This window comes from Leptidea sinapis, chromosome 47 (genome assembly GCF_905404315.1).
Source record: "Leptidea sinapis chromosome 47, ilLepSina1.1, whole genome shotgun sequence".
Lineage (NCBI taxonomy): Eukaryota > Metazoa > Arthropoda > Insecta > Lepidoptera > Pieridae > Leptidea > Leptidea sinapis.
Window position 1 is genome coordinate 5335762 of NC_066311.1, and position 144179 is coordinate 5479940.

General features: G+C 36.7%; 5 protein-coding genes across 5 annotated transcripts; 3 read left to right on the forward strand and 2 right to left on the reverse strand.

Annotated features, from left to right (window-relative positions):
- Positions 1-18390: 18390 nt before the first annotated feature.
- LOC126978183 (toll-interacting protein-like) lies at positions 18391-56407 on the reverse strand. The gene is made up of 8 exons (XM_050826953.1): positions 56156-56407; positions 54886-54999; positions 54176-54251; positions 51235-51346; positions 38582-38696; positions 21708-21794; positions 20731-20931; positions 18391-19925 (listed from the first exon to the last, which is right to left on the reverse strand). The coding sequence occupies exons 1-8, from the start codon at positions 56198-56200 to the stop codon at positions 19815-19817; spliced, it is 861 nt and encodes a 286-aa protein (XP_050682910.1). The 5' UTR covers positions 56201-56407; the 3' UTR covers positions 18391-19814.
- Positions 56408-57795: 1388 nt separating this feature from the next.
- On the forward strand, positions 57796-83289 carry LOC126978101 (uncharacterized). Its single transcript, XM_050826821.1, has 2 exons — positions 57796-57875; positions 80877-83289. Exon 2 carries the CDS (start codon positions 81051-81053, stop codon positions 83265-83267), a length of 2217 nt encoding a protein of 738 aa, XP_050682778.1. The 5' UTR covers positions 57796-57875; positions 80877-81050; the 3' UTR covers positions 83268-83289.
- Positions 83290-96821: 13532 nt separating this feature from the next.
- LOC126978199 (myotubularin-related protein 6-like) lies at positions 96822-115240 on the forward strand. Its single transcript, XM_050826974.1, has 10 exons — positions 96822-96887; positions 99802-99945; positions 101339-101445; positions 102830-102958; positions 104642-104768; positions 106879-107021; positions 107619-107730; positions 108326-108460; positions 110726-110841; positions 112731-115240. The coding sequence occupies exons 4-10, from the start codon at positions 102864-102866 to the stop codon at positions 112732-112734; spliced, it is 732 nt and encodes a 243-aa protein (XP_050682931.1). The 5' UTR covers positions 96822-96887; positions 99802-99945; positions 101339-101445; positions 102830-102863; the 3' UTR covers positions 112735-115240.
- Positions 115241-117065: 1825 nt separating this feature from the next.
- On the forward strand, positions 117066-120549 carry LOC126978193 (uncharacterized). Its single transcript, XM_050826968.1, has 3 exons — positions 117066-117263; positions 118837-119076; positions 120006-120549. The coding sequence occupies exons 1-3, from the start codon at positions 117104-117106 to the stop codon at positions 120197-120199; spliced, it is 594 nt and encodes a 197-aa protein (XP_050682925.1). The 5' UTR covers positions 117066-117103; the 3' UTR covers positions 120200-120549.
- Positions 120550-121069: 520 nt separating this feature from the next.
- LOC126978188 (uncharacterized) lies at positions 121070-123292 on the reverse strand. The gene is made up of 3 exons (XM_050826963.1): positions 122961-123292; positions 122456-122634; positions 121070-122217 (listed from the first exon to the last, which is right to left on the reverse strand). The coding sequence occupies exons 1-3, from the start codon at positions 123127-123129 to the stop codon at positions 121873-121875; spliced, it is 693 nt and encodes a 230-aa protein (XP_050682920.1). The 5' UTR covers positions 123130-123292; the 3' UTR covers positions 121070-121872.
- Positions 123293-144179: the final 20887 nt, after the last annotated feature.

Here is a 144179-nt window from a genome sequence, read left to right on the forward strand (position 1 = left end):
TACCCACGAACTGGCATATCAGGTTGGGCTGTACAAATAAAATCTTTAGTGAACAATTAGTGTATAAAATTTAAATGTGAAACTATAAAGTAATGTAAAAAATGTGAAACTTAACTAATAAGGTTTACTTTATGTTTGTGAAAAACATTGCATGTTCAGAGGACCTGCAGGCTTTGTGAAAATAATTACCTACAACTGTCAAATTAAAAAAGTTCTTTTGTTATTAATTTGTCGAATATTACAAAAATTTTCTCCAAAACCTATGAATGCAGTAAAAAAATGATACTACACAATGGTCCAAATGTTATATCTATTATTTAATTTAAGGAAGGATGATAGTAAAGTTAAAGTCAACACTATTACAATTTCTAGTGTTAGTTAGTCATGTTTTCTATAAAATAATGAATTCATAAGTGTTATTTTTTGACATTTTTGTTAAATTTGATGTGATTTGATCCTAAAAAAGGTCACTTACAAATTACTATCAATAAAACTTTTTGACCAAAGAAAAATAATACACAGCTGTTATATCCTTCCAGGTCTTGATAGTTGGATCTGACTAACATTTATTTAATATGCTTGGAACATTAATATGTTGAACAACAATGATATTAAATTAATTGTACCTATAACAATGAATTTTCAATGGCATTTGTTACAGATAGCTGATCAATTCAGTATTCTTGGGCAGCCATTGAAACTCAGAGTTTGTATAGTAACAGGAGGATCAGACCAACTTGAAGAGTCTCTGAAGCTGGCCAAAAGGCCTCACATTGTTGTTGCTATGCCAGGCCGGTTGGCAGATCATATTACTGGCTGTGATACATTTTCTTTAAAAAAGATAAAATATTTAGTATTGGATGAAGCTGATAGGTAAGTTATAGTTTGAGAGACATTCTAAAAAAAGTGTGTGTACTTTTGTATGCACACAAGAAGTTATACTTCTTTGGCCTAACATAGCAAAAATCATTAAAATGATTTATTCCTCGTGCTATTCTATATTTTTAGAAATAACAATTTTGTAAAAATCTTGCAAAGATGATGTCAAAGGACAAATAATTATTAAATAATGAATAGGGCTGTATGGGCTTGAACCCTTTGCCTGTCCTAATAATGTATGAAAAAACCAAAAAAAAAAAGAATGACGCAAATATCAGAAAATTTTAGGAACCAATTTCAACCAGTTACTTTTGTGTTACAGTGATGTGTATCTTTAAATTTCACTCATTTTCATCTTTTTTTCATAATGCGCCTAAAGAAATATAACTTCAAAAAACTAATTTGCTATACATAAATAGTGCAATATTTGACATGTTATATTGCTGTTATTTTTTTAAATAAAAATAAGGGACGAGACGAGCAGTATGTTCAGTTGATGGTCATTGATACACCCTGCCCATTATAATGCAGTGCTGCTCAGTATTATTGAAAAACCCCAAAACCGACGGCACTGGTATGGTATGGTATAGGGGCTCCTGTTTCCGCAATTAAACCACTAGCATGGGTCCATTTTGCATGCAGTAATGGCCGGTTACTCCAACCAGCCCAGCTCCTTCCAGAAGTTCAGAACATTCCTGGGGTGTTCACAGACTTCTTGGAGCGACCTCGTATTGGTTAAGGTTTTTGCCCGTTGGTTGGCCACCCCCGCATATTCCAGGATTACGTGAGCGACCGTTTTGTCTTCTTTCAGACAACCTCTGCACTTAGGACTGTCCGTTACGCCGATTGTGAAATGGTGTTTGTTTAGTGACCCGTTAGGGTGCCCTCCATTATATGGATGTCATGTGTGTTGAGGCTCATAAGTCTACGTGTCAGTTTGGGCGATAGTGCAGGTATCGCCACCTTCGACTGTCTACAGCTTGAGACATCCATCGGGTGTTGTGTAGGTCGTTGGTGAGAGAGCGTATCCATGAGCGCATTTGGCTGAAGGGCAGTGGCAGAAGTGGCAATGGACCAGACACTATATTTGCCGATGCCCGCCTTGCAAGCTCATCCGCTGCATCATCACCCAACGAACCACTATGTCCCTTGATCCATTGCAGAGTTACCTGGTTATAAGAGGCAACTTGCTCCAGGGTTTGGTGACATTCGTGTATTAGTGCTGAGTTGTGTGTTATCAGCGCTGTTAGTACCGCCATACTGTCAGAAAGAAATCTGATGTTGTGGCCATATACCTTTCTTCTTAATATAGCGCTGGCGGCTTCCTTGATGACTACGCACTGACATTGGAAGATGGAGCTGTGTGTGCCCAAGGGTATGGAAATGTGTATGTTTAGTTCCTGTGAGAATATGCCGGCACCAGTTCCAGTAGCCATTTTCGAGCCGTCTGTGTAAATTCTTAATTCGTTTACACCTGACTGGTCAGCATCTTTCTCATATAGCTGTATGTGATAGTTTTTATGGAAGGTATTTGTTTTAGATATCTTATCACATGGTGCCTCACAGAGTGGATAATCCTTTGTTACCCTATTGCAGAGCTTATCTGTTAGGCCGTCTTCATTCTTCCATACACCCAACAGCTTTAGACGTAGAGTCGCCATTGTCGCTTCTTGTTGAAAGTGTATGTCGAGTGGTGTTAGCCCTAAAATCGTTTCAAGGGCCGAGGAAGGCGTGGTGCGCATGCATCCTGTTATGGCTGTGCAGGCCAGCCGCTGGAAACGCTGCAGCTTGGTTTGTACTGTCACAAGCTCTGTCCTGGGCCACCACGCTATTGCTCCGTAGGAGATAATTGGTCTGATGACTGCTGTATAGAGCCATCTGCTTATCTTTGGAGCAAGACCCCAGGTTCTGCCTATGAGTCTTCTGCACTGCCAAAAGATGATGCATGCTTTTTTTCAAGGTGTTTGTTCCAAAGCAACTTACTATCCAGTATAACCCCCAGGTATTTAACTTCTTTAGTAAGGCTTAGTTCGGTGTTGAACAGCTTTGGTAATGTTAGATTACCAAGGCTGCGTTTGTTAGTGAATAGTATTAGTTCCGTCTTTGACGGATTAGCTGTGAGTTTGTGTTGCGCGCACCATTCTTCCAAAATCTTAAAAGCAGATCTCATGAGGCTACATAAGACGCTCTCGACTGGTCCTGTTATTAGAATGGCGAGGTCGTCAGCATAGCCCACCGTGTACAGTTTCTTTTTGTTTAGCTTTGTGATGAGCTCATCTACCACAAGGTTCCAGAGCAGCGGCGAGAGTACCCCTCCTTGTGGGCAGCCCGTTGCCACCACACATCTAGTACTGGTGTTCACAGTGAATCGTATCGCCCTATGCCTCAACATGCTGTCTATCCAACCGGCAATTGTAGGATCTACATCATGAGCGGCTAGCGCTCGGCCTATGCTAGTGAAAGAGGTTTTGTCGAAGGCGCCTTCGATATCAATAAAAGCACCTAAGGTTGATTGTTTACGTGATAATCCTTTCATTGCGAGAGATGTTACGCAATAGAGTGCGGATTCGGTTGATCTGCCCTGAGTATAGGCGTGTTGGTTGTCATGTAGCGGTTTTTGTATGAGGGCATTTTCCCTAATATCCCTATCGCAGAGTCTCTCTAGAGTCTTCAACAAAAATGATGTGAGACTGATTGGCCTGTACGATTTGGGATTTGTGTAATCACTTTTGCCTGGCTTAGGGATAAATACCACTTTTACCTCCCTCCACTGGAGCGGTATGTATTTGTAGGCCAGGCATGACCTATAGATAGCAGTTAAATGCGCTGCTAGCAGCCCCATACCGCTCCATTGTAGCAGTCCTGGGAAGATCCCGTCCAGGCCTCCTGATTTAAATGGAAGAAAGCTGTTAATTGCCCACATTACCTTGTCTTTGTCTACCACCCTGTGAGCTGTGGTCCAATCCGTTTGATCCGGTGTGTTGCTCTGCGACGCCACTTCCTCCCACGTCTGGTTGTTGGTGATGCGGCATCCAGGGAAGTGAGTTTGCAGGAGTAGTTCGCAGGTCTCGGGGTCGGATTTGGTGTATGTGCCGTCAGATTTTTTCAAGCAACCTAGATTACGCTCTGGGTCACGTGAAAGGATGTTTTTTACTTTAGCCGCTTGGTTTGTGGATTCAATGTTAGTACAGAAGCGTCTCCAGCTTTCTCTCTTCCTTTCGCGGATGCGCCTCTTGAAACGATATTGGGCCTGTTTGTATGCATCCCAGTCGTCTGGTGCCCGGGTATTTTTGGCTCTGTTGAACAGCTTCCTTACTTTGCAGCGCAGCCTATCTAACTCTGGACCCCACCACACACTTTTGTCGATTGAGTTGGGCTTTGTCGAAGTAAGAGGACACGTCTGTTCATAGCTGTTGATAAGTGTTTGAGTTATGTTAGTTACATGAGTTTCTATACCTGCGGTACCGTTATAATCGTCTGGTAGGGAAATGGCCATAAGCTCATTTCTCACCAATCTGTCGTATTTGGTGCGGTCCGTTTTTGGCAGGGCAGGTTTGATGTTTAAGCGAAGGTTGAACCTAATCCATCTGTGATCCGAGCATGAAGGTTCGTCTGACACAAGCCAGTCATTGACGAGAGAAGAGACATGGTCGGTTGCCAGTGTTAGGTCGATTATAGTTTGGGCTCGCGCCGTAACGTAGGTAGGCTCAGAGCCCCTGTTAAGTATATTAAGGTTAGTTGAGAAAAGGTATGTAAGTAAGTCCTCACCTCTTTTATTGGTATTTTGACTGCCCCAGATGGTGTAATGTGCGTTGGAGTCAGCGGAGATGATGAGTTCTAGCCTCTCTGTCTCGCAGTAGCTGACTAGCGCGGTGAGCTCCGGTGTTGGTACCTCCTCTTCCCCCGGCAAATAGACCGACGCTATGACCACGTCTGATAGGCCTAGGCGTTCATCTGCCTGAAGCTTCACAGCGGTTAGATCTCTGGAACATAGCTCATTTATAATGGTGGTCGTTACATGTCTTGGAGTATAAATACATGAACGTGGTTTACCTTCGGTAGCTGTTAAAAGTTTGCATCCGATGTTGTTGAGACCACATATATTGCCTTTCCTAATCCACGGCGCCTGGATTAGGGCTATGGTGTTTCCCTCTAGCAAACGTCGCAGGTTAGCCGTCGCGGTGTAGCTGTGCTGGAGGTTGATTTGTATGAGTTTAAGGAGTGGAGGTGGATCGGTCTGGGCTGCTATCGCTGTGCAGTAGACTGTCCTCCAGCTCCTTTGTCTGATCCTCTTCCCTGGCCCCTTGCTGCCACCAGTCTATGGAGCGCGATTTGGTCTCTATGGGAGTCCGAACGAATTTTCTGATGTGTAGCGTCAGGGGCTGCACCTGAGGGCTGCTGCCCTCCTTCCGGCACGACATCCATGCGGTTGTCGGGCGCCGCCTCAGGAGCGGTCGCGGTTGGTACCATTGGCTGCGCTGCCACGTCCGGGTTTGGTTTCGGTGCTTCGCTGCCTTTACCCTCCTCTTCGGGGAAATTTACGTACACTGAGCCACATTTGTACGAGACCCTGCGATCTCGCTTCTTGAGCTCAGCTACATCTGCCTCAGGTATCCCAAGGACTATGCGCACCCTGCCACTTTCGTCCGGTTCTAGGATGTGGTACAAGCTCCAAGTGCGGACGTTGTACCACGGATTCTGCCCGGCGAATCTGGTCTGCAGCATGCTAAGATTTTCGTCCTTGGAAAACCTTGGGATGATCATGGTCGCCTTGACTTTCCTAGGGATGTCGGCTTGGCGTTTGACCACGAGTCTGGTGTAAGGAAGTGGCGAAGTGATCTTGGAGACAGTCTTCTTTAGCCATTCCACGGCGTAAGTGTCCTCGCACCAAAGCTTGAGAGTACCCTCACCATGGTTGGCTCTGCCTGTGAAGCTGGGCAGCCTGAAGGGATCAGTGGAAGAGGTGGCGGCGCAGACTTCTGCGTCTATCGCACCCTCTATTGCCGACTGTATCTCCTGGGCTTGCTCGGCTTTTATGTCCCTGAAGGGCCATTCATGATCGCGACTAGTAAATCGTTAGATTTACACATGTCGGCGTAATTTACAGAGCCCTTTTTGGGAGTAGGCCGCGGGTTTGTTCGCGTACGCTTAACGTCCTCGCGGGGTGACAGAGTGTCATCACGGCGAGCTCTTTTGCTGCCCTTGGGTAGGTGTGGACCTTGCCCGGAAGCAGCACGAGCTTCCGCCCTCTCTTGAACGTTTCGGCCGGCGCGTTTCCCTCGTGGCCTTTTTTGGGGCTTACTACCGCCTGCTACTGGTTCGATAGTCGGCTGTCCTGCGGGCTTGCCTTTATCTCCAGTAGCGCTGAAGCGACGGCACTACAACTATGCTCATCACCTTGAGACATAAGTTGCCATTTATTTGATACTAGCTGACCTGAAAAATGTTTACTTATTTATTTATATATTTGGACAACTAACAAATTACACTCTTTACATGCTTAAACTTAAAATATAATAATAAAATGAAGATAAGAGTAGAAATAAATAAAGAATAAATTAAGTATTATCTTTTTATATTGAGCAAGCGGAATGAATAAATCAATGTTCTGCGATTTGGCCAGTGGGTTATATGACATACAGAGCCTAGAAATAGTTGCATTTTGACCCAGATTAGTCCTAGATCGTGGTACTACACACAACGAATAGGCATTTTTTCTTATTAATTTTGGAGGAACATTGTTGTTTTGCCATATAAATTATAGATGTAAACCTTCCATGAGCTTCAACGAATCTATTACAAAAGATTTCATTGGGATTGGTCGAATAGCTTAGGAGTTATTAGGGAACATACAAACATACATTCTCTTTTACATATTGTATATATACTTAGATGGAGTATAAATGAGTGTCTGGATAATTTGCCGGTATTTATTTATTTACGATAAGTGTTCATGCCAATCATACAACACCATGGGAATTTATGATGTTATCTTGTTGATGTAGGTACTATAAATAACTAGACTCCAAATCACCTATTAAAAGGTCGTCAAAAATGTAGGAGAGGTATTGTATGAACATATACAGATAACATTCATTCAAAATAATACCAATTGTATATGCTCATAAGAACCTCATTGATTATGGTGCGAAATTCGCGAAAGACAGCGGTCGGCTGTATTTTGTTTGAGCAATTGAAATGTAATTACTTAGCAAAATTATCAAAAACTTCAATTAGTTACATAATACGAATAAAATACGTCACTCCATCCATTTTAAGGTTAAATACACTGTTATTCGGACAGTTTTTCACTGAACACTACGTCATTGCGTGGCGTTGTATACAAAGCGCGGTCAAAACACAACCGAACAAGAACTCTGCCTAATAGACACGTAGGCTGAGTTTTGCTTCAAAGAATTTGTGAGCGTGATTGTGAGTCTAGTTGTTTATTGTACGTCAATTGTAAACTGCATAAATTCCAGAAACATTTAAAAGGCATTTATTTTCTCAAAATTGATTCCTTTAGAATTCTTTTTGATGTAATTTCTAATAACTACTAGATACTACTACCGCTTCGGAAACAAATGGCGCTTTGAGAGAGAAGAAGCGGCGCAAAAAACTCTCCCAGCATTCTTTTTTTGCGCTCTTTTCAATAAAATTATACAATATTGTACAGTCATTCTATGTCATATCTTCATCTATATTATATCTAGTCTACCGCTATAAAATAATCACAATCTAGTCCCAGGGTGTCCGATCATTTAGATATTCAGCAGTGGAGTAATAGGATTTACGACAGAGCCATTTTTTTTATAAAACATTTAAATTTATTTATAGATAATGCCTGAACAGTGGCTGGGACTTTATTATAGAAGTGTATACATTTACCCTTAAAGCTATTATGTATTCTATGAAGCCTACTAGAATTAGTTACAAGCAATCCCTTATTTCTAGTGTTATAATAATATTTCACAAGATGCTTCACTTTTATCACCCCATACTTCTCGCACAGATACCCAAATAATTGAAGGTCCCAAAATTATTAAATTATAACACTTTGTCATCGACGAAAATTACTGTGCTTATACATCAAAAAGCTATTTTTACCGGTATCGTAAAATGTTTAATATAAATATTTGTATAGCAACCTTGATATCCTAGGTACTGCAAAAAACACATTTTCCACATTTAAGGCGAAGAGTAAGCAGAAAACACGCAAACATGGTGTTTTTAGACAAGTTTTGTGGTGAAAGTATAGCATTTCGAACTATGAACACTACTTAATCCTGTTACACATATCCTTAAGTATTATTTTTAGGTTGCTAATGCTTGCTGTTGGTTATAGTTAACACTGCCGAGCCTTTTTGAACTACCACATTTCTTTGAAGTTAAACAAGTTTTTTGGCATGGCATGACGCATTTTTTTGGTACTTCTCTCAGAAAAGTTATTCTTATAGCTTGTACTTTTTTGTGTATGTTAATTTATTCAGATTAGTAGTGAATAACGAGGACTGTAAGCATATAAACTGTTTTCCACGCAAGAATTTTGAAAATATTGGCTTTTTTACATAGATGGCGGGCAGGCAGCCGTCAACTCATATCGCTCAAGGTCGCTGGCATTTAGTGTCGCCTTAATTGTGAATCAAATCCACTTATAAAAATGGCTAATGTCAGTATACAGGCAGAACAAACTCTGGACATCTTTAATGATTCCTTTAATTATTGTTTCAAGCAAAAAGTTTGAATTATAAAATAAAAGCGTTTTTAACTAAGTCTTCTTCTTTGGCCTTGCCTTAACGGGCTACATGGGGTCAGATTTCCTTATCATGCAGTGCCATGTAGTTCATTTGTTGCTGTACTCGTTAGTGAGGTCGACCCTTTTTGTTTCTAGTATCAGTGTAAATTTGTCTTGTATAATCCTATAATAATAATAATATAAATAATTCGAAAGGGCTTGACCAAACTTGAATACAATTCGGACCGGTAGATTTTAAGAAATCATAAAAAACTACGAAAAGAGTTTTATTTATGTGTTTTTTTATTAACTTTTGAACGGCTTTACCGATCGGTTAAAAACTAATCAGCTCTTAACATAAAAAAACCGTCGATCGCCACTAAGCCGATATCGTTGACAAAAGAAAATCAATAAAAGTGTTTTTTTCCGAAATTACTTCGAAATTCCGAGTTCGATGAATTGAAACTAAAAGATTCTTTAGGAGGATCAAAATCTGCGTTGAATACCGCCAACCGCGTGAAAATCGGTTCATTCATTCAAAAGTTACTTATTGCCATTTTAAAATTAAAAAAATAGTGTTTTACTAAACTTTTATGAGACTTTTAAGCGCTTCGAGCTAACACAAATTATATTTAAACAATTTGTTACGTTCTTAAAGTGATAACCTTCACTTCTAGGATTAATACACAAATAAAATTTGAAAACAAAATTTTATGAACGACCTCTGGCGTTCCGTGCCAGTGCTCTCTCAACTGAGCTAACCGCTCGAGTGACGCATCGTCATAAAATCTTGTTAGCTTTGTTCAACTCTCAGGTTGTGACTTCATCTACATTCTACAGGATTTACTTTACAGTTGATAACCTGCTCAATCCCAATATTTGTATATAAGTAAATTGACTTGAGATGTCGCTCTTGTAAATCTAAACACGAAAAAATTCTATTTTCGAGCTAAAAGAGCTCAAAATCGTCATAAGTACAATTTGCAGCGTTTAGGTATGGAATTAGCCGAAAGTTGCAGGGATGGCCTTTAGGGTTTTTTTATGAAAATTAGGGACGACTCGAGCAGGACGCTCAGCTGATGGTAATTGATACGCCCCACCCAGTACAATGCAGTGCCGCTCAGGATTCTTGAAAAACCCAAAAATTCTGAGCGGCACTAAAATTGCGCTCGTCACCTTGAGACATAAAAAATTAAGTATCATTTGCCCAGTAATTTCACTACCTTCGGCGCCCTTCAGATCACGGCAGAAATAGGCGCCGTTGTGGTACCCATAATCTAGCCGGCTTCCTGTGCAAAGGAACACTGGTCAACCTTTTTCCTAATTTTTTTAATAAACCCATGTCATATTTTTCAGATTGTTCAGTGAATCATTTGAAGAAGATCTGCAGACAATATTCGGTGCACTGTCAGCAAATCATCAAAACCTGTTGTTTTCTGCTACTATCACAGAGGATGTTAGAAACTCCAAATACTTATCACTAAATAAGGAGGTAAGTTATTTTGATAATATTAATTTTTATCTTTATTCATAATTATCTGTGAAACGTATGTTTGGTTGTTAGGCATAAGCGCCCTCTTCTGGGAATTGGTAATAATATTTAATCTTAATCTGTTCGAAAGACAATCTAGCAAAGACACTACACTGGCTTAACTGTAATAATTTGCAAACAAACCCACAGAAAACTAAAGTTAGGATCTTTCGTTTGCGAGAGCCAAAAATCACACCTCAAAAAATTAACGTCGAATATAACGACTGTGCTGTAGAAAGTTTCGAAATTTTTAGGACTTAACATTGAAAGTAAATTAAATTGGAAGGCACATACAATAGAACTCAGTAAAAAGATAAGTAAATTCTCGTACACACTTTATGAGCTTTCAAAAGTCGCTGATAGACATAACTATACTGACAGCATATCATGGATTCGTTGTATCCAACTTACGTTACGGCATAATTTTCTGACGAAAAGAGATAATTTTTAAACCCCAAAAGAGCTGCATTAGGTCCATGTGTAAGTAGTCTTAAAATACCGGATAGTTATAAACCATTCTTTATTCGACTTAAAATTCTTACTTTGACCTCACTTTATATTTATGAAATAGCATTATTTGTAAAAAATAACCATGATATATTTGTCAGAACATGTGAAATCCACAACATCAATTTGAGATGCAAGAATAGATTACGTTTACATGGTAGCAACACAGCTTCTATGTACTGTAATAGGGTTCTTGAAATGGCACCGAGATTATTTAACAAGCTACCAACCAATATCACAGATGTATCCAAATGTTTTGAGTTTTCTTTAGTGTTAATTCCGCCAATATTTGTCTTTAAACAATTCGACACGTGTTTCGCCTCTACACGAGGCACCCTCAGGACATGTTGAGTCGCGAAAATCTGGCACGAGACATGTTTAAAGACAAATATTGGCGAAATTAACACTAAAGAAAACTCAAAACATTTGGATAATTATGGATTTACGCAAAATAACGCCTACTTTAATAAATTTTCAATATCACAGAACTTAATTTGACGTATTTTAAAAAGAAACTATTTAATCTTCTACTTACAAAATCGTACTATTCTATAAAAGACTTCTTTTCAGATGCTTCACTCAATTAATTTAATAACTTACTAATGTTTTTACCAATAATTATTAAGATATCAATTTACTGACATTGTGTATGTTTATATTTCTTTGACAACTTGTTTTTAATTATTATTTATACGCCATTGCATGCGGGCAAGTAATGGAGAACTTTATTGTGATTTGTAACATCTTATTTATACCCATGACTACAAATAAATGATGAAATGAAAAAGAAATGAAATGAAAATGTTTGGATGGAGTCGATATACATAATGCTTGCCACACTTGAACGCTGTCTCCGCTAAGCCTATCGTCCGTATCACTGCACTATTTAAAATTAGAATTAGATTAGAACGAGAATGCTCGCATCTGAGTGCACGAATATTTTAGGGATCCGGTGCACTAAAGCTCATCAGTCTCCATAAGTCTAGGATAACGCCTGATGAGTAGGAGAGCTGGAAGTGATGGGTAAGGACAGACGCGGGTTCAGTGGAGCACGTGTCCGTAACGATTTATTGATGTCCAAGGTGAAAAACGCCTCAAATACCACGCCATGCCCGTATATTAACATCAGTGTTGAAGTACTTTGATCAACCAGAGTATAGTTGGACTCGATAAGAGAGTATAAGAGATCACCTTTGCATCAGTATAGGTTATAGGTAATCACGGGCTATTCTCCGCAACTCGTTATCTCTTGGTGAACTGAAGGATCAATTCTTATTGTATGAGCTAACAATATTTTATCTTTATCAATTCTGTTATTTCAGAAATTAACAACACCTAAATCCTTAGCTTCCTGTTCTTTTAAGAGATTCACTAAATTTTAGAAATTAACAACATGGTCGGAAACTGATACCCAGTTGACTGTATCTACCCTGGACCAACGGTATGTGGTGTGTCCTGCGTACGCCAGGGACGTGTATTTAGTGCAGACGTTGAGGAAATATCGGGAAACCAAACCCAGTTCACATGTTATTGTCTTTACGGACACAAAGAAGTAAGTTTTATATTATGTATTAATATTGATTGTAATGTTTACAAACTTAAAACCTACTTTACCAACTAAACATGGGCTCTATGTGGGTATGGGTGTGTGTGTGGTATATTCTCTACTTCTGATGTAATCAAGGTGGGAGCATATTTTTTAGTCAACATAAACAATAAGTCATTTTAAAATTAAATTATATTTATTTTTATGAATGAGCAAGCGCGCGTACAAGAAACCTGATGAGTCTAGGTGGAATAAGTTCCTTGAAAACCACACTGTCAAGGAACGGCATACATCCAGACAGTGACATTTTAGTAAAGTGTGGTGGAATTCGGGCTGGGATCAGCTCTTCAGAGCACTCCCCGAGTAACGCCGTAGAAGATATTGACTTATTTTTAGTGTCTTATCAAATCCAGTAAAAATACAAATATCTTCTTCTAGAGAGTGTCAAGTACTATCAATGATGCTGAACGCAATCGGTATGGACAATGTGTGTTTGCACGGCTTCATGAGGCAGAAAGAGAGGGTGGCAGCTCTCACCCAGTTCCGGAGTAATCTCAAGTGTACGCTGATAGCAACCAATGTAGCGGCCAGAGGACTTGACATTCCCTCCGTAGATCTTGTGGTCAATCATAAGCTTCCATTGGAGCCTAAGGAATACATCCACAGGTATGACAGTGATAATGGAAAAAAGTACGTTTAAAATCGATAAATTCAGAGAGTTAGAAAATGTTGACATAACCATAAATTCTATATATATATGAATAAAGACATTCTCGCAAAACCTCTAAGGTTTATGTGCGAGCGGTAAGTTCGCATTACAATAATTATTTTCATTACTTAAGGCTTTATATAACAAGTAGTAATAATCAAATATACTTTATAGGTATTCCTGCTGTGTTTCAGTTGGAGATGTTCATCTCTTTCACGCTTTGTTCGTCTATACGCTAGTAAGGTTATGATTCTGTTGTTGGTTAGGTTTCTGTAATAGTTAAATGGTTGTATAAGTATTATGAAGTATCGTGATCTTCTTAATATTAATAATTAATATAGCCTGTCAACGAAGCCACAGGTTAACCGACAATATGCTTCTTTCTTAAACCTTCAATGTGAATCCAATCAAAGACGAATGACTTACAATCGTTGACACTGACGTTCACTTCAATGATGGGGATAATTTTATTTAAGTGGTCTTATGGTGGAATTCGTAAGCAGGTGTCAGGTCAAACAACTCAATGGAACACTCCCCGTCATAAAGCTATTGTCAAATTGACAGCGAACCGAAAGCGTCGCGAAGCGTGTTCATTTTGTTTTGTATAGTATCGTTTGAATTTAGTCACAAAGCGAAAGGAAACCGAATACGTGACGAACCGAAACGTGTGTCACGGACCGTACAAAACAAAATATGAGAGCGCGCGAAGCGAGGCATGAGCGAGATAGTTGTATTAGCTGGCTTTGTATCATCATCATCAGCTGGAAGACATCCACTGCTGGACCAAGGCCACCCCCAGAGATCTCCACGACGATCGGTACTGCGCTGCCCTCATCCAACGAATTCTAGCGATCTTGACCAGATCGTCGCTCCATCTTGTGCATCCTAACAACACTGCGTCTTCCGGTACGTGGTCGCCATTCTAGGAATTTTCTACCCCACCGGCCATCTTTCCGTCGAATTATGTGCCCTGCCCACTGCAACTTCAGTTTCATAATTTGGGCTATGTCGGTGACTTTGGTTCTCCTACGGATCTCCTCATTTCTGATTCGATCTCGCAGGGAAACTCGAAGCATAGCCATCTCCATTGCCCTCTGAGCGACTATGAGCTTTCTTGGCTTTGACTTCTGACTATGTGTTTGTATGCACGACGTCAAACAGAGACCGAATGAGAGACGCGAAGCAAGAGCGAATGCGAGACGCGAAGCAAGAGCGAATGCGAGACGCGAAGCAAGAGCGAATGCGAGACGCGAAGCAAGAGCGAATGCGAGACGCGAAGCAAGAGCGAATGCGAGACGCGAAGCAAGAGCGAATGCGAGACGCGAAGCAAGAGCGAATGCGAGACGCGAAGCAAGAGCGAATGCGAGACGCGAAGCAAGAGCGAATGCGAGACGCGAAGCAAGAGCGAATGCGAGACGCGAAGCAAGAGCGAATGCGAGACGCGAAGCAAGAGCGAAGCGCGACGGTTGTGTTTATTTACAAAACTTTGACACGAGTGGCGTCACGGAACGCTTTGATTTCGGTTTGCTGTGTCTACTTTGTAGTATGACGTCTACATTTCGGTTCGCATTCTCCATGCTTTCATTTCGGTTCGGTTCGCATTTATGTTTGACAATAGTAGGATACTACTGGATCCCTTTGGATAGCTTTAAGCATAAGATACATATTTCTTCATTCATAGGATATATAATAGTTTTGAGGGTAAATGTATACACTTTTATAATAAAGTCCCAGCCACTGTTCAGGCATAATCTATAAATAAATTTAATTTTTTTATATAAAAATAGATATGTCGTAAATCCTACTACTCCACAGCTGAATATCTAAGTGATCCGACAGCCTGGGTTTAGATTATGATTATTTTATAGCTGTAGCAATGACAACATATAGAATAGAAATTTGAATAGAAAGAGCGAAAAAAAATGCTGGGAGAGTTTCTGATGCCGCTTCTTCCATATCCGCCATTTGTTTCCGAAGCGGTAGTAGTGTCTAGTATAGTAGAAATGATATCAAAAAGAATTCTAAAGGAATAAATTTTGAGAAAATAAATGCCTTTTAAGAAATAATTAAGTTGATATTGTGTTCACAGAGTTGGTCGTACGGCGCGCGCCGGTCGCTCCGGTCTGGCCGTGTCACTGATAACTCCCTACGATATACTGCGGCTCGGAGAAATTGAAGACAACATCAAAACTAAACTGAGCGAATATAAGATTGATGGTAACAAATTTAAGATTTCATAAACGAGACAATTTAATAAATAACGTATAACATACTTATATAATAGTGAGTAAGCAGTTACTGACATTTTTGCGATGTCTAAGCAACGCGTTTTATACGAAATCTCAATACTACATTCAGACGAAAATAAAATTGTATAATATAAACACGAAAACACTAAATCAACCACACCATCACTCGCCTACACTTATACATACATACACACACCTCTTAAATACTATTATTATTAAATAATACTAGTAATTATTATTTTTAACCCTTAATTGGCATATTTGTAAGTCTATTGTAATGTTATACTATAAAGCTGTCGGATTATTAGTATATAAATAAAACTAGCTGACCCGACAGACGTTGTTCTGTACATAATAAATAAAATACTGTTTTTTTATGAATTTGGCAATACTATTTCATAAAATTAAGAATTATTTCGTAAAATATGCTTCCTGTTGTTATAATTATGAAATTTTTTTACAGCATAACTGTCAATCTGTGTATCAAATATCAATAAATTACTCATAGAAAACTAATATTCGAAATAAAAAAAGTATGGGTGCCAAATCGAAATAAAAACTATCCTTTCTCTCATGTTAGCCTAATTGACTCCATGAAATAAACCCTATTAAAATCCGTTCATTAGTTTTGGAGTTCACTGGTACTCATACGAAATGGATCTTCATAGAAGAATAATAATTGCCTCAATAGCTGACATGCATAAACTTCTTTTCGAAAATAATTTTATTGTCCTTAAGAGATTGTGGTCGATGATGTTGAAGATGAATAAAGAAATTTCATTTCATTCTATAGTTAGAGAATTAAAAAAAACGTTTTAAGTACAGTATTTTCAAAATTATTCTTTTTTTTTTCAGATGAGGAAGCGGTGAAGGTATTTACTACAGTGAGCGTAACTCGCAGAGAACAGGAAGCTCAGCTTGACAACGAAGAGTTTGAGCAGAGAAAGAAGAACTACAGGGTCAAGCGATGGATCATGGCCGGAGTGGACCCGGACGAGATGGAACAGGGGTGAGCATGATACATGAGCATACAATTACGAGAAAGTACTGCTTAATAATTATTCCTTTTCAAATATATTTTGAGAAAATATTGCAAATGAGACTTAACATCTTATATCTCAAGGTGACGAGCGCAATTGTAGTTCAGCTCAGAATATTATCAGGACAGGGCGTATTAATTACCTAGTTTTAGTTTCAAGTGTAACGTCGCGTCAAAACGGTTCTGTCAAATAATATTGAAAAATGAAGATTTTATTTTCGTTATACTTATTACCTATAAGGTCTGCCTATTCAATTTTGATGTGATTTCTTTATTTAAGTGTTGGAATTAAAAGTATATATATTGATATTTTTTTCTTACAGGTTGGAAGAGATGCGCCGTAAGCGAATTAAAGCAGCGAAGAAAGCGAAATTAGCTAAAATAAAGGAGATTCAAGCTCAAACAAAGAAAGAGGAAGAGAGAGAAAACGAACGCTTACAAAATAATGAGACGGAAGATATTGACGTATCAATCAAACAGGGTTTGAAAAAAGTGAACAAAACGCTGATGAAGAAAGATGAACGGTTTAAGAATGTGATTGGAAAGATCAGTAAAATAAAACGGAAAGCTGAGAGAGTTAGGCAGAAAGATGGAGACTCTAAGAAGAAAAAGGGAGTTAAATAAATTTAATATATATTAATTATCCTTTGAACTTGTTTTATTGAAAGATATATTTACCAACTTTTAAACTAGTATGCTGTATTGGTGATGCTGACGAGTGCGATAAGGGTAGCGAGAGTGTCACGATCAAAGCGCAACGTGCGTTTCATATGACGTTATTCAATACACTTACGACGAAAGAAACTTGACTATCAACTAGAGATGAAACGGATAGCTGTTTGGCCGGATACCATGTGGCCGAATATCCGGCGGTACTTAGCCGTTTGGTGTATCGCACACAAACTTGCGTAGGCGGCGCGCGAACTATCGAGTAGACTCGGTTCTTTTCGTTAATGAGCGAAGTTAGCAACCTCTCAATGCAGAGAAATTAGTATTTATCCACCATAATTTGCGTTTAGTGCAGTATGAGTACTAATTAATTATTTTTTTTTCTATTACATTCATTTACTATGGTGTGATTAAAAATTTACAACTAAAACTAATTATATTTCTTAAGTGATACTAAAACTAACTAAATAAAGCAAATAATTACTTAAAAATATATTTTTTTATACAGATTTTTTTTAATTCGGCCTAATGCCCGGCCGAACAGTAGGTAGTTATCCGGTATTCGGCCGGCTAGTATTAAGGCCGCCGGACAATTACCGGATATCCGTTTCATCTCTACTATACACCTCTCAACGCTAACACACAAATTGGTATTACAATAATAATTTATTAGTCACACACAGAAATTAGTTTAATACAATATCGCATAAGTACATCTTATATAAAATACTTCTAATGTTAGTAAAGCGAATTTTATTCGTGATTATAACATAAATCATTGTGTTTGTAAATGTATTTTGACATTCCCAAAATTAAGGTTTTTTCTGAAAAATAAAATATAATTTCTGAAATATATAAGGTATACATGCAGGAAACAAATGGTATGGTACTAGATCTGCGATTAGGGAGATCACCTACATTCAAGGTACCAATGGGAGGCTCCATTACATTATGGGTACCATAACAGCGCCTATTTCTGGCGTCAAGCAGTAATGTATAAACATTATTGTTTTTCGGTCTCAAGGGCGCCGTAGCTAGTAAAATTACTGGGCAAATGAGACTTAAAATATTGTCTCAAGGTGACGAGCGCAATTATTGTACTGCCGCTCAGAACTTTTAGGGTTTTTCAAGAATCCTGAGACGAACTGCATTGTAATGTGCAGGGCGTATCATTTACCATCAGCTTAACGTACTGCTCATCTCGTCATCTTCAAAAAAAAAACAAACCTTAATTTCGCTTTATCGTTCACAACTTATTTATTATTGTGATACCCTATTTGACTGAATACATAACACAAAACAAATTACAAAAAAGAGTCTCTTGCCAGAGTTTGGCGAGTCAACATCTCCTGAGGATGCCTCGTGTAGAGGCGAAACACGTTTCAAATAGTTTAAAGACAAACATTGGCGGAATTACCACTCAAGAATACTCAAAACATTTGGACAATTATAGATTTCCGTAAAATACACCGAATTCAATATGTTTTCCTACATAAATTATAAGAAAAATAAAAACTTCACTCTGGTATTTTCAATAATTTATTCATAAACAAAATATAACACAAAGTATACTTATAATACAATTAAATACAAATCCAATAAAACACATGCCATTATTTGGCACAAATTCATTGATAAAAAGCTTGAATTAAAATTCGACATAATATTACATTTTAATATCACAAATAAGAAATGAATACATTATAATTTGATATAGACAATTAATGTGATGAGAATTATAATTAATGTATTTACGTTAACTGGAATGTTGGATAGAATATAGTGCAAATTATTTTAATTTTTGCTATTTATTAATATACCTATAAGTATACAGCTGGATATAATCTTTTAAACATTAATATTATCAAAATTCTTGCTATAACTAAGCAAACGGCATCGCTAATCTATACAGTATTCGTTTTAAGGCATTGTTTAGTAATCAATAAGAAGGATAATTAATTATTATATTAAATAAAAACACATCGTAGTATGAAGGTTTGGTTTATCGATTCAATTTTCATGTTTTCTATTTAGACTATCTGGAGAGAGTTAATGAATATTATCAAAAATTTGATTGACGACTGTCGCTTAATTATTGCGACGTCTTGTGGTACGGGGCACGTAGCTGTTGTTAAGCACAGGCCGGGAAACATGGGTAAGAATAATAATAATATAAAAAAATTCCATCGATACTAACGTAGTTGAATATTATCTTATAAATTTTAGTAATAATAAAATTATAGCTATTGCTAAGCAAACTGCATCAATATATATCTTTCATTTTTTATTAAATACATAATATTTTTGTTTAAGGCGTGTGTTGCATGTATACACGGGTAACACAGATCAGGTAGCGAATAGATGGAGCAATGTGTTGCTATATACCTATATAAAAAACCGGCTGAAGCTCCCATACCCTCTCTACGAGCGGCGATACAATAACGAAGCTAAAATAGCAACCCGTAACATGAACCGAATAACGAGACCTCGAGTATTATAAACACAAGTGGGTATCATTTTTCAAGTGGTACCGCCGGGTTTAGCGCCAAAACAGCTCATCAGAAGGCTTCTGCGGGCGCGCCGTAGACATATTAGAGGTTAATGGTTACATAAATACTCTAGGCACTATACAAGATTGATAAAACATAGAATTTCTATTGCTAGTACAAAACTAGCAAATTTTAACACATCTCCAATATTATCTAATATTAAACGTCAAGGTTTCCACGACTTAGGTATATTATAGACTATAAATTTTGAAGATTTATGAATCATGATTGCGAAATTTTTCGTAATGATGTCGCTTGAAACTACCAAAAATATTTCTTTATAGCCCGTTATTGTTAATTCACATGAAAGGCGTCTTTACAACGTATTATGCTTGGCTAGCAAAACCTTATTGATTACATACAGCTAACAAGCAACGCTCCATCTAAATATTAATAGTCTTCTATTCAGACATTTGCAGTAGAGAGTTGATGGTGGCCTCTTTGTTGCCGCGGTTCGCTTCGGCAACAGACTTTATCACGTCCTTGTCGATACTCGGGAACATTTCTTGGATCTGAAAATTTATGTTTTCAAATTAAATCCTGAATTTATGCACGCATGTAAAAAAAGGCACAATCTGAGCGAGGCAAAAACTCATTGTAACTAACTTTTTGTATAATCCTTAAAAAAGGCAAAAAGCAATGGTGTGGTTTCATAAAACCACGCGACGATGCAAATGAATTTATTTGTCACAAAATAACATATAAAGTTAACAAAATAATATACAAGTTGAAATTAATGATACAACTTAACTCCTACTACAATCGGCCGATTGTAATGCGACATGCGATTGATGGGCGAAAAAAATTGAGGCAATGTAATTAAAGTTTCACTTTAAAAATATTCACGTATTTATATCCAATAAAATGTTTGAACTCCACTTCGAAAAGTGCCGTTAGTTTTGTAAACGAGTAGTTGAGAATTACTTCGGCCGTGCATAATAGCTTTGTAATTAGTTTACTTTTTATTTGCAACAGCACAGCGCACAAACCAACAGGTTTAATTAAAAAAAAATTAAGATCCTGACGTCACAAGATGGCCGCTTGTACAAGTAGGTATATCCTATGCCGCAATATCAGGACCGGATCACATTGTGTCTTGCATGATTTATATCATGAGTCAAATAAGTAGTTTATCTATTTTTCTTTATTTTATTTTAATTAATAGATTTTGTTTTTTTTTATTGAAACCATATTATTAGTAATTACGTTCGCCATAATTGTTCTACACTTTAGAACAACAAATTTTAACATAAGACTTAGAAAATTGTATTGTACCTATATGATGTGGTGTACTTAAATAAATATGTATGCGATTACCTGTTGGAGTTGTTCTTCAGTAAGCTGTGGAGGCTGCTGTTGTGGGTGAGGGTACTGTTGTGGTTGCGCCATAGGGTACTGTTGTGGCTGCGCCATAGGGTACTGTTGTGGCTGAGGGTACACCGGCATAGCGGCGTACCCCATGCCGGTGCTGGGTACTACTAGCATTGGTTGGAACGGTGCCACAGTAGCCGGACCAACCTGATACAAATTATAATATTTTACTGCATGTGTTCAAATATTGCTAAACGGGCGTTCGACAGGTAGTTAGACGGATAAATGGCCGTTGGGGCAGCAAATTCCTGGAATGGCGACCACATACCGGAAGGCGCAGTGTTTTTAGGTCTTCCACTAGATGGACCGAGGATCTGGTCAAGATCGCCGGAATACGTAAAATGAAGGCAGCGCAAAATCTATCGCTGTGGAGATCTTTGGAGGAGGAATTTTTTTATGGAATAGGAGGACAAACGAGTGTACGGGTCACCTGTCGTTAAGTGATCACCGCCGCCCACAATCTCTTGCAACACCAGAGGAATCACAGGAGCGTTGCCGGCCTTTAAGGAAGGTGTACGCGCTTTTTTTGAAGGAACCCATGTCGTATCGTCCCGGAAACACCGCACAAGGAATCTCATTCCACAGCTTTGTAGTACGTGGAAGAAAGCTCCTTGAAAACCGCACTGTTGAGGACCACAACATCCAGACATCCAGATGGTGAGGATGATATCCTAACTGAATCGGCCTTTATCCAGCAGTGGACGTCTTCCGGATGATATCACTCGTGGTGTATGGATGATCTTGCTGTCTCGTCATTACTCCATAGTCAGTTTTATCTTGCCACTTTAAAGTTAGCCTTCCCACAAGTCTGATGTTTGTATTTTCAACATTTTGTCATGGTATTAAACGGAGCGCGGTACATTTTGCACGTGAACGCTGTCGCAGGCAAAAGCTAGTATTTTATACCAGTTAACAGAACTTACCGAATAGCTGAGAACCAGATTGATCATTCCTTCCACGCCGTCGCCCTGTTTGCCGTTCAACGGATACCAGTCCTCGTGGGTCTCGCCCTGAAATACACAACCACTACTATTCTTTCAATCTTTCCAAATTGCTTCGTTCGAACAACACAATCATGTATTACCTTCATTTTATAATTGCGAGTTTGACACTTGACTATGAAGGATTAAAACGCTTAAGTTGCTCGCAACCATGCAAACTATAAGGCACGCGAAACGACGAATTAAAAAATGAAATCTATTACTATTTCCGATTCTGTAAATTACTAAATTAAACTGCTGAAATAGCGAAACATCATTACAAAATTAATAAAAAATATTTGTGAAGTAAAACTGGTGAATGCGTGACGAGAGAGTTACGCGGAGTTTTTTTGACTTGGGGAGTTAGCTGGTGAATGCGTAACGAGAGAGTTACGCGAACAGGGATTTCTTGACTTGGGGAGTTAGCTGGTGAATGCGTGACGAGAGAGTTACGCGAACAGGGATTTCTTGACTTGGGGAGTTAGCTGGTGAATGCGTAAGGAGAGCGTTACTTCAGCAGTGATTTCTGGGCTTGGGGAGTTAGCTGGTGAATGCGTAACGAGAGCGTTACTCCAACAGTGATTTCGTGGCTTGGGGAGTTAGCTGGTGAATGCGTAAGGAGAGCGTTACTTCAACAGTAATTTCTGGGCTTGGGGAGTTAGCTGGTGAATGCGTAACGAGAGCGTTACTCCAACAGTGATTTCTTGGCTTGGGGAGTTAGCTGGTGAATGCGTAACGAGAGCGTTACTCCAACAGTGATTTCTTGGCTTGGGGAGTTAGCTGGTGAATGCGTAAGGAGAGCGTTACTCCAACAGTGATTTCTTGGCTTGGGGAGTTAGCTGGTGAATGCGTGACGAGAGAGTTACGCGAACAGGGATTTCTTGACTTGGGGAGTTAGCTGGTGAATGCGTGACGAGAGCCTTACGCCAACGGTGATTTCTTGACTTGGGGAGTTAGCTGGTGAATGCGTAAGGAGAGCGTTACTTCAACAGTGATTTCTTGGCTTGGGGAGTCAGCTGGTGAATGCGTGACGAGAGAGTTACGCGAACAGGGATTTCTTGACTTGGGGAGTTAGCTGGTGAATGCGTGACGAGAGCCTTACGCCAACGGTGATTTTTTGACTTGGGGAGTTAGCTGGTGAATGCGTAACGAGAGCGTTACGCCAAAAGTGATTTCTTGACTTGGGGAGTTAGCTGGTGAATGCGTAACGAGAGCGTTACTCCAACAGCGATTTCTTGGCTTGGGGAGTTAGCTGGTGAATGCGTAAGGAGAGCGTTACTTCAACAGTGATTTCTTGGCTTGGGGAGTTAGCTGGCGAATGCGTGACGAGAGAGTTACGCGAACAGGGATTTCTTGACTTGGGGAGTTAGCTGGTGAATGCGTAACGAGAGCGTTACTCCAACAGTGATTTCTTGGCTTGGGGAGTTAGCTGGTGAATGCGTAAGGAGAGCGTTACTCCAACAGTGATTTCTTGGCTTGGGGAGTTAGCTGGTGAATGCGTGACGAGAGAGTTACGCGAACAGGGATTTCTTGACTTGGGGAGTTAGCTGGTGAATGCGTAACGAGAGCGTTACTCCAACATTGATTTCTTGGCTTGGGGAGTTAGCTGGTGAATGCGTGACGAGAGCGTTACTCCAACAGCGATTTCTTGGCTTGGGGAGTTAGCTGGTGAATGCGTAAGGAGAGCGTTACTTCAACAGTGATTTCTGGGCTTGGGGAGTTAGCTGGTGAATGCGTAACGAGAGCGTTACTCCAACAGTGATTTCGTGGCTTGGGGAGTTAGCTGGTGAATGCGTAAGGAGAGCGTTACTTCAACAGTGATTTCTGGGCTTGGGGAGTTAGCTGGTGAATGCGTAACGAGAGCGTTACTCCAACAGTGATTTCTTGGCTTGGGGAGTTAGCTGGTGAATGCGTAACGAGAGCGTTACTCCAACAGTGATTTCTTGGCTTGGGGAGTTAGCTGGTGAATGCGTAAGGAGAGCGTTACTCCAACAGTGATTTCTTGGCTTGGGGAGTTAGCTGGTGAATGCGTGACGAGAGAGTTACGCGAACAGGGATTTCTTGACTTGGGGAGTTAGCTGGTGAATGCGTGACGAGAGCCTTACGCCAACGGTGATTTCTTGACTTGGGGAGTTAGCTGGTGAATGCGTAAGGAGAGCGTTACTTCAACAGTGATTTCTTGGCTTGGGGAGTCAGCTGGTGAATGCGTGACGAGAGAGTTACGCGAACAGGGATTTCTTGACTTGGGGAGTTAGCTGGTGAATGCGTGACGAGAGCCTTACGCCAACGGTGATTTTTTGACTTGGGGAGTTAGCTGGTGAATGCGTAACGAGAGCGTTACGCCAAAAGTGATTTCTTGACTTGGGGAGTTAGCTGGTGAATGCGTAACGAGAGCGTTACTCCAACAGCGATTTCTTGGCTTGGGGAGTTAGCTGGTGAATGCGTAAGGAGAGCGTTACTTCAACAGTGATTTCTTGGCTTGGGGAGTTAGCTGGCGAATGCGTGACGAGAGAGTTACGCGAACAGGGATTTCTTGACTTGGGGAGTTAGCTGGTGAATGCGTAACGAGAGCGTTACTCCAACAGTGATTTCTTGGCTTGGGGAGTTAGCTGGTGAATGCGTAAGGAGAGCGTTACTCCAACAGTGATTTCTTGGCTTGGGGAGTTAGCTGGTGAATGCGTGACGAGAGAGTTACGCGAACAGGGATTTCTTGACTTGGGGAGTTAGCTGGTGAATGCGTAACGAGAGTAGTAGGGATTCGCCGGTTCTGGCTCACAGTAGTAGGGATTCGCCGGTTCTGGCTCCTCGATTCTGGCTCACTTGCTCGTGATGCCTACTAAAAAAAAAAAAAAAGAAGTTTGGTGTCAAACTGGGGGTTTTGATGTATTTCCGAGCGATTGCGCTGATCCGTTTTTCGATATCTCTTATAGTTTCAAAGTTAGCATTTTAAATTAAACAGATCCATAATCATTAATAATCACTGGTCATTTAGCTAATGATTGGTGAGCGACTCAATGTCTAAATTTCCATGAACGTGATACAGGTAATTTACTAATTACCTCTATCACATTCGTTACTACGATTAAAAAGACAGTTTCTGTATTTATTATTTATTTTTAAAACATGATTTAAATAAAGTATATAATAAAACATCATTGCAGATTGTATCATTTTCAAAATATTTGATGAAATCATTCAAACTCTTCTTATTAAACTTAAAGTATAGATACATTATACAGTACTCGCCACACACTGCGGTATATTCATTCTGTACTCTTGCAGTATTGTAGTTATACATTCTGCAATTCCTTTGTAAAAACATCAGCTGGAATCCCTGAGGTGGACGACCATATGAATCGAAGTATTGTCCAATACCCTGCTCATCAATGTGTATTGCAACCCAGTGAGTGCCTGGCTTATTATCACTATCTAAATTGCTGACAATATAACAGGGCGTTACAACATATATCGGCAATCGGTTTGCCGCGTAAACATTATTTTTAATACTGGGATCGATTTTGTTCAAATAATTCTGTATCTCGATTGTATTCATATTAGTTGAGAACAGGGTCTTGTCAGTTGCGAGGATTGAATAGTTATGTGGATCATAATAACATAAGCACTCAATAAATAAGGCTTTAATGTATCTTATTCATGTATTTAAAACTTATATGGTTACAATAAAACAAAATATCATTACAAGCGATTCAAATATAAATCTATGAACATTTGATGAAATTATATTTTCATCAATTTTATTATAATATAAAAGCTGATTGAAAACGAACTTTGTACCTACATACTTACGTAGTCATTAGTACAATCTGGAAATGTTGACTCCATTAAACTATCAATAATTGAACTTATCATTTAAGTGCCATTATGTTTCACCACAATATTTAAAAACCAGTACTAATCATAAACAAATTTACTTTTACGATATTTTAGTATAAAATGCTAGAACTGTTCAGAAAAATAATCATTGAAGTGGCGTATTCAGTCAAATTATTATATATTTTGTGTGTTGTGTAATTGTTGAGTGATTTGCTGCAATGGAGGTAAGTTTTATCTATTATTCACTTTGAAATTAAAAAGTAATATCATTTGTTATATTAAGATATGTATGTATAATACTATTCTAAAGCAGTCTTATTGTTGTTGTAGAATGCATTCAACCCAACAATGGAAGAAACTACATATAAAACATTTTACTATCCATTATCTGAAGATAGTCAGGATTCATTAAAAGTTCCTCAACTTAAATCCTTGAAGAGGGCCAGCTCAAATGAAAATATAGATGCATTATTCGAAGTGAAAAAAACAAAACAAAAGAAAATATCATCATCAATATCCAGAGCACATGAGAATGGAAGTATTTACATTACAACTAATGCAGATGACGGAAGAAATGCATCACATTTGGTTAAAATAGAAATCTATGATCTCAATAAAATAAAAAACACGCCTGCACAAGAACAATGGAAATACGCTGATTATAGATTAAAATATTATACAATCGACAATAATGAAAGTTATAAGGACATAAAAAAGATTTTATACAATGTTACGAAGAAAATTTTAGAAACAGAAAATTATAAGAAATATAATTTTAACAATAAGTAGGTAGCTATGAAGAAATACATAAATATTAGTTCAGTTTAGTTATTAGTTTATTTATTCTCTTATACAAATAATATTATTATATTCTCATCATTTGGAAAATTAAACATAACGATATGGAACTCTGCTTTGTATGTAATGAGGTTGAAAAAATGATCAAGTGAGTTATTTTCTTTGTAAATTATTTAGTATTATATTATTGATGAAATGTGGCTAATATCATTCACTTATGTTGTAGTCAACCTGTTCTACAAAGTGGAGGAGGTTTTAAGAGAAGAAGTGCAGTATTACAAGGCAGTGAAGACAATGATACAAGTACAAAGAGAGGAAGACAAGGGGAACCATCCACATCATCGGGGCTCACCAGTGTGAACGATGAAATGGTGAACTGTTCTTTATGTCAAATCTTAATACGGAAAAGATATTATGCAAATCATCTTAGAAGTAACCTCCATAAGAATAACGTAATGCAATTACATAGTACTTTAAAAAATGTCACAGTACACGAATCGGCTTTTGGTAATAGAATTATCTCATATAAAATAAAGAGTAAATCCAACCAATTACAAACATTCGAAACACCAGAAATGTTTTTGAATTCTATTAAAAATGAAATTATTTCACTATTTGAGGAATCTGTTCGATTGCTTACAATTTTTAAAGTTAATTTTATTCTGCACGCTAATTTTGTTCAAGAAACAAAAAATATTTCTAATGAATTTGAATTTCAAACATGTAGTTATACTGTAATGCAGGGTGAGGATTTAAATTTTTTCTTTTCGTCCTTATGTGATATGTTGATGACTAAAATTAGCACATTTGAGAAAAAAGATAGTGGTTGGAGTCTTAAGAAAATAAATGCATTAGACATGAATATAAACAAATTCAATCCATTACGTGGAAAATCATATATTGAATTACCTAAAGAAATCAAATTAAAAAAAAGTGTTATAAATGTACAAAACTCGGATGATTTATGCTTTAAATGGGCTTTGCTTTCTGCATTATATCCAGTTACTAAGAACTCTCAGAGAGTTTCATCTTACAGTAAATATTCAAATAAATTAAATTTTGACGGAGTTACGTTTCCTGTTAAAATGACAGATATACAGAAAGTAGAAAGGTTAAATAATTTAAGTGTAAATGTTTTTGGTCTTGAATACAATTGTAAAAAGAAAGTACATGAATTAGTTGGTCCATTGTATTTAACAAAATCACGGAAAATTGTTCATATCAATTTATTATTTATTTCGCACGGAACAATTAATCATTTTTGCTACATTAAAAACCTATCGCGTTTAGTAAGTGGTCAAATTTCAAACCATGAACATGCAATCTACATCTGTGACGGTTGTCTTTTACACTTCTCAACAAATGATAAGTTATCAGCTCATCAATTGAATGATTGTTGTCATATTAAAGTGGAATTGCCTAATACAGAAAAAACTTTAAAAGATTGGTTTGAACAACCAATTTCAAACAATGTCTTAAAATTTGATAAATTTAATAAGATGTTACAAATACCCTTTGTTATATACGCGGATTTTGAAGCTTTCCTTAATCCAATTCAGACATGCTTTAACGATCCATCAAAACCTTATACAACTAATGTTCACAAACACGAAGTTTATAGTTTTGGGTACTATATTAAATGTTCATATGATGATAGTTTATCAAAATATGAAACATATAGTGGTCCTCATTGTACTCATGTCTTTATGAATCAGTTGTATAAAGATTTAGAAGTGATTTGCACAAAAAATTATTTTGTCATAAGTCCAAAACCTTTGACTTCCAATGATAATGAAATTATTTCACAATGTAAAGACTGCTTTATATGTCAATCTAATTTAAATGGTGAATGTGCATTATACTTTGACTCGCATACAGGAAATTTTAGAGGAGTTGCACACGAAGTATGTAAGACAAAGTTTAGAATCCCCTATCACATTCCAGTTTTTTTACACAATCTTAGTCAATATGACTCTCATTTTATTGTTCATGCATTAAATTCTATTGAAGGGGAAATTGATATTATTCCACAAACGAAAGAAAAGTACATTTCTTTCACAAAAACGATAAAATTAAATAATCATAAAATTCAATTGAGATTCGTTGATTCGTTTAAATTTTTACCTTGTAGTTTAGACAAACTTGTTCAAAATTTGAAGGAAGAACAATTTCAAACATTAAAATATAATTTTCCAAATAATAATGATTTTTTACGTCTTAGAAAAAAAGGAATTTATCCATATGAATTTATGTCATCACATGATTCCTTAAAACTTTCAGCACTCCCTAGTCGCGATAAATTTTACAATACATTAACCGACACACATATTTCCGATGAAGATTATGAACATGCCAAGGATGTTTGGCAACACTTTCATTGTCAAAATATGTCAGATTATTCTGATTTATATCTTAAAACCGATGTTTTACTTTTAACAGATGTGTTTGAAAATTTCCGAGCCTTATGTTTGCAAACATATGGTCTAGATCCAGCTCATTATTATACAGCACCTGGGTTAAGTTGGGATGCTATGTTAAAATGCACAAAAATTAAATTAGAATTACTTCAAGACTTTGAACAAATAGCTTTTATTAGATCGGGCATTCGAGGAGGTGTATCTCAATGTAGCAATCGTTATGCCAAAGCTAATAACAAATATATGCGAGAATATGATAAAGACACACCAAACTCATTTTTAGCTTATCTTGATGCTAATAACCTTTACGGATGGGCCATGTCTCAATTCCTTCCTACAGGAGGTTTTGAGTGGGTAGATGTCACAACTAATTTTGATGTCCCTGATGATTATGAATATGGTTTTATTTTGGAAGTAGATCTAGAATATCCTATTGAACTGCATGATTTACATTCTGACCTACCCTTATGTCCCGAGAATATATGTATTGGTAATACAAAAGACATAAAATTAGTTCCAAACCTTCGTAATAAAATTAAATATGTGATTCACTACAGAAATTTAAAGCAATGTCTGACAATGGGTTTAAAATTACAAAAAATTCATAGAATTTTAAAATTCAAACAATGCGCATGGTTACAATATTATATAGATTTAAATACAAGCATGCGTAAACTAGCCACATCTGATTTCGAAAAAGATTTTTATAAATTAATGAATAACTCAGTGTTTGGAAAAACAATGGAAAATATCGAAAAAAGAGTAAATGTAAAATTATTGAGTCATTGGGAAAATCAGGGTAAAATTCTAGGCGCACAAGATTTAATTGCTAAGCCAGAATTCCATAGTTTATCTATTTTTAATGAAAATTTGGTTGCAGTTCAATTACGAAAGACGAAATTGTTCCATAATAAACCGATTTATTTGGGATTTTGTATATTGGATATTTCTAAAACTCTAATGTACGACTTTCACTATAACTATATGTTTAAAAAGTTTCAAAACAAATTAAAATTATTGTACACAGATACTGATAGTTTAATATATCAAATTTTTACAGATGATTTTTACAGAGATATAAAACCTGATTTACATTTGCGTTTCGATACCTCTGACTATACAGAAAAAAATATATTTGGCTATCCAAAACTCAATAAAAAGAAGTTAGGCTACTTTAAAGATGAAAACAATGGTAACATATTTAATGAATTTGTAGGACTTAGATCTAAAATGTATGCATTAGATGTTGAGGGAAAATTCACAGCTAAAGCTAAGGGGGTTAATAAAAGTGTTACTAAGAATATGAAAATGGAAAATTATAAGACTTGCTTATTTGAAAATAAGAACGAATATTGTTCAATGCTTAGATTTAAGTCAATAAAGCATAATATTTTTACTCAAAGAATAAATAAATCTAGTCTGTCATTTAATGATACCAAACGGTACATTTTACCAAATAATATTGATACCTTAGCTTGGGGTCATCATAAAATAGAATAAATATTATATTAAATTTTAAGAATAAATTATTATAGTTTTAAAAAACCAAATGAGAGATTATTGTATTTAGATGTATAAGTTGCGGAGTAAAACATGATGTACTGTATATTGTTTCAATTATAGATTTTTCTGTTTAAATAAATGGTGGTTTAATAACAGATTGTTTCATTACTATACTAAACCTTAACACACATAGACGTAGTAGATAATGCATCATTTCAATCATCCATTCACTGCAATAGTTGCTGGTCCAAGTGGATGTGGAAAATCAGTTTTCGTAAATAATTTTATAAAATTTTTGAATGATATCTGTGATGCAAATTTTACCCAAATCACCTGGTGCTTTGATGAAATGCAGCCTTTATATAATCTCAACCACATTAATTATCTTCAAGGTTTACCTGATTTATCTATGTTTGACGGAAAAAATCCTCAACTTGTAATAATTGATGACCTGATGAGGGAATCAGATGGTCGTATTGTTGATATATTCACGAAAGGAAGTCATCATAGAAACTTAAGTGTGTTTTATTTATCTCAAAATTTGTTTCATCAAGGTAAAGGACAAAGAGATATATCACTCAACTCAAGTTATATAATATATTTCAAAAATCCTCGAGATAAAACCCAAATTCGATACTTATCTCGTCAAGTATTCCCTGAAAATCCGAAATATTTGGAAGATTCTTACAGAGATGCTACCAATGAAGCTCATGGTTATTTAATGATTGATTTGAAACAAGAAACAAATGAATTGTGTCGCGTTAAGACAAAGATATTTCCATCCGATGGATATTGCACTGTTTATGTACCCACAAAAGGGTTTAAATATGGTAAGAATCAAGAAATTTCGATCATTTATAAATGATGCATAGACGTTTAAAGACGCATAAAGATTTGTTAATTGCTCTACATAAACTGAAGCCAAAATATCAAAAAGCTTTATTAAAATCATGTAATAAAACAGAAATAAATTACATTTGTGAATGTATTCATAACGTACTGCGGGGTAACGTTGAATTGGCCGAGAAAGAAAAATCTAAATTAAAGAAATATAAAAATATTCTTCGAAAATTGGTAAGAAAAGGTACGAATAAAATTAGAAAAAATATAATTGTACAAAAAGGAGGTTCATTTCTACCGATAATATTGGGTTCTATTCTAAGTGAGTTGATTAATTCATTTATTTAAGAAAATGGATAATGCTAAAAAAATGTTACTTATTGAACCATCATTATTGGAGAAGTTAAAACAACACAAAGAAAATGATACGCCAAGATCTCGATTAGATACTGATATGCAAAATATCTTAAGCAGTGATATAGAAGATCGAAAGAAATGTATTTTATATTTGCAAACCCTTCAAAGATATCTAAACTTCGTCAAAGAGGATCGACAACCATACCACATACCACTTATAAATGATAATGATTCATATATTGGTTTTAATCAAGGTCATAATGAAATCGATACTGATTATATAAATCATGATGTGAATAAAATAAATGTAGTTCCTTCTCAAACATCAGTGGAGGTTAACAAAAATATTGGGGAAATATACACGAGCTCTGAAATACTGAAACTAATACCGAAAACATATGCTAAAAAAGGTGAACTTTTACTAAATTTGATTTCCTTGAATAAAAATAAAATAAGCTGGGATGAATCTGGTACCGTGATTATAGATAATGAAAAAATACCTGGGAGTAATATTGTGGACTTGGTGAGTGATACCTTGAGAGCTCTTCAGAAAAGTGAACCTATAGGTTGGGAAAAATTCGCAACAACTTTAAAGGAAATAAAAGTACCACTCACTTATATCGGGAACCCAAAGCGAGTGGATTTTATAAACCATTTGCAATTAAAAGAGGTTGAATCTAAATCAGTACCTGACGAGGAATTTTCTACACCAACAAGTAATAAGTACACAGGGAAACTAAAAAAAAGATCGGACTGGGAAAAATGGACCCCATATTAGAAATAAATAAAATTTATTATGATGCATCACATCCTGCTGGCTACAGCACTATTGATAAATTGTCAAAAGCAATGAAGGGTAAAATGGACAGAAATAGTGTCTTAAAGTGGTTACAATCACAAGAAACATATACTTTACATAAACCTGTTCAAAGAAAATTTTCTCGTAACAGATATATTTTGTCTAATATTAATGAGTTATGGCAGGCCGATTTAAGTGATATGAGATCTTATTCTGAATATAATGATGGTTTCAAATACATACTTTGTGTTATTGATGTCTTTAGTAAATATGCGTATGTTCGAGCAATGAAAAAGAAAAACTCTGAAACAGTTAAGGAATGCTTTGAAAGTATTTTTGCTGAAGCTAATACTACACCTACACATATACAGTCTGACAAAGGAACTGAATTTGTTTCCAAATATGTACAAAAATATTTTAAATTAAAAAACATAAATTATTATACAACCAATAATCCAGATATTAAAGCAAGTATTGTCGAAAGATTTCAGAGAACTCTTAAAACGAAAATGTGGCGCTATTTTACACACAAAAATACTCATAAATACATTGATGTTTTACAAGATCTAGTGCATTCATATAATCATAGTTTTCATTCTAGTATAAAAATGTGTCCATGTGATGTTAATAATACAAATATAATGAGTGTATGGCAAAATTTATATGATAGAGAAAGTAAGATAAAAACATCAATTAGTATGGTGAATCCAAGAATTCACGTTGGAGATTATGTTAGAATAACAAAACATAAACATATTTTCCAAAAAGGATATGAATCAAATTGGAGTGACGAAATATTCATCGTATCTACCATAATACACCGATCTCCGTTTGTAGTATTTACTTTAAAGGATTTAGAAGGCGAAGAGATAGTTGGTACTTTTTATGAAAAAGAGTTACAAAAAATCATATTCGACCCCACTACTAAATACAAAATAGATAAAATAATACGCTCTCGATATACCGGTAACAGAAAAGAATTGTTGGTGAAGTGGAGAGGTTATCCAAATAAATTTAATAGCTGGATATTAGCTTCTACTTTGAAAAAAATATGAATAAAGATAGTTTTTATTTAACTTTACTAAGCAATAGTTCTATGGATTATTTTCCTGATAATACAACAACATTATTTTCTACGAAACTGCCAAAACCAACAATACTAGAAGGTGAATGGAGGGTTGGAGTAGTAGAATTTCAGTACCCATGCACTATGTTCACCGTTCAAGAACATGAAAACATTATTTATATAACAAAGTTGATGAAAGTACCCGATGAAAGTAAACCGTCATATGTTTATTACAAGACACATATTCCAGCCACAAATTACGATAACATAAATCATATTTTGATGGCACTGAATAACACTCGAGAAAAAATTAAATTTAAATGCGATGAGGTTTCAAGGATTGTAGTTGCTACGATAACGGATGAATCCATAAAATCTGTAACTCTATCACCTAAATTATGTCTTCAACTAGGGTTCGAACCAAACAGGAACCTCGTTGAAAAAAATTTTGGAAAGTGTCCAGCTAATTTGCATTTGGGTTTACCGTCTCAATTATTTGTTTATTGTGACATAGTGGAGCCTCAAATCGTTGGAGATGTTATGACACCCCTTTTACGAATAATACCATTGGATCCCTCAAAATACATATATGGAGCGTACAAAATGCACGTTTTCTCTCCTCCCCATTACCTACCTGTGATGCGTAGAGAATTTGATACAATTGAAATAGATATAAGAACAAGCACCGGTCAAAAGATACCATTCCAATTTGGAACAGTGTGCATTAAACTCCACTTTCAAAAATTATAATGTACGGCAAACGTGATAATATTTCATGTCCATATGAACACTATTATACTCACCAGGCCGGATCGGGTATCGGAGTTATTTATAAAGGAGCACCGTATCAAAGAGGTCATGGAATCGGAAGTTTTCTTGGGGGGCTGTTTAGATCTATTTTACCACTACTGTCTAGTGGTGTTCGAACTATTGGTAAAGAAGCATTAAGTACCGGTGTAGGTATATTATCAGATATGGTTAATGCACGCCCCATGGAAGATTCAATAAAAACTCGTCTAAAAGAAGTCAGCTCAAATTTGAAACGAAAAGCTGATGCTAAAATAGATAATATCAACATGTTTGGATCTGGGTATATAACAAAACGAAAACGTCGTTCTGCGATCATTCCATCATTGACTGCGAAAGCGAAAGCTATTAAGAAATTAAAATTGAATCAAAAACAAATCAAAGATATATTTACTGATTAAATATGTCATTTTTACATAGTCAGTCTTGTGAATGCATTAAGTCCGAATTGGATTTATTTGCATTACCATCAACTCAAACTAGCATTGAAAGTGGACTATGGATTCATTATAAGCCCATTTCATCACTTGCTGATGATGGACCAATAGAATTTCAAGTACCTGGGGCAGGTGATGACTATGTGGATTTATCCCATACTTTACTCCATATAAAAGCTAAAGTTTTGAATCAAGATTATACAAAACTGACAGTACCGACAGTTGTGGCCCCAGTTAATAATTGGTTACATACACTTTTCAGTCAACTTGATGTATATTTAAATCAAAAACTTGTATCGCCACCGAATAATACATATGCATATCGAGCTTATATTGAAACTCTATTGAATTATGCACCTGCTGCAAAAGAATCTCATCTCACTTGTGGTCTATGGTATGAAGATACAGCTGGAAAAATGGATGCAACTGATGAACAAAATAAAGGATTTATTAGAAGACAAGAATTGGCTAGTGAAAGCAAAGAAATAGAAATGATAGGACATTTACATGGAGATTTATTCAACCAAGAAAAATTTTTGATTAATGGCGTTGACATGTGCGTAAAGTTAGTTCGTTCTAGAGAAAATTTCAATCTCATGGCTTCATCAACTGACCATAAATTTAAAGTGTCTATTACAGATGCAACTCTTATTATTCGAAGAGCACGAATCAACCCAACTGTGCTACTTGCACATCAAAAAGTTTTATCATCTACCACAGCAAAATATCCAATCACGCGAGCAGAAGTCAAAGTTTTAACTATACCATCAGGCATTCAGGGGAAAACCCTTGATAACATATTCCTTGGTCAAATACCCAAAAGGTGTATAGTCGGTTTTGTAAATAATGCATCCTTTAATGGTAGTCTCACAAAAAACCCATTCAATTTCGAAAATTATGATATTAATACATTTTGTTTATACATAGATGGACAACAGATACCTTCAAAAGCCTTACAGCCATCGTTTGACAATAATATTTTTACTACGGTCTATCATACGTTATTCTCAGGAACAGGTATACATTTCCTAAATGAAGGCAATGGAGTATCAAGAGAGCAATATGCCAAAGGGTTTTGCTTGCTAGCCTTCGACTTAACACCCGATTTATCAGCAAATTCTTCAAGTCATTGGAATCTTATAAAACATGGTAGTGTAAGATTAGAAGTTCGTTTTGAATCAGCTCTTACACAAACAATTAACTGTATTGTTTATGCGGAATTCGATAATGTTATTGAAATTGATAAAAATCGTAATATTTCTGTAGATTACAGCAGTTAGAATATAATAATTAATGTTTGAATCGTTTGTATCCTTGTGTATTTTTTATGTTGATTAAATACTAGATTACCTTATAAATTTATATAATAAAAATATGTATATAAAATGATATTTTGTTTTATTATGGTGAAACATAATGGCACTTAAATGATAAGTTCAATTATTGATAGTTTAATGGAGTCAACATTTCCAGATTGTACTAATGACTACGTAAGTATGTAGGTACAAAGTTCGTTTTCAATCAGCTTTTATATTATAATAAAATTGATGAAAATATAATTTCATCAAATGTTCATAGATTTATATTTGAATCGCTTGTAATGATATTTTGTTTTATTGTAACCATATAAGTTTTAAATACATGAATAAGATACATTAAAGCCTTATTTATTGAGTGCTTATGTTATTATGATCCACATAACTATTCAATCCTCGCAACTGACAAGACCCTGTTCTCAACTAATATGAATACAATCGAGATACAGAATTATTTGAACAAAATCGATCCCAGTATTAAAAATAATGTTTACGCGGCAAACCGATTGCCGATATATGTTGTAACGCCCTGTTATATTGTCAGCAATTTAGATAGTGATAATAAGCCAGGCACTCACTGGGTTGCAATACACATTGATGAGCAGGGTATTGGACAATACTTCGATTCATATGGTCGTCCACCTCAGGGATTCCAGCTGATGTTTTTACAAAGGAATTGCAGAATGTATAACTACAATACTGCAAGAGTACAGAATGAATATACCGCAGTGTGTGGCGAGTACTGTATAATGTATCTATACTTTAAGTTTAATAAGAAGAGTTTGAATGATTTCATCAAATATTTTGAAAATGATACAATCTGCAATGATGTTTTATTATATACTTTATTTAAATCATGTTTTAAAAATAAATAATAAATACAGAAACTGTCTTTTTAATCGTAGTAACGAATGTGATAGAGGTAATTAGTAAATTACCTGTATCACGTTCATGGAAATTTAGACATTGAGTCGCTCACCAATCATTAGCTAAATGACCAGTGATTATTAATGATTATGGATCTGTTTAATTTAAAATGCTAACTTTGAAACTATAAGAGATATCGAAAAACGGATCAGCGCAATCGCTCGGAAATACATCAAAACCCCCAGTTTGACACCAAACTTCTTTTTTTTTTTTTTTAGTAGGCATCACGAGCAAGTGAGCCAGAATCGAGGAGCCAGAACCGGCGAATCCCTACTACTGTGAGCCAGAACCGGCGAATCCCTACTACTAACGAGAGCGTTACTCCAACATTGATTTCTTGGCTTGGGGAGTTAGCTGGTGAATGCGTGACGAGAGCGTTACTCCAACAGCGATTTCTTGGCTTGGGGAGTTAGCTGGTGAATGCGTAAGGAGAGCGTTACTTCAACAGTGATTTCTGGGCTTGGGGAGTTAGCTGGTGAATGCGTAACGAGAGCGTTACTCCAACAGTGATTTCGTGGCTTGGGGAGTTAGCTGGTGAATGCGTAAGGAGAGCGTTACTTCAACAGTGATTTCTGGGCTTGGGGAGTTAGCTGGTGAATGCGTAACGAGAGCGTTACTCCAACAGTGATTTCTTGGCTTGGGGAGTTAGCTGGTGAATGCGTAACGAGAGCGTTACTCCAACAGTGATTTCTTGGCTTGGGGAGTTAGCTGGTGAATGCGTAAGGAGAGCGTTACTCCAACAGTGATTTCTTGGCTTGGGGAGTTAGCTGGTGAATGCGTGACGAGAGAGTTACGCGAACAGGGATTTCTTGACTTGGGGAGTTAGCTGGTGAATGCGTGACGAGAGCCTTACGCCAACGGTGATTTCTTGACTTCGGGAGTTAGCTGGTGAATGCGTAAGGAGAGCGTTACTTCAACAGTGATTTCTTGGCTTGGGGAGTCAGCTGGTGAATGCGTGACGAGAGAGTTACGCGAACAGGGATTTCTTGACTTGGGGAGTTAGCTGGTGAATGCGTGACGAGAGCCTTACGCCAACGGTGATTTTTTGACTTGGGGAGTTAGCTGGTGAATGCGTAACGAGAGCGTTACGCCAAAAGTGATTTCTTGACTTGGGGAGTTAGCTGGTGAATGCGTAACGAGAGCGTTACTCCAACAGCGATTTCTTGGCTTGGGGAGTTATTTTGTACTCGGACAATGATTTGAGACACTTTTCAGGTTTTTTAGCAATAGTTGTAGTTCTACTGAAAAATACTTAAATACTTATGGGACTATATTGATATATATTTAATGGCAGATAAAGTTTAAAAACCAATGTCTAGTTGAAAACATTAAGTAATTTCTTACACCTTAACTTAACATAAAGTATTTTCATTCATTAACGCGAGTGCTACACATTTAAATGAAACACTTTTAATGGATTCAAACGTGTGTTATAGTAACTGTGTTTTTGCATTAGATTTTTGTGTAAAAGTTATTTTTTTCTATTCATTTTAGCTAACCCGATGTTTAAAGACCTTTCCAGATCAAAACGTCCCCCTGAAAGCGAGATCTGGAAAGGTCTTAAAACGTCAGGTTAACTAAAATAAAAATGTAAATTTTACGCAAATATCTAGTACAAACACACAGTTACAATTACGAGCCTTTTAATCCTTTTAAAGTAGTAGAAAACAGTATACTATTTAATTTAAATGAGCATCTAGTACAGATGATCCTTACATTTAGAACAGCAGTCGGTATGGTGATGTGGGTCCACGCTATCAGTTCGTCCATGGTGAACGAGCACTCGTCGAATATCTCCAAGTAGACGGAGTTCACTCCTGGCGGAAGAAGACTGGAATAGACAGAGATGAGTCAAATAATGTGTTCAATTAGTTGAAATCTACAAATGATTTGAGTTTTCTTTAGTGTTAATTCCGCCAATATTTGTCTTTAAACGGGCTATCGGATACTATGTGATCACCACTCACTACCACTCTCTTGTAACACCAGAGGAATCACAAGAGCGTTGCCGATCTTATATAGTTATTTATGCAACTGTTGTGTTATAATATATATACATATACTATTATCACATGAGTGTTTTAATACCTAATTATCAACAGTTGCATACAAGACTTTATCTACATCCAGAATATGAATCCTCTAAAAGATTCTGGTAAAGTAAGCTTACTGCTAAATTAAAACACCAGTCCTAGTAGTACCTAGCCTAATATCATTCATTACTGATAATATACAAATAAACTAAGTATTAATGAAACAATTATTTATTTTAGTAGTAATTTACATTTTGTATAGTGCAATAATTAAAATTCACTCGAATATAATGTTCTTTTGCAGAGTTTAAAATGAATCGCTTATTTTTTGTAAACAAAACAATAAAAATATCGAAGAAAAATGGCGGGGATTCGAATAACCTACTTTATTTTTACGGCGCGCGATGTTCTGGTAGTGTGGAACGCGCGTAAACGAAAATGTTCTTTTTTTGAAATACATACAGATACCACGCATCGAGCAATAAGAATGTGGCTGACTGTTGAAACTCTTCGCGCATGAAGGGATCGAAAAAAAAACAGGAGTGTTGTTATGAAATTCAGTACAACATTACAACACTCGTTTGGATGATGTAATGGTTATTAGAACATTGGGTGTTTTAATGTTGGCAATAAGCTAATTGTGTCAGAATCTTTAATAGAGGATTTAAAGCATGGGTGTTGTTCAGATTTAATAAGTTAAGTTTTCATTTGTATAGATCATTTTGCTTGCTAGTCGATAAGAGATGGCGCTAGTTATAATTGTAATCACACAAACAATATTTGTATAAATTTTGTATGGTTCAAATATTTGGTTTGGGAATATATCGATCTCTAGTCTTGTATGGATTGTTTTATTTCGCATCCACTAGAGGAGCTTATTGGGAACCAGTTCATGGTCCTCCAGAGTCGGATTAATAGTACAATCGCGACATCGTGAGTGCAGTGATTAGTGTCCGAACTAAAGTGCTGAAGCTGTAGTTGATCGCTACAGAGGGCGCTTCGCGAGTGCAGTGATCAGTGTCCGGTCTGTAGTACTGAAGCTGTCGTGGAACATTACAAAGGGCGCTTCGTGAGTGGTTCCAGGCCAGGGCATTGCGGGGAGCTGTCACTGCTGACGACAACAAGGAGTTAAGTGGTTTATGTGTGTGAGTGACGACAAATTGTGAGTACTTTTTCAATATCTACTTTGACTTATAAGAAATTAATCAAAATTTCAACTTAGAAAATTTCTAAGTATTGAGCCAGGGACTTAGTTGGATTTAGGGCAAAAAGTGAAGTGACGGGGAATCCATGCCCGTGTTTGCCTAGAAGTCTCAAACACTTAGAATATTTTGTGTGCGATATTCATCTTAGAAAAAATCAAGGAATCTACAGTGATAAATTTAAAGACTTTATTTACAATAACATTGTTAATTTGAAGGTGTTTTACAATTTAAATTAATCGTTTAAATGGCAAACTTAGATAAATTACAATTAGAATTAAAAAATCAAATAGAAAAAGGTAGAATTAATTTCAAAAAGACACCTAAATCTAGACTAACACTATGTTACATTGAGTCAAGATTGGAAAATCTTGACCAACAGTGGAGTACTTTTGTAGATAACCATAGTAAAAAAATTTGTGAAGTCGCACAGGATATTTATGAAAAATCTAGTTATTGTTCAAATGATGTTTATGGTGTTACTGAGGAATGCTATTTAGATTATAAGTCAGATTTGCGAGAAGCTCTAATGAAAACTGAGACTATTTCAGTTCCTTCAAAGTCACAGGTTTCCGAAACTAATCAATTTTGCCCGGTAAAATTACCCAAAATATCTATACCTATGTTTTCCGGAAAATATACGGAATGGAGCAGTTTTCGTGATTTATTTATATCTTTAGTACATAATAACAAATCTTTAGATGATGTACAACGGTTGCACTACCTCAAAGCTTATTTAACTGGGGAAGCAGAACAACTATTAAGATACGTACCTATTACTTCTAGTAATTACAGCTTATGTTGGGCACAGTTGGACAATAGATATAATAACAAAAGGCATTTATCCAACTCAATCCTAAATCGTCTTATAGGTCAAAAATCGTTAAGTTCTGAAAATTCTAACGCTATTAAAGAGCTGTTAGATACAACAACTGAGTGTCTAAATGCTTTAAGAAATATTGGGGTAGATGTATCATCATGGGACATTATAGTTATCCAAATTATCAGTTTAAAATTAGACACTGAGTCCAGAAAACATTGGGAATGCAAAATAAGTGATGCAACAGATACATTGCCTACGTTGCGTCAGTTCACAGAGTTTCTAGAACAAAGGTTCAGGTCATTAGAGTTTCTTGACACCAAATCACCTAAACAGCATCAACGAAACATAAATAGTACTAAGTCACTGCACGTTGCCACTGAGAATTGTCCGTTTTGTTCAGAAGGACATAAATTGTGTAATTGTAAACGATTTGCTGGTGAAAATGTTGGTTGCCGTAATTTTGTAAAAATTAACCGAATTTGTTACAATTGCCTCGGTACAAATCATTCAGTCTACAAATGTCGTCAAAATACTAAATGTCGTATTTGCAGAAAGAAACATCATTCCTTAATACATCCCAATAAAGCTCAATAAGTTGGCTTTTCACCGGTTTTATCTCAACCAACTGATAACAACGTTGTTAATGTTGCAACAACGTCACAGGATAACGAGACGATAAATGTAGTCTCCTGTTTTGCGACCAGCCATAGCCAAGTGTTGCTGGCCACGGCTCTAGTTAAGGTGCAGTCGCACAAAACAGGTGATCTCACACTAAGATCTTTGCTGGATCAAGGATCTCAGGCTTCGTTTATTACGGAGTCAGCGGTTCAATTGCTAGGACTGCAAAGAATACCAAGTAAGAGCCTGATCTCAGGGCTTGGAAGCGACAGAGGCACTTGAATGTCCTCACGGTGGGTGGTAAATTTAAGAATTCAATCGCTCCAAGATCCCAGTTTTTGTATAGATGTTAAGGCTCATGTTTTAAGTAAAATAACAAGTTTTCTTCCTGGTAAGAAAATTGATATAAAGTCCTTGGCCAATTTCCCCTTAATTTAAATAAGCTGATCCGACATTCAATCAACCTAATAAGGTTGACTTACTGTTAGGTGCCGAAGTCTATGCCCAGATTTTATTGGATGGTTTTTACAGAGGTACACCTGGATGTCCAGTTGCGCAAAATTCCAAATTGGGTTGGATTTTGTCGGGTTACGTTACCTCTGAAAACAGTTCAAATAATTCTTGTCATACAGTTAGTATTGTTAATTTGCATGCTGCTCAAAATGACAACGAGATGTTAAAACGGTTTTGGGAGCTGGAATCAGAGCACTCGCTTGGTAGTACAAAATCATCTCCCACCGAAGAGGAGCAACGTTGTGAAGAAATCTTCTCTACTACCACAACTAGAGACGACTCTGGAAGATATGTCGTCAAACTCCCTTTTCGGGACCCTACTCCCAGTTGCTGTGAGGGCAATTTGAAAGATATTGCTAGAAGACGATTTCATTTGTTAGAGCGACGATTCCTTAGGAATCCAGATTTACATGCTCGGTGTCATGTAGATGTCATGCAGGAATATCTCTCGCTAGGGCATATGGAGCGTGTCCCAGTTCAGGAACGTGAACGTTCAGATGTTGTTTATTTGCCACACCATCCTGTTATCAGAGATGACAAAACAACATCCAAATTAAGGGTCGTTTTTGACGCTTCTTGTTCAGGCACCAATGGAGTGTCTCTAAATAAAGATTTGATGGTTGGGCCAACTCTTCAATCAGATTTACGTCACATTGTTATGCGCTGGCGTAAATATCCAATATGTATTACGTCTGATATAATTAAAATGTATCGGCAAGTTAAGATTTCAAACGATAATGTTGACTTTCAGAGAGTCCTTTGGCGTGACACTCCTAAAGCTGAATTGGAGCACTATCGATTATTAAGGGTCACTTTTGGAACCGCTTCTGCTCCATATTTAGCTGTGCGAGCCTTGCATCAAGTCACTTATGATGAAGGTGATCAGTTTCCCCTAGCAAAGGATCGAGTTTTAAAGGACTATTTCGTCGAACATCTTATGACAGGATGTGAACGAGTGGAAGAAGGAGTCAAGATATATGAAGAAATGACAGCATTATTGAAGAAAGGTGGTTTTGAACTCCAAAAATGGTCGAGCAATAGTGCAGAACTAATGGAAAAAATTAAGGGAAAACAGGGCAAGGATAAAATGGAACTAAAGGTAGATGAAGTTAGAAAAATTCTTGGGTTAGGATGGGATAAAAATACGGATACTTTTCAGTATTCTGTAACACTTCCAGACATCTCTACACCAATCACCAAACGTAAAGTGATATCAGACATTTCGCGGTTGTTTGACCCATTAGGTTGGATAGCCCCAACCATAGTTGTGGCGAAAATGTTCATCCAGAGATTGTGGATGTCGGGTGTAGGGTGGGATCAGGAAGTACCTGCTCAATTATCGGATGACTGGATGGCTTATCGAAAGAGTCTACCAACCTTAAAGGATTTTAAGTTGCCTAGATGGAATCAAACGAGTGAAGATGACGTTTGTAGAGAGCTCCATGGGTTTTGTGATGCCTCAAATCATGGTTTCGCTGCTGTTGTGTATTTACGAGTTGTGCAGAGGAGTGGTGAAGTAGCCGTTAGTCTCATCACATCCAAAACCAAGGTAGCTCCCATAAAACAAGTTTCCATACCACGCTTAGAGTTGTGTGTCGCTGTATTGCTCTCCAAGCTGTTGATCGAAGTAGCTGAGGTTATGTCAATTTCCAAGGAAAACGTTTTCGCCTGGACAGATTCGACTGTGGTTTTGGCTTGGCTTAGTAGTCACCCAAGTCGATGGAAAACATTTATAGCGAATCGTGTATCGGAAATACTACTGGTTTGGGAGAGTACGCAGTGGCACTATGTCAGTTCCAAAGATAATCCTGCGGATTGTGCCTCTAGGGGTTTAAAGGCTATAGAATTGACCGAGCACAGGCTATGGATAGAAGGGCCACAATGGTTAAGAGACCAGAAAATTATTTACAGAAATCAAGAAAGAAAGGATAGTAATTTAGAAGAAAAGCAAAAAAAGGTTTTTCACTCTGCAATTGATATCGGAGAACAAAATAAATTGTGGACTAAGTATTCTTCTTTAGGAAAGTTAGTTCGCGTTATAGCTTATTGTAGGAGGTTTTTGCGGTTAAGAAAGTCAGATGACACAAAAACGAGTATTTGGCTGAGTCATGACGAGCAACAGGACGCACTTAATGTGTGTATTCGTCATTTTCAACGAGAGCATTTTAGTGAAGAGATATGCAGTCTTACGGAAAACGCTGCCGTAAAAAAGAAGAGTAAACTTTATTCTTTTACTCCATTCATTGATGCGAACGGTATTTTAAGAGTTGGTGGACGTTTAAAGAATGCTGACATCAGTGACAATATGCGACATCCAGTGATTCTGCCTAGGAAATGTCATCTCACAAACTTAATAATCTCTGATGCTCACTTCAAAACGCTGCACGGTGGACCACAGCTTATGTTGAATTTTTTGCGTACCAAGTACTGGATTTTAGATGCAAAAAATCTAACCAAGTATTTTGTTAGAAGATGTGTCAATTGTGTTAGATATGCAGCTCAGACTCCTCAACAACTTATGGGACAGTTGCCAACATCTCGAGTAACTGCGTGTAGACCTTTTTATCAATGTGGTGTCGATTACGCAGGACCCATTAGTATTCGGACATCAAAGGGTAGGGGACACCATGCGTACAAGGGCTACATTTGCCTTTTTGTATGTATGGCCACTCGTGCCATACATTTAGAGGTGGTCAACCTCAGAAGGCTTCATCGCGGCATTTAAACGTTTTGTCGCCAGACGTGGACATTGTGCCGATATTTGGAGCGACAATGGCACAAATTTTGTAGGTGCAGCTCGTGAATTGAGGCAACTTTTTGACGACGAACAATCTAGTGTCATTAGTGAAATTGCTGAGTGGCTAGGCAATAACGGCACTAACTGGCACTTTATACCTCCGCATGCTCCAAACTTTGGAGGATTGTGGGAGGCAGGGGTAAAGTCGACAAAACATCACCTCAAAAGAGTTATTGGCGACAATAAGCTTACTTTTGAGGAATTGTCAACAGTGCTGTCGCAAGTTGAGGCTTGCCTTAATTCAAGGCCACTTCTTAAGGCCAACTCGAATCCGAGTGATCCGTATCCGCTGACTCCAGGTCATTTTTTAATCGGCGAACCAATTGTTCTTCTACCTGACTGTAACTTTGAAAAGTCAAATATCAGCACCATTCGCAGATGGCAACTTACACAAAAACTTGTACAAAATTTTTGGCGTCGTTGGTCATCTGAATATTTGGTGCAGTTCCACCAACGACACAAGTGGAGTCGTCAGGAAGAAGAACCAAAAATTGGAGATGTGGTATTAGTTAAAGAGGACGGTCTTCTTCCGGCAAGATGGCTTTTCGGTGTCATTGTGAACAAGCATCCCGGGCTTGATAATCTTACGCGCGTTGTAAGTCTAAAATGCAGGAGTAGCGTTATTTAACGCCCTATTTCGAAATTGTGCATTTTACCCGTGACCGAATAATTGGTACCGATTGCAATTGATCACGCTTGGGCCCTTACAGCATATTTTTTTGTTAATTATGGTTATGTTTATTTAGTTTTATTTTGTGATTTTTATGTTTTCCTTTATAATGTGTACTTTATACAACTAGTTTTTAGACAATTAATGTTACAAACTCAGTTTAAGACCTTTACAAAATTTTTACAGATATGTATACAGTCCATTTAGATTTAGTTTGAGATTTTATTTTGGTTGTAAAGAGTTTAAGAGTATTTTGTAATCAAATTTGTATAGTTTACTTGAGGTTTATACAAGTTGTTTGGTTTGGTGACTGGTAATGTTAAACAAATTGTACTTTTTTATATTGTTTGCTTTGAACTTAGATAGACAATCTGTCCATGGTGGGCGGAATGTTCAGATTTAATAAGTTAAGTTTTAAAAGTTAATAAATTAGAATTCAAAATCTATAGAAAGCCGTCATATACAGAAATTGCTATTCCCGCGTCATCCTGCCACCCCGTACAACATAAACTAGCGGCCTTCCGCTGCTATGTTCACAGATTAATGTCAGTCCCACTGTCCCGTGACAGCTTCGCGAAAGAACTTAATACAATATACCAAATCGCGGTTTCCAACGGCTATACAAAACAGTTAGTGAACAAATTAATTAAAAATAAACAAAAACATTTAATTAATTCAGAACTTTATCCCGTCCCACCACAATCAAATACCAAATATGTGGGTAGTTTGACATATATTGGTCCAAGTTAAGTTTTCATTTGTATAGATCATTTTGCTTGCTAGTCGATAAGAGATGGCGCTAGTTGTAATTGAAATCACACAATATTTGTATAAATTTTGTATGGTTCAAATATTTGGTTTGGGAATATATCGATCTCTAGTCTTGTATGGATTGTTTTATTTCGCATCCACTAGAGGAGCTTTTTGGGAACCTGTTCAGGTGTAGATAAAAGAATAAACGTACCTATCAAATGGAAAATCCAAGACACATTGGTAAGTGACGGGCGAGGATCGAACCGGGGGCTCTGTGGTGAGAGTCAACAGTTCAACCAATAGGCTGTATATTATTCCGTTCGAAGTATACATTAAGAAATATCAACAAACAATCACAAAGCCAACTCTGAAAATCTACCCGTTCCAAAGTTGTCGTCCCACTGCAAGGAAAAGATCGACTATCTATTAACTATTTTCTCACTCAACAACAAACACTAACGTAAACATCCTCTGGGAATAAGACACGCATATTACTAATTTACTAATAGATGCTCTCGCAATAACCATATAGGTACTATACACGTCGCAATAGAAGTTCATTTTTATTTAATCTAATCATATTCTCATTTCAAGAACGCTGTAGGAGCCATAATCTTATGACAATTAGATTTTTTTTAATGAAAATATAAGACGAGACGAGCAGGACGTTCAGCTGAACGTCATTGATACGGCCTACCCATTACAATGCAGTACCTCACAATTGTGTTCGCACCTTGAGACATAAGATGTTAAGTGTTACTTGGCCGGTAATTTCATTAGCTGCGGCGCCCTTCAGACCGAAACACAATAATGTTTACATAGTAATAGTGTACTATGAAGCAGTAATGCTTCACGGCAGAAATAGGCGCCGTTGCGGTACCTACCTATAATCTAGGTGGCATCCTGTGCAAAGGAGCCTCCCACAGGCAATTTCCCCTTTTGTCTGCGTTGTTTTAAAGCAAAAGTCCATCTAGGACCTTCCAAACATTGCTGATATAGTTTTCAATCTAATTGTGTCTGCTGTAAACAGATGGTATTTGGCAAATCTTACTGACAGTGTCCTCTTCTATTTTGGTGTGTGTAGTTTTGGGTATTAATTGAGAGATTATTGGATCCCAATTGTTAGATAATTTTAGACCATCTTTTCTATTGAAATTTTGGTGTTTCTTAATGAGCCAACCGTTCGAGTGACATATCGTCATAAAATCTTGTATGCATTGTTCAACTCTCAGGTTGTGGCTTCATCTACAGGATCTACTTTACAGTTGATAACCTGCTCAACCCCAATAATCCCAGAAGGAAGGGTTATTACTTTGAAACATAACAGATTGTTTAGATATGAAAGAGCGACATCTCAAGTCAATATTACGCAATTATTGGGGTTGAGCAGGTTATCAACTGTAAAGTAGATCCTATAGATGTAGCCACAACCTGAGAGTTGAACAATGCATACAAGATTTTATACATTACAGATTTTAATCAACGATACGTCACTCGAATGGTTGGCTCAGTAGGTTAGAGCGCTCGCATGGAACGCGAGGAGAGGTTACTGTTCGAGTCCCGCATCGTTCGTAAAATTTTGTTTTCAGTTTTATTTGTGTAATTAATCTCAGAAGTGAGGGTTATCACTTTAAAACATAACAAATTGTTTATTAATTTCAATGGCTTCACGTAGCAGCCTAGGGAAAAATCTATTCTCTTTTACCAAAACTTTTGGTTGGTCGAAGCGAATGTAGTGGTTTGGACGGTCTGTTATAATTAGCCAATAATCTCTAAATTAAAACCCTCAACCACACATACAAAAAAGGGCAGACACTGTCAGTAAACTTTGCCAAAAACCATCTGTCTACAGCAAATACCAACTCCGAGGCAATAAATGCCGCAAAACTTCATAGTGTCAATTGTGTTTAATAAAATCTTGAATAATATTACAATATTAAAGTCATGGGTTGCGTGTCAAAATAACATAATAATTAGTAAGTATAAAAATATAGAAATATTTCAATGTTATTCGGTAACTTGATATTCTAGAAACACTTATTTCTTATGCAGGAATTCCGAAACACGGTGTTGCAAAATGCAAAACAATTTTATTATATTATTTTTATATTTCTTAGCCTTGACGAATTGCAGTAGGTACGAACTACTGCAAGTTATCATACGACTGCGAATCAAACGTATAACTGTTCTATATTTATTAGTTCTTTAGTCTTCACATAATATGAAGACTAAATTTGTAAAAAAAAATACGGGTTGCACTCCGGGAGTGCCGGCAGAAGTGAAAACTTGCACATTAACGTTTTTGAATATTTTGGAATCGTTAGGGAATAATTTCGGACGAATTGCTTTATTTATCAGAATAAAAATACAAGCATATCTGTGGTTAAATACAATATTCATTTATAGCGTTCACAATAAGACAATATATGTTACATAGACAATTTAACACTTCAGAACTATTACAATTGTGTTACATTAAAAAGTTTATCTCTCAGAAAAATCAACTTTCATCCATAATTTCAACGACATTCTTACGAATTTTCGATCAGATCACCTGACGCGAGTTTAACGTTTTATACCCATCCCAAGAAAAGTGCTCGCCGCCGCCGCTAAAGAAGTTTTTACTTCAAAAAATGTTATTTTAATAGGATTTATAGAATTAATTTAACCTTAGTATCAGAAAGTTCCTTCAACAGCCATTACATATTCCTTTGCACAAAAGAATAACAAGTACGATACTTGAAGAGCTGAACTGTTGCATTAAAAATATGTTTGTCTCTAATCTATTGTTTTTTTTACCAACTGACCATACAATAAAAGCAAAGAAATGCCTGCTATGACAACGTAGTCAGAACTGGCTACGTAGTTAACTTATTACAAACAAATAACTATTCATTTGCTTGGCATTCGCGAATAAATGTCAAAGAAAGGAATTTTGTTTGGCTGTATGGTCTATGACCCTTGCCTGTCCCAAACGGGACAAACTGATTAAATACAATAATATTATAGTATTAAAAGAGGTAGATATGTCACTAGCGCGACGAAAATCAATCGCCTAAATTGAGTCAATTGGTTCATTTGGTCGTAGTCGCTCTCTCGATACGAAAACGGTACACACGCGTTTGTTGTTGACAGAATTGCTTACAATTTGGTATAGGTACAACATTCAAATGCCCTCTTGTGTTATGGTAGGATGCACTAATTGGAAAAGAAAAAAAAATCATAGAATTACATACCACAGTTAAGAAATTATGAATTATAACATTTTATTTGATTTCATTATTTATCTAACAAAATAAATATGTCGCCATGACAACGCCGATCGCCGCCAAGCCGATCATAGATTAACGTACAGAAATGACAAAATATTGATGCTGTCTGTTACGGGATGATCGAGGTAGAATATTTTAGGAAGTGATGTAAAAAAGTCGTTGTTGCAGTGAATGTAATACGAAATGTAATAATTTTTAATAAACAAATGCGTATATAGCTAGCTGAACTATCAAACTACTAAAACAAGTTTTAGGGTAGGTAGCGGATGTAGACAGTGAGTGCTATTTGTTTACGTAGGAGTTTTTTCAGTAACACTGTCCCTTTCAGTATATACCTTGCTAACTGCAGAAGAATCAATGCATCATTTTCTTCTTCTCCCATTACCTTATTGTAATAAACCCTCAACAAAAAGACATTCCTAAATAATATAAGATACAAAAAATAATAATTGTAATCTTAAAACTTTTTGGGAGCCGTCGCGGTCGTAAGTAAAATTGTAAAAATGGGACCCTTACTGTAGATTACCTTTCGGTTTTGTTTTGGTATCTGTATGTTTTTTATTATTTTATGAATAAATAATTGATATCATCAATGTGGCTTTATATTATAATAAATATTAAATATTTTTTTTATAAAATCAATGACACATTAAATAACTAAGTTCAATGCAGTTTTACTACTTTATAGCTTTTACTTCATGAACTCATGAATGAATAGTAATTTAGGCATAAATCACAGTGTACGGTAAAAAATCATATCTGATGAATTAAATTTATTTTTTCTATACAAATACGAAGCAATTAGCAAATTAGAGTTATCTCTTTTTCGCTTGCTTCTTTAACGTGTAATCGTAATGTAGTGTACTATTGCAATGTTAAATTATTCATGTGTGCGTTATTGTATCATTTTTAAACACCGAATTTTGTCTACGTAACCTATCTATACTTTTAAATATCATTGATTAAATATTGTATATTTGTATAGTGTGAACTTTTATTAAAACTTTGAGCTGGTAAGATCTGTACTAAAGTCTTTCCTAGGACAAGCAAGCTTCAATACAAGCAGTGAAGACGTGTCCTGTTGTCTCGTAAGGAGGCTCAATAGATAATCTGTGGGACCTAGGATTTATAAGTGTTTGTTTAATCTGCAGTGCCCCGTTAGTGTCCTGGTTAGAATGCGTAAGTTGTGACGATTCAAAAGCACTCATTGTAAGACTATTAAACCAATGTAAACCTAAGAAGAAATTCAAAAGTTTGTGTATGAAGTGTACAACTGACACTGGACTTAAACGCTAAGGCAAGGGCGTTTTCATGCAAAATAGGCACAGAGAAGACATTGCTTTGAGGAAAATAGCGCGAAACCTAACATCTAAAAGGATATGAGAATAAAATGGGAAAAATTAAAACTTATTAAAATGTTCAAATAAAATTTGTACCTAACCAAAATTTATGACCGTCCGAGCGCTCTTACCAACTGAACCAACACGAGAAGCTGGGAGTCCCGCATCGTTCATAAAATTTGGTTACAAATTTTATTTGTATAATTAATTCCAGAAGTGAGGGTAGTTTAAAAATAACAAATTGGTATAATTGTAAACTAAATCCAACCATCAGATCGCGACGTAATCCGAATCTATACCATATATCCGTCTTCTTGGGTTTGACTAATCAAATCATTTGACACTTACCAATGTATAATTTTGTTCCACTTCGGAGTCTTACCACCGCTGGGGTCAGTCTGGGTCTCGTATATACAATGCCCGACTCTGACGCGGACATACGGATCCATACGGGTCAGACCTGAATATAGAAGGAAATAACAAGTTAAATCATTTTTATTCATCAGTGCCTATTGAATTATCAAATCATTCTATGTGCCTATAATTAAAGTTTTTTAGCAGGTCTAGAGTCAAACCTAAATAAAGATAGGAAAAATACTATCATAAATAGAAAAATATAAAATACTATAATTTGTCAAAAATATATTCGTATTTGTATAGGGAATCCTGTTTTGGTAATTAAAGCAGTTGGGTCCAGTGTTGGCCAGTCACTCCAACCAGGTTCAAAACACTGCTAAGGTGGTCACACACATCTCGGAGCGACCTCGTATTACCAAGGTTTTTGCCCTTTGCTTGGCCACTACTGCACATTCCAGGACCACATATGAGTGACCGTTTTGTCCTGCGCCAGGCATCATCTGCACTTATAACTGCAAGATGCTTATTTAGGCGATGTAAAACCCGTTAGGGTTAAAAATAAGTCGACATGTCAGTTTGGGCGAAAGTGCAGGTATCGCTTCTTTCGACTGTCTACAGCTTGAGACACTTATCCATGGGGTGTTGTATAGGTTGTTGGTGAGAGAGCGTATCCATTAATTCATTTGACTGAAAGGCAGCGGCAGGAGTGACAATGGGCCAGCCACTTGAGTCAATCTCCGCCTTGAAAGTTCATCCGCTGCATCATTCTCCAAAGAACTGCTGTGTCCTTAAACCATTGCAGAGTTACCCAGTTGTTAGAGGCAACGCTTGACGAACAAGGGATGGATCATTATATTCTCTTCTATTAGCGCTGAGTCGTACGTATTGCTCTTCACCGCAGTTAACGCTTGCGATATTTTAAGCCCGATAGGAGGAATATATTGGATTGTCTCTTTCTATATAAAATTATAACAGTGGAATGTATCCCTTGTAAATAATCTAATAATCCCTCGAGACTCCCGAGGATTAGCAGACACGATATTTTTCAAACCAATATTGCAACAGACATTTTTAATGAAAAGTTTTCTGCGTTTCGGAACAATTACCTCAGAAACTGCTATGTTGCTGGACAGCAATATTTACTGTTTAACATTTATCATTTTATTAAATAATTTAGTGCTGCTTATAAAAATAAGTTTTGTTAATTTTAAATTATTTCCACTTTATACCAATTATATTGTATTTCTTAGTATTAGTTCATATATTATGGTGGTGGCATGTAATTGCAATAACACTTAGATTTAAAATTATTTAGAACTAGCCGTTCCCGCCCGCTTCGCTGGGCAAATTTTAAAAGGGAATAAATTAATGAGGATAAACTTCACATCGAATGGTGGTAGTTTCATGTCGATACGATCAGTGGTTTAGGCGTGAAAGAGCCCCAAACAAAAACAATTTTATTATGTATATAAATTACGTGACACGTTGTTTGTCCGCGATGGACTCCCTAAACTAATGAACGGATTTTAATGGGGACTACTTAATGGAGTGCAGTTTAGTCCAACTTGAGAGATAGGATAGTTTTTATTTCGATTTGGGACCCATAATTATTTTAATTTCCAATATTTGTTTTTTATGGAAAAATTTTCTATGAGAGAATTTATTGACGCACGGTTTCACAGTTCTGCTGTGAAAATATTTCATTATAACAGGGAGCAATGACGTTGTATACGTAATATAGAACGTTATTTACAGAGCATATTTTACAAATTAATACTTGGTGTTATGAAATATTACTGACAAATTCATAAAAAATCAGTATTTTAGTGATTATGCACAGAACAACGTCTGTCGGGTCAGCCAGTATTAAATATATAGATTTAATGTAATTAGTTAATGATTATTGTGATGGCGATGCTAATAAAGAAATTAATTTCAAGTTCGTAGCTTACAGTAATAGGTTCAATATGTGCCTCTACTAGTTTTTGTACTATTTTACTAAATATCAACAGTTGTGGGAAGTTACTCTGTGGATTTTTTTCTCTATTCCAGAAAATGCATCGATAGCTACGACTTTAGTAGTTGACGACCGCACTAAGAGTACGAAAAATAGAGTACCCTCTTACAGAAACTGGCACAAATTCAAATATTTTTATATAAGTAAAAGTAGTAAAGTAATTCAACTAGTCGAAGTAGGTTAAAGGCCATGAACAGGTGCTACCCAATGCGATGAGGCGCATTCCTGACACGTATGAGAAAGTATTTTTTAGCAATAACAATTTTATATGAGAAAACGAATTTTTGTATAAAAATGTGCTAAAAAAATGGCTTACAAAAACACAAGATTGATTGAACACGCTTTTATATCTTGTACCCAACGGTTTCTCCCGCGTCTTTTTTTAAAAATACTAGTTAACGAGTAATCCCCGAACAAACGTCAAAATGGTTACCTCAATAAAATATTTTTAGAGATAAGTAGGATACTGAGATAGTAAAACTGTTTTTTGTTCATCATTTAAAAACATTGCTAGCGTAGGTACACCCTATATAGGAAGATATTCATGCCTAAATATTGTAGCGTTCAACATTACGGCGGCCGTTTGAACCACGGACTAGTAAAAAAATGACTCCGTGTCACCTTATATAACAGTGTAGCACGAAATATAAACGAGGAGAAAAAATTGTGTAACTAGTATCCCCGTAACCGCACACACACTAACATAACGGTGCTTCACTTGCTAATATCACGGCGCGGAGTCCTTCTTTTTTTTACTCATCTGTGGTTTATACATGAACTTTAACAAACAAGAACTATTGAGTACAGTAGATGCATCAGTCCATACACACTATAAATAAATAGAGGTATTATGCAAAGGTTTATCAGTTAATAAGAAGTTATTATATAATATTGATAACAGTGCTGAATACATACCGTAGTTCTTTACTAATTTGGCCTGCACTATTGTGACACTGAGTCTTGCTGTAAGGGGTGGGCCTCCTGTTGGTTGCTGTAAACAATACAATTATTGTTAAGCTCGATAATATTATGTAATTTGAAAGTTATTTCGGATTTCTACCAACAGGACACTCCTTTGCACAGGATGCTGGCTAGATTACCACAACGGCACCTATTTCTGCCGTAAAGCAGTAATGTGTAAGCATCTCTGTGTTTCGGTTTAAAGGGTGCCGTAGCTAGTGGAATTACTGGGCAAATGAGACTTACATCTTATGTCTCAAGGTGACGAGCGCAGTGAATGGGGCAGCAGGAATCAGGCCAAGGCTCTTCATTTTAAATGCAGTAGAATACACACGATAAAGTGATGTTTCTACAAAACGCCAAGTGAACATGATTTCTTTTCAGATGTCTGTTCACACAGTCTGATAGCCAACTCGTATCTAATGGCCCTTACATTTGTAAATGGTGGTTCTGTCCCCATTGGAATATATAAAATATTTCTATCATTGAATACAAATTACAAAGATAATATTTATAACAGCAAGATGTAAACATTGAAACATTAATAAACATAATGCTTAATTACTAAGACAAAAGGTAGAAACATTTAAATTTACTTTAAAATAGTTCACACTTGATAAAATTATATAATATTTAAGTTTACGTTAAAATTAATAAAAACATACCGCGGCACCACATAGCTGTTGTTGCAGCGCCAGCGCTGCTTGGTAGTCTGCATCCAGTGTATCTGGCCCAGAGTCTGTTCTCAAGAAACTATCTGGGAGAGGCCCCAATAAAACCTAAGACAACACAAAATGTATATAAATATGACTTATTCACTGTTTTAAAACTGTAACAATGCAAGTGTGGAGCATATACACATCAATATCATATAAATGATTGCACCTAACGGGATTTGAACCCGGGACCTCTAGATTAATAGTCAGGGTCACACTGACCATTCAGCTATACAGGTTGTCAAGTTATCAACATTGAATAGATAGATATGTTCATAGGATAGTTTCTGCAACTTAACTCCTACTGTGTACCAATTTTACGAGAAAACACTCTCCGCATCAAGCCCCTTCATGAGCACTGTGCTAGTTGGTTAAATTTACACACAACCTTTGAGTTCTTCACAGATGTGAGCAAGTTTCCTTATGATCTTTCACTATAAGTGTCTGTAATCTTTGCCTACTCTATCCTATCTATAGATCAACCTAAGTCCATGAGTTTGGAAACAAACACAGTATTCAAATGTATGCAATTATATTTTACAACAAAGATGTGCATTATTATCTACTCTTCAAGGTTTTTATACACAAATATTATATTGCAGGTTGAACTAATTCATTGCATTTGTATAATTATAGTAGACCTTTATAATATAATACTTAGAATAATATATAAAATTAATTTTATAGATAATTTAATATTGTAACTACAAATTTGTATGTATGATCCATAATATATAAACTGTTATAATTTGGTGTACAATTAACATAAAACCTCAATAAAACCTAAATTATTTGCTGCATACAAGAGCTAGTCTCGTCAGCTAACAGCTACTTGTAATAAACTAAAATACTACACGCAAATCTTTAATCTAAAATTGTTGCAAATATAGGTACTAATTCAATATATTTTACCTATGTTTTTTATTGTATTGTGCAATTATCTCAAACTTGAATATCATAACAGTGACTCATTCTAGTAAAAATATCAAAACAATATTTTCATTAGTTACGATTCCTTCGCAAACGGAATACTCCGCAAGAGAATAATCGAGAAATAATACTTGATACATTAACAAAGCGAAATTTAATTGCTTGTTTCAACGCTAATAACTACGAATAAAAAAGCGATTGAAGGGCTACAGCATAACGATGCTTATGGTATTCAATGAATTTATATATTGCACTGTTATTATTAAGATAATAATTGTTTACTACTTACCCGTCGTCGTCTTTCCTCGGAATTTTCATTCGCTGTTGTAGTCATCTTGCACGGCGAATGTCCTAATTAGTAATTGAATCAAGAATTCGTTCTTCTAAAGCCTTTATTCTATAAATACACAATGACAAATGCTCTCAAGTCACAAAAAACAATTAAGGCAAATAAAAATTATTTATTTGATCACAATAATTCACAACTGGAAATTGGAAAACCTGATATTATTTTGATATTCACTGAATCATTGAATAGCTATTGGATAGGTAAAATGTTGATGGCACCGTGTAGGATGAATGACACTGACGTCTACAGAACACTATTACCATCAATGTCAACTTGATTCTATACAATAGAATAACAATCAATTAAATTTTTTGTGATAATATGGCGTGTGGCTACCACATCTTAGAATAGCTACAAAAATAGCATTGGTGACTAAATTACAAAAAGAAACGACAACTTAGAAGGTGAGATAGAACGAGATAAGGCTATTGATATTGTATCTCTATCGCGTAACCCATATTAATCTTTGTCACAATGATCACTTTGCGACAAACCGTACAAGAGCTGTCATTTCATCGATTGGCGATTAGCCTGCGTGTTATATGAGATAGAGCAGAGTATCAGCAGTAGACTATGAGCAAATCAGTGCATTCACCATTATTTAATATAAGAAAACAATTATATAAATTAATTACAACTTTTTATAAGCATGACAACGTAATAACTGCTTTGTAGTCATAGTAACCAAAAGTCACTAATTTCTTCTTCTATGAGTAAGTAGATTCTATGAGTACTGCGAAAAGTAGAATGGGACAAAACTATTCATATTGAATCTCCATCGCGTAACCCTTAATAATGTTTGGTACAATGTCAACTTTGCGACAAACAGCACAAGAACTGTCATGTCATTGGTGATTTGAGCTTACGAAAAGTATTTTTGTAATTTTATTGTTTTTAAAGATTGACGATCTAGGTTAGGCTAGGTTATTGAATTGGGACGGGAAACATTGAAATACTTAGAGAAGGCCTTTGCTGAAAGACTCCAGAATGTAGCACATTATTTAGTAAACTTTGTATTATTGTTTGTTATTGTAGTATTGTTTCTACTGCATGTAAGAATAATTGTTGTTCGCCCCCCCTTTTTTAGATATTTCTGGTGCATCCTTGTTGAAGAAAGACAAATTGACATTGACATCTTTTGGTTGATGTCAATGTCAACTTCTTCTCGTAAGAGTTAATAATAAATAGTATAGATTTATAAAGTGCCTACCCATTATTCTTGTACAAGTGCTTCATTATTTCATTTTAATAAATTATTATGAACTTTTACATTTCTATGATTGTGAATTGTGCATGAAAGATAATCTTGGTCATCTAAATACTGTGTTGTGTCTATAGACCAAGTCATTATAATTGTTAAGCGAACCTATTGTTATTATTTACTTTTTGTATGAAGTGTGTGCCTTGTGTATTGTATTGATTACCTACTCTTATAAAATAATAACATGAGTGATACAGATATCGTGCAAACACCTAAGGTATGTGGTGTTTTTATTTACTGTTAAATTATGCTTTCAATAAGTATTGTAACAAGAAAATATTGAACCTTTATTTTGTTACTGTTGTATTGGGTTCTATCAGGAAGGACTATAAAAATCCCTCACGAATATGAAAACTAAAATTGTCATAATGCCAATGATAGGTATATCTGTACTGTAAGGTAGGTAGAACAATTATTACTTTTATTTTGTACTTGACCAATTTTTATTAATTTATTTTGTAAGGTCGTAAATACTTTTATACCTCTAAGTGATAAGGGTGACCTACCCCAATTTTTTTAATGCAATAATATAGTTTTATAATGTTTTGCCAAGTCAGTTCGTTAATTTATAATGGTTCTTAGAAGTTTAACTTTGCTCAATACCAATAAGACTACTTAAATACAAATGATTTCTCCTTCTAGAGTATTAAGTGGTAGATTCACTCCTCTCCATATTTATTTTATTTATTTATTTATTCAATGAACAAAATTATCTTAATATATATAATAATAAAGACATACTCGCAAAACCTCTAAGGTTTATGTGCGAGCGGTAAGTTCGCATTACAATAATTGTTTTAATTACTTAAGACTTAATATAACATATAGTAGTATTATTAAAAATATACATCATAGGTATTCCTGGTTATTAACTTCTAGATAGTATTTTTTTAGCTTTACTTTGAAATTTTTCTTTTGCAGATACATATCTATTAGATCATTAGGTAATGTGTTTAATATCCTAGGTAATATGTAGTTACAGGTTCTTTTACCATATACATTGTTATATTTAGGTAGACAAAACTTATTTAGGTAGGCTACTTTCCTCATATTTTCTTTTCTTTTATATTTCTTAACATTACAATCTGTATTATTATATTCTACAACTAAAATAGCCTTACATTCTTTATGGTAGGCTTAGACTTAAAATGTGTGTATTATGATTATGGTTCTGTTGGTATATAATATTAATAAAAGGTACTTTCCAAATTGATTCATAAATGAGTTCTTATCTATACTAATATTATAAAGCTGCAGTGTTTGTTTGTTTGAACGCGCTAATCTCTTGTACTACTGGTCCGATTTGAATGATTCTTTCAGTGTTGGGTAGTCCATTTATCGAGGAAGGCTATAGGCTATGTTTTTTTTTCAAAATTAGGGATCCGTAGTAAAATTGCTATTTTGTAACACAAGGTGTAAAATCGAAAACCTATTTTTGGGTGCGCTGCAAAAACTATTGACAATAGAACAAAATGATGTACAATATATATATATAGGCAATATTTTATTACTTATAAAACTATCGCGTGAATTATACTTTATATGGCAAAACAATGTTTGCCGGGTCAGCTAGTCCTTAATAAAATCTTAGTGAAGTTGATTGGAAATGGATTTGTTTTCTGTGTCTCTGCTTCAACTTACTTAGTCTGTCTGAAACAAAGAAAACACTATTTGTGAATAAATAAGTAAGAAACATACCAAATATAAGTTCTATAAAATTTTATTATTTCTGAAATGTTGTAGGAACAATATGTTTTTGTTATTTAAATAGAAACTTGAAATTGGCAAATTATTGTTTGGCCTGAGTGTATTAGTGTTATTTGTTAAATGAATGGCGTCGGTTGAGCACCACAATAATCGGGGCTCTATGCTGTGCATTTTTTTAATTGGTTGGATCTGTCCCGGTTGTTTTAGTTGCCTTGTTACTGCTCCCAGTCACATACACCATTCATTTTGATCTTACACATGCCGATAGTTCCAACATCCATTGACACCCCTCTTGTCCTCTTGTCATGTTGTATGTCCGACCATTGCCTGGTCACAAGTGTAGTGCATATCAGAAGCCCATGTCGTAGAACACCAGCTACCCTCTGAGTATGGTACTACAAGCCAGCAGAATTGGAAAGAATGATTTTTTGAATCTTATCCTTGCAGCAATGATTCTCTTTGAACGGTCAGATGGCTTGTGCGATTGAAATAGCAAATCTCCTTGTTATACTGATCTTGCGCTGGTGTTGGTGTGTTTATTCCGGCACTATTACATAAAAGGTGTAATCCCGGACTCATGAATTCAGCCCTTGTCAATCTAATCCCTAAAAAAGGTAAATGCTCGGGTCCGGCTAACTACAGGCCTATTGCTATTTCTTTTCTGGTCTCCAAAATTATGGAAAGCATAATTAACATTTCTGCTCTTGTTGTACGTAGAGGCACCAGTCGGTCGTTGATCGGACAGAACCGCTTTCGCCAAGGACAATAGACGGGCAATGTTCTGGTATACCCAAAACATAGATGAGCGGAAACTTTCATCATTATCAATAGATAATAACAATAGTTATAATAAGTAACACATCATTTCTACTACAAGGCCGGCAACGCTCCTGTGATTCCTCTGGTGTTGCAAGAGATTGTGGGCGGCGGTGATCACTTAACCCGTACGCTCGTTTGTCCTATTCCATTAAAAAAAAACAATACTAACAGTCTTTATAAAGGTCCTAAAAATATGGTCGATAGCTCATTAGATCATCTATCAGATAGATTTTTTAAATTGAACTACCTGTATACTAAATTTCATTGAAATCGTTGGAGCCGTTTCCGAGATTCAGATTATATATATACAAGAATTGCTTGTTTAAAGATATAAGATATGGGAGATTGGATGAATACTCTAGCGAATCTGCACCATGCTTACGGAACCCTGACCAAACCTGAACGGAGCTGTAATTTTTCAGCTTTCTTTTCCATAATTAACATCATAGGCGGGTAAGCTAGCCTGATGATTATACAAATTAAATTTTGGTGCACAAATTCTTCCACAATCACTTCTGGATATCCCTTTTACAATAACAAAATTGTTTATCCAGGCGATATGATAATAACATTTCATTTCATTTTAATAACTCAACTATTATAAACTGGGCGTCATTAATAGAGCACGGCAATACTTCAAGCCGGCCCACATTCTAGCGCTCTACAAAGGTCCGGCCACACATGGAGTATTGCTGTCATCTCTGGTCTGGCGCACCACAGTATCAGCTCGATCCACTTGACCGCGTGCTCGAATTGTCAGGGACCCAGTGTTCTGTGAACGGCTGTATCACTTGGCGTTGCGTAGAGACGTCGCTTCATTGTGTGTCTTCTACCGCATTTATCACGGGGAGAGTTCCGAAGAGCTGTTTAACCTGATTCCGAATTCCACCTTCGCACGACACGCCACAAGTTAGGATATCATCACCACCATCTGGATGTGTGGCGGTCCTCCACAGTGCGGTTTACAAGGAGCTTTCTTCCACGTACTACAAAGCCGTGGAATGAACTTCCTTGTGCGGTGTTTCCGGGACGAAACGACATAGGTACTTTCAAAAAAGCGCGTACACCTTCATTAAAAGCCGGCAACGCTCCTGTGTTTCCTCTGGTGTTGCAAGAGAATGTGGGCTGCGGTGATCACTTAACACCAGGTGACCAATACGCTCGTTTTTCCTTCTTTTCCATAAAAAAGACTGAGGTCCTTTAACATTAAAAGCGTTTTCGCACTACTTCCGATCAGAGTCCGATCAGTACCCGTGAAAATGCGGTCCGGTAGTGGTAGTTATGGTTCCCGTCATTCGATTTGTTTCTTACAACCGACAATCTCCATTCCGGAGAAGATTATTAACGGACCGAAGTAGCCATAGTATTATTTGTGTGAAAATTCGAGCAATGCGTCCGGTCCGAATCCGAGATTCCGAGATGCATTCGTGCAGAGAGGCAGCGGGGCGCTGATTTTATGAAACTCCTTTTAAACTCCAAAACCAAGAGTGCGCCTTACTAGCAGAGAGCATTGCCAGAAGTTGAAAGGACTCATGATCAATGATGCGAATGCTCTTCTGTGGCTTCGTCCGAATTCGGTCGGATATTTCTAGATCTGTATTTTCACGGGTACGGATCGGACGTAGTACGAAAGCGCCCTAACTGTTTTGTTAGTAAAAAGTAATGAAACACGTTAAACCAACGTTTAGTTTAATAGTATTTTATTAGGGTACAATGAAAACAAGTGGATATATTTATTTAAACGTCTCTCCAGCAACGTCGATTTAACTTTATTTCTACGAGCTTTACAAACGACTACTGTAGCTCTTACGTCAACTCTGTGCTTTAAATTATAACTAAGTTTCTATTGCAGTTGCACCCTTGATTTGCTGTGAATAGCCCTACCACCCGGTAGTTTATGATAGCATCAACCTTTTTACCCATTAGATACCTGAATCAAATTAAAATCACTCAAACGTAATTTCTTTTTATTTAGGAAAAGGTTGAGTTTTAAGGATAAGTGGCAAGAAACTCATTGCCACTCTTTTACATATACATTTACAGCTTCATCGTTTTATAAATTATTTTAAATACAATATATATGCATATTATACAGCGATGTAAAAAATACTCAAACAAGTACTCGAAGCTTTAGGCTTTAGAGCGCTTTCGCACTACGTCGACTATCTACTACGTTATTGAGTACACTTGATGCATCAATCTACACACTGTTTATAAATAAATAAGAACATTTTATTAACGATTATAAAAAAATATATGTAAAACTTAGAACCACCTGAGGTGAGCGCTGAGGTGACCACAAAGTATCATAATTGGTCAAGTAATAATCGTAAACAATCGCTATTGGCTACTGTGGATTTGTATCTGAATGTGTTAGCCCTTTATTAGGTGTGTGTGTGTAGATGCATGATAGTTACGCAGCTGCGTAGCTAGCTACTTTTGTAGCAATAGATCAACATGAAAGCTTCATTGAAAGGCTTTGAGCATGCAATGTGAATTCAAGCACATGAATACAAAAATAAGCTTATTGCCCATCCTTTCATTTCCGTTTAATCTCAGCACTGCACGCGCATGCTCAGTAATCTTGACCTCTGACATTCGAATCTGAGATTTATGGCGAGGGAATAAGGTGACTCGTTCTCGTAAAATTTATAAAGAGCTCTATTTCCGAAGACAAGACTTATCAGTCCCCGGTATACCGCCATTGGGGTAGGTTTCGGTAAATGTTACCGCCGAAGCTAACGGCGTTTTTTTAAAATACCCAAGTGGTTTCGCGAAAAGTTTACAGGAAACTGCAAAAAGTTTGTAGTTTGGAACAATTTTTCCCATAAGTTCTGTGGATCCTATAAGTCATTTTTCGAATATGATTTGAAATATATATACAGAATTCTGCAGCAAAATGGCATTTAGTTTGGCTCCGCTGAATATGTTGGGTGAATTGGGCCGATTCGCTAATTGGCTAAAAGGTGACTGCGTTCAGGCTGATGAGTATGAGGGTTTATCCGTTACGGAAAAGGTGAGGAAATTATACTATTATTGTACCATATACACGTACGCTACGCTTTAGGTTTGCATGATGCGTTCAATTCGGATCATCACTCTTATGAGTAGATAACTGTACAAGTCTTTAAAAGTTGAAATCAAATACATCTACAGTCGCTTGGAGTTGCAAAACAGTCAAAACTTTAAGTGAACGCAGTAAAATTCGAACATTCACGCCTCTTATTTTATCAATACCAAATTATTCCAACTGCTACTTATAGTACTAGGTACTGCTTGACCCAGAACCGTGAGATTTGGCATGAAACAAGAAATCTTAAATCGTTGTTTTTTTACAACTTATCGGTCTCTTTTTATTTTAATATTATCAAAGGGATATTTAGATATCGACTTTAGGCAACTATAATTTTAGTAAGCTGTAATAAGCTTCTTTTCGGAATATTCTTGCTGAATTAAATTCTTTGAGATCTCCTCTCTGGACAAATGGCATGGGGCTGGCTGGATATTGGCCAAAAATTCTTCGAATTATTTTTTTATGATTAAGGAGAGGAGAGAAGAGACACATGGGTCCAGGTCCTTTGATGGTAGGCGACAACCGCGGCCTACATTATCTTCCAACATGGAAGGCCATTCCAGTTGGGTTGTACATTGAAGAAAGTTCCTTGAATCTTGCGAGGATCTGGTATCATGTCCAAGTTGTGTGGAGCTATGGTTCAATTTGGCGGCAGTATTTCGTGAATAGTTGCGAATTGTAGTCCAACTATATTACGTAACGTGACGCAACTAAAGGAAACCGTTTCTAGACGTATAACTCATGTCCCTCGTTGTGCTTTTAACCAATATAGCCGTAGGGTTTTACCAATTGGAGGCCTTTGCACAGGATGCCGGCTAGATTATGGGTACCACAACGGCGCCTATTTCTGCCGTGAAGCATTACTGTGTTTCGGTCTGAAGGGCGCTGCAGCTAGTGAAATTACTGGGCAAATGAGACTTAACATCATATGTCTTAAGCGGATTATTAATCCTGAGCGGCACTGCATTATAATGGGCGTATCAATTACCATCAGCTGAACGTCCTGCTCGTCTCGTCCCTTATTTTCTTTATAAAAACGGTTGCGGAGCTAAAGTGGCAATGGGCACATATTGGTGGTCACTCATTGGACGGAAGTGTCAGACGGACTTCCAAACATAGACTTCTAAAAGGCTCATGGTAAATATTGGACGCCCATTATCATAATTGCTCAACTGTTTATGTAAATTGTAAACAAACAACTCTATCGATTGTGTGTTTATAACACGAAGAATAGCATGAGTCAACAATCGATAGAGTTGTTTGTTTACAATTTACATAAACAGTTGAGCAATTATGATAATGGGCGTCCAATATTTACTCGGATAATGTAAATTATGTTCAACGACACTCATTTCATTATAATCTACCCTCATTTCTACCTTTAGACATTATATAACGTCACCGTGTCTTTTCCCGTAGGAGCTGGCGGGTCCTTTATGTTTTAATCCTGACAGATCAATTTTGCTTATATAATTTATTGAAGAATGTTCTACCATCCCACATGGCAACCCACTTGGCTCAGACCCGAGAAGAATGGGCGCTATGTACTCAGCCGAAGTTCATCTTGTTTTGAGGGTTCCGTAGCCATATGGCAAAAAACGGAACCCTTATAGAGTCGTCATGTCTGTCCGTCCGTATGTCACAGCCACTTTTTTTCGAAACTATAAGAATTATACTTTGAAACTTGGTAATGAACCGCATTAAGATTTTTACACAAAAAAAAGAAAAATACAACAAAATTTAGGGGTTCCTCGTACTTGGAACTGAAACTCAATTTTTTTTTTCATCAAACCCATACGTGTAGGGTGTCTATGGATAGGTCTTCAAAAATGATATTGAGGTTTCTAATATCATTTTTTTCTAAACTATTTGAATAGTTTGTTTTGTAATGTGTAATTATTAATGACTTAATTGAAAAAAGAAACACTTATTATTAAAAAATCGCTCAAATTTACAACTTACTACAAGAACTTTTATATTCTGTTACTTGTTGCTACGGAATCCTTCATGGGCGAGGCCGACTCGCACTTGGCCGCTTTTAAAGACAATATATATATATATTTTTTTCACACTTTCACACAAATTATCTGGCCCCAAACTAGGCATAGCCTGTACTATGGTTGCCAGACAACGATATATTTAATACAATATACTTACTTAAACATACATAAATACATATAAACATCCATGACTCGGAAACAAACATCTATATTCATCATATAAATGAATGCACCTACCGGGATGCGAACCCGGGACCTCTAGCTTAGTAGTCAGGGTCACTAACCATTCGGCTGTATGGGTCGTCAGTCATATTGCAATAAGCATAAATTTTAAATGTACGCGATGTCGCATTATACTAGTTTCATATTTTATGCTTAAATTTTTATTTTTATTTTACACATAAATTCACAAAAACTTTAGATAGTCTCTACTTCTGAAACCCCTAACCATTGACAAATATATATAAGATGGTGTATCGCCTTTACTTTAATAGTCTTATACAAATGATTCAAGTTATCTTTAGTGTTAATTCCGCCAATATTTATTTTTAAAACAATTCGACACGTGTTTCGCCTCTACACGAGGCATCCTCAGGACGTGTTGTCTCGCCAAAATCTGGCACGAGACTTATAGTCTCGTAAATGTATTGATCTGATGTATAAGAATTGATCTGAGGATGCCTCGTGTATTGTAAACACGTGTCGAATTGTTTTAAAAACAAATATTGGCGGAATTAATTCCGCAAAGTAAATTCAATAAATTTTCTTTAATAGTCTTGCAAAATTGATTGCATTTAAAAAACATGTTATACTAAAGCTATAGTTTCATCTCGCAACTTTGTCCTCGTGGAATTCAATTATATTGCTCTTACTATGGGATTCTTATACAATTATACATAGCTGTGGAATGAGCTTCCTTGTGCGGTGTTTCCGGGACGATACGACATGGGTACCTTCAAAAAAAGCGCGTACACGTTCCTTAAAGGCCGGCAACGCTCTTGTGATTCCTCTGGTGTTGCAACTTGCAAGAGAATGTGGGCGGCTGTGATCGGTTAACACCAGGTAACCCGTACGATCGTTTGTCCTCCTACTCGATAAAAAAAATTGGAATAAATATACCATTTCTATTTCCTTGAGAACAACTTTGATTATGAAACAAATTCATTTGTGTTATTAGTTAGGATTGTTAGAGACTGTTTTACAAAAGATTTCTTACGAAAAAATATATTATCATAAATTGCTGCTACCTTAGTACATATTTTCTTTCTTTTCACAATTTTTTTATATGTGTCGTCTCATTACGGGCAGAGATCAAGTTATTGAATTATTAAAAGAGATAGCAACACGATAGCGGTGTCTTGTTTATGTGACATCGGAAACCGATACGCTCGGATTTTATATATTTTTTTACGATGGAAATATTGTTAAGTAGCTGCTCACCTCCGCCTTTTGTAGTGGTTTGTTTTCAACCGACTTCAAAAAGGAGAATGTTCTCCACTCGATCGGTATTTTATAGGTAGCAAATATATAAATAATAGTATTATATTAATATTAAAGGTAAATGTTTGCATTACAGGTGTATTAAATTAAATTTTTAGTTATTTGATACTTTTCAGTTTTTTAAACGTATTTGGTTTTTTTATAAACTCGCATAAACTTAACTATATTATCTAGGCAAATACTTCTTAAAATTGATCTATCTAATAAATCTAATTTCTCAAAATTGATTCCTTTAGAATTATTTTTGATGCCACTTCTACCACCGCTTCGGAAACAAACGGCGCTCTGAGTGAGCAGAAACGACGTAAGAAAATCTTCCAGCATTCTTTTTTTTCGCTCTTTTTAGTAAATATTCAATATTGTACTGCCATTGTTATTGCTATAAAATAATCATAACCTAGTCCCAAGCTCTCCGATCACTTAAAATTTAAGTGATCGTACAGGTTCGGACTAATCCGGGATCTAAGTACATTTACTAGATATTCAGCTGTGAAGAAGTAGGGAGCTACTTTTTAATCAAAAATTTAAATTTATTTATAGATATATCCTGAACAGAGTGAATGGGAATTTATTATTTAATAGTATATAACATTTAGCCTTAAAGCTATTATGTATTGTTATGCCGGCTAGATTATGAGTACCAGAACGGTGCCTATTTCTGCCGTGAAGCAGTAATGTGTAGGATTTACTGTGTTTCGGTCTGAAGGGCGCCGTAGTTATTGAAATTACTGGGCAAATGAGATTAACATCTTATGTCTCAAGGTGACGAGCGGAATTGCAGTGCCGCTCATATTTTTGGGGTTTTTCACGAATTCTGAGCGAAACTGCATTGTAACTGGCAGGGCGTATCAATTAAACTCAGCTGAACGTCTCGTCCCTTATTTTCTTAAAAAAAACTGAGATCGGCTCAATCAATAGGCATAGCATAGAGACGTCATCCATTGTAATTTCCGCTGCATTTAGCACGGGTAGTGTTCCGAATAGCTGTTTGACCTGATTTCTGCCACCGAATTCCGCTTTCGTGCAACAAGAACGTGAGAGCTTTCTGTTACTTACAATCAAACTGTTGAATGACCTTCCTGACATGGTGTTTTCAGGGTGATACGACAGAGGGACCTTCAAAAACCGCGTATGGACTCCACAATGGCGGAACTCATATTGATGATTTTATAAAAGGCATAAAAGGCATTTATTTTCTCAAAATTGATTCCTTTAAAATTCTTTTTGATGTCATTTCTAATACTACTACCGCTTCGGGAATGGCGCTCTGAGAGAGAAGAAGCGGCGCAAGAAACTCTCCCAGCATTCTTTTTTTATGCGCTCTTTTCAATATAAATATACAATATTGTACAGTCGCTATAAAATAATCACAATCTAGTCCCAGGCTGTCCGATCATTTAGATAAGTTCTTTATTTGCTACAAACATTTACAGCTAAAGTTGTTATAAATTTAACAATAGGCACAAAATTTTATGAACGATGCGGCACTCGAACCCACGACCTCTAATCTGTTAGATTATTAAAAATGTTAGATTTACAAGAGCGACATTTCAAGTCAATTTCCGAATGTGCATATATTGGGGTTGAGCAGGTTATGAACTGTAAAGTAGATCCTGTAGATGAAGCCACAACCTGAGAGTTGAACAAAGCATACAAGATTTATGACGATGAGTCACTCAAACAGTTGGCACGAGTCCCGCATTGTTCATAAAATTTTGTTTTTCAAATTTTATATGTGTATTAATCCTAGAAGTGATCGTTATCACTTTGATAACATAACAAATTATTTGGACTAGGCACATGTTTCGTCTTGACAGACAGCTAAAGATAAAAATATTCCAATGGTTAAATTTTATAATAATTATTAAACTAACATACATCAATTATTACTGGTACAACAAAGTTACCCTACAATGCACAATAATATACATAAGGTAGTTAAAATATTTATAAAAAATTATAATAGTAAGAATAAGATTAGTACCAATTTTTCGGCATGGTTGCTGTTTAGGTATCGCTACATAGTCTATATCTCTGGTCTGGCGCACCCCAGTATCTGCTCGATCCATTTGACCGCGTGCAACGTAGAGCAGCTCGAATTGTAGGGGACTCAGTGCTCTGTGAACGGCTGGATCTCTTGGCGTTGCGTAGAGACGTCGCTTCATTGTGTGTCTTCTACCGCATCCATCACGGGGAGTGTTCCGAAGAGCTGTTTAACCTGATTCCTGCCGCCGAATTCCACCTTCGCACGACACGCCACAAGTTAGGATTTCATCCCCACCATCTCATCATTTCATCACCGTACGCTCGTTTGTCCTCCTATTCCAAAAAAAAAAAATAGTACGAGTATAAAACAAAGTCGCTTTCTATGTCCCTATATCCGTATGTATGCTTAAATCTTTAAAACTACGCAACGGATTTTGATGCGGTTTTTTTAATAGATAGAGTGATTGAAGACGAAGGTTTATATGTATAATAACATCCATTCAATAGTGGAGAAATACATATTTTTAATAAATATTTTTGAGGTTTCTACTGTGATGTCGAAAATAATTTCAATTTTTTCGCTTACCTTGCAAACGGAGGCTGAACCCTACGAGATTTATCAAAATAATGTACTAATTATTGTACACATTGAAAAGGTCTACAGAAAACTCCGCTATGTCATATGTCTATCTCTTATGGATATCCCACAATAACATTTTTTTGTCATTTACTTTTACGACAAATAATGACTAATTTTCGAAGCGATTTTAACCAATACAGCATTAATCCTTATCTTATTAAATACCTTAAATGCATTGTTGATTTAATATAGATCTATATGGCCCTTTACAGTATGTGATTTAAATGAATATTTTCGAAGATATAACAGATTTAAAAATTGCGGGACGTAGCGTTTGCGGCGGTTCCGGCCGGCCGGAGCGGCGGTAGCGTGCCTACCCGTGCGAATCTGGAGTGGGCCGCTAGTTATACTATAAGAATGAGCCTATGCGATGTGTGGCAGATCTCAAATACTAACAAAAATATAAATGTCACAAAAAATAAAAAAAAATAATCGTTCCACCACAATATAGTTAATGAAAGTAAATAAGCGTAGATATCTAACGCTTAAATTAAATATAAGTAATTAATAGTTAATTAATTAACTTAGTAAGCCTCAATACGTTTCCAATTAATTAGGATTGCGTTTATATTTAATTAACGGGGATACAAATAGAATTATTGGGATACGGGAGTTCGGAGGTTCATTTAATATTAAACACTTGGGTTAAGGATTGATCCAACTAGTTACCGCACTACCTAAGAACAATAGCTTTTTTATTACGGCAACTGTTAGATGTTCGTGTGCGTGGCATTTTGACACTCAATGGCATCTTTAAATTTTTGTAACATACGATGATACGCTACATGTAATTTTACATTGAAATCTAATAAAACCGTTACAATTACACGCGTTTTAATCATTTTAAAGTGTTTTATTTAAATGTGTAACACTCGTGTTAATCAAAGAAAATACTAAATACACACTGATTTAAACGCCCAATAGATAAGTCAAGTGAACAACCTGCTCTATCTGGTATAAAAAGACATAAAAGGCATTTATTTTCTCAAAATTGATTCCTTTAGAATTCTTTTTGATGTCATTTCTAATAACTACTAGATACTACTACCGCTTCGTAAACAAATGGCGCTCTGAGAGTGAAGAAGCGGCGCAAGAAACTCTCCCAGCATTCTTTTTTTGCGCTCTTTTCAATAAAAATATACAATATAGCTGACCCGGCAAACGTTGTTTTGCCATATAAAGTATAATTTACGCGATAGTTTTATAAGTAATAAAATATTGCCTATATTATAGCCTGTACATCATTTTGTTCTATTGTCAATAGTTTTTGCAGCGCACGCAAAAATAGGTTTTCGATTTTACACCTTGTGTTACAAAATAGCAATTTTATTACGGATCCCTAATTTTGATAAAAAAACATAGCCTATAGCCTTCCTCGATAAATGGACTACCCAACACTGAAAGAATAATTCAAATCGGACCAGTAGTACCAGAGATTAGCGCGTTCAAACAAACAAACAAACACTGCAGCTTTATAATATTAGTATAGATTGTACAGTCATTTCTATCGCTATAAAATAATCACAATCTAGTCCCAGGCTGTCGGATTATTAAGATATTCAGCAGTGGAGTAATAGGATTTACGACAGAGCCATTTTTTTATAAAACATTTATATTTATTTATAGATAATGCCTGAACAGTGGCTTTATTATAGAAGTGTACACATTTACCCTTAAAGCTATTATGTATCTTATGTATCTGAGAAACAATATCGAAGTATTAGAAAATATATTGTGAAAGATATTATACCCAATAGCTTAGACGAAAGCCTATTGTTTGAACTCTACGTCAAGGTTGCGCTAAATCTGTAACAATATCCAACTGCTTGTTTTGTTTCTAGACGAACCTTTTTCGGTCATTATAGACGAAAGGGTCGTGGAATGACAAGTGATATTTTCTTATAATGAATTTCAGACATTGTTATTTATAAATACGGCTTTACTCACGACTTATCGGTGTCGGTACCGACTAGTTTCGGACCGTTCGTAGGTCCTTCATAAGGGTGAGTGTGGTGGGTATAATTAATAATTATATATAAATTCTCATCAATTGGAGTTCCTGGAGATTCTCGAGTTTTAACCTATGTTACAACATATTCGTTTATCGCTGTAGATGCACCAACCAACTATTACCTGATTCCTGCCGCCGAATTCCACCTTCGCACGACACGCCACAAGTTAGGATTTCATCCCCACCATCTGGATGTGTGGCGGTCCTCCACAGTGCGGTTTTCAAGGAGCTTTCTCCCTCGTACTACAAAGCTATGGAATGAGCTTCCTTGTGCGGTGTTTCCGGGACAATACGACATGGGTACCTTCAAAAAAAGCGCGTACACCTTCCTTAAAGGCCGGCAACGCTCTTGTGATTCCTCTGGTGTTGCAAGAGAATGTGGGCGGCGGTGATCACTTAACACCAGGTGACCCGTACGCTCGTTTGTCCTCCTATTCAATAAAAAAAAACTAACTTTAACTTTTCATAACCATTGTACTTGAAGTTCCTTCTTCTTTATGATGCTTCCTTCATATGATTTCCTTAAGAGCGTCAACTTATTTTATATTTAGACAGTATTTTATCTTATTTCATCTGATTTTAATAATTTGATTTGACTATGTAGATAATTATGTCTGGTACCGAGAAGTCACTGACAGCTGAAACACAGTTCATACTAATTTAGCTGTCTTTGCTTCCTGTATTGTATGTAAATAATTAATTATAATTTAGAAACTTATTTTTTTTATGAAATAGGAGGACAAGCGAGCGTACGGGTCACCTGGTGTTAAGTGATCACCGCCGCCCACATTCTCTTGCAACACCAGAGGAATCACAAGAGCGTTGCCGGCCTTTAAGGAAGGTGTACGCGCTTTGTTTGAAGTTACCCATGTCGTATCGTCCCGGAAACACCGCACAAGGAAGCTCATTCCACAGCTTTTTAGTACGAAGAAGAAACCTCATTAGAAACCGCACTGTGGAGGACCGCCATACATCCAGATGGTGGGGATGATATCCTAACTTGTGGCGTGTCGTGCGAAGGTGGAATTCGGCGGCAGGAATCAGGTTAAACAGCTATGCGGAACACTCCCCGTGATAAATGCGGTAGAAGACACACAATTTTTACTTGTTATACTATTATTTATATTTGGGATATAAAGTTATTATCAATTAGTATTAAAAATTCCTCCTTGAGTCGAGAGCTTTAGCGGTAATCTACCTTCATTACCCGCCTGTTCATTTGCTCCGCATTTAAAAAACTTAGTTCCTTGGGAAATAAATGGATCCAATCAGCCAACCAACAGATATTAATGTGGACCCGCGCCAAATTCATGTCAGGACTCGTGCAACAGGGCTTGTAATTATTTTATCTACTGTAGAGTAATGAATGTAAGGTTAGATTTACCTATTGGTTGTATTGAACTATCCTATCGCGTAGTTAATTAAAATCAACCTATCCTTATCGAATTGCAGTTAGGTCGTGTTGCTAGGGATCTTATGGTATAAGCATTATAACTATCATACAGTAATTTATCTGTTTTGATAAGTATAGTTGGTATAGTCTAACTTTTATTTAGTTCAAATATTTTAGCGACAAAAACTAAACGCTTAAATAACCTTACGTGGTTTTTTTAGGTGTCTTTCGGCCTTTCTTTAGTGTTTTCCTGCTCTTATTTTAGGGACCAGTATTAATGGGCCGACTTTGATAATTCTTATGTCAATCGAATTGTGTTATTCTTACGAGTCAAAACTTTTTGATTTTTTTGAGTTAGTATTAAAGATAATCTTACTAATGTGAGTTTTATGGCAGGTACTAATAACGTTTCAAATTCATTATCATCGTAAAATATGTTAAATAATCACGAGTAAATACAAACAGTCAGACAAGTTAGCCAGCCATTGAGAGTCCATTAAACGATTTTGCAGGAAGTATTGATAAACTTTAGCGGGCGCAGAAAACGTCCGAAGTTATCTCTCGCTTTGCGACTGAATTTGATTGTTCAATTAATGGGTCCATTGAATAAATCTCGTCACAAGATGACACGTTCAGTAATGCTATTTTCGAATCTCGTATTATTTGCAGAAAAATTATCTTTACTACAATTATAGTGAAAATGATTTTTGAATATTTTGATTTCAATTAGGTTGTTGAATATAATATAGTTTTCATTGTTATCCTCTCTACTGCATACTCGTGATTGACTTGCTATTAATGTGTAATTATTAGAGATGTGCCGACTAGTCGGTGAAGCCGACTATCCGGAACTATCTGGAACTATTGATAATGTTCTGTGTGTTCATAAGCATATTAAGAATTTTCTAGAAACTGTGACATTCATAATGTTAACACGAGGAACAATCATAAACTTGTTACGCCTACTACTCGGTTGGGTCGAGTTAGCAAGTCTTTTGTTGGGCGATGTATATGCTTCTACAATATGATCCCAGAAAATGTACAAAACAAATGTGTTACGAAATTTAAAAGAATTTTTAAAAAACGTTTGTGTGGGAAACGATTTTCTTAATGACACCACGGACTGGGAATAAAGCGAACACCCTCAGGCTCTTTAATTATAAATGTTTATTGTACGATCTTACATTGTAATCCATATTTTATATTAAAAAAAAACCCGCTGAGTTTCTTGCGCCCATTCTTTTCAGGTCTGAGGCAGTCTCTTTTGAAAGGGTGGTAGTTTTTGACGTTCAATAAGTGATTTTAAATTCTATTTTGAATAAAAATATTTGAATATCGTAATCGGCCACCAGCCGGCGATTATTCGGCAAAAAGCGACGACTATCCGGCTTCTTACATTGTATGTACTTATTTGTCAATAAAAATGATGTAGGGGGAATTGCAGTAAATAAAAACCTTGTATGTTTATTAAATTTTTTATTTTAAATCAGTCTTTTCAAAATTTAACTTTACTTTGGTAATCAGTTTCCAAAATTATAATATACTTAAACAAATAAAATTTAAAAACAAAATTTTATGAACGATGCGGGACTTTAACCTACGACCTCTGGCGTTAGTGCTCTGCCAACTGAGCTAATGTTTGGAATGAGCTATAATATACTTGTTAAAAAAATCTTATCTATGAAATTTTTTAAACAATATTAATATCAATAAATTCCGACGAGTCGGCTGCCGAGTCAGCATCTTTACAACCGACTCATCGGCTAGTCAGCAAAAGTGATCAGTATATCTCTAATGATTATCTATTTCACTCTCATCACACTCTATTTCATAATTTTTGTTAAACGCCCCATGGCCATTTCGTCTAAACCACTATCCGATTTATATTGGCGTATTATGTTATGGATGAAGTTTTCTCAATAAATATAAATATAATGACTGAAATCAATGATAACTAACTAACTATCTCGAACACGCGCCCGTCTGGTTCCGTTTGAACGCTTGTGTCGCTCATTTAGTTTAATGAATCCCAGACGTGAGGGATATCACTTTAAAAATAACAAATTTATCAAAGATTACACACTATTTGATTTGGAATATACGCAAAAGTAAAGTAACTGCACTGCTGATGACAATAAATCTATTAACATTATTCTTTAGTGCATACAAGGTTATGCTGACAAAAACATAACATTTACATTAAAGTTTCCATTTCGTTCGAATTAATATTTTATGACAGGACTCTATAAGGGTGTTGTTAATGTTAATAAAACGATTGGAATTGACATCTATAACCTTGTTCACCTGAATGACTGCTAGGAGATGTATCAGTTACGTAAAAGTTGTTTAAAAATACTTAAATGTTCATAAATAGCGATTTTCTAGGAAAATTAAAGGTAGACAAAGGTATACGATTTACAAGCCCTGAAAAGGCAGTGAATGCGTTCGAAGAGATCATTCAAGACGTCCCTTAGGAGTACACGATGAATTGTTTTATGCAATAGTTCCAAAGAATACCTTCAAAAGTGTGTAAATAGAGAGGCGAATATCCTTTGTAAAACAAATAAATATATTATAAACGTAATGTTTTCGCATCATGCATTTGTTTATAGCAATGTCTCAAATCATAGTATTGAAAATGATTCAAATATGTTTCGTGCTGAGGGTATTTTTATATTTATTTTTATCACTGACACCCGCATTCTTGTTAACAAATTGTCTACTGTTCTAAATACGTCAACGTTTTAATTTCTATGTTAAAAATTTATAATTACAAGAAATTGCAAAAATTCTTGAGTTAGACTAAAGAAATTCCAATCTTGAGTCTAAACATATAATATTTTTCGTTGTTAATGAGAATCCATTCACTTACAGTATGACCTAGTACAAGATATTATTCATTCATGACTTATGATTCACCAAACAATTTATATTAAGTTTCCTTAAAATTAGTTTCTCTTCGCGCCTTAAAAATTCTCCCTTGAGTAGCAAGGTAAAATCTCCTACCGCCGTTACACCCGCATGCTCATTGCTCTGCATTTACAAAATTTAATTCCTTTAGAAATTATCATTAATCATCAACGTTACTTATATTATGTCTAAGTTTCCTTCAAATTATTTTCTCTTAATTAAAGTGCGACAACGCCTAATTCTTCCTTAAGTAGCAAGGGTGGGCTATAATCTCCCACCGCCATTACACCCTGCTCATTAAGTCTGCATTTACAAAACTAAATTCCTTTGGAAATTGTCAATTATCATCAACATAAACGTAATATGTAGCATTATTAATGAGCAGCCGGAATCTAACAGTGTGAGCTAAGTGGGTTTACCAGCCGGAGGCTCCTTCTCCCAGGATGTCGACTAGATTAGGTTTCTGCCGTGAACCAGTAATGTGATAGCGTTATAGTGTTTCGATCTGAAGGGTGCCGTAGCTAGTGAAATTACTGGGCAAATGACACTTAACATCTTATGTCTCAAGGTGACGAGCGAAATTGCAGTGCTGCTCAGAGTTTTTGGGATTTTCAAGAATCCCGAGCGGCACTACATTGTAATGGGCGACCCTTATCAATTACCATCAGCTGAACGTCCTGCTCGTGTCGTCCCTTATTTTCATAAAAAAAAGCAAGGGTGGGCTATAATCTCCTGCCGTCATTACATCCGCATGCTCATTTACTCCGAATTTACAAAACTTAATTCTTTTGGAAATTGTCATTAATCATCAACATAAACGTATTATGTGGCATTATTATGGCCAGTGTGAGCTAAGTAGTTGCTATTAGAGCACCCACTGATGTGTATTAATCGATCAGCGCATACTATTTCTGGATTTTTAATTGCTCATCGGTTTGTCGATATTGTTATTAGCTAGGCAAAGGAAAATGTGGATATAATTTTGTCCATTACAATTTGACTGAATTATTAATTGAAGTCAGTTAATAATTCACTCATTCAATTAAAAGGGGATTTTAATTCTGTATTTGTTTCACTTCCTTTTTTTTCGTTTGTGTTTTGTTTAATAATAGGAGAAGATAGAGAGCTTGCCGGTCACCTGATGCTAAGTGATCACCGTTGCCTACACTTTCCCAACACCAGAGGAATTCCATGAGCGTAACCCGTCTTTTACGTATTTTTTTTTGAGAATTGGACACACCGCACAAGGGACCTTCTTACATATTGCCCGATTTTGTAAAAATAAAATTACGAATTGATAAATTTTATCTAACAATGCAGAAAAATCTATCTCTCTTTGTAAGTTGTAAAAGTATTATGATAAGTTACCTTGTTTATTTTACAAGGTTTATTCAGAGCCCTAATTTGCCGAAATTTAAGTATGTTTATGTAACCCAGCCGAAATAAGTTATAGGGAAGGAAGGGAGGCCGAGGAATTCCTGCTCCATTATCATGTACTTTTGTTTTCAATTGGTTTTCCTACCCCGGGCTCATTCTAATTTATTTAAAACACGAGGGATATCTACACGAGTATGCCCAAAATTTCTGCCTGTTATTTAAGATGCTATGGTAAGGATATAATATTGCTTTTGCTTCAAACTTGTTCATTATTTTCAAAAAATATCTTTAACTTAAGACTTCAGTTATGATTTAACTAAGAACTTGTCTTACTTTCTTTGTTACGCTTTCACGCCTAAACCACTGAAAATATTTTGATGAAATTGAGTACAGAGATAGACTAGAACTTGGAAAAGGACATAAGTTACCTTTTTATCGCGAATAAGCGGTTTGGAGGGGTTGAAATAGGGGATGGAAGTTTGTATTGAAGTCCGTCATTATCAACGGTGACACTATGAAATTTTGTATATTGGCAATGGATAAGAAATAAATAAATATTTGTTTTAGCGTTTTTGAAATTTCGACCAGTGTGGGGTTGAAATTTGTGATAGCTGGGAATTCGATTTTGATTATATTTGATACAAAAATAGAACGCTTAAAAGTTTCACGAATACATTAAGAAAAATAATATTTTCCCATAGGAAACAAATATCAAACATGCACAATGTTTTTGCAAAAGATGGAAAAAGAAAATAAAGTAGTTTATAAAAGTGTATTAAAATAAGCAAATTATAGTTAACCGCAGCAGTTTGTATGTGTATTATTGGCAAAGTATTTAAAAAAATAAAAAATAACTGCTCTGAGTAACTATTCCACGCGGACAAGGTCGCGGGTAAAAGCTAGTATAATATATAACTTAGAAACGCAGAAGACTTCAAATAACAACGCTGTAGGTCACTGCTATCTCCAATATTGCAGTGAAATCGTTGATAATCTAGCCAATACTAGGCAACAGCTGCGCAATAAACTGGAGCGCTTTATTGAAAAATATTTTCACGTAATTTGTATGATTGGTAGTTGCTTCGCGTGCAAGTTATTGATTTTATTTTATGATGGACAGTCAGGGGTCATCGGAAGGTTAGATCTCTGCCGGGCAAGCCTTCTGAAAGTTTTCAGAGTAATAAAGCCTCCGTTAATAACATCTGAGTTTTTTCATACAATATATTGTGTTTTGTTTATGAATTATTAATAGTCTGAAATATCTAATAGATAATTAATAAATGCTGAAGAAGTCTATCACATATACTTACAAATAAAGCGATCAACTGCGTATCAAGCTCAAGTCTCATCTCGTTGTTAATGCTGCTAGAACAGAAGTAAATGTCTTTGGATAATGCAGTGCCGGATTAACCGCATAGCAAGAGTAGCGATTGCTACGGGCCCCGCGCGAAAGGGGGCCCCGCATATTTAAACCCACTCATCTCTAACTGAGCGTATTTTTTTTTTAAAGTTTTTGGTATATTGAACTTACTTGATATCACAAAAACGTCAAACTTTACAACTTTTCCTACCAAGACAATCGTCAGACTCTCGGTAACAGACTATTTTCAATGTAGATTAAGGGGTCTTTCAAAGAATTTGCTACGGGATCCGCGCTTGCTTAATCATATGCCTGTTTAGTTATAATTATACTAACATGATTAAGGACTAACAATTATTATGTTTTTTTTCTGAATTAAATTATTATTATTATTAATTATTTTCTTTTAATTGTGATTATGACTTATCTTAAATTTTTAACTGTAATTTTATCTGTAATTTAATTAATCAAATTAAGAATGTTATGTAATTTAATTTAAATTAAGTTAAGATTGTTTGTATATCTATCTATTATTATTAGTCCGGCACTGGGATAGTGGCAACATTACGTAGTTTTTGATCAAAGAGTGCCTAAAAATAGCAATGTATAGTTCACTTGGTTTCCTTAAATAACATAGTAAAAGTTGATACGCTGCAGTACCATCTATTACGAGTGAAGTAAAATTATTATTAGCACAGAATCTACTCATAAAAAACTTAGATGATCTATATATAATGCGGCATTTAGTTCAAACAAAAATATACACACAGAATATACTTGATTTGATGCATACATTTATAAAAGGGTATTTCTTAGTGTAATCTTTCGTCCTTCACCCGATTTCTAGCGTTTATCTTAAGAAATTAAAATCAAACCGTAAGCTTGAGTAAAAACTCCTTTGGGAAGGTATTTATCTTGGTTTTCACTGATCCCAAGCGACAGGAACACTTCCCGAAAGATGTTCGGATTACAACCGTTCTCAATGTCACACACGTTTCAACTTAATGATCGAAGAGGATGTAAATACTACGTAATAAGAGGCGGGACTGCCTAAGTAAAAATTGAAATTTAGTTTAGTATGAAATGTGCAGTGATTTGACATAAGTTTGAAAGAGTAGTAATTACAGTATGGCACTGACCTCTAATTTATACCACTGGACTGGCAGCCGTCAAAGTGCTTTTGTGCCTGTTTGATATTGATATTTAGGATCTGTTAGCCATGTAGCGAGAGTCTGCGGTACTAAAACTAGTGATGACAACCTCAGCAAACATCGATAGGTGGGAAACTATTTACAAAAAAATAATTACTATGTATGTATGTTGATTCTTGAAGTATAAATAACACGGAAAACGAACGAAATTAATTCAAAATGCAAAAATACTTTAGAGTATTGTACGTTCCTTCGCAGCCATTTGTATTATACGTCAAAATTAGTTCTCTGGACGCTCGCGAGTGGCACTTCAAATAGGCACAAAAAAATTGCTGTCAAAGATATGGAACAGCCTGTCCAGTAAAATTTATACAGATGAGTGCAGTATGGCGTTTGGCGACGATGTATAAGCCGGCAATGTTTGAGAAGAACAGTTGCTTGAAACGTAGTGGAGTTCGGCTATCTCCGTTTTTTACAAGATCATATCCGTCATCTGTCAATCTATCAATGACTGCACGTTTCATACAGTCGCGTGAATCGCTTTTATATTAGAGAGTTTCATTAGGCTGGTTATATTCATATCTGTTACTGTCGTATGACTCTTTTCCACTCAAAAAAAAAACAACCAAGTAATATATATCAATACTAGCTTGTTGTACAAGTTGTATGTATTTTTAATGCTGACTCATAATCAAACAAATTTAAAAAAAGCAGTCAAAAAAATTAAAAAAAAAATTCGTGTGGACCACACTTAACATTTAGGGGGATGAAAAATAGATGTTGTCCGATTCTCAGACCTACCCAATATGCACTCAAAATATCATGAGATATGATCAAGCCGTTTCGGAGGAGTTCAAAGTTTAACACCATGACACGAGAATTTTATATATTAGTTAAATCAAATGATAGAGGTTTTCATTTGTGCGCGCATCGTGGAAAAACTATTGGATATATTTTAATTAATAAGTCTTCTAAGTTTTATTCCTTAGACACTTGGCTCAAATCTAGGAAAAAAATATGGCGACATATTCATTTAATATAAAGTTAATAAAGTTTTAAGAAATAAAGATATTTGTAAGTACTACGTGCTTAGTCATGTGTGTACGCGGACGAAGTCGCGGGTGTTAGCTAGTAGGTGATAAATACATGCCGTGCAACGTGTCATGTCTGCCTGATATTGAAAATTAAAAAACAACGCACGTTGTATTTATGTAAAGAGAGCTTTCATTGCGGCCTATTGTTAAGTAGGTCCCAGATAATCTGTTGATTACTGACATCAATAATACATGAGCTACGGCATTCATTTATTTGACATATGGCATATTGTTTGTCAAAAACTATACGTAAAAATGTGTTTATGAAGTTTATATGAATTGTGCTCTTATATTTTTAATTAATTATTTAGTATAGTGTTATTATTGAGGTTTATTAATATCAATAAAAATGATCCCAAAGCGCAGAGGGAATTTTCAGGATATAATATGTAGATGTAAACGCAATTCCAGCGTTGAGTATGTGGTAGCTGTCCCTGGATGTTCAGATGACTCGTGTGCCGTAGCAGCTTTGCCGCATGATTGGACGCCTCGTCGCAGTGGACCTATCCTACAGGATTATCTCAAAGATCGTGAATACAGGTACAATGAGTTAATGTTTAAAGTTAGTTATAATGATGCCCAAGTTATTAATATGGAAATTAACTGTAAAATAAAAACTATGGGAGAAATTCTTCTAACAGAAATTGAAAAACATCAATATGACATCGAAGAGTTTGTTAAAGTAATTATACCAGAAGATGTAGTTCTTGAAAGTAGCAAGCATAATGAATGTTTTAAAAGCATTACTCAAACATATTCCGCATGGATGCGTGATTTATCGAGATTCAAACAAGAAGCGCTTGCTCTTGAGAGACAACGAGAAGAAAAGTTGAAATTGGTGTTGAAAAATAATTTCCATAAAGTAGTGCAGGTGGGACACATGCCTCCTAAAGATGTTTTACATCATTTCGATGAACGCATCTTTGAGATAAACCAACAGCTGAGCAGTAACTGTCGCGCATATTTAGAACTAGAAGCTCAGTTACGCAATAAGGCGGAAGAGTGTGTGGCTCGTGCTAGGTCATATCTCAATGAACTGTGCATTCCCAAAACAAAGCAAGAACGTATACACAGCGCAGGATTATGTTCAAATCGTACATTCCAAAGAAAGCGTTCTACTAGTTTGGATTGTGCAATAGCACAGAAATCATCCCAAGTAACCATGGAGAAAATTTTTGATACGGAACAGTTTATAACATATATTTCACAGTTAGTTCAAGCTTATCGAAAGGCCGTATTAAAAGTTTACCTAGATTTTAGTGGGCATTTGGAAAATTTGCGCAGTAAATTCGATGATAGTACTTTTATCGACAAACCACGCGATTCAGTTGTAATGGATTTTCAAAGTGCTCTTGATTTAGCCTTCAAGAAAATCTGTAATAATGCTAGCGGAAACCAGAAATTGAATAACACTACTTTAGACATCACACATGACGAAGTAATCAATATGCAAAAGTGTTTAAGCAGTTTCGGTGATCGTCTTCAAAGTACTTATTCTATTTTGTATGATGCTGGTCACTTGTGGGATGCTCACATTCTGCGTTCTGCTCTTGTTCAAAAATTAACTATGACTGGTATTGAAGATATGATGACTGTTCATGATTCGTCGGAATTATTAAATGAAGTCAATTTCAATGTCACTTTAGAGCAGTTACGCGGTGCTCCTGATGTAGATAAACTACGAACACAATATAACGCCATTTTGTTATTCTTAGATCGTGCGTTAGAGTTTTATCACCAACATAATCAGACAGAGTTGAAAAAACTAGAAGATTTTATGAGTTTACCTCCGGTAATGTGTAACATTTTAAAAGCAGAATATAATTGTTTATTGGAAAAATATCCAAAGTCTAATATGACGTCAAATCAAAGCCTTACCGCAACTCCAGAGTTGAGTAGGCGTCATATATTAATAGCATTACGGACTCCTTTGCCTGAAATAGTTTTGCAGACGCACCTAAACGATAATACGTTGAATAATTGGCGCAATGGTTTCCTAGAGTCCCTATCTAGTCACATGTCGTTAGTGGCCGATAAGGTAAATTCCCAAATGCGCAAATGGACTGATGATCATATTATTCAGATAAATATGCGTTATTCCCTTAAACTTATGTCTCATAGTGTCCGAGCTGAGCGCGCCAAAGCTGCGTATGAGTTGCGATTAGCTGAATTGAAGATGCACGATAGTCGAATCAATTCTCACATTCAGGCAATCCATGATGTGGTTGAAACCTTACCAGTAAAAGCGTCAGAGTGTATATACTTGGACTCTCCAGAATTGTATCCATTATGCTATTGGGTTGAAAAAATTAAAAAAGACATTGATGAGTTATTGACACTCAACAGTCTGGACTTAGAAATCAAGAACTTAAAGTTTTCTAGCTATGCCCCTCGCCTTGCTAATCTCCACAAATACTTCAAGGATTCTCTAGAGGTAGCAAGTGAGAACTGCAAGACGATGGTAAAAGAGCAATTGCAATGTGCCAGGATTTCCACATTAGAGTTTATATCAAACCTAAAGCTATCTCTTGAAGATGGTAAGTTTGCATCAGCTGAAGCCACCAAGCACAGTTCTATGTTGTTGAAGGCTGCAGAAATGCTAGATCCATGTTTGACAAAATCCTTAGCAGCTATTGATTCTAGACGGAATTTAATACTAGGGATGGCAGATCAATTGCTGTCGCCATTGCTACGTATAGTTAGCGACATAACCAAGGATACCAAAGTAAATTCACTGAATAAAAAGTCTACCACTCGCAGGAAGAAGTAATGTTTTATTTTTGAAACTTTGAATAAACGTATTTCAGATAATTTGATATTAATAAATTTATTTAAATTGAATGGCTTTATCTTTGTTATAAAATAGAACAGAAACGAGCTAGACTAGTCACTTGGTGGCCACGGTTTAGAACAAAGCTGCGGCCTTTAAGCCAGAAGTTTGTACTATAGCTCCTAGTAGGTCAAATACCATTACGATTTCCCAATCGTACTGCAGGATTTATCACGAAAAATATCCCATATATTTTTTAGTACCATATACCTATATTAATATTGAGAGCACTAATTTTTCAATATTGTACAATAGATTAGCACAATAAAAACATTTATACAACATTGAAAGTGACAATTTGTGACTAATTAGGTAGACTCACTGGATTAGTTGGGACCGCTAAGATAATTAGATTTTTTTTTTATGGAATAGGAGGACAAACGAGCGTACGGGTCACCTGTTGTTAAGTGATCACCGCCGCCCACAATCTCTTGCAACACCAGAGGAATCACAGGAGCGTTGCCGGCCTTTATGGAAGGTGTACGCGCTTTTTTTGAAGGTACCCATGTCGTATCGTCCCTGAAACACCGCACAAGGAAGCTCATTCCACAGCTTTGTAGTACGTGGAAGAAAGCTCCTTGAAAACCGCACTGTGGAGGACCGCCACACATCCAGATGGTGAGGATGATATCCTAACTTGTGGCGTGTCGTGCGAAGGTGGAATTCGGCGGCAGGAATTAACTAATATCTTACTTTATCCCCGTGTGGTTTACTATATTATATTAGTAATAGTTATAAGACATGTCATGTAATTAAAGTAGTAAGTGGTAGTTATTAAACAGGACGGTTGCGCCTCATGGCGATCTTATTAGCCGTGTCAGGTACGGCCAACTCGCATGGTTACAGAGGATCATGTCCTCAATAAATTGGAAGTTGACTCTGAAAAATATACTGCTTTATATTATTATGATACACTATTTATTACAGACTTAAATTCAAAATATTCGAAAGGCGAAACACGATTAAAATAAATCTATAGCAAAAAACACCAGACTTTTGCACAATATTAAACCTTTGAAATTCTCTGTATTTTGTAATAAATAAACTTAATATCACCCACGGTGCTTGTAGAAACAACTGTTCGAAACAAATTAAGAGTTTTCTTAATGAAGCGGGTAAATTTCCGCCCACAGTTTTTTCGTTAAACAGAGCTACATAACATTAATTAATTACTTTGCGAAGCATTCATCATTAGCCTACTTTATTAGTTAGAAGTTGGTATCCAATTAATTAATATTGATCTCAATTTGCGAGTGTCTGGAGAAATCATTTGTTGAATGTTTTACAACCTATAAGCTCAACGTTTCCCGGGCGCTGTGTGTAATAAAACTTGACTATATACGTCTACGACTGTCTTCAACGTTGAGTGCGTTTCAGGCAGTTTTCATTAATTTCTTACTGTATTCCACATTACTCAAAAAGGCGACAGCTTTCATTCTTCAACAACATCCAAAGATTTTTATAGGCTTAAGGTTTGGCGAATTGGCCTTTTTGGCCATGAAAAGGGGTGCATTTAGGGTTAGATATATATATTGGTTTTATGGTAAAAGTATTTATTTACTTATGTTACTAAACTTATCTATGATACTTGCTAAATAACTATAATTAATGGTTCTACTGGTGACGCGGATCTCTACTATTAGTTGGTTAAAATGGTTACTCGGAAAATCGCTGTCGCATATGTTTAAAGAAACACAATAGTTTGTTGCACAATGCTATAATGAAACCGTGTCAAAATTTGTCAGCAAAACCAGTTCATCGACCAGGCTTTAGTTCCAGAACAAATGACAAAGGTTCCGGATCCAACTCCACACACGTCACCAGAGATGATGACGACTTACTTAATATGTAAACGTAAAAGTAAACAAGTGTCGGGAATGGATTATTTGTTTAAGGTTCAATAATTTTTTTGTTGTTTAACAACTAACGATTGCCCCATTTTTATTTTCATTCCATTTTCCATTCCACAAGAAAGAGTAAACAAGTTGTTTATAATGCAGCCAGGTATATGATACTCGACTCTTGTGTGTGAGTCATAAGGTCTATATCTTTTTACGCTGGTATGTACCTATCGAATTCTATAATCTAATCTATAATTCTATTCTTTGTGAAAATTCAACTTTCGCCGTGACTATCGTAACAATACATTTTTGGTAGGTACGATACGATATAAGTTGGTAAGTTGTTGTATACATTGTAGAAAATATTCTATAATAACATTCTCGTGTCCCGGTGTTTGTTACCAAACTCCTCCGAAACGGCTAAACCAATTTGTTTGAAAATTTGTGTGTAATCGGCCAACATCTATTTTTCATACTCCTAAATGATAAGGGCAAGTATCATATACCCACCCCTAAATATATTTTTTTATTTTTTTTTGACCATTTTTTTTATTTTTTTTTTATTATGATTCGGCATTAAGAACTACACCTGATCTACTGGTCTACGATCAACACCTATTTTTGTATCGCGATTTTAATATTATTCTATTCCATCCACAGATACGCATATTGCAAGATGGCAATCGAATATAATGATTATTGTTTTTTTTTAATAACTTTAATTGGCGATACAACGTTTGCTGGGTCAGCTGTAATACTTTGAGCTGAACAAAGCCATTTTACAAAATAATGTACTTACGTTTGATATAACATTTTGTTTGTCTAAATTAGACAGTTGACTGCGCGGGTACAAAGACTGTTGAATGTTTTACATTCATTTGAAGCAGTCACGCAAACGTTCAAAGGATTTCAGACTAAATAAAAGACAAATAATTTACGAGGGTAGTTTGGAATATATTTTTAGTAAATTTAGAATTTGCTAGGTATGTCTACGTAATATTTTGGCTGATAATGTTATATTGAGCGACAAATTATTTTATTTTATTACAGCGACAAACACAATACAGTTAAAACATATTGTGAATAAACATAAGGTCAATTAAAAGCAAACAATTTTTTTTTACCCCACCTCTTTTAAAAGTTTTCGCTTTTAGTCACTGGTACAAGGGAGAAAATCGTATACGCGCCACGTGAGATAAGTAGGACATTGTCACCCGCGATTGTGTCAATATTCCGCGGGTGAGAATGATCTACTTTTCTCTATAGGTGCGTAATATACTATTCTAACTATATAAAATTATAACTAACGACATTTTTAGAAGTATTACAATTAATTAATTAAATAAAGTTAAATCTAGCGCCAACATATAATAATTACTAAGTGCACATCTAGTACTTTTTATGTTAAAATAGCAAATAAATCAATTATCTTTTAAAGAGTATTTCAAACTTTTGAAAAACGATGCTACGGTAAAAACGGTTAGAGCGAACATTAAGTAAAATAATGGCGACAAAATATGTAAATGTTCAACCAGTCCTCTCTCAGCTGATTTGTTTTCGTGATGCACCAAGCGCGCCAATTTTGCGCATGCATACGCATTAACTGTTATATTATATGCTTTGCATATATTATATATATATCTATATATATATATATATATATATATATATATATATATATATATATATCAATAGAAAAGTATGCAGTAAAATAAATATTTTTATATCGCCATTCAAAATATATAAATAATGCGGCAAAGCATATAATATATATATATTGCTTTATATAAGAAATTAAAGTATAAAATTGCCCTTTTTTTACTGAAAAATTCGTACATTTCGTCGGCCCGATCGAAAATTCGCAAGACAGTCGTTTTAAGTATGGATGAAAGATTTATACTTCTAATTATCGAGGATCGAATCTTAGCTGTGTTATATATTTACAGTTTAATTATTGAAGTGATAACTTCTTTTGCGGCGTTGAGAACTTTTCTCGGGATGGGTATGAAATGTTAACTCGCGTCACGACACGTGACCTGATCGAAAATTCGCAAGACTGTCGTTGAAATTATGGATGAAACTTGATTTTCCAGAGAGATAAAATTTTTTAATGTGAAATAATTGTAATAGTTCTGAAGTGTATTTATTTATGTAATAAAAATTGTCATTCTTGTGTACAATACATAGAGCAATTAATGTATATTGTATTTAAACACTTAAATGGATATATATATACTTTTATACTGATAAATAAAGCAATTCGTGCGAAATTATTCCCTATCCATTTCAAAATATTCAAAAATGCACAACGTTAATGTTCAAGTTTTAACTTCTGCCGCCACTCACAGAGTGCAACACGTTTTTTTAATATGGAGAAAGCGTTTTTAAGTGTTTCAACTATAATTTTTAGGCTATTTAGTGAAACATTTGAAAACCCGATTTGTCGTATCACCGCTCTTCGACAACACTTCCCTTAAAGCCTCGCCTAGTATCGGGATACTGGGCCTCGAATTCTCGAGCGATTGCCAATTTTGTGGTCATCTGGAAGGTAAAGCCAAATTGGCTTCAAAGAAACTGGGCGTCATAAATAGAGCACGGCAATACTTCAAGCCGGCACACATACTAGCGCTCTAGAAAGCGCAGGTCCGGTCTCACATGGAGTATTGCTGACATCTCTGGTCTGGCGCACCCCAGTATCAGCTCGATCCATTTGACCGCGTGCATCGCAGAGCAGCTCGAATTGTCGGGGACCCAGTGCTCTGTGAACGGCTGGATCACTTGGCGTTGCGTAGAGACGTCGCTTCATGCGGCAACGCTCCTGTGATTCCTCTGGTGTTGCAAGAGATTGTGGGCGGCGGTGATCACTTAACAACAGGTGACCCGTACGCTCGTTTACCCTCCTATTCCATAAAAAAAAAACTACGGAGGTCCCGCAATAGGCATGCTTGTTGGGCCTTTTGATGTTTCGATGAAGCGAAAGTAGTAGTCGTAATTCTAAGGTCTAATGATATTCTTTTGTTTCAGCTGGAGAATGTGCAACTCCTAGATAAGTACAACCTGCGAAACCCTTCGAGGGGGACGTTGTACTTCGCGACAACACACCTCATATTTGTAGATCATGAGATGAGGAAAGAGACATGGGTGAGTCTTGGTGACTGATTTATCTATTCAGGGTTGACGAGATTGGGTATTGTCCCATGCCTTTTGTGTACCTATCCATTACTTAGTACATGCGTGGCCCACATATACCTTCATATATTTTTGTTGAATATCCTCCTAGTTCGGTACAGTTGGTTTTTTGTTCTCATTATTAGTACATGTATAATCTTTATATCTGCGTACCTAATCTTGTGTAGTGAGTTGTGAGAAGAGACCGGATTATATGCTTCAAAAAATGCCCAAAATATGCAAGTAAAATAGCTAAAATATGCACGAAAATCCATAAAAAGGGCCAAAATATGCATACAATTAAACAGGAAAAAATTATTTATTTATTTTGATTATTTTATTTTATAAAAGCTTGTACTGACAATCGTATTTGTAAAAAAAAACTTTTACCAACTTAGGTAACAATGAAATTTAAGATTTACCTTTTGAAATATGTACTACTAAGTACTGTTCTAAATGTTCTGTAGATAAATTGTGTCTACGATCGTTAAGTAAATTTTTGTAAGCGGAAAAGGAGCGTTTTACGTCTACTTAGGTTACCTACTGGGCAGAATTTAAATTTGGGTGCAATGTTTGGGCTTACTATGAAAAGCATCGAACGTTAATATGCTTATTTTTTTTTCTAAAATATGCAACTACCGCTGTAAAGTTACTAAATATGCAAAAGCATATGCAATATGCATTTGCATATAATCCGGTCTCTAGTTGTGAGTAACTGAGTAGCGATTAGTGACTCAACTGTGGCTCGCGTCAACTGTCGTCGTCGACAGTCCCGCGTTGGTATGATTTTGATGCGATGGTGTTTTAAAAGTACCCACTATTATTATAATTTTTATAAAATATTATAATATGTAGTAGAAATTAGAAATTTATATAAGCTGCCTATTTTTATTACTATGTATTTACTATACGCTTTAAGATGCAATTTTGTAACCCACTTTTTATGACATAGCCTGTAAGTTCCGTGTAACTGTAATTATTAAAAATTAAAACTAAAAATTAAAGTACTTAAAACAATATGAATTTTTGAAACAAACAATATAAAATATGCAATATAAAATTTCAATCATATATTTATAAAACAAAATCTTAATCATCACACTACTCACCTGCTTGCTCTTCTGAACGGCTACGGCCCGGCTTTGGACAAGTAGGCGTCAGTGTCTACGCTAGTGCTCGTCTATTAGCTTACTGACTGTTTTTTCCGATATGATATTATGGAAAGATGATTTATTTCGTTGAAGTATGTTTTTTTTATTTGTTTCTTTTTATGGAAGAAGAGGACAAACGAGCGTACGGGTCTCCTGATGTTAAGTGATCATCGACGCCCACATTCTCTTGCAACACCAGAGGAAACACAGGAGCGTTGCCAGCCTTTAAGGAAGGTTTATGCGCTATTTTTGAAGGCACCCATGTCGTATCATCCCGGAAACACCGCACAAGGAAGCTCATTCCACAGCTTTGTTGTACGTGGAAGAATGTTCATTGAAAACCGTACGGCGGAGGAACGAATCAGCCCGCAAATCCAGATGGTGGGGATGATATCATAGTTTGTGGCTTGTCGTACCCAGGTGGACTTCGGCGGCAGGAATGTTTTTATGACTACGGTTAAATAGCTTTATTGCATACGCCAGAAAAAAGATAAACAAATGGATTTATACAGTCGCGCCTTAAGATTTTATAGTTATATTACCCTGGCACATTCCCTATTTGGGGTCGGCCCTCCTGATACAAGTTCGCCACTGTTTGAGATCTTGGGTTAGGCCTAGCATCGTCATGTCTTTGCTAACGGTTCTAGTCCAGGTGGCTGGTGGGCGGCCTCTGCCTCTTTTCGCATCATCCATATCCTCAAGATTTTATAGTTAGTTATATTGTCCCTTCCAGATTCTCCTTACTCACATATCGAGTATGGAGCGTCTGCCGATCACAACCAGCGGGTCGCCACTCGTGGTGCGCACCAAGACGTTCCAGTCCGTCTTCTTCGTGATACCGAGAGAACGGGACTGCCACGAGATGCATCAGACATTGCTGCGACTCAGCCAACCTGGTAACTATTCACACTAAGGATATATATCTGTATATATAAAAATGAATTACTGTTCGTTAGTCTCGCTAAAATTCGAGAACGGTTGGATCGATTTGGCTAATTTTGGTCATAAATTAATTGTGAAAGTCCAGAGAAGGTTTAAAATGTGAATTAATATGAATATACTCGGAATTAAATAAAAACAACGATTTTGATTTTCCTTTGTACGCCCCGTCGTTCAGAAATCAAATTAAAATAATAGTTTGAAATGAATAACTAATTAGAATACATGTTTATATCTTTCAACTTTCTCAGGAGGTAAAAACTAAACTTAATTTTATGTAACTATACGAGTAGTTGATAGATTAACTACAGTTGCTAACTATTTATCAGATTATTTTTATGTAGATTGATAAATCTTAAGTTTTCTCAAAAAATAAAATTTCTGAATCTTTTTGTGTGTCTTCAGATGGATTCAAGATTGTTTTATATTCACAGCTGAACTTTTTGTGTGTTCCAGTGAATATGAGATTGGTTTAGATTCTCAATTCCGTCCATTTAGTATAATTCTCCTGTTCATGTGCATGTTAGTGAACTCCTCCTAACGGCTGGACCGATTTTTCAAATTTAAGACGTGTGTACAGGACAGCGTCTGTCGGGTCCACTAGTATATATATTCACCCCTCCCTACCACCGATGACACCCTAATATTATTATTTGCCAGTGTTGGTTCATCAGCCCAATTTGTAATTTTCTAAATTAAATGTAGTCTTGGCACAAAATTTATTACTTCATAAACTGTTGCGAAACTGAAGTGACAGTGGGCAGGGCACATAGGTGGACATGCAGATGACCGTTGGGGCAGTAAAGTCTTCGAGTGGCGACCACGTACCGGAAGACGTAGGTTCCCCACAAGATGGACCGACTATCTGGTCAAGATCGCCGGAATACGTTGGTTGAGGGCAGCGCAGGACCGATCGTCATGGCGATCTTTGGGGGAGGCCTGTGTCCAGCCGTGCACGTCTTCCGGCTGATATACTTTATATCGAGAGTGATTCACGAACGGTTTTCGAACGCCCATTTAATTGTCCCATTTTTGAACTTACATTGTAAAAAACATACAGTGGACGTCTTCCGGTTGAAATGATGAACTTCATAAAAATTGTTGGTCATGTTGTTTTGTATTTAATGTCGTAGTCAGTTCTTTAGACTTTTAGAACCCTTAGCTGCCCGTCGGTCTGTCTGTCTGTCATCGTATCCCTAAATCGTAGTTAGATATCCGTTCAAATTAGACACAAAAATGGTGATTAATTAATAAAAAAATTCCAGTGAATATAGAAGAGCTGTACTGCTTCAACTATAAGTCGTCGCCCGATGACCTGCCGAGATCTGCTGGCTGGAACTTCTTCAATATTCAGACTGAGTACCAGAGAATGAACGTTCCCAACGAACACTGGGTGCTGTGCAATGCCAATAGGGAGTACGAGGTAACTCATGAAGAAAATAAAGTGTGTATGTACTTAAGTATGCACGCAAGAAGTTATACTTCTTTGGCCTAACAAATCAAAAATCCTCATTGTCAATTCGAATTTGGGACTTACTACACTCAACTTAAACACCTTAATCGCGTTTTTTTTTGGAATAGGTATATATGTATATGCCATATCGACCTGGAAACGTCACGGAAAGAACTCGATTCACTCATTTAAGTAGCTCTGCTAACGTGCTAGTACAATGGCCAGTGCGAGGCGCCTTTGCACAGGATGCCGGCTAGATTATGGGTGCCACAACGGCGCCTATTTCTGCCGTGAAGCAGTAATGTGTAAACATTATTGTGTTTCGGTCTGAAGGGCGCCGAAGCTAGTAAAATTACTGGAAAAATGAGACTTAACATCTTATGTCTCAAGGTGACAAGCGAAATTGTATTTCCGCTGAGAATTTTTGTGATTTTCAAGAGTCAAGATCAACTGAACGTCCTGCACGTCTCGTCCCTTATTTTCGTTCCCGTTCTCAACAGTTGTGTGACACATATCCGAGTGCTGTGTACGTGCCGGCTCGTGCCTCGTCATCAGTACTCCTCGGCAGTGCCAGGTTTAGATCGCGAGGAAGACTTCCAGTTCTCGCCTATTTGCATCACAATAAAGCCGCAATCACGAGATGTAGCCAACCGCTCAGCGGGTTTTCAGCCAGGTATTAACATTCAATTAGCCTTGTGTGCGATAACTTGATACTAGAACACAGTGCCTAAACAGTATTATTTGTTTATTTAATAGGAAACCCACGTTGTATACAATGTATTACCTTATGGTATATTTACATATTAATTACTTATATTATTTAACATCGTATACCCCATTTACGGGCTAACTCGACATGCAATTAATTACACAAGTTAGGATATCATCCTCACCATCTGGATGTGTGGCGGTCCTCCACAGTGCGGTTTTCAAGGAGCTTTCTTCCACGTACTACAAAGCTGTGGAGTGAGCTTCCTTGTGCGGTGTTTCCGGGACGATACGATATGGGTACCTTCAAAAAAAGCGTGTACACCTTCCTTAAAAGCCGGCAACGCTCCTGTGATGCCTCTGGTGTTGCAAGAGATTCTGGGCGGTGGTGATCACTTAACAACAGGTGACCCGTACGCTCGTTTGTCTACCTATTCCATAAAAAAAGTTACTTAATTAAATTACAATTACTTAAAAACATTATTAACATAGTACTGGCAAGGAGCCGATCTAATTCCTAGCCATAGATGTTTGAAGCGTTTAAGCAAAAAGCAATCATATATCGTGAACTATAATGTCAAACATATGACAAACTCCTCGTTCACTTACTATCTAAATTACTTTATAAATTAGTTACCTACACAAAAATATAAAAAACTTATAACTCTAAACAAAAAAAAAACTACATTTATATATAAACTAAATTTAAAATACAACTATTATTAAATACGAAAAAACGAATGATATTATTTAATTAAATGATTTTTAATTTTGCGCTTGAAAATCGATGCAGACTTCCAAAATATGTCCAATTCTGCTATTTTAAATATATTGTTGTAGGACATTACAATTCTGTTAATAGGAGCAGTCCTACTTAGGTTACTCCTTGTAATTATTGGCATAAAAGTAATTTTATTTTTAATATGTGACCGTGCATTTTGTTTTGGAGATTATTCCATTAATAGCTTTCAAAATAGATTTAAACTGCATGGGTACCGCTCAACTGAGGGATTATCATCCCCCAATACAAAAAAAAATATTACATTAACTCTAAGTAAACAAAACAATTTTCAGATGCTTGGAGGATGAACAAATGTTGGACATAATAAGGCGAGCAAATCCTAATTGCGGTTATATGTATGTAGTGGATACGAGGCCCAGGGTAAATATTATATTTATTGGATATTTGTGTTTATCATTTAAACTTCATTACACAAATAAAATTAGAAAAAAAAAAATTTATGAACGATGCGGGATTCGAACCCAAGACCTCCGGCGCGCGTTCCGTTCCGGTGCTCTAAACCACTGAGCTAACCGTTCGAGTACCGCCTCGTTACAAAATTCTGTTTGCTTTGTTCAACTCTCAGGTTGTGGCTTCATCTACAGGATCTACTTTACAGTTGATAGCCTGGAGGTCGTGGGTTCGAATCCCGCATCGTTCATAAAATTTTGTTTTTCAAATTTTATTTGTGTATTAATCCTAGAAGTGAGGGTTATCACTTTAAAAAACATAACAAATTGTTAAACTTCATTATTTTTTTCAAGCAACGATACCATTAATACTTGATTTTTAACCTCTGAAATAGTTTAGCACATGGTAGTCCAACATTCTATTAAGTATAAAGAAGCAAAGGATATTTGGCTCTGTAATAAAATTTGATGCCTTAGTATGGCTGAGAGAATTTTTTAGACTTAGTTGAGATTACCTAATATATCTTAGACTTTACTGATTCTATAGAGGCTGGTCAGTTCGAGGGACCTCTGTAAAAGAGTGGCAATTAGTAGTTTGATTTTTTTTTAAATAAACAAAATTTTGCATCGTTTTGAAATAATATTTAATGCCTTAGTAGGGCTGAGAGAATTTTGTATACTTAATTGAGATGATCTAATGCATCAAGACTACTGAATCTATAGAGACTGGTTAGCTTGAGTGACCCTTGAAATATAGCATTTGGTAGTCATAAAAAGTATTATAAATAAACAAAGAATATATCGCTCTGTAATAAAATTTGATGCCTTAGTATGGCTGAGAGAATTTTGTAGACTTAGTTGAGATTACCTAATATATCTTAGACTTTACTGATTCTATAGAGGCTGGTCAGTTTGAGGGATCCCTGTAAAAGAGTGGCATTTGGTAGCCAGAAAAAGTATTATAAATGTACAAAGAATACATTGTGCATTAATAATATTTGATAAGTATCTTATTATAGCTGAGAGGAATTATAGCTGAGAGGAATTTTGTAGACTTAGTTAAGATCACCTAATGCGTCTAGTCTTTACTAAAGAAGGACCTCTAAATAGAGTCGTATTTGCTGTTTTTTTTTAAGATAAATTATACAGTGTTCTGAAATAATATTTAATGCCTTAGTATAGCTGAGAGAATTTAGCATACTTAATTGAGATTTACCCTATTTCAATTATTGTTTTATCTATGACTACGTTTATTTTTTCTTATTGTTTATTGCACAGATAAACGCAATGGTGAACCGTGCGGCTGGCAAGGGCTACGAGAACGAAGCCTTCTACGAGAACATGAAGTTTCAGTTTCTGGGCATTGGGAACATACACGTGATGCGCAAGAGCCTACAGAAACTTGTCGAAAGTATGTCTGTTTACTAAATGTGTCCTAAATTTTACGCCCAAAAATAAATTTAAAATCATTCTTTGCACCTGTCGGCTGTCTCATATCCAGAGGATCTCCTCTGACATCTGTTTGACTTCAGAAAGTCATGAAAAAGTATATGTTACTTTATATCTTGCCAAACTATTTCTTAAAAGGCCTTGCTACGATTACCAGAAGTCTTTTTTCTCTCTTTCTTGCGCCATTTCGTCTCTCTCAGAGCACAGGTTTCAGAAGTGGTTGTAGCTTCAATTTATATTCAATACATAAAAATTATTTAAAATTAGTTAATTTTTAAAGAAGAAAAGAAAAAAAAATTGCGTCGTATGCCCAAATACTGAAAAACTTCTTGACATTATCTGTCATTCCCAAAATATCTTCTGTTTTTCCTTAAACCTTAGGTTATACAGGATGTTAAAAAAATCTTGCGCTATATATCGGTATCAAGAAGTGCGAACAAATTAATATTGATTTTCAGGAAATAAGCACATTAAAAAAAAGTGAAAAAAAAAGAATATTCTCTTTTTTTTCACTTTTTTTCACGTACCCAATTATAAAAGTTTGGACACCTGTACCTTGCAGCCATTTTAATTTATCCCCGCTCACACACCCATTTCATTCATGAACTCTGCGAAGGGCGTGCGGGAGGCGGCAAAAACGAACGAAAATTTAAGGGGTTTTGCTTTTTATTTTATTTTTAGTGGTGTCTCCTCATCAACCTCATATCACTGTCGTATAGGGTTTTTTTGACCTATGTAATGTGAGAGCCTTGTAAGACCTTTTACGAAAACGACTTATTATTTTCGTTTGCTTGATTTTCAGCTTGTGAGCAGAACTCGCCCACGATGTCATCGTTCCTGAGTGGTTTAGAATCATCCGGGTGGTTGAAACACATCAAGTATGTCCCAGTTATATTTTTTATATTATGAAGTCTCCTTTTTGTTCCTAATTATGTATAAAAGGTTTTTCTTTTTTTTATAACCTTTTATTTTATAACGTCTCAACGTCTGTTTTTCGAAATAATTAACATTATAGTTTACTGAAATATGATTAATACAAATTTATAAAGAAAAAAGGGATTGAAGTGACGAAACTATCACAAGGTTATTTGATATAGTGTGTGAATTTATTAAAAATTTATCATCATATTGCACGTCGAATGCTCAGTAGGATTTTATTTAATTATAAGTCCGGTTCTTGAACTAAAATATTCTCACATAAAAAATGTAAAGGATGTAACTGCTTTTCCAAGTCGGAATTTTTTGCCAAAAACCAGAAAACAGCTAATAATTTTATTGCAAGGGTTAATAAGCTGTGTGTCTGGACCTTTTTTATAACATCGAATAACTAAATAAGTAATGAATAAATTTTCAGGGCCATTCTCGATACGTCGTGGTGGATAGCGTGCGCTATTCAGAGCGGCGTGAGTGTGTGTGTGCACTGTAGCGACGGGTGGGACCGCACGGCGCAGGTGTGCTCGCTGGCGGCGCTCTGTCTGGAGCCGCACTACCGCACCATCAACGGATACCAGGTGCGTGGAGAACTGCTCCCGGTTGGAACTGACAGAGCGGTGTGAGTGTGTGCGTGCACTGTAGCGACGGGTGGCACCGCACGGCGCAGGTGTGCTCGCTGGCGGCGCTCTGTCTGGAGCCGCACTACCGCACCATCAACGGATACCAGGTGCGTGGAGAACTGCTCCCGGTTGGAACTGACAGAGCGGTGTGAGTGTGTGCGTGCACTGTAGCGACGGGTGGGACCGCACGGCGCAGGTGTGCTCGCTGGCGGCGCTCTGTCTGGAGCCGCACTACCGCACCATCAACGGATACCAGGTGCGTGGAGAACTGCTCCCGGTTGGAACTGACAGAGCGGTGTGAGTGTGTGCGTGCACTGTAGCGACGGGTGGGACCGCACGGCGCAGGTGTGCTCGCTGGCGGCGCTCTGTCTGGAGCCGCACTACCGCACCATCAACGGATACCAGGTGCGTGGAGAACTGCTCCCGGTTGGAACTGACAGAGCGGTGTGAGTGTGTGCGTGCACTGTAGCGACGGGTGGGACCGCACGGCGCAGGTGTGCTCGCTGGCGGCGCTCTGTCTGGAGCCGCACTACCGCACCATCAACGGATACCAGGTGCGTGGAGAACTGCTCCCGGTTGGAACTGACAGAGCGGTGTGAGTGTGTGCGTGCACTGTAGCGACGGGTGGGACCGCACGGCGCAGGTGTGCTCGCTGGCGGCGCTCTGTCTGGAGCCGCACTACCGCACCATCAACGGATACCAGGTGCGTGGAGAACTGCTCCCGGTTGGAACTGACAGAGCGGTGTGAGTGTGTGCGTGCACTGTAGCGACGGGTGGGACCGCACGGCGCAGGTGTGCTCGCTGGCGGCGCTCTGTCTGGAGCCGCACTACCGCACCATCAACGGATACCAGGTGCGTGGAGAACTGCTCCCGGTTGGAACTGACAGAGCGGTGTGAGTGTGTGCGTGCACTGTAGCGACGGGTGGGACCGCACGGCGCAGGTGTGCTCGCTGGCGGCGCTCTGTCTGGAGCCGCACTACCGCACCATCAACGGATACCAGGTGCGTGGAGAACTGCTCCCGGTTGGAACTGACAGAGCGGTGTGAGTGTGTGCGTGCACTGTAGCGACGGGTGGGACCGCACGGCGCAGGTGTGCTCGCTGGCGGCGCTCTGTCTGGAGCCGCACTACCGCACCATCAACGGATACCAGGTGCGTGGAGAACTGCTCCCGGTTGGAACTGACAGAGCGGTGTGAGTGTGTGCGTGCACTGTAGCGACGGGTGGGACCGCACGGCGCAGGTGTGCTCGCTGGCGGCGCTCTGTCTGGAGCCGCACTACCGCACCATCAACGGATACCCGGTGCGTGGAGAACTGCTCCCGGTTGGAACTGACAGAGCGGTGTGAGTGTGTGCGTGCACTGTAGCGACGGGTGGGACCGCACGGCGCAGGTGTGCTCGCTGGCGGCGCTCTGTCTGGAGCCGCACTACCGCACCATCAACGGATACCAGGTGCGTGGAGAACTGCTCCCGGTTGGAACTGACAGAGCGGTGTGAGTGTGTGCGTGCACTGTAGCGACGGGTGGGACCGCACGGCGCAGGTGTGCTCGCTGGCGGCGCTCTGTCTGGAGCCGCACTACCGCACCATCAACGGATACCAGGTGCGTGGAGAACTGCTCCCGGTTGGAACTGACAGAGCGGTGTGAGTGTGTGCGTGCACTGTAGCGACGGGTGGGACCGCACGGCGCAGGTGTGCTCGCTGGCGGCGCTCTGTCTGGAGCCGCACTACCGCACCATCAACGGATACCAGGTGCGTGGAGAACTGCTCCCGGTTGGAACTGACAGAGCGGTGTGAGTGTGTGCGTGCACTGTAGCGACGGGTGGGACCGCACGGCGCAGGTGTGCTCGCTGGCGGCGCTCTGTCTGGAGCCGCACTACCGCACCATCAACGGATACCCGGTGCGTGGAGAACTGCTCCCGGTTGGAACTGACAGAGCGGTGTGAGTGTGTGCGTGCACTGTAGCGACGGGTGGGACCGCACGGCGCAGGTGTGCTCGCTGGCGGCGCTCTGTCTGGAGCCGCACTACCGCACCATCAACGGATACCAGGTGCGTGGAGAACTGCTCCCGGTTGGAACTGACAGAGCGGTGTGAGTGTGTGCGTGCACTGTAGCGACGGGTGGGACCGCACGGCGCAGGTGTGCTCGCTGGCGGCGCTCTGTCTGGAGCCGCACTACCGCACCATCAACGGATACCAGGTGCGTGGAGAACTGCTCCCGGTTGGAACTGACAGAGCGGTGTGAGTGTGTGCGTGCACTGTAGCGACGGGTGGGACCGCACGGCGCAGGTGTGCTCGCTGGCGGCGCTCTGTCTGGAGCCGCACTACCGCACCATCAACGGATACCCGGTGCGTGGAGAACTGCTCCCGGTTGGAACTGACAGAGCGGTGTGAGTGTGTGCGTGCACTGTAGCGACGGGTGGGACCGCACGGCGCAGGTGTGCTCGCTGGCGGCGCTCTGTCTGGAGCCGCACTACCGCACCATCAACGGATACCAGGTGCGTGGAGAACTGCTCCCGGTTGGAACTGACAGAGCGGTGTGAGTGTGTGCGTGCACTGTAGCGACGGGTGGGACCGCACGGCGCAGGTGTGCTCGCTGGCGGCGCTCTGTCTGGAGCCGCACTACCGCACCATCAACGGATACCAGGTGCGTGGAGAACTGCTCCCGGTTGGAACTGACAGAGCGGCGTGAGTGTGTGAGTGTGTGCGTGCACTGTAGCGACGGGTGGGACAAATATACACACCTTATCATTTTATAATATTTGTTAAGCTGCAATAAAGTATGTCTGTGTTATGTGTGGGTACCCCAATGGTTTTATTTACAGCTGGATACTTACACTAACGAAACTTTTTTTTGTTTGTCTTTTCGCATCCACTAACTATTTTAAGGTGGACCTAAACTTCTAGTTTCTTATTATTAGCGTTAACTAAACATTTTATTACTGGTTAGACTTTTCGCAACCACTGTATATTATACTTAATACAATTTAAGTAATACCTATTCCAAAATATTATTACTCTATTCCAGGCCCTGATCGAGAAGGATTGGTTATCGTTCGGTCATAAGTTCACATCCCGGTGCGGCCACGTCGCTGGTGATGCGCGGGAGCGCTCGCCCGTTTTCACTCAGCTGTTAGACTGTACTTGGCAACTGTTGAGACAAGTTCCTGAGGTGAATACAAACGCTTTTTTTATTTAGAGGAAGTACCAAAACGAACTGATGATGCAAGAAGCACCAGCTACCCGGAACAGTGGCACTTAGATGAATTTGCTAGAAAATCTCCTAACCATAATGTTAACACTAGGAACAGACATAAACTTATAATGCCTACTACTCTAAGTTTAGTTAGTAAATCTTTTGTGGGGCGATGTATATGCTTTTACAACAACATCCCAGAAAATGTTCAAAACAAATGTCTTACGAATTTCAAAAGAATTGTTAAAAAACCTTTGTGTGGTAAAGGTTACTATAACATAATGACTTTCTTAATGATACTACAGATTGGGAATGGCACGCCCTCAAGCTATCGAATAATAAGTTTTATCATATATTAGCATATTACAGTGTGAACATTTTTTATGAATAAAAAAAGAAGCCCACTGAGTTGGTTGCGCCCGTTCTCAGGTCTGCGTCATATTATTTCGAATGGGTTTTTGACTTTCAATAAGTGATATCATATCCTATTTTAAATAAAAATATTTTAATCTGACTGTCAGTATGATTTTAGTCGTAACGCAACACAAAACGATATAAGGCTTTACGCAATACGACCCTGCTCGTATGGATACATGTGCCTATAATCATATTGACAGTTCAGTATGCACTCCTGTTTTGCGGCAGATATATAAGTTACACGGAATTAAAAAACCAAGACAGTGTTACTATTTTGCTCTGTGGACTGTGGCAGTTTGTAAAGTATATTATTATCCAGTTATTTTCACAGCATCATGACGTACGGTCTTTTACTATGGGGTCATGCTGCTGCCATTGATATAGTTGGGAGATCCATTGCAAAAGAGAGCTGTTCGTGCTATATATCAGCTTGGTTATAGACAGTCTCTCAAAGAAAAATTTAAAGAAATAAATATTATGACTGTTCATTGTCAGTATATTTATGAAAATTTAATATACGTTCACAAAAATCGTCACCTTTTTGCTCTTAATAGTAATTTTCATTATTATAACACTAGAGATAGGGGATTGCTTGTAACTAATTCTAGGAGGCTTCATAAGATACATAATAGCTTTAAGGGTAAATGTATACACTTCTATAATAAAGTCCCAGCCACTGTTCAGGCATTATCTATAAATAAATTTAAATGTTTTATAAAAAAATGGATCTGTCGTAAATTCTATTACTTCACAGCTGAATATCTAAATGATCGGACAGCCTGGGACTAAATTGTGATTATTTATAATTCTAAAGGAATCAATTTTGAGAAAATAAATGCCTTTATTGATTAAGTATAATCTAAATAAATAATGTACTTACACTAAACTGTGTACAGACTTGTGCATGAGATTAAAACCCAGCATATAATTTTGGAATAATTACGATTTGCAGGCATTCCAATTCAACGAGAGATTTCTGCTGACGCTACACGACCACGCGCACGCATGTCAGTACGGCACGTTCGTCGGTAACTGCGAGAAAGACAGACGGGATCTCAGGTTACATGTTCGCTTTTTATTTATTTATCTACACCCATATTACCAGCATATTGCCATCATTAAAACACCCAATGTTCTAATAACCATTACAACATCCAAACGAGTATTGTAATGTTGTACTGAATTTCATTACAACACTCCTATGTTTTTTTTTCGATCCCTTCATGCGCAAATAGTTTCGACAGACAGCCACATTCTTATTGCTCGATGCGTGGTATCTGTATGTATTTCAATAAAAGAACATTTTCGTTTACGCGCGTTCCACACTACCAGAACATCGCGCGCCGTAAAAATAAAGTAGGTTATTCGAATCCCCGCCATTTTTATTGTTTTGTTTACAAAAAATGAGCGATTCATTTTAAACGCTGCAAAAGAACATTATATTCGAGTGAATTTTAATTATTGCACTATACAAAATGTAAACTGTACTACTAGGACTGGTGTTTTAAGGTTAGCAGTAAGCTTACTGTGTCAGAATCTTTTAGAGGATTCATATTCTGGGTGTAGATAAAGTCTTGTATGCAACTGTTGATAATTAGGTATTAAAACACTCATGTGATACTATTATCACACGAGTGATACATTAAACCACATTCGTGTTTTAATACCCCTTATTACACAACAGTTGCATAAATAACTATTATTATAAATGTCGCTCCGACTTCATTCAGGACGAATTTGAGAGTATATGTTGGAAAATGTAACGCCTTGCCTTTTTAACTGCAAAGTATACCGACATTGGGTATTCTCTTTTCCTATTTTGTCATTGCCACAATTTACGGAAGGATATCTATTTTATTTAAATAAAACTCAAGCCACATGTTAGTCACACAGTGATAATATAGCATTCAATTGGTGAAATACTTTTTAAATCGGTCAAGTCTTTTTTAGGCTGGACACAAATATAAGGAACAATGGCAAAAAGAGCTAAGAAACGAGAGGGAAAGGTTTTGTGTGATGAGGCGAATGAAAAAGAAGTGAGACCGTTCGCAAGCTTTCGTTCGTTTAGAGATAGGATCTAAAGACATAAATTGCATTTTTTTTCCATTGCAACTTTTTTATGTCAACTAAGGACACCTTCGGAAACAATAAAAAATGAAACAATAATAATTTTAATAGTAATAATTATTTGTCTGCAATATTATATAATAAAGTATTAAAAAAATGGACAAGAATGTGATAAAAGAATGTACTTTGAATAAGCATTTTATATTTTTGTATTCAACTAAAATAATAAATGTTATTTGCAATAGAACATTTTTCTCTTTCTTTGTTTCAGTATTTATGGCAAGACTAGGTAAATCCATGAAGTGAATGCCTTGCTGACCTCGTCGCTTTTTTTATTAAAAAAACTACTGACGATCTGATATTTTTATCCAAACAGGTTGTCGGAGCGCACTTTCTCGCTGTGGGGCTACATGGCGAGCCACCTCAACGAATACAAGAACCCGCTATACAATCCCAAAGCACATCCCGATGTTCTGAAGCCAGATTTACACGCGCAGAGCATAAGGTAACTTCGATCAAGTATGTACTATATTAAAGACAACAGAAAACGGACATACAGTTAGCGCGCGAGTTGAATGCAGTCGGGTCCTTAGATAAGAGCGGCAACGTCTCGTAGTCATAGCTCAACGTGTTATCGCGTTAATACAAAGTTGTGTCCCGTGTCATTTTTTTTTATTTTAATAATGACTGATTTGAGTACATCAGGTTCCGTACCAAAAATAAACATGTTTTCTTTCATCGCTAAGCACGACAAATGCCGAAAAATGTTTTAGACAAGTGTGTCGAAGAAAGGCTGAAGAAAAAATTAATTATTAGGTTAAAATGATGAAACAATTATTTTATTAATTCCTTCATCATTTTAGCCTATGATTATGATCACCAATTATATTTAAGTATTATCGCATTCCTGAACTCTGCATTCAATTCGCGCGTTATCTGTAAATCTCTCGCGATATTTGTGTTTTGTGTAAACGAACTAAAACTAATGTGCGGAAGTGCTTCTTTAAATATTGTAATAAATTATACATCTAAATCAATATTCTTGTTTTGTCAAACCTACATAAGTTGTAGATAGCAATGTATGCGTTGGAAGACCATGACATAGTCAAACCTACTTTGTATATAGGAAACGTGAGTCCCTATTGGCTGAACTACTCTGTAGCGGCCGCCGCTCGTACTTTCGATTTCGATACCTACACGGAGAGTGTGACAGACCTGCCTTTGTACGGAAACATGAAGCTTGGATTATTTATATCTACATAAGGCACAGTATATATTGATATCATGCAGAGCACTGTCACCTTTGGAAAACTCAGAGTTTACTAACCCTGACTACTGGTATGGTATGGTATGGTAAAGGGGATCTTGTTCCCTCAATTAGACCACTTAGTTGAACTGTGACTACTAAAACTAAGAGTACCAGATTCAAATAGTTATTGTATTAAATATATATTTTACACAGAATGTGTAAATCTTATAATAATTATTGTTTTCTTTACATCGACATATTTTCGTGCTTCCCAGCTGCGTTCAGACGCGTTTTAAAATTAAAATTAAACTCGAAGTTATCATTGCACCGTTGTATCTTTTGTATCAATGCGCATAATTCGTTATATCTGTGAATGTTTGCGTGTGTGACTGTATACCGCTGATTTTTCTTTTTGTTATTATTGTATCTTTGAAACATGTGTTAGGACGCATCTATATTATTTATCGTTGGGTCGCAGCCTTACCCGTGGCGATGCTTATTTGAGTCAGATAAATTTAATGAAGAAAAACCTACGCAATCAAGGTAGGTGAAAAGAAAAAAGAGATTGTGTGCCAAAGGCCTAAAGTTTTCACTTAATAGATGATGATAATAATAGACGAGCAGGACGTTCAGCTGATGGTAATTGATACGACCTACCTATTACACTGCAGTGTAGCTCAGGATTCTTGAAATACCCAAAATTCTGAGCGGCACTCTAATTGCACTCATCACCTTGAGACGTACCCCCTTATTCATAATGGTCCGCTAACTTTAAACAGCCGCTTAGGAGTGTTTTTTTCTCATTCTGACTTAGGTCAATAGAAGAAGACAGAGTGAGAATTAGCAATGCTTTAAGTTAGCAGACTATTATGAATCAGGGGGGTAATATCTTAAGTCTCATTTGCCCAGTAATTTCACTAGCTGATCTGTATGTTGCAGGTTCTGGCGCGGGATGTACTGCCGATATGAGAGTGGGGTACATCCTCGCGAGCCGTTGGAAGACTTGCTCCCTGCCGCCACCGAGCACTCCGCAGCGCTGCAACAGCATATCGACTATTTAGCTCGCGTGAGTCATATCATTGAGTTGATTCGCGTTGACACTTCAGGTGTTGTCAACCATAAATGCGAACCGAACCGAACTTAAAAGCATGGAGAAAGGGAACAGCAAATCGAAGCGTTCCGGGACGCCACTCGTGTCAAAGTTTTGTAAATAAACACAAGCGTCGCGCTTCGCGTCTCGCATTCCCTCTCTGTTTGATTCGAGCATTCAAAGCCTTAGTCAGAAGTCAAACCCATGGAAAACTCATAGTTGCTCAGAGGGCAATGGAGAGGGCTATGCTGGGAGTTTCCCTGCGAGATCGAATCAGAAATGAGGAGTGGGCAGGGCACTTAATTCGACGGACAGATGGCCGTTGGGGCCGAAAAGTTCTCGATTGGCGACTACGTACCGGAAGTCGTAGTGTTAGTAGGCCCCCCACAATATGGACCGACGATTTGGTCAAGATCGTCGGAATACGTTGGACCGATTGTCATGGAGATCTATGATGATGATGATACAAAGCCAGCTAATACAACTATCTCGCTCACGCCTCGCTTCCCGTGACGCCTTGGTTTGTACCGTCATGACACGCGTTTCGGTTCGCCACGTATTCGGTTTGCTTTCGCTTTTCTATGTGACTAGATTAAAACGATAAAATATAACAAAATGAATACGCTTCGCCACGCTTTCGGTTCTCTGTCTGTTTGACAATAGCTTTCAATAATCACCAATCAAAGTACCGTTTGCAGAAAAACTACTGTTTGCCAACGTCACTTAGAGGATAATTAAACGGTTATAATCCGCGGGACGTACAACGTTTGCGGAAAGCCATAATCGTTCAAATTATATGAATTGTCTTAAGTGTTAATTCCACTTAGATTTGTCTCACTTCGCTTTGTGACACTTCGACACATAACAAGAGTGATCCCTCGATCCATAGTTGCGCGAGTCAGCATCTCTTGGGGATGCCTCGTGTAGAGGCGAAATACGTGTCGTATTGGTTAAAGACAAATCTTAGTCGAATAAACTTAAGACAACTCGTAAAAATTTGATAACTACATATGTAATTATGCACTACCGCTGCTCTAACTTTTTTTATCACAAGGAGTGGCTAGAGTTTAGTGCCTATTAAAACGCGTGAAAAACCAAGCTGTGCTCAAAAACCGATTTGAAGATTGATAATATTAGTGTTCACATGTCTCGAATCTTTTGATAAATTGTGTCAAATACCGCCGCCTCCTCAGTTCTGCTGCGACTAAATTACTGCAATTAGATCGGTTTAAAATAAATAATATAAAACTTTAACTACCTGCGAGAATAAAAAATTCGGTAGCCTAGTAATTACAATAAGGTGGCTCAGTGGTACTCATCTAGTCTGTCCAACGGTACTGAGTGTGTACTCACATAAGGGCAGACTTGTGTAGTGTGTACGTACTTAAAAGTCCATAAAACGATAAGTCGTCGCTGACAAGCAGAATTTTAACATTAATTTAACTGAACTGAATGATTTTTTTGTGAGTTTTATGCGTTCACTTTGTCAAAAATTACCTACAAAATCAAATTAGATTTACAATTCAGATTAAAAGCTCAGTAATATCAATGAGCAGGCACCGCTATGGTTTTGTGGACGGATTTGCAGATGCAGCTTTAAACTCCTACAAAAATTATAAATGTGAATGTAACTTTCTTAGTTACGCTTTCACGCCTAAACCACTGAACCGATTTTGATGAAATTTAGTACAGAGATAGACAAGAGCTTGGGAATGGACATAGGCTTATCGCGAATAAAGGCTTGGTGGGGTTGAAATCAGGGATGGAAATTTGTATGAAAGTTCGTCATTATTGAAGATAACACCATGAAACTTTTAAATATTTGTTCTAGCGTTTTTAAGTTTTAGACCTGTGTGGGGATGAAAAAAGCTCTATAGTTGGTAGCTTATAAAAAAGGTTTTAACCACAGCAGTTTGTTGTGTGTATTGCAAAGTGAGTATATTAAAAAATTAAAATGCTGCCCATGGTAACTACTGAACGCGCATGAAGTCGCGGGTAATAGCTAGTATATTATATTATGAGATTTGGAAATTTATGGTATGGAGATATTTTCTGCCTTTTTATGTATAAACGTATTAATTTCCAGCGCATCACAACTTTCAAGAAACTACTATCGGGCAAGAAAGTTGAGAAAGAAAGAGAAAGCTCTGTCGTGGTCAACTATCAGAACGGTAACCTCGCTTCAGTGGAGATTGAGACGAGAACGGCACAACTGAGCATCGATAACAAGTAATATTCTTTTTTGACACATTCAGGTCAAATATTGACACTTTTGAATGTCAAAAGAATTTTGGCATTTACCACTTTTTTCGGAAAAGTCGAGATTATTTTTTTATGAAAATAAGGTACGAGACTAGCAGGACGTTCAGCTGATTGTAATTGATACGCCCTGCCCACAACAATGCAGTGCCGCTCAGGATTCTTGAAAAACCCCAAAAATTCTGAGCGGCATTACAACTGCGTTCGTCACCTTGAGACATACGATGTTAAGTCTCATTTGCCCAGTAATTTCACTAGCTTTTTTAAAATGCAATCAATGCAATGGGATGCAACGAAAATTATCAATAAACACTAACTGCCTTAATCATAATAAAACGCTTTTCGAAGGTATAAAGCTATATTAGTTAAAACGTGTTTTAAGCCTATGTTCGATAAATTCCTTAATCATATTCGTTACATAAATCCATTATCCGACGTGATTTGTCTATATGTATAGAACGTCATTGATTTTATGGAATAATAATTTTGTCTCTCTATGGATTCAATTTAAGAGTCTAACCAATGAAAGTCGCGAGCAATTGATTGTAATGATAATATATTTTATAGGTTTAATTATGAGTCGGGTGCGAACTTATCTGAAGTCGAATGCGCCAACGATGACCACCCTTTGAAGGAAGCGGCTCCTGTCAAACCTAACCACATTCCTCTCATCACCGAGGTACAGTTCCTACATTAATATAATCACTATGTTAGATTAAGTCCTGAGCATGTATTGTGATCTAAAAAATTATTTCGTAACATAATACAAGAATAACATTGTACTTTTAAAGTTATACTTCTTTGAGCCGGTTAGGGAGAATTTATTAGAGTGAATTTTTATGATGCGCGCACACCGTCACGCAAATTCGACACCTTGACATTAACTAGTCAACTAGACCATTTGTATCATACTTCGCATATAAATAAATTTCAATTTATCATTTAAAATAAAATATATTTCTCAAAAACAAAATGTTACTCACCTGGTGTCCTAATTTGGTGGCGTGACCAGCTTGGACGCGTTATGACTCTGGTGTCTTTATGGTGTCTTCTTTGGTAGCTTACGGAAACCACGGTGGCACAACTGGTTGCGCCACCGTGGTGTCCCGGTGAAATAACTCGTGGTCGGAAATATTGTTGATACGGCTGGCATATGATTTTACAAACTTCCTGTATTAGTAATTTCTCTGAAAACTTCCCATGAAAAATGTGTCGAATATAGATATGAAGGACAAGAGATCCTCTAGATTTTATACAAATTTATTCTTTTGTAGAGAACAGACGCGTCGATACCGCCCAGTCTGGCAGCGTTGGAGGAAGAGATGAACTCAGTGGCTGTAGACTGGAAGAGCATCAAGAACGTCACCGAGTGTAGTTGCTCCACGCCTCTGGACCACTTCAGTAGAAAGGTGAGAATTTGAATCACCATTTTTTCTCTTCTTTTTCTAAAAGGCGATCAAGTGATACTGTTGTCTCTTTTTACCACTGTGCATCCTCGGGACATAAAAAGAATAGGTAAGTCCCAGGCCCAAGGGTGTCGTAGAAGGCGACTAAGGGTATTTACCAGTGGGAGGCTTCTTTGTAAAGGATGCCGGCTAGATTATGGGTACAACAACGGCGCCTCTTTCTGCCGTGAAGCCGTAATGTGTAAGCATTCTTGTGTTTCGGTCTACAGGGCACCGTAACAAGTGAAATTACTGCCCAAATGAGAATAATAAAAATTAACATCTTTTGTCTCAAGCAGGGACGTGCAATGGTTTTCTAGCATGGTAGGCACAGCTGCAGCTACAAGTACCTAATAACATAATAGTAAGAAATTTAGGTATTGCACACATAACTTACTGGGTGTGTGTTCAATAGAAATTTGGTTATAGAATAACGGAACTTAATTAACTTTCTCACTAGTGGTATGTATTAATTTAGTTTCTTATTAAAGTAGGCATTGCCTAATTGCCTACATGGAATGCACGCTCGTGGTCTCAAGGTGACGAGCGCAATAACAGTGCCGCTCAGATATTTTGTGTTTATCAAGAATCCTGAGCGACACTGCATTGAAACGGGCAGGGCGTATCAATTAAAATAAACTGAACGTGCTGCTCGTTTCTTCCCTAATTGTCATAAAAAGAACCTCAGAGATAACAATATACCTACTTGATCATGTCATACAAAGACTCGTTCTGTAATACAAACAGACATAATACAGACCCTGTTGAGGGTTTGCCGACGAATTAACCACAGGACGCGTAACCAGGGCAGTGTGCGCCATTCAGTATTCCTCTAGCCACTAACTGAGCCCACTAGCAGTAAGCAATAAAGCGTTGTCAGTATGACACGAAAGTGAAACATTATCACCAAAAGCGGCAAAATAATAGCGGAGAATCAAAAAGTGTGTATCTTCACGTGTAAGTAGAATTTCAACCTATCGGCCTAGCAGCTATCTTTCATATAGTACATATAGTAGTAAAACAGTACTTTTGATTGCTATTTTTGACGTGACTGCACTGACGTACACTAAACAACTTGAATCACAATCGCGTTCAAAAATTGTCTGAAGCCGAACTCTGCTTACCAGTCTATTAGGCAGAGTTTTCGTTCAGTTGTGTTTCGCCCGCGCTTTGAATACTCGCCACGCATTAACAAAGTGTTCAGTGGAAAACTGTCCAAAATACAGCATATCCTAACATAAGGCAAGTGCTAGTTTAAATTAACAAAATTATATAACAAACTTGACGTTTTCATTCATTTTGCTAAATAATTACATTCCACATTCTAAAACATATTGTTCTTGCTTCGTGTTCGCGTCCTTTTAGCGCGTGACGTAGTCTTACTACTGACAATAGACTTTGATCATCACTGCCACGATATAAGGTGTAAAATAAGTTAATGTATACTTAAATACGACCTGTATAGCCGAGTGGTCAGCGACCCTACCTACTAAGCTAGAGGTCCCGGGTTCGAATCCCGGTAGGTGCAAGCATTTATATGATGAATATGGATGTTTGTTTCCGAGTCATGGATATATATATAAATATTTATGTATGTTTATATGTATTTATGTATGATTAAGTATGTATATTGTATTAAATATATCGTTGTCTTGCAACCCATAACACAGGCTATATGCCTAATTTGGGACAAGATAATTTGTGTATAAAGTGTGTCAATAAAAAAAAAAACGTCGCTCGGAATTTTTTGTCAAACTTTTAATAGTCTAGTTGTTTATAGTACGTCAATGCGTGTCTGCCCGGATGTGACGTCACATAGCTGCCATTCGAGTCGCTATTTATTTACGGTATGTGTGGATTGATGCATCTCCTATACTCAATAACTCTTGTGTTTATAAGTATTAATTTACTTTTTTTCCTTTTTTTGACTTACTCGTGTAAGCCTTTCAGTTTTTGACATTTGAGTATTTTTGTTGCGTCACTTTGCATATATTGTAATTGAAATGATTTGTAAAACAATTAAAATGTACATCTTGACTTAAAAGAGTGGCAATGAGTTTCTAGCTACTTATTCTCGTTAGCTCAACCCTTTACGTAGTAGCGGTAAATTCAATAAGAAACAATTTTTTTTTTGACATTCATTAGTGTCATTTCCGTGACCTACTACATGAATAAAGTGTTTTTGAATTGCGGAGATGATAGTTTTATAATGATTTTGTGTGTTGTCAGCACCACTGCTGGAGCTGCGGCGGGTGCGTGTGCACGCGGTGTTCCCGCCGCGCCCCTCTCCCCGCGCTCGCGTCTTCGGCGCCCGTGCCCACTTGCAGCACCTGCGCCCCGGTCACGTGAGTATATATCGCTTATACAAATGATTTAAGTTTTCTTTAGTGTTAATTCCGGCCAATATTCTCTCTCAAAATCTAAAATTTTCTCTTTTCTTTTTATTAGGACAAGACGTCCTGAGGATGCCTCGTGTAGAGGCGAAATACGTGTCGAGTTGCTTTAAAAACAAATATTGGCGGAATTAACACTAAAGAAAACTTAAATCATTTGTGTAATTATGGATTTCCGCAAAGTAACGCCTAATTCAATAAATTTTCTTATGTATCGCTTGTTTGTACCTACATTTTTGAAGTTATACTTCTTTAGGCGCGTTATGAAAAAATAATGAGAGTGATAAGTTAGATGCGCGCGCATCACTGAAACACATATGTAACAGGTTGAAGTTGGTTCCTAAAATTATCTGACGTTTGCGTCATTCGTTATTTTTTTTTTGGTTTCTTCGTTCATTATTAGGCAGGCAGGCAGGCAAAGAGTTCAAGCTCATACAGCCGTATTCATTATTTAATAATTATTTGTCAAAGACATCTTTGCAAGATTTTTACAAAATTGCTCTTTCTAAAAACGTAGAATAGCACGAGGAATAAATCATTTTAATCATTTTGCTTCGTTAGGCCTAAGAAGTATAACTTCTTGCGTGCATACATAAGTACACACACACACTTTTTAGCGAACGAAGAGGAGGAAATCAATTCCAAAAGAAGCCGAAAACGCCAAAGGACTGACTGATTGACTAGCTACTAGCAAGGACACAACGAAAAAAAAATATATAACGTTGTGTTCCAAGCGAATAGCGTCGACAATCTCATTACCCAAAGACTCTCCCAACGTTTTGGAAGAAAAAGGGCCAGGGTATAGGGCTCAGCCCTGACTGACACCCTTCTTCCGCCCTCACACAGGGGTTGAGAAATAACTCGTCGTCGTGGATGTTTTAGAGTTGAAGATATCTAAAGTCCGCTACTAATTCAGTTACTCGCAGTCCACACGCATTACGAACAAGATTCTCACACGTTCAAATATTTATCGTTCGGAACGTTCTTTCTTTTTCACCGCACATTGGTTAACCTATTAAATTTTCCAAAGTGGAATAGAAAACATTCACCGTCAAATTGAATTTTAAATGAATGTGTGTGGCGGTACATATTAATAGTGTGAGAAGACTGGGTTCGATTTGTTTTTTCTAAATCGCAATCCGAACACAGACGCGAATGTCAGAATTTTTTTCTCAATGAAAAATATAAGAATTTGTATAGCATTTTTATATGAAAAGCATGCGTTCGGAAGTTCGAAGACTATAAACGAATTCAGAAAAGTAAATAAAAATATTGAATCTGAAAAGGGACGTGAGCGACGGACTTTTGAAATGCGTTCGGTTTGTAGGCCCCTAACGGCCGTTCCCAATAAACTATCTACAGATAGAGATAAATTACTAATTAATTAATAATTACAGTAATTAAGCTGTCCCAATATACCCGATAAGTCATTATTATCCCCTTATATTGGGACGCATGAATTGCAATTTCCATACAAACTTCTATCGCTGGTAAACTATACGTCGTCCAATTGACAGACAGCGTGTACGGATAAGTCGAGTTACCGTCGATAAGTTTATTGGGACAGAAAAGTCAAAGATAGTTACGATTTTTATTTCAAGTAAGAGATAGACTGAATATTGGGAACGGCCGTAAGTCACGAAGTGGCTGTGCGTGGCGAGATAGTTATTACGACAGTGATTTCCGGATCTAATTAGGTCCGGAATTTAGGCCCCGACGCAAATCTTTATTTTTTTTTTATGTGAATTAGTTATAATTTTATTAATAAGTATAAAATACTACAACTTTACTTTAAATAAATAAACTGTATGTTATTAACAGGATTTTTCTTTTCTTTACAGGTGAATTAAATTCCCATAACTATATTGCCAAGACTTTTAGACTGGATTAATTTTAGTATTAATTACGAGAACTTAAGTGAATAAATTGTACAAAAAAGTCAAATCCATCAAATTAACAAAACTTTTTATTTGTAACTTACACTTGGACGAAGTTCCTGAAAAACGATACAAGCCACAAACATCACATTTAAGGAGTTCGTGTTTAAAGTTTAATAAATATTAGGGTATCCATACATGTGGGTTGGCCTACTAAGTCTTGATGTTATTTAAAGAGTGATAGTAGGGCTGCCATTATTTGTCAGTCCGTTAATATGAATCACGTGACCAGTTTTGTGTTCTTAACTCAATCTACTGGAGTTACGTTCAATTGTGTTATGACATCTCTAATAGGACATAGGCTGGCCGGTTGCACCACCACTTTTGCACAAACATTTTAAAGTATTGGTTAGGCAAAAAATGAGTTTTACCATTGGACAATTTTCAGATGACGTCATAACTTTAATAAGATTTATTACTAAGTTACTTAATTTTTTCATAATTAAAATGCTGAATGTACCTAATTAGAATAACCAACCTAGAATTGGTATGTAAGTGCAAAGCAATTGTTAATGTTAAGTTGAGTTATTGTTTGGTACATATTAAATAAATAAATAAACTGTTAACCGTAACTGTCCAATCTTCGCCAGTTAAAGCTATTGTTAATGTGAAATCGCTAAATAGTGACCTGTCAAAAGATTTAAATAAATATTTGATATTGACTTGACACGTCCCTTTTTTAACATTAACTATGCCAAGGAATACGATGGTGCAACACATTCCGCAGTTTATGTTAAAGTCAACATTACTGTTAAATTTAATTAAAGCCTTAAACTATAATAGCTAACATGATGCAACCCAGACTTAGAGATGTCATAACACAAGTTAAGTGGTCTGCACCCTACTGTCTACAAATGTGTCACAAAATTCTATGTTAAGCTAGAACCAGGGAGTGAACATGATATGACTACCCTGGAAAAATTAAAAAAAAAATCGGAAGCCTTTTCTCAAAATTGTAAGTATTAACGTTATCTTAAAGGTATGGTTACTTGTACTTAAATTGTTATTCATTTTGCGCTTAAATAAGTACCTCAAAATAAAGTCCTAGGGAACTATGGCTACCAAACAAAAATATAATCAAATATTTTTTGTATGAGCAAATTTAAACAGCATTACAAAAAAGTTTTAAAGTTTCACAATTTGCAGTTTTCTCTTAAAAGTATATAAAAAATTGCCCTGCCCTCCTGATCTAGAAAGCCTGGTATCGAATCCCGGAAAGTGCAAACATTTTTTTTGTAACTAGCTGACCCGACAGACGTTGTTCTGTATATAATAAATAAAATAATGTTTTTATATGAATTTGTGAATAATATATCATAACATCAACAATTACTTCGTAAAATATGCACCCCGCTGTCGTAATGAAATTGTTTGACAGCAGAACTGTCAAACCGTGCGTCAATAAATTATCTCATAGAAATTATGTATGGACACATCAAAGGAAAAACAAGTTTTTATTTTATTTAGCAGCATTTTTCTATTTATTCACCTTTTAAACCTTCTCTGGACTTCCACAAATAATTCAAGACCAAATTTTGCCAAATCGGTCCAGCTGTTCTCGAGTTTTAGCGAGACAAACGAACAGCAATTCATTTTTATATATATAGATAGATAATATGACGATCTGTTGTTTCCGTGATGAATGTTATATGTATTTATGTAAGTATGCTTTATGTGTAGGTATATTGCACTCATAGTATAGGCTATGCCTAGGCATACATTCCTGAACTAGTTCAGGGCATGATAATGTGGATAAGTGTGTCAATAAAAAAAAATGCATTTAAATCATTCCCTAAAAGTAACTCATTTACCTTTATTTAAATCCTTTAGTTATTTCTTATTTCATAAAGTATCGATTAGACAACTGAGTTATTGTGTTTAATAAGTATTCAATTCAGTCAATTATGATAAAAAGCTGAAAACCAAACGTATTAAAAAATTGTTAGCAAATCCCTCGAGGTTATCGAATAGTATGAAATAATTTAATTCATTAATAGTCAAATATATTATGGTTTATACGTTTGCGTGACTCAGCGGTCAAACGGCAAATGAGCGCTTTGCACTTATCATAAAAGGTCTAGAATCATGACTGAATACTGTGATGTAACGTTTATTACATGTTCTTACGTTTTTTTCAACCGGCTTTTAAAAATTAAGGTTCATAATTCGACTGTATTATTTTGTATGTTTGCTATCTCATATCTCCCGCTTATAACGGATAAGAACGGTTTGAAGTTTTATTTTTGTTTGACTAAAACGATCATGACCATGCTTTTAAAAGTACATTAATTAAGATATTTTACTATGCTATAAGTTATGTAGTTATAAGTGTTCAGTGTATATTTTCGCTATATTTGCATTGTAAATATGTATAATATGTGTTTTAATGTACATTAAAGAAAATTTAAAGTTTTTCACTTTATTTTATTCACCTTCAGCTTGTAAAACGGCTATCCTGTTGAATACATTAAGTATTTGAGACGGTCTGTAACATCTACAGGCCTTTGTAAGCTTTAATTGTCAAAAGACACAAAATACAAGTAATCTTACAATTAACAACACATATAAATTATGTAACAGGGCCTCCCTGGGCGTAATAATTTTTATATTATTTTAATTATATTTATTTTAGTTCTTCATATCTTTTTTTTAATGAAAATAAGGGACAAGACGAGCAGGACGTTGAGCTGATGGTAATTGATACGATCTGCCCATTTCAATTCAGTGCTGCTCAGGATTTTTGACAGACCCAAAAATTCTGAGCGGCACTAAAATTGCGCTCGTCACCTTGAGACATAATATGTTAAGTCTTTCCAGTAATTTCACTAGCTACGGCGCCCTTCAGACCGAAACATAGTAATGTTTACACATTACTGCTTCACGGCAGAAATAGGCGCCGTAGTGGTACCTACCCCTAATCTAGCTATATTTTCGGTGAGTAAGTTCTTACTTGAAGGATTGTCTGTAATAGTTATTTATGCAACCGTTGTGTAATAATGATAATAGTATCACATGAGTGTTTTAATACCTAATTATCAACAGTTGCATACAAGACTTTATCTACACCCAGAATATGAATCCTCTAAAAGATTCTGAAACATTTAGCTTAGTGCTAACATTAAAACAGCCAGTCCTAGTAGTAACCTAATATCATCCGTTACTGATTATATACAAATAAACTAAGTATTAATGAAAGAATTATTTATTTTTATAGTAATTTACATTTTGTATAGTGCAATAATTAAAATTCACTTGAATAAAGAAGAAAAACAGTTAAATTTTAAAATGAATCGCTCATTTTTTGTAAACAAAACAATAAAAATATCGAAGAAAAATGGCAGGGATTCGAATAACCTACTTTTTTTTTACGGCACGCGACGTTCTGGTAGTGTGTAACGCGCGTAAACGAAAATGTTCTTTTTTTGAAATTCATACAGATAGCACGCATCGAGCAATAAGAATGTTGCTGTCTGTTAAACTCTTTGAGCATGAAAAGATTGAAAAAAAAATAGGAGTGTTGTTATGAAATTCAGTACAACATTACAACACTCGTTTGGATGATGTAATGGTTATTACGACATTGGGTGTTTTAATGTTGGTAATAAGCATGGGTGTATATAAAATAACTTAAACAACCAATACCTAATTAACTCGAGAGAGGCAGAGGATTGATGCCTTGGAGATGTGATGCTGGAGCCGTATGTTGAGGATACCTTGGACGGCCTAGCGGACATAGGTATGTGTCGATCCTCTCGCAGCTCAAGATAAAAACCCGCCTATCCACGATATGCCAACAATGAATTCTTTCGTATTTTAACCACATAATGCGAAGGGGTAATGAGAGCCTTGAGAAATTGATCGTAGTTGGGAACACAAATGGCAAGCGAGCCTGAGGCCGATCTCTTACCAGATGGACTGACCAAATAAAAGACTCCAGGTCTCCGAGGTTTAGCTCAGTTATCAGGGCCGTGATGGACAGAAGCCGATGGAAACAAATAGTTCACTCCAATTGTGGACCACTTGTTGATGACCACGATCCTCAGTCGTGAGGTAACGACTAGAGAGAGACCTAAATAACTTAGAATTTGATAAAAAAGAGCCCATCTAGATTTAGACAACAATATTATGTACAAATAAAGGTTTTATAGCTTGCCGTGTCGCACCTGCGTTTTATTTTCCTCTAAACGATCCAATTAAAACAGAAAATCCATTAAATTTTATCACAAAACTAACACGACTGGCAATTAGTTTCAATCGAACACAGCCACCGCAATAAAATGTTCGTCCAACCGATTCTAATAGTTTTATTTGTAAACTCGATTGAATCTGCAGAGAAACATAAACAGATGATCGGCGTGGACACGGTGCAAGGAATAAAGATTGACAAGGACACAATTATAACGAGGAATGTGAAGTTAACGACGAAACGAAAGAATGGTAATGCCTTAACGATTGGTCTACGATTCGCTCAAACTAGATACCGCACTACCTGAGTATAATAGCTTTTTTATTACGGCAACTACTAGATGCTTGTTGCGTGGCATCTTGACACTCAATTGCATTTGCAATAAATAAAATACAAAATACTTGCTGATGATAAGTGTGTGATCGCAGTGTCTTTCTTATTGCTGGTATTATTATTATTACAAAGTTTTACTACGCAACCCAGCTGAGCATGTGGCACGTCAACGTCACACATTGTTCGAGGCTGGCGTAGTATTAGTTGCCGCACTGACTAAGCCTGCGGTATCAAGTTGGGGCGCAGCGGAGACCAATCCTTAATGTAAGGGTATTTTAAATTAGACCATAGTTAAACGTCTCTAAATTAACGAATAGATGAGCCATTTGATGCTGGGCGACATCATTTCTTTATGGAATACGAGGACAAACGATTCATCTTGTGTTAAGTGATCACTGCGGCCCATATTCTCTTGCAACACCAGAGGAATCACAGGAGCGTTGCCGGCGTTTAAGGAAGGTGTAGGCGCTTTTTTAAGGTTACCATGTTGTATCGTCTCAGAATCACAGCACAAGGAAGCTCTGTAGCTTTGTAGTACGTGGAAAAAAGTTCCTCGTAAACGACACTGAAAAAAAAAAAAAATACAAAACCATCATCTGCCCATAATAGTGATGCGATCCCGATTACATCACTTTAGGCTTATCGCTTTGAGATTTTTTTTAGATGAAATATCTTATGGCTGGAATTAGCTTAGTAATTTATACGTTTAGATAGTCTCTTGCTGTTAGACAATGCATGACAACAGGCCAGTTTCGTGACAGCTACTTCTTGCATTTGCGATTTGTTGGTGACTTTGTTTTAGTGTGAGAGGTTTTGATTTCAATAATTTTTGGGCCGACCTGATTTTACAACGTGTTACTGTGAAGTTCGGCGTCAACTTAATTGGTGACTTGCAGCTTCTTCAAAGGCAATTAACTTTTGCAGTCTATTGTGACCGATGTATTTATTGGCAGCCACTCAAAACGTACACCATCTTTTATTTATGTAGGTAACGATTTAAATTTCGATTTATTATAAATACCTACAAAGATTAATAAGATTCTTAAATTTTAGGAAAGAATATAATTAAACAAAATAATTAATTTTCTTTAATTTTCCCTTTCTCCTTCCCTTTCCGGTTACGCGTTGCTACTGGTATTTTGATATTATGATGTCTGCCTGGATCTGACGTTAGTATGACGTCACTAAGATGGCGACATACTTATCCCAAAGCGCGGGGTTTGATTATATTTTTCGATATGGCTCTATATCTTTTTATTTGATTCAGCTTGAGGTTGTTAGACATCGTATATGGAATTTAAAGCTCTGCTTTTTCTATGAATGGATTAAGTGTTTCATGTCCCGATGCACCGACCAGGCTTAAGGAAGAAGAATTGGCCAATCAACCGGTTTCAATTAGCATAGGATATTGTTTTACATAAGCGCCCTCACGCTGTTTTTATTGTACAGTTTCGGTTTGCAGTAAAATAATAATTCTATTCTTTCTTCTAGAAAAGAAAGCTGACACGGGAAACCCTGATTGGTCGTACAGTTCAATACCCAAGGAAATATCCAACCACGTGAACGACTTCAAGCGGAATATGACCGAATGTCTGAAGGAGGTTCAGGCCAATGACAAGCGGACGGTAAAACGCCTGTCCCCTAAAACTGAGTCGCCGGTACACGGAGAATGTTTGATCGCGTGCGTATTGAAACGGAACGGTGTTATTGAGGATGGAAAAGTTCATAAAGGTACGCAAACACTAATTAAAGTAGGTATTTATACATCACATTTTGTTATTTTTAAGTGAAACCCCCACTTGTGGGGTTAAATAATTTTAATTACAAATACACCTACTACCGATTTTTCGTGCGGTCACCCGGATGGTTGGCTTAGTGGTTAGAGTGCTTTGACATAACTGTAGATCTACCAGTGGGAGGCTCCTAAGCACAGGATACCGGCTAGATTATGGGTACCACAACGGCGCCTATTTCTGCCGTGAAGCAGTAATGTGTAAGCATTACTGTGTTTCGGTCTGAAGGGTGCCGTAGCTAGTGACATTAATGGGTAAATGAGACTTAACATATTATGTCTCTAGGTGTCGATCGCAGTTGTAGTGCCATTGAGAATTTTTGGGGTTTTTCAAGAATCCTGAGCGGCACTGCATTGTAATGGACAGGGCGTATCAATTACCATCAGCTGAACGTCCTGCTCGTCTTGTCCCTTATTTTCATAAAAAAAATTGCCGGTATATATAAATTAGGTTTGCAAGTATATAATTTAATTAGAGAAGTGAGGGAATTACGTAAAAAAAACAAATTGTTTCGATTTAAAAGAAGAAATCTCAGCATCAATTATATTTTCGAATATAAAGGTTGAATAGGAGCACAAAGCAGATCCTGTAGATGGTGCAAAATACGAGAGTCGAACATGTAGATGGTGCAAAATACGAGAGTCGAACAAACATACCAACATTATGGTTATTTGCAATTATTTGTATGCATAGTAACTAAAAATAGTAAAGGGAGTTAAATTTCAAGGATTTTTTCAAAGCCTACGTGCAAGTTTTAAAACAAGGGAGTATTTTTTTTTATAATTATCACTGGGTAGTCAATCAACTTGTCCCATACCCTTGGTGCAAGTATATCATATAATTCAGATTTGACTTTATAAATTGTAGATAATTTAATGCAACTCGTAAGCAAGTTTTACGGCAAAGAAGACAAAATAATGAAGAAGCTGGAGAAGAATTTAGATCGATGCATTACAAAGAGCATCAAAACTAGGGACGAGTGTGTAGTGGCGGCGCAACTTAACGAATGCACCAACGGCATAATGGCTAATAATAAACATAAAATAACTGTTAACTATTAAATGTTGCCGAATCTATTATGTTTTATTTGTGTAAGATGGATCTAAGTTGTATATTGGCTTCCTTTTCCAAAATCAAAAGTCGCCTGTTTGTGATGAATCTGACGGTAATTGTATAAATACAGGATGACCTGGCCAAAGGTGGCATGGCCAAATCCGAAACTTTGAATAATAGCGGAAACTACTTAAAGCAGTCTTTAGTTCGGTAAATTTGAAGTGCCTATGAATAATAACGGGCCTAAAATTAGCCCTGACAGACACTCTAGCTAACCGAGACAAATTCAGATTCACGACCATTGCTAAAAACTTTCTGTGTTAGGTCACAAATATACGAGGGCCTCTGAATGCTATTTTCTCTATGATTCTATCAAAGCCTTACAAAAATCAATGTAGATTACTATGTGTTTGTTTGTATTAAATGATTCAAAAAGGTAGTATTGGTGTTTCTTAACCGAATCGAACTATTTATTCGTCGCAACATTTCATCAGATTAAGTCGTTTATGCGTCATGGACAGCTCAGATGAAGAGATGTTTTTATTTCAATTACTTTTTGATGAAGAAGAGAAAAATAGAAGAAGGAAACGGCGTGCTGCTAAATAATAAAATACGTTGGTGCGCACCCGCTTCTCCATGTCGACTGAGGTGCACTGAGTGATGAGTCGAAACAAATCGCACCGGCGAAGAAATTTGCCTGTCGAGCAATTCACTCGGTCCATTCAATTCGGCGCGCCGCGGCTCGTTGTTAATGGACGCAGTTTCTTAGTAAATATATTGCAGGCGACTTTTTCCAATATGATTCGACTCGGCTCAATGAGCCTTGTGGATGCAGGCCTTGACAACTTCACCACTCGAAATTTGAATAAAAGAAAATATTATTGTAATGTTGCATTTCACATATTTATTATTGTTAAAATTACATTAATTAGTAATTATAAATAAAATAAATTACAAATTGTTTAATTGCAACTATTGTTTAATTCAATCCCTTGGCTTGCCAAAGCTTGTCTTATCAATGATATTGTATTATATGTCATATTGATTTCTAGTACATGGGTATATTAACTCTGCTGCTTAAACAACATAGGGTCACTATCCCTTAAATATGCGCATATATACCCATAGGTGTGATAGACAGCCCCTTATGCAGAAAATGCATGGAGGCAGAACAAAATTCCACAGCCCATACTAATCTGCAGAAGTGTGGCCAGTAAACATTAGGCCCAGAACTTCCTATATCCAGCATTGCTCCCAGTCTGAAAAGGCGCACCTTTGCACACCAGTGGGAGGCTCCTTCCCTGGTTAGATTATGGGTACCACAATGTCATGTGTAAACATTTTTGTTTCGGTCTTAAGGGACACACTCAGAATTTTTGGGTGTTTCAAGAATCCTGAGTGGCACTGCATTGTGTTGGGCAGGGCATTTTAATTACCATCAGCTGAATGTCCTGCTCTCATCCCTTATTTTCATAAAAAAAGAAGCTGCTGACTTTCTGGTCTGAGCTGATTTATGTAAGCAACACACAATGACCTAATCCAAAAGCTAAGTGGATAAATAGGCCAGGCCAATTAATAAATAAACTCATACAAGTGTATATCATACACAATATGCTACTATATGTTTAAATATAAATAGTCAATATTACTTCAGTGGAACCCGTCTCCAAATCGTTTATCTTCAAGTCTCCAGTGAACATTTTGTATTCACATCATAATTTTCAATCAAGCTCATGATTTCTTGACCAGCACAAGATGCATCCTCCGGTCTCATAGCATTCAGCATCTCCGTAACATGTTTACCGAAGAACCAATATGGTTGATGCTTGGAAGATGTATTTAACGGTGACATAGCATTTATTAAGTTATCAAGAACTTCTATGCATTCATCATCATTTTTCGTTTTGATGTGTCGGTTGAGTGGCTTGTCTGTAGGTTGGGCTCTTTGTCTGATTGTCAGAATATTATCTTCCTCTGTCTCTTGTTTCAATTCATTGCTTATTTCTTCATCAACGGGATTATACATCTAGAAAGAAAATGATGAGTGAAAAGAAGTATCAGTATATAATTACATCACCTGAGGTGTACACATTTCTTAAGGTACTGAATTAAATATAAACAATGTCTAAATATTATTTAATACTAAACAACAGAAAGACAGATACGTAATAGAACTTTTTTAAAACAAGTTTCAATATGTTACAAGTTTAAATGATTAACTTTTGTAATAACATAGTGTATCTGCAAGTATTTTTGACATATACCTCATACTGATTATCACTCTTGTTACTATCTCTAAGAAATTGCAAGGGTTTCCACAACCTCCAGCATGGTACATAGACTTCCTCTGGTGTCTTAGCTGTTTCTTTTGACTTTAACACTTTTCGTAAGTTATAGTTGAATGTACTGCGGATATTCACCCATCTATCTCTCACAGATCTAGCTAAAATAACATTACATTAAATAAATGACTATACATTCACATACTATCATGACACAAGCAGGAAGGCAGCTTTTTAGAAAGTCCTTGTGCGTTCATTATTTAAAGACCTTCGGCTATTGGAAAACTGTATTTTAAGGATTTATAAGCAATAGGCATTACATTAATAATGGAAGGCTTCAAGGTTCTATAAAACACATCTCTGTAAAATGAACTTGACACTTAGATGAAAAAAAAAATACATAAACAACTATAAATAATAAAATGTTATTGAATTTATAATATTAAAACACAAAAGTAAATACTAAGTAAAAGCATCACATATACACCTGTAAATCCTCGGCCCAGCTTAGAAGCAAATTCGGCGTACGCTTTGTACTTCTGCTGTATATGATGATTTGTATTGCCTGTTTGCTTCCAAATAACATCTTTTTGACGAACAAATTCTACCAGTTGTAATTCAAGCTTACGCGTCCAGAAACATGCCTTTTTCGGCATGTTGTCGTTGTTATTCACAAATCACGCGTTTAAGTTACATATTCTAACGGTCTATCTAAGCTTTTCGGACTTTTGGCCTTTGAGTATTGATTGATTGAAAAATTCAAATTTGAAACTCAAGTCTCAAAACTGAAAAATAAATTAATTTATCCAAGCTTTATTTTGTCAGTGTCAAACTTCTTTGATCTTTCATCTGGTAACTGTCAAATGTCAGCAAATACTTTTATGGTACGTGATACTTGCACTATTATAAAAATTTTAAATTATATTCTTTGATTAAAGTATTAAGTGTGTTTTTTTGGTATAGAGTCCAGTTTGGGTGTTGTATGTAACCAATGACGTTCTATACAAAGTCATTGGTTGTATCAAATATTAAGGGCTTTTTTTACAGAGCCTATTATCAACTTATGTACAGCAGATTTTTTTCTCATATTGTTTCCCGCACTGCAGATTATCTCTCCTCAAAGTACATAAAAATAAAAATATATCTGCCTTTCAAATCAGCTACAGATGTAAACAATTTTTAGTTAGTAATTTTTACGGTAAATATATATGTAGCTTCTTGAAATCTTGATATAAGAGGAGGAAAACGGGCAAGACGATCGCGGGATGGGGAGTGGTGAGGCAACCACACATGCTCTTTTCTTAAAGGTCCATCTTGTCGGTTCGGGAAAATAGCAGCCAGTAATTGAATCATCAAATTGGCTGTGCGAGGCAAGAAATTTCTTGCAAAGCGCACGGTTTGTGAATGCCAGACGTCAACGTTTGCATTTTGACGTAATGTCTGGTTGTGGAATTCGGCCGCTGGAATCAACCCGAACAGCTCCTCTGAGTGAGTGCAGGGAGTGCCCTGTGATAAATGCGTAAAAGATGCACAGAGAACCCCCATCTCTACGCAACGCCAAAGAATCAAGCCGATCGAAGATAACTTGATCGTCGATGATTCGCCGCTCTTCGTTGTATGCAGTCAAAAGGACGAGGCTGGTACTGGGGAGCGCGCGCCCAGAGGTGAGACAAATAGTTGCAGGCGGTGTCTTATAGTGAAGTACTGTCTCGCCTTACTGAGTACACCAAGCTTTTTTGAGGCCAGTTTGGCCTTCTCTTCCAAGTGACCACGGAATTGAACGTCGCTCGATATATCGACGCCAAGTACGCCGATACAGGCCGTGGCAGCAAGAGGAGTGATCTCGCCTCGAGGGGATACGACAAAAAAAACAATATCCCTAACTATAACATTATAAAGATACGTATTGTCTCCCAGGTTCCAGTGGCCTTATCCATGAAATATTGTTTTGAGTTAGTTGAACTTCCCACAGGTTATAATTATTATTAAGACGGGTACTCACGATATATATCTTACTAATTTGGTGCCGATATTTCGATCCAATTGCATAAATCGGCACAGGTTGTGGGAAGATTTTAAAAGCTCGAATTTGCTCACTCGCAAGCAGCGCAGATTAATACATTGAACAGAAATGTAATTGAGGATAGTAAAGTTTTATAGATCCCAACTCAAACTATTGTTATTACTTTCCAAGGACAAATTCCTGTTTCACAACTCCTTTCTTTTAGAAACATACTTTTCCCCACCATCCAGTATCAGAACTGGTGATAGAGATGTGGCCACATTAAAATACCAAGCAGATCTAACTCAAGATGCTTTACATGTGCCATATCACATTCTGGTGATACAACATATAGTGCAAAAGAAAAGCAAACAAACTGTATTAAGGTGCTCAGGACAACATTCTGTCTACAGCAAAACATGTCCGGACCATGTTAGGCAACAGTCAATAAAGATAATGAAATTGTGTCAAGAGAACATCTCCTACAAAGAGGCAACAAATCGTTGCTTTAAGTCAACAAGGCCATATGCAAAAATTCTCAACACTCCTCTTCCAATAATATAGAACCGACATGAGTCAGACTAACATTAATTCCACTACAACCGTCTTATAGAAAAACTGTTCTCAAACTCACACAAACTGTTCTAAAAAACACTTCTCCTTCATACTCTAGAGACCCTTGAAGTAGCCATGTAATGGAGTTGCTCAACAAGTTATCTCGTCGCTAAGGTTCCTTCAGTCTTCTCAAATCATTGAGCACTAATTCATCAATCTCTTCCACCAATCCCCTCTTCTTCAGCACACGGTGACAATAGCCTACCGGAGGTTCTCCTGTCTCACATCTTATCTCTCATATACCTAGATACCATCATACCATTCATCGTTGCCCACATAGTTCCATGTCGTTTCTGAAATAGAAGCCAGTTGCCAGTTGCCAGCCTACGTCCTAGGAATCCTAGCCTCATGAATAAATATCTTCCTTGCTATCGCCATCTCGGATACAAGGCTACACTTCATGGTACTATACATGTCTGAAAGTTGATGCAGGATGTGCCTTTTTTATAAGATGCACCCTTCCCTTCCCCCCAGTTAGAATGTTCCAAACCAGTATCCCGGTATAAATATTGTTACAGCAACAGTTCTCCTTGGTCTAAATATAATATAATTATCCCTCAAGCTCGTTTACAATATTGCAGATATTCTTCTATTAATCTAATGTAATAATGTAATGTAAAAATGTTATGTATATAATCCCTACTATGATTATAATGCACTTAACATGTCATGGGTGCACTTCTGATTATTTTATTTACTCTTTCTCCAATTTATATTTTTGATGAATCCTATCTTTGCATAGTTATTAAGAATTCAAATTTGGATCGCGTTTATTATGTCAGAAACTTTCCCGCCATTTCACACATTCTTTCGGTTTATTATAAAATCACATTGGAGTGTTAAAGAAAACGGAATGGTAATTTTCAAGAAAAGCTCGGTATCAATAAATATACCAGCACATCCTTCGTCAAAAAGACTGTCTTGATTTAAATATCATCTTAAAAATAAATCATTTAACATACGAAGTATTTTCCAAGTCGTATATTTTAGGCTGGCTACACTTTAATGTAAAATGGGGTGATCTTATCTTGGCACACGAACTACGAACAACAATGATTATACTACCCTTTGTTTATGAGCGGCGGCTGACGAGACGAGCACTCACAGCGGCGTCTCAAGTACCCCGTTTGTCTGTATTAAAGATAATATTACAGTCTAGTTTACGGCTCAGAGTAATCTGAGCATAAAGAATGTACTTGTTGTATTGCATATATATTATTATATCTTTAAACGAAATCTTTAAATAATCTCAGAAACGGCTCCAACGATTTTAATGAAATTTAGTATCGTCGTATAGTAGAAATATAGTATTAGAAATCGTATAATCTTGCTAGGTTTCAATTTAAACAATGTTGAAAACAACATAAATATAAAAACGTTTTTATGAGAAACAGCTACAATAACATTAGAATACAAAGGTAAATTTCGGCACTATATACAAGACTGTAATAGCTCAGATGGGACATTGGGTGATCCGGAAAGCAGAAGACCCCGGTTCGAATCCAGAGGACCTGTTAATTTTTTTTTGTTCAAGTTTTGTACATTCTTAAAAATCCAAGCAAGGTTCAGTCGTCCGGATATTATATATTATGTACCTACTTAAATTTAATGGACTGCATTTTGAACGGCGGCAGCATCATCCTTAATAATGTATGTTCAGTTTTTGAATTCATTTGTAAGTTCGTTCATTCGACGCTTTATAAGTTCACTAAAACTCTTGTGATGCCTCTGGTTTTACAAGCGTGTGCTGGCCGCTGTTATCACACACAGACATCGGGTAACGGACATAAAAAGAAAAAAATCCTCACAAAAAAAAAGATTGACTATATAAATTATTAAATTGACACCAGTCCTTGATGTCAGTTGCAAAGTTGCAAATAAATCCGAAGTTTTGAAGAGGTCGAAAATCACATAATATGTAGATTCTGTTACATACAAGCAGAAATACATACCAAGCTTATAAAAGTTGAACAGCCTGTGTAAATTATCATATTGTCATCTTTCCTTGATAAGTGTGCAAAGTTTTAACTCAATTCGACATTTTAAAGTGGTTGAAAATCGTGTCCAAATATTCCGTTACACATTACATAGTAACAGGTACAGCTATTATAATGCGTGTAAAAACAAATTCTTGTTTCCACAGCGAGTCATCTTACACATTCTTCGAGCAGAGTATTGCGTATTCTTTCGGCATTCACCTAATATCTTTTTAGGATTAATTATGTAAGTCCCCAAAATTTTATCATTAGGCTTAACATTAAGAGGAGCAGTGTATGTACCAGAATCGTAAAGATTACGCTTCCTTTTTTTTAACGCACTACCAGAAGAGGTTTAAATCCAGCAATGAAATGTTTTAAACCATAAAAGTACATAAACTCTACATACGCTACGAACTTCACATTTATCTCTGGCTTATTCCATTTTCATCACCTCCTTCCTATCAATTTTTATTCTTATTATTGGCTTCTCATTAACATGTTCAAATTCTTAATTCTTTATGTTAACGATAGGCCACGTGACATTTCATGCAACTAAATCCATTACATTTTGCAACTTCTTTGTAAGTCAAAAGTTAGTTGGCGCCAGTGGGAGGCCAGCTTAGTCCTGTGGGAGGCTCCTTTGCACAGGAAGCTGGCTAGATTATGGATACCACATCGGCGCCTATTTTTGCCGTGAAGCAGTAATGTGTTAACATCACTGTGTTTCGGTCTGAAGGGCGCCGTAGCTAGTGAAATTAATTAAATCCAGTAATTACTGGGCAAATGAGACTTAACATCTTATGTCTCAAGGTGACGAGCGCAATAATTGTAGTGCCGCTCAGAATTTTTGGGCTTTTCAAGAGTCCTGAGCGGCACTGCATTGCAATGGGTAGGGCGTATCAATTATCTTCAGCTGAACTTCCTGCTCGTCTAGTCCCTTATTTTCATATATAATAAAAAAAAATGTTCGGATAGGCCATAGCTGGTCCCTTTTCAATACTCCTTCGATGAAAGCACGCCTAAAGAGACCTTCCCCAACTCTTTCCCACATTAGCTCTATAAATTTCTGACGTCACTCTCATGCATCATCAGGAGCAAACTTGAAGTTACGTTAGAAGGCGAAGATATAACTCCGAGCTTTAAACAGCTTACTTATATAATATGATACGCATATATTTCGTGTTTAATGCGTCTGTTGTTGTCAGGTATAGAGCTTATAGAATACATTTTTAAAATACAAGGCACGTATTTGTTACAAAGATACAGAGTTATAATTAGCCAAGATTGGCCCAAACCAGCGCTGCGTGACTCGACAGATCCTGACAACAACCATTAATCACCACAGCTAACTTGGTTGCCTTGACAACTTGCCTGAAAGCGACGTCCCTATCATTTTAAATACATTTTTACGTCGTAAATCATTTAACGACCCCACATAGATTGAAAAAAGTTTTATTAATAGATACCTAATTGTTTTATGCGGTGGGTTTTCATGATTGCTTTTGCGCAAATCGGTTACTACCGATTTGCGCAAAAGCAATCGTAAATCTGTATTATCTGTAAATCTTTGTAGTACCTTGATTTGTTATTGAAAAAAGCTTATAACATTTATACGTCTAGATAGACTATGACAGCTGTGAAAACGTCGAAAAAAAATTTGAGATTAAAACTTACCTCTATTTTGAGCAATTCACACACACTAACACAAAGTGTCATACAAATCGCGAGTGTAAGACGTTGTCACGCGCACTAAACTAATATTCCTGTTCAATTTTTATCGGTTGTCTAATAGCAAAAGACTTTATCTAGACGTATAAATTATCTAAGGAAAGAGGTTAAATCGATATTTACAAAATTTTAATAAGTTCCTTCAATTATTCCTAGATTCCTTCATCAAATCTATTTCTTTAACGATAGGATTAATTTGGTAAAAAAAATTCAAATCGGTCAAAAAACTCTGAAACGGATCACCGTAGGTATCAACCTATGACATAACAAACATAAAAACATAAGGCGCGGAAACCGTTGAAACATTCGTTTTTAATGCGAGCATTTGAATATGGAACGCATTAAAAACGAAGATAATCCCGTGAAGCCTGAGGGACACATTCTTCATCGCTTATCCTTCTAAAAAGAAACGTGTTACGCAAACATAGCCTTTATACCAAAGACTGGAGAGATCCTTCAAATACCGACCCTCATGAATATAGGAATAGAAAAATGACCCACGCATTGAATTACGATGTAAGCAGGTTTTCATAATTCATAAAGTGGAAAAATATTGTATATTTAAAGGGTATTTTTGTGGAATTGCATTCGCAAATACGTTCATCTTGAATTTGTATACAAACATGTATGTGTGTATACATACATGTCAAAAATGTAGATGCGAATATTTTATTAAATGGAGAGGTGGTAAAACCAGTGGAATCTGCTGTATTTCTTGGCATTACTCTTGATTCCAAATTGCAGTGGGGCTCCCATATTGAAGGAATGGCGAATAGGCTTAGTTCTGCAGCATATGCGGTTAAGAAAATTAGACGGTTAACTGACATAGATACGGCGAGATTAGTATACTTTAGTTATTTTCATAGTATTATGTCCTATGGTATATTGTTATGGGGCAGTGCGGCCGATATTAATACCATCTTTGTGCTGCAGAAGAGGGCTATTCGCGCGATTTATAACCAAGGTACTAGAGAATCATTAACAGAAAAATTTAAAGAAATAATCATTTTGACTGTTCCTTCTCAATACATTTTTGATAATGTTCTGTATGTTCATAAGCACATTGAGGAATTCTCTAGAAACTGTGACATTCATAATGTTAAAACGAGGAACAAACATAAACTTGTTCTGCCTACTACTCGGTTGGGTCGAGTTAGTAAGTCTTTTGTTGGGCGATGTATATGCTTCTACAATATGATCCTAGATAATGTTCAAAAAAAAGTGTTACGAAATTTAAAAGAATTGTTAAAAAACGTTTGTGTGGGAAAGGTTATTATAGCATAAACGATTTTCTTAATGACACCACTTAAGCGAACACCCTCAGGCTCTTTAATTATAAATGTTTATTGTACGATATCACATTGTAATCCATATTTTATATTAAAAAAAAGCCCGCTGAGTTTCATGCGCCCATTCATTCTCATGGGTGGTAGTTTTTGATGTTCAATAAGTGATTTTAAATCCTATTTTCAAAAAAAATATTTGAATTTGAATACTGTAATAAATATATGATATCAAAAGCAAAAATAACTTTATTAATGATAATTATTTTCGTCTTTTGATGGCTTGTAGGTACATAATTTATAACATACAAGAGACGAGAGACGTTGTTCTGTACATAATAATAAACTACTGTTTTTTTTATGAATAGAAATATTTCGTAAAATATGCTCCCTGTTGTTATAAAAATGAAATTGTTTTACACCGGAACTGCCAAACCGTGCGTCAATATATACATATATATATATAAAATATTGGAAATAAAAATAATTATTTGTCCCAAATCAAAATAAAAACTATCCTATCTCTCAAGTTGGACTAAACTGAACTCCATGAAGTTTAGGAGTTTTACATTTACCTACATCTTATTCTAGTAAGAAAACAAAATATCTTATTAAAAAAATCGGAGAAATAAAAATGTTTCATAATTTTTTATCTCTGGGGACCATAATTTTTTCTATAGATCTTGTCTTAAGTTATTAATATCATGATATAAATGAGTAGGCACGTTGTTTAATTACAAAATTCTTTAGAACCTTATATTATAATAACCCATGCTTTCGTATTTCTATTATGATAAATCTTCATACATCTACCGGAATTCGAACCCAGGAACTCTAGCTCAGAAGACAGGGTCACTAACCTCTGGGCTACATGGGTCGTCCAACAACATATGCCTAACTGATTTTCACCTGTTTGGGTCTCTGCAAAATAGACAGGTTCACGTCAATAGAGGATTGCCAAAACTACTTGTCGGTTTGTTAGAAGTGTCTAAAATTCAACACTCACATTTTTTTGCACAGCAACGGGAAACCTAATGTTTACGTACAAGATGGCAAAAAGTGATCGCATATTATTATTATATATACTGCAAATAAATCTAAATTAACATTGAAAAAAGAAACAAACTGTTATTAATAAACGCAATAAAAAGTTACTCCAAGTTCAAAATTACTTCTACCCGTCATGTAATTCTCTAGTGATAAAGGTAAGATAAAGACTTTTATTTAGAGTTTTATATTTGGAATAACTTTACTTCGCGTTTTTTAATAACACAGCTTGAGATTTAATATTAAAAAGTGAAAAAAAAAAACTTTTAATAATATTCTTTATTATAAACGCAAGAGAGTTTTTTAAGCCTATTATTATATGGATTTAAAATAAAAAATATTGATCAAACATTCTTATAAAGGCAAACATTAATAAAAAAATTGTTATTCTTTTTTTTTATGGAATAGGAGGACAAACGAGCGTACGGGTCACCTGGTGTTAAGTGATCACCGCCGCTCACATTCTCTTGCAACACCAGAGGAATCACAAGAGCGTTACCGGCCTTTAAGGAATGTGTACGCGCTTTTTTTGAAGGTACCCATGTCGTATTGTCCCGGAAACACCGCACAAGGAAGCTCATTCCATAGCTTTGTAGTACGAGGGAGAAAGCTCCTTGAAAACCGCACTGTGGAGGACCGCCACACATCCAGATGGTGGGGATGAAATCCTAACTTGTGGCGTGTCGTTCGAAGGTGGAATTCGGCGGCAGGAGGTCTATTACCAAAATCGAAAGCCGTAGTTTCGGTCCGAAACGAAAGAACGACGAATTTCGAATTAAATCCTATTACCAAAGTACTTCGGATCCGAATATTGCGGATGGATTTCGTTTCGGAACCATAGACATAACCATAAAAAGTAAATGTCAATTGAATTTGGGAATAAGGTAAACGAAAGACAAAATGTCTAATCGCGAACTTCGTATCGATCTTCGGATCCGAAACACTTTCGTAATAGGGAAATGTACGATCCGTCAATCGAAACATCGTATTTTGATTGTGGTAATAGGGCTCCTGGAATCAGGTTAAACAGCTCTTCGGAACACTCCCCGTGATAAATGCGGTAGAAGACACACAGTGAAGCGACGTCTCTACGTAGCGCCAAGAGATCCAGCCGTTCACAGAGCACTGAGTCCCCGACAATTCGAGCTGCTCTACGTTGCACGTGGTCAAATGGATCGAGCAGATACTGGGGTGCGCCAGACCAGAGATGACAGCAATACTCCATGTGTGGCCGGACCTGCGCTTTGTAGAGCGCTAGAATGTGGGCCGGCTTGAAGTATTTCCGTGCTCTATTGATGACGCCCAGCTTCTTCGAAGCCAATTTGGCTTTGCCCTCCAGATGGCCACGGAATTGGCAAACGCTCGAGATTTCGAGACCCAGTATTCCGATACTAGGCGCGAATTTAAGAGAAGTGTTCTCGAAGAGCGATGATACGACAAATGGGGTTTTTTTAGTGGTAAACGCGCAAACTTGAGTCTTCTGGGGGTTAAATTGGACAAGGTTCAATTTACCCCATTCCGCGACCTTCTCGAGAGAGGACTCGATAGAAGACACAAGTTTCTCCCGGCACTGGTCGACGATTTCCCGAGAGAGACCTGCATGGCCCGTGTATACGGCATCACCAGTGCTGTCGTCCGCATAGCAATGTATGTTGGAGGTGTCCAACATATCATTGACATGCAGAAGAAACAGCGTAGGAGATAGCACACAGCCTTGGGGCACTCCAGCATTCAAGGGCTTCGGGTTCGAGCAATATCCGTCGACAACGACCTGTATGCTACGCCCAGTGAGGAAGCTGGAGGTCCACTTGCACAAGCTCTCGGGAAGCCCAAATGATGGAAGTTTTGAGAGGAGTGCCTTGTGCCATACACGATCAAAGGCCTTCGCTATATCCAGGCTAACTGCCAGGCCTTCCCCCTTGCTTTCAATAGCCGCCGCCCATCTATGTGTTAGGTATACCAGAAGATCACCTGCCGACCGTCCATGGCGAAAGCCGTACTGTCGGTCGTTGATCAACTAGGTGACCCTCTAGGTATACTAAAAGCTGGCGGCTAATTATGCTCTCCATGATTTTAGAGAGCAGGGAGGTGATAGCAATAGGCCTATAGTTCGCCGGATCCGAACTGTCTCCTTTTTTTTGGATTGGATGGACAAGGGCTGACTTCCATGAGTCAGGGACTACGCCTTTGGAATAAGAGTGCCGGAATAAACGCGTTAGCACCGGCGTCAACTCAGGGGCACACGTTTTAGCACGATATTCTTAAATGAAAATATAAAATGCAAGTGTTGATGATTATTTTTATTATTATTTTTTATTAAAATAAGGGAAGAGACGAGCAGGACTTTCAGTTTATGGTAATTGATACGCACTGCCCATTACAATGCAGTGCCGGTAAGGATTCTTGAAAAACACAAAAATTCTGATTCTGTGGGCTCCTGTTGATAAAGAGAATCAGTGTTACCATGTAGTTATTATTCCATTCAACCAGCATATATACACAACAGATATTTCTTGCAACACCACACCGTCTCCAGAAGTTTAATATTGCAAGACATAAAGATACATTATAAGTTTGTGACATACAGACTATCTGATTGTCGAGCAAGCCAAAATTAAATGATTATTTTTATTTGTATTAATCCTAGAAGTGAGGGTTATCACTTTAAAAACATAACAAATTGTTTAGATTTACAAGAGCGACATCCCAAGTCAATTTCTTAATATGCAAATATTGGGGTTGAGCAGGTTATTAACTGTAAAGTAGATTCTGTAGATGAAGCCACAACCTGAGAGTTGAACAAAAGCAAACAGAATTTTATAACGAGGCGGTAATCGAACGGTTAGCTCAGTGGTTTAGAGCACCGGCACGGAACGCCGGAGGTCGTGGGTTCGAAACCCGCATCCTTCATAAAATTTTGTTTTTCAAATTTTATTTGTGTAAAATGAAATGAGTCGAAAATAGTAAGTATCTCAAATTGGAATATATTTTCTCAAGATATATGTATATTATATTGTATCGCGTAAAACATAAGATATTTAAAAAAAAATACGGGTTGCACATGGGAGTGCTGGCAGAAGTGAAAACTTGAACGTTGCGCAATTTTGAATATTTTGGAATGGTAAGTGAATATTTTCGCACGAATTGCTTTATTTACCAGTGGGAGGCTCCTTTGCACAGGATGCCGGCTAGATTATGGGTACCACAACGGCGTCTATTTCTGCCGAGAAGCAGTAATGTGTAGGCATTAGTGTGTTTCGGTCTAAAGGGCGTTGTAGCTAGTGAAATTACTGGGCAAAAGGTGACGAGCGCAGTTATAGTGCCGCTCAGAATTTATTGATCTTTCAAGAATCCTGAGTGGCACTGCATTGAAATGTGCGTATCAATTACCAGCAGCTGAACGTCTGGCTCGACTCGTCCCTTATTTTCATAAAAAAATATTAAAGTATATTATTATTATTATGTGGTTAATTACCACATTCATTTATTGCGTTATCGTACACAAAAATGACAATTAATATTTCATAAAAAAAATTACACTTCAGAACTATTACAATTCTTTAACATTAAACAGTTTATCTCTCAGAAAAATCAACTTTTATCCATAATAAACTGTAAAAATATTTCAAAGGCTGAAATTCGATCCCTCGACCTCGCGGTGTTTCGGCTTTGCAAAAATAATGATTTAATCGCTGGTCCAATTATCGTATGATCATTAAGTTGAAATAGCTAGGCAATATTAATTAGAAGTATAAATATTTCATCCATAATTTTAACGACTCTCTTACGAATTTTCGATCAGTAAGTATTCACTTCAAAAAATTAAGAAATACATGCGTATAGTTTATTCGACCAACTTGTTATGTGCAACAAATGAAGTAACGAGGAAGTGTACCACGAATACTGGCAGTAATTCCTCGTCACATAGGAAATAAAGAAAATATCAAACGGCACTCATTCAGACCAATATGTATGTGACACTTTGTTGAAGTGCATAACGCTGGCCACATGTGTAAAGAAGTTTTCACTTTTAGAGGTTATAAGCATTTTTCAACTAATTTTGTTTCATCTTTTTACGAATTGTGTGTTCAAGTTTGAATCAAAGTAAATCAGAGGAGTATTACACAAACTATAATGCAGTGTGTAGTCTCGCTATTGTTGAGATAAGTTTCGCACGAAAACCTTTTTAACAGCTGGCCTCATTTGTTTTTCTTTTTGCGAACTTTCACATAAAATAAGTGCGGGAACGCTTGCTGAAATTTCATGCTTACGTTGGAGTTTTATGTGTTTCCAGAAAATAATAATAAAAAGAAATCCCCATGGGGCAACGAACTATCGTTATTGTGTGCTATGAATAGATAAGTGCTAACAATATCAAGTTGCACACTTAATAGGCCAGATTCGGTATCATCCGGTTCCATACCATCGAACAAGGTATCATATTACGTAAACTACTAAATTTATACTTTTGTAAAAACAATTGTCCGCATCGTCGCCATTTTTGAATTTACCATCCCGTTTCGTATTATTTTGTTGTTAATTCATTCCACGGGAATACTTATATACAACAACTAGCTGACCCAGCAAACGTTGTATTGCCGATATTAAAATCGCGATACAAAAGTAACTGTTGATCGTAGATGGGTGAAAATTTGAAGTTGTATGTATTTTTTAATGCTGACTCATAATCAAATTTAAAAAAAAATGTCAAAAAATTTTAAAAAAAAATCGTGTGGACCGCCCTGAACATTTAGGGGTATGAAAAATAGATGTTGGCCGATTTTCAGACCTACTCAATATGCTCATAAAATTTCATGAGAATCGGTCAAGCCGTTTCGGAGGAGTACGGGAACGAACATTGTGACACGAGAATTTTATATATAGGTAAGATAATGAAGCCTTTTACTTAGGTAACACTGAAAATGTTTAGAAAATTAAAAACGGCTTAATGTAGAATGTTGCCAATACCTTTATTGTTTTTAGAAGTAATCTCCGTTCCTCGCTACACATCGTCGCATTCGATTTAACCACTGATAAAAGCAGTAGACCCATTCTTCCTCAGAGGTCTCTTCTATGGCATTTTCGTACGCGTTCTCTTCATCTTCAGGGCTCGAAAAGCGAATAGTACTTCATAAGATACATAAGCTTTAAAGGTGAATGTATACACTTTTATAATAAAGTCCCAGCCACTGTTCAGGCATTCACTATAAATTTTAATGTTTTATTAAAAAATGACTCTCTCGGAAATCCCACTACTCCACAGCTGAATATCTAAATGATCCGACAGCCTGGGACTAGATTATGATCCGTTTATAACAATAGCAATGACAATACAATATTATTTATTTTATTAAAAAGAGCGCAAAAAAATGTTGAGAGAGTTTCTTGCGCCGCTTCTCCCTCAGAGCGCCATTTGATTCCGAAGCGGTAGTAGTGTCTTGTATATAAGAATATAAATGCCTTTTATGCCTTTTAGCAATCACGTTGGGCCTTTCGCGTACGAAAACTTTAAGAACAGCAAATACATTCTGCGCGATATGGATCCTTGAATAGATATTCAAGAATGATAGCGCGAGTAAATAATAGTGTTTGTTGTATCAAACGAATGCAGTGTTTGCACAGCTCGATGAAATGTCCTACAAGTCAGACACACTCGATGCATAGAACGCTTTAATATTCATTATTTGTCTAGGCACGAGATATGACATTTTCGCGATTTGCGTTGGTAGAAATATTCTTGTTTTGGTATGATTTAAGAAAATATATTAAATAAGGAGTTATTGTGCGGAAAAAAATGATAAACTTAATGTTAGTTATCCTAAGTTCCACTAATTTGTTAGTGTACATGCAAAATGTACCCAAAGTCCGACCGCAAACGCAAATGAGAGCCAAGTTCAATATTTTTTTTATATAAGACGGGGTGAAAGGGCAAGAGGTTCACGGGATGAGGAATGGTGAGTCAACCGCCCATGGACGTCCGAAACAACAGTCGTCAAGGAATGCGTTGTCGGTCTTTAAGGTATGCTCTTTTCTTGAAGGTCCCTAAGTCGATCTTAAATTGAATTTATGTTTATTTTTATAATATAAATTAAATATAAATCTAACACTTATAAGATATGTCTTAATAATTTTGTTATATTTCAAAGTTATATATATGAGTATATATATATGAGTTTCCTCACTTCTGGGATTAAATTTATTACACAAATAAAATTTGAAAACAAAATTTTATGATCGGGACTCGAACCCGCGACCTCTCGCGTTCCGTGTGAGCGCTCTTACCAACTGAACCAACCGTTCGAGTGACGTATCGATGATAAAATCATTGTAACATAGGTTGTGGCCTCATCAACTGGATCTACTTTACAGTTGAGAACCTGAGAGTTGAACCTTTGTTCAAAGTATACAAGATGTCGATACCGCATCGTTCATATTTTTTTTTTAATTTTATTTGTGTAATAAAAAGATATGCCTTAGTTGTTGACTTCAGCGACAAAAGAAGTAAGATCTAAAATGGGTGCCAAAGTTGACTTGTCTGAATATTGATATTCAGACCTGAAATTTATTTTTTCTTCTTTTGGTCGATACGCTCTTGACAAGTAGTGATTGTCATGAAGTTTCAATAGGAGCACGTGTAATGCGCGTCACAATTTCTTGCCATCTCTCTCTGATACTGCACGGGGCTACTGACAGTAGATTTGATCTGGTTGGTCCATCGCATAGGTGAGCTTCCACACGGTCTAATGCCTTCTAATTTGCCCAGGACAACAAGGTGTTCTATGGACTAGCTCCTTCGTCTCGATATGTATCCGAAAAAGGCAAATATATGGGAGTGCACCATGGAAGATAAGCGCTGTTTATTGAAGTTATACTTCTTTACGCGCGCGCATCACTGTAACACAAAAGTAACAGGTTAAAAGTGGGTTTCTAAAATTTTCTGACGTTTGCGTCGTATTTTTTTTGGTGTCTTAGTCCAATGTTAGGATAGGCAAAGGGTTCAAGCCCATACAGCCGTATTTATTATTTAATAACTAATTGTCAAAGCCATCTTTGCAAGATTTTTACAAAATTGTTCTTTCTAAAATGTAGAATAGCACGAGGAATAAATCATTTTAATGATTTTTGCTTCGTTAGGCCAAAGAAGTATAACTTGTTGCGTGCATACAAGTACACACACACTTTTTTTCTTAAGTTGCTGGAGTATCAAAACGGTTGCAAGAAACTCAGCAGTATTATTATAACCAATAGGTGGCTAGATATTCCGCTGTCAGTGATACATTACACCAATCGCGTTATTGAAACAGCATCGCCTCACATAATGCACGCTCCGATTGACTTTCATGAATCATACGACCGATATACACGTTATCGTGCCGCTGGCATTGTGATCTATTGGAGTACGAACACTGGGAAATATTTAAATTTGCTGTCAATAAAACTTGCTCGTGACTATAACACAAATGAAACCTATTGTTTATTCAATTAATATTAAGAAAAATGTTAGAAAGGCGGCTTCAATTTATCACCTAATTTCATGGCGGTTTTGAATTGTCTGCAATAACCTCTCGCTCCTATAGAGTAAATGCTGTTTTTTTATGCAAGTAAGGGACGTTCAGCTGATGGTAATTGATACGCCCTGCCCATTACAATGCAGTGCTGCTCAGGATTCTTGAAAGACCCAAAAATTCTGAGCGGCACTACAACTGCGCGCTCGTCACCTTGAGACATAAGATGTTAAGTCTTATTTGCCTAGTAATTTCACTAGCTACGGCGCCCTTCAGTCCAAAACACAGTAATGCTTACACATTACTGCTTCACGGCAGGAATAGGTAACGTTGTAGTTTCCATAATCTAACCGGCCGCGGCATCCTGTGCAAAGGAGCCTCCCGATGGTAAAATTATATATGATTGACTATAGAAGTCAATTGGCTACAACCTAGCACTCAATTCCAAGTTACTGCCACAATCACTTATCATCGACTAGGCGAGTTGATGACAGCTGTCCATAACTCGTGCCACAAATAATCAAGATAAGACGTCTTCACTAGAACGTGGTACAAATACCTACTAAATACAAATACTCATACCCTTCAGTTTCACCTTTTGCCTTGCAGAGCCTCCTTGTGGACTCACTTTTGCCGGCTTCTGTATTCCCGACCTCTCCGACCGACGTCTCGAGCATACTCCCATCTCAATGTCTGACAATGTATTTCGTGACCTTTGCTATAGTGGTGGTTTTTTCTTATACAAGAGGGGGCAAACGGATTACAGTCTCACGTGATGATGGAAGTCGTGAGGCAACCGCCCCTGGACATTCCCAATACCCGGGGGTCAAGACAAGCGTTGCCGGCCTTTAAGTTGGGAGAATGCTCGACGCTTAAAAGGTTTTGAAGGTTGATTTTTTAATTTCCATCAGTTAATCTTCTTAACTGTTTGCTCCCTCTAATATAAATAAAATACGTACCAAGGAGGTTTTATTGTAATGGGCAGTAGTTAGTGTAAAAACCCCAGATATAATTTCGTCACTATTTCAACGGGTTATAATAGTAACTGCCTATCCCTACTCTATGGCTATAGCATGATATATTACTAAATTCACAAAAGTCTGTCTTCAAAGCTATGCTAGTTATGGCGACGTGGCGACGCCTGACATGTATCTTATCTCAAAGCAATCTAAAATGAAGATTTATTTGCTTCAAGCGAACGAGATCCTTATTCAAAATGTTGACAATAGTTCATTGTGTCGCTCCGTTATGTAACAACGTAAAATAGGTTCTGCGATGAAAAGTAATTTTAGATATAATGAAGAAAGTAGAATGGCCTAATGTAAGGGACCTATCACAAGTAAATATTATTTATCTGTTTACTTCATTTTAATATTTAAGTAAGATATATTTGCGAGTTAAAAGCTACAGAGCAATATTTTGCCATTTTATTCTAGGTGCTTTGCCTTTACGTTTGAAACACCAACACCATAATATTTATAAAACATCTATTTAATTATAATGCATGTTCTTCGTTTTAAGTCTCATAATTAAAAATTTTGAATTGTTTTCGGTTCTTTTTTAATTTTCAAGTCATCAATCGAACGACTTGATGAAGTCAAAAGCGATATATTTCCCGCGTTTAATTGTTGAAATGATAAACTAACTTTGAAGTTTGTATTGACAGTGTTGTCAGCGATATAGTTAATAATTTGCATATTCTTGGTTTATTATTGGGTATAACTTTATACACAGTTTATTTGTAAGGCCGACAAAAATGCTACTACCTACCACGGACGAGTAAAAAAATACATAGAGTAATAAAATGTATTTTTACTAGTCCGTGCTACCTACTAAAATATTGGTTATCTTTATAATAAGTTTTTCAAATAAGTACTTGTGTTAATTAATACGGGTCGATTTTAAGACTCGTTTGACCCCTAAATCAGTGTACGATTATCTCGATCCTGCAACAGATTTTGACCTAAAAGTGATATCGAACAGTTTGGGAATCCCTGGTCTAATTGCTCATGAACTAAGATGGGAATTATTACAATTTTTTGCATATTGTTAAAGCGCCTTACTTTGTATCTTCCACAACAGTATTTAAGAAATACATAATGTTAGATCATGTATGATGGTACGGAACCGTTTCTGTTTATTACCCACTTGTACTCACTGTTTTTTTTATGCCTTTCATAAGGGTTATGTCGATACAGAAGATTTATTGACTTTTTTAGAGAAACAAGGGATAGCTGCCGTATTTGAAGGTAAAAGCAACTTGATACCTCTACGTGTCTCTTTTAAAAATGGTGTTTGTGTAAAACAAAAGTGAGAGCTTCATCAAGGCGTATAAATCACAATATAAAATTAATAAACATAAACTTTAACTAACATTAAATTATATTATAATATATTTATAGTCTAGTGTACTAATCCATCTAAGCCATCGCTCATATTTTTAGGTGCCTTATCAAGAATTACGACATCTTTGAACTTGTTAACTACGCTATTTTATTTAATAACCCCATTTGTAACCACATGGATCAGCGTATCAAATAATCTCGTATATTTAGTTTCCTCGCAGCAAATACAAGGGTAGCAATAACAAAGTAATGCAAATACACCCTCGACCCTAATCGACTCTGTCAAATAACAAGTAGACGGCCTGTATCGTTCCCACGCCCTCGTCACGCTCAATGACGTCATGAAGAACTAATATTGAAAACTTGCCCCAATGGGGCACTTACAACGCAGCTTAAAACACTTTGGAAAAGTTACTAATTACTTCGGTTATTGTGGCACGTTTTGGCTAATGCGACTTGTGGCCTAGTATGAATACCTAAAATTTTGGATAATGCAGAAATAATACGGGCTAATACGAGAAGTATGAAAAAGCCCTTTTCTTTCGAAAAGTTCCGAGTGAAACTTTTTTGACATGACAGCTATACAATTTCTTATGTTTTTAAAGTGATAACCCTCACTTCAGGGATTAATTTCACAATTAAAACTGAAACCAAAATTTTATGAACTATGCGGGATCGAACCTGCTATAAATAATGGTCTATGTGTAGATTCTAATAAATTAAAAGTGATTACCATCACACTATCAGTTGTTACGAGAGGCGTAGCGACGAAAGCCTTGAGCTGGTCATTTCCAAGTAGGGACTGAAGAGCTGCGAGATCGAAAAATGTCGTTCTTTGATGTTTTTTTTATATGACAATAAAGGACAAGACGGCCAGGACGTTCAGTTGATGGTTATTGATACGCCCTGCCCATTACAATGCATTATCGCTCAGGATTCTTGAAAAATCCAAAAATTCTTAGTGGTGCTACAATTGCGCTTGTCTCCCTGAGACATAAGATGTTAAGTTTCATTTGCCCAGTGATTTTCCTAGGTACGGCGCCCTTTGCACTGGATGCCCGCTAGATTATGGATACCACAACGGCACTAATTTCTGTGAAGCAGTAATGTGTAAGCATTACTGTGTTTCGGTCTGAAGGGCGCCGTAGCAAGTGAAATTACTGGGCAAATGAAACTTGACATCTTATGCCTCAAGGTGCCGAGCACAATTGTAGTGCCTCTCAGAATTTTTAGGTTTTTCAGTAATCTTGAGCGGCACTGCATTTTAATGGGCGTATCAATTATTATCAGCTGAACTTCCAGCTCGCCTGATTTTCATAAAAAAACATTAATTAAAGCCGTCTTATCAACTAAGCACTCACGTATCGCTGAAGAGCTAGGAGCATTCATTTTTGCTACTTTTTTTTTCTCGGAAACGCTGACGATATAACCCCATCTTTTGAGCAAAGTTGGCATTTTATTCTCTACCTAGTATAAAAAAAATCCTTTTTATAATTATATTATTTTTTCCTGTCCTAATAATGGACGAAGAAACAAACAACCGGATGGTACAGAAACGCCATCTTGCCGTAAAGGACTTCCGGTTTCATTGCATTGTCGTCCAGTTACCTAGTAGTCGCGCCTAAAAAAGTTTAAATTATTATAACTCCTGGCTAAAAACACACACAACTAATTTATATCTTTAATTTAATATAAAACTAAATTGCTTTGGTAAATTTCGTTCTGACTGATTTGATTTGATTGATTGAATTTACCTGAATGTAAGTTAGATAGTCAACTGTGACATCAATCCCATCCGCTACCCACTAACGACCGTTCCCAATATTCAGTCTATCTCCGGTAGTGGCTTACTTGAGGTAGACCTAATATTGGGAACGGCTGTTCTCTGTCCCAATAAACTTATGGACGGTAACTCACCTTAACCGTATACGCTGTCTGTCAATGGGAGGACGTATAGCTTACCAGCGATAGAAGTTTGTATGGAAATTGCAATTCACGCGTCCCTATATAAGGCGATAAGAATGGCTTATCGGGTATATTGGGACAGCTTCAGACTATTGACAGCTAATTTCTGACAGTAGTAGTAATTTAATATAAGATACATAATAGCTTTAAGGGTAAATGTATACACTTCTACAATAAAGTCCCAGCCACTGTTCAGGCATTGTCTATAAATAAATTTAAATGTTTTATAAAAAAATGGCTCTGTCGTAAATCCTATTACTCCACTTCTGAATATCTAAATGATCGGACCGCCTGGGACTAGATTGTGATTATTTTATAGCAACTGTACAATATTGTATTTTTTATTGAAAAGAGCGCAAAAAAAAAGAATGCTGGGAGAGTTTCTTGCGCCGCTTCTTCTCTCTCAGAGCGCCATTTGTTTCCGAAGCGGTAGTAGTATCTAGTAGTATAAGAAATGACATCAAAAAGAATTCTAAAGGAATCAATTTTAAGAAAATAAATGCCTTTATGCCTTTATGTCTATCTGTAGATAGTACAGTGGGAACGGCCGTAAATAAAGTACCTAACTAACTTCGCCTAAAGAAACTTTCGCTTCAAAAACCTCAAAAAGAATTATGAGTGCATAAGTTGCATCAAACCGACACAAACTGCCCCATCATTTCGTCACAGTATTGTACGGGCTTGTGAATCAACATTCATAATATTATTTAAACAATGTATTAGTAACGATTACCATGATTGTGAACCCTTCCTTACATTTAAAACTCAGCCTTTTCTTCATGAGTACAGTTTATTGTTTTATTTGGTCATTGATTATGTTAGAAGTATTAGTACGAGGGCGGGTCGTTGTTGCACGGTGTGACCTGAATCCTCGGCCCACTAGTGACTCTGTCTGCACCTTTATTAGTTGACATTGTCTGTGTTCTTAGGGAACATGGCTTTATTAGAAAAACTCACACAATATAGAGGGATTCCCAAAGTCATTTTTAAAAATCAGTTTCCGAGGGGTATACGACCAGACGAAGTCGACCAGATCTAAAAATCGAATCCTTAACATTTCTTTTGAATTTCGTTACACATTTGTTGAGTACATTTTTGTACATTTTCTGGGATCATGTTCTAAAACCATATACATCACCCATCAAAAGACTTACTAACTTGACATAACCGAATAGTAGACATAAGAAGTTTATACGTACAATTTATTATTCCTTCTTAAAATGATGCATTCAAATCA

Excerpts from the sequence above, each read along its gene's own strand:
- LOC126978183 (XM_050826953.1), bottom strand. The coding sequence starts at position 56,200 with ATGACTACAACAGCGAATGAAAATTCCGAGGAAAGACGACGACGG. Across the intron at positions 55,000-56,155 it reads CCGAGGAAAGACGACGACGG|GTTTTATTGGGGCCTCTCCC; the intron begins GTAAGTAGTAAA and ends GTGTTGTCTTAG. Across the intron at positions 38,697-51,234 it reads TGGAACAAAATTATACATTG|TCTTCTTCCGCCAGGAGTGA; the intron begins GTAAGTGTCAAA and ends TGTCTATTCCAG.
- LOC126978101 (XM_050826821.1), top strand. The coding sequence starts at position 81,051 with ATGTTTAAAGTTAGTTATAATGATGCCCAAGTTATTAATATGGAAATT.
- LOC126978199 (XM_050826974.1), top strand. The coding sequence starts at position 102,864 with ATGGCGAGCCACCTCAACGAATACAAGAACCCGCTATACAATCCCAAA. Across the intron at positions 104,769-106,878 it reads ATATCGACTATTTAGCTCGC|CGCATCACAACTTTCAAGAA; the intron begins GTGAGTCATATC and ends ATTAATTTCCAG. Across the intron at positions 107,022-107,618 it reads CAACTGAGCATCGATAACAA|GTTTAATTATGAGTCGGGTG; the intron begins GTAATATTCTTT and ends TATATTTTATAG.
- LOC126978193 (XM_050826968.1), top strand. The coding sequence starts at position 117,104 with ATGTTCGTCCAACCGATTCTAATAGTTTTATTTGTAAACTCGATTGAA. Across the intron at positions 117,264-118,836 it reads AACGACGAAACGAAAGAATG|AAAAGAAAGCTGACACGGGA; the intron begins GTAATGCCTTAA and ends TCTTTCTTCTAG. Across the intron at positions 119,077-120,005 it reads GGATGGAAAAGTTCATAAAG|ATAATTTAATGCAACTCGTA; the intron begins GTACGCAAACAC and ends TATAAATTGTAG.
- LOC126978188 (XM_050826963.1), bottom strand. The coding sequence starts at position 123,129 with ATGCCGAAAAAGGCATGTTTCTGGACGCGTAAGCTTGAATTACAACTG. Across the intron at positions 122,635-122,960 it reads GCTGGGCCGAGGATTTACAG|CTAGATCTGTGAGAGATAGA; the intron begins GTGTATATGTGA and ends ATGTTATTTTAG. Across the intron at positions 122,218-122,455 it reads AGAGTGATAATCAGTATGAG|ATGTATAATCCCGTTGATGA; the intron begins GTATATGTCAAA and ends TTTTCTTTCTAG.